Source organism: Schistocerca americana, chromosome 11 (assembly GCF_021461395.2).
Source record: "Schistocerca americana isolate TAMUIC-IGC-003095 chromosome 11, iqSchAmer2.1, whole genome shotgun sequence".
NCBI classification, from domain to species: Eukaryota; Metazoa; Arthropoda; class Insecta; order Orthoptera; family Acrididae; genus Schistocerca; species Schistocerca americana.
Genome location: NC_060129.1, coordinates 126,970,836 through 127,115,014, shown reverse-complemented (window position 1 = coordinate 127,115,014; position 144,179 = coordinate 126,970,836). Strand labels below are relative to the sequence as shown.

The following is a 144,179-nucleotide window of genomic DNA, read 5'->3' as shown; positions in this document are numbered from 1 at the left end:
TCGTAAAGGTTCGCAACAGTACAGTGCCTAACTGTTATTCACATAACTTCGCACTTTTCTTTATTCAGGATCAATTGCCGCGTTTCGCACCATACAGATATCTTACGTAAATCATTTGCAAGTCGTTCTGATCATCTGATTTCTTTACAAGGCGGTAAATGGCAGTATCATCTGCAAAGAATCTAAGACAGATACTCAGATTGTCTCCTATGTCGTTAATATACACTCCTGGAAATGGAAAAAAGAACACATTGACACCGGTGTGTCAGACCCACCATACTTGCTCCGGACACTGCGAGAGGGCTGTACAAGCAATGATCACACGCACGGCACAGCGGACACACCAGGAACCACGGTGTTGGCCGTCGAATGGCGCTAGCTGCGCAGCATTTGTGCACCGCCGCCGTCAGTGTCAGCCAGTTTGCCGTGGCATACGGAGCTCCATAGCAGTCTTTAACACTGGTAGCATGCCGCGACAGCGTGGACGTGAACCGTATGTGCAGTTGACGGACTTTGAGCGAGGGCGTATAGTGGGCATGCGGGAGGCCGGGTGGACGTACCGCCGAATTGCTCAACACGTGGGGCGTGAGGTCTCCACAGTACATCGATGTTGTCGCCAGTGGTCGGCGGAAGGTGCACGTGCCCGTCGACCTGGGACCGGACCGCAGCGACGCACGGATGCACGCCAAGACCGTAGGATCCTACGCAGTGCCGTAGGGGACCGCACCGCCACTTCCCAGCAAATTAGGGACACTGTTGCTCCTGGGGTATCGGCGAGGACCATTCGCAACCGTCTCCATGAAGCTGGGCTACGGTCCCGCACACCGTTAGGCCGTCTTCCGCTCACGCCCCAACATCGTGCAGCCCGCCTCCAGTGGTGTCGCGACAGGCGTGAATGGAGGGACGAATGGAGACGTGTCGTCTTCAGCGATGAGAGTCGCTTCTGCCTTGGTGCCAATGATGGTCGTATGCGTGTTTGGCGCCGTGCAGGTGAGCGCCACAATCAGGACTGCATACGACCGAGGCACAGAGGGCCAACACCCGGCATCATGGTGTGGGGAGCGATCTCCTACACAGGCCGTACACCACTGGTGATCGTCGAGGGGACACTGAATAGTGCACGGTACATCCAAACCGTCATCGAACCCATCGTTCTACCATTCCTAGACCGGCAAGGGAACTTGCTGTTCCAACAGGACAATGCACGTCCGCATGTATCCCGTGCCACCCAACGTGCTCTAGAAGGTGTAAGTCAACTACCCTGGCCAGCAAGATCTCCGGATCTGTCCCCCATTGAGCATGTTTGGGACTGGATGAAGCGTCGTCTCACGCGGTCTGCACGTCCAGCACGAACGCTGGTCCAACTGAGGCGCCAGGTGGAAATGGCATGGCAAGCCGTTCCACAGGACTACATCCAGTATCTCTACGATCGTCTCCATGGGAGAATAGCAGCCTGCATTGCTGCGAAAGGTGGATATACAGTGTACTAGTGCCGACATTGTGCATGCTCTGTTGCCTGTGTCTATGTGCCTGTGGTTCTGTCAGTGTGATCATGTGATGTATCTGACCCCAGGAATGTGTCAATAAAGTTTCCTCTTCCTGGGACAATGAATTCACGGTGTTCTTATTTCAATTTCCAGGAGTGTAGATCAGGAACAATACAGGGCGTATAATACTTCCTTGGGGAACGCGGGATATTATTTCCATTTTACTCGACGACTTTCCGTCTACTACTACGAACTGTCATCTTTTTGACATGAAGTCACGAATTTATTTTTAACTCTTGGTCTGTTTGCGAGTGGAACAGGAAAGGAAATGACTAGTATTGGTACAGGGTACCCTCCGCCACGCACCGCACGGTGGCTTGCGGAGTAGCTATGTAGATGTAGATGATGGACAACCATGCGAAATAATCTTGAGCGGTATTCATATTTCCAATACGGAATTGCTAACGTTTAATTTCTACCCTAAAAAGGGGTATCGTAAAAAAACGCGTCGTAGTGAGAAAACTGTACTGTCCGAACCTAGACCATAAAAAGTGAAAGATAGCGCGGTGAAGACATAAACATAGAAAATCCACTACTAAAAACCCATACAAAGACTGTCTGACGTGAGTACATGTCGTCGTGAAAATGCAGTCTGTCCCACAAGATCGGATGAGTACGACACTTATTACATCGAAAAATGCTGTCATACATGTACTGAACTGGCAATGTACTCATTTCAGATGGTCTTATATTCAGACAGAATGTAACTTTTGCAGTGTTACTTGAAAATGGCCCTAAGGCAGAAATTGCAATAGTAATAATAAGTATTTTATGCAGTCAACGGCGGCTATGATGCTTTTTTAAGAAATATTATATGAATGTGAATCCCAACCATGAGAAGTTATGCAAAAACGTTTATATGTCAATGTTTATAAATATGTAATTAATTCACAACGACGGTTATGCACTTCTCAAAACACCGGGTGATCAAAAAGTCAGTATAAATTTGAAAACTTAATAAACCACGGAAAAATGTCGATAGAGAGGTAAAAATTGACACACATGCTTGGAATGACATAGGGTTTTATTAGAACCACCCCATATTGCTACACGCGTGAAAGATCTCTTGCGCGCGTCGTTTGGTGATGATCGCGTGCTCAGCCGCCACTTTCGCCATGCTTGGCCTCCCAGACCCCCAGACCTCAGTCCGTGCGATTATTGGCTTTGGGGTTACCTACAGTCGCAAGTGTATCGTGATCGACCGACATCTCTAGGGATGCTGAAACACACTATCCGACGCCAATGCCTCACCATAACTCTGGACATGCTTTACAGGGCTGTTCACAACATTATTCCTCGACTACAGCTATTGTTGAGGAATGATGGTGGACATATTGAGCATTTCCTGTAAAGAACATCATTTTTGCTTTGTCTTACTTTGTTATGCTAATTATTGCTATTCTGATCAGATGAAGCGCCATCTGTCGGACATTTTTTGAACTTTTGTGTTTTTTGGTTCTAATAAACCCCATGTCATTCCAAGTATGTGTGTCAATTTGTACCTCTCTATCTACATTATTCCGTGATTTATTCAGTTTTCAAATTTATACTGACTTTTTGATCACCCGGTAGATAGACAAGTAATTGTTATTTATGAAATGTATTTCCCAAAGATTATTTTGCATAAAGAGATCGATAAATGATAGTAATTGCTTTGCTACAAGTTGCTAGAAGAAAATATTGTTCTTTAGAGTAGTTGGTTGATCGAGTCTGAAGTACGGTGATGGAAAACGAGCTATGATTCTTTTATTGACTTGTTTTATGAAGTGAAATGACTCAAAATGTATGTGTAATTCTGCAGAAGATCCACCATATTTCACATTGTTATTTAAGTAGTGACCCAATCATGCTCTAGACAATTATACAGTAGAAAGATGAACCACAGAAGAGAACAACGAGCCCCCAACAGACAATAAAGAAGAACAACAAAAATGATGAATATTTTTATTATTAACAGAACTGATTGTTAAAGTTCGACTGTCCCTGTCACTCGGTGCAGCGTGTCACTATCTCAGTGTGGCAAGTGCTGTGAAAATGTGAGCACCTGCCGAAATTACTAACTTGCTCAAAACATCACCAAGTTCAACATTGGGCAACAAGAGGGTGGGGACAGTGAGAGTATGCGGTTACAGGGCTACTGACGGACTATTGAATCTCGGGTACCCCTTCCACCCTTCACTCTAAAAAACATTGGCAAAAGCATGTTTGTTTTTATTATTAATATTATTTATTGTATGGCCTTCACTGGACCACTCTAGTCAAAAATACGAAGTTGTAAACAAGTTGTTACACAGTGATACAATTTGGCTCAACAATAACTTAATATGATATTTAAGTAATATAATTATTAGAGTCTGTTCTTATATGAAAGGTGTTTTGCTCTTCTGTCTGCCCAATATTTCTTCATATTTTCAGACATTTTCTTTCTTTCTTCATCTGAGACCACTCTTCCTGTACCCCTTTTATTGATTTTCATTTGTAGTCTGGTTTGCGGGTCTTGCAGTATTCTGGTTTTCTCTGTCTTGTTTTTTTGGACATCTACTGTAATTTGGAGTTCTTTTATATCTTCCTTAAGTTCTGTGATCCATTTAATGTCGCTCTTGCTATTCCACAATTTTTCTATTATTTTTTTACTAATTCTGTTTTCTGGAGTTCTCATCAGATGTCCAAAGAATGAGATGCGTTTCTTCCTGGTAGTTCTCATGACTGGTTCTATTTCCTTATATACTGTTTCATTTGATGCTATTATCCAATGTCCATTTATTTTATACTGTTTATTTATGTTGTTGTTGTTGTTGTGGTCTTCAGTCCTGAGACTGGTTTGATGCAGCTCTCCATGCTACTCTATCCTGCGCAAGCTTCTTCATCTCCCAGTACTTACTGCAACCTACGTCCTTCTGAATCTGCTTAGTGTATTCATCTCTTGGTCTCCCTCTATGATTTTTACCCTCCACACTGCCCACCAATGCTAAATTGGTGATCCCTTGATGCCTCAGAACATGTCCTACCAACCCGTCCCTTCTTCTTGTCAAGTTGTGCCACAAACTCCTCTTCTCCCCAATTCTATTCAATACCTCCTCATTAGTTATGTGATCTACCCATCTAATGGTTCAAATGGCTCTGAGCACTATGGGACTCAACTGCTGTGGTCATAAGTCCCCTAGAACTTAGAACTACTGAAACCTAACTAACCTAAGGACAGCACACAACACCCAGCCATCACGAGGCAGAGAAAATCCCTGACCCCGCCGGGAATCGAACCCGGGAACCCGGGCGTGGGAAGCGAGAACGCTACCGCACGACCACGAGATGCGGGCTACCCATCTAATCTTCAGCATTCTTCTGTAGCACCACATTTCGAAAGCTTCCATTCTCTTTTTGTCCAAACTATTTATCGTCCAGATATCACTTCCATACTTGGCTACACTCCATAGAAATACTTTCAGAAACGACTTCCTGACACTTAAATCTATACTCGATGTTAACAAATTTCTCTTCTTCAGAAATGCTTTTCTTGCCATTGCCAGTCTACATTTTATATCCTCTCTACTTCGAGCATCATCAGTTATTTTGCTCCCCAAATAGCAAAACTCCTTTACTACTTTAAGTGTCTCATTTCCTAATCTAATTCCCTCAGCATCACCCGACTTAATTCGACTACATTCCATTATCCTCGTTTTGCTTTTGTTGATGTTCATCTTATATCCTCCTTTCAAGACACTGTCCATTCCGTTCAACTGCTCTTCCAAGTCCTTTGCTGTCTCTGACAGAATTACAATGTCATCAGCGAACCTCAAAGTTTTTATATCTTCTCAATGGATTTTAATACCTACTCCGAATTTTTCTTTTGTTTCCTTTACTGCTTGCTCAATATACAGATTGAATAACATCGGGGAGAGGCTACAACCCTGTCTCACTCCCTTCCCAACCGCTGCTTCCCTTTCATGTCCCTCGACTCTTATAACTGCCATCTGGTTTCTGTACAAATTGTAAATAGCCTTTCGCTCCCTGTATTTTACCCCTGCCACCTTTAGAATTTGAAAGAGAGTATTCCAGTCAACATTGTCAAAAGCTTTGTCTAAGTCTACAAATGCTAGAAACGTAGGTTTGCCTTTCCTTAACCTTTCTTCTAAGATAACTCGTAAGGTCAGTATTGCCTCACGTGTTCCAATACTTCTACGAAATCCAAACTGATCTTCCCCGAGGTCCGCTTCTACTAGTTTTTCCATTCGTCTGTAAAGAATTCGCGTTAGTATTTTGCAGCTGTGGCGTATTAAACTGATTGTTCGGTAATTTTCACATTTGTCAACACCTGCTTTCTTTGGGATTGGAATTATTGCATTCTTCTTGAAGTCTGAGGGTATTTCGCCTGTCTCATACATCTTGCTCACCAGATGGTAGAGTTTTGTCAGGACTGGCTCTCCCAAGGCTGTCAGTAGTTCTAATGGAATGTTGTCTACTCCCGGGGCCTTGTTTGTTTATTTATACATGTCCTAATTATTCTTCTTTCTATTTTTAGTATTCTGTCAATTTCTGCTGTATTAGTTGTTTTGAAGATAGTTTCAGCGGCATACGTTATTTCTGGTTGTGCAACTGTTTTATAGTGTTTTAATTTTGCATCTATAGATAGGCTTTCTTTGTTGTATGTAGTGTTGGTAATGTAACTTGCGTAGTTCAGTTTTTTTATGCTATTCTGCCATGATGGCTTCTCATTTAGATTGTATGTTATTATTTCGCCTGAATATTTAAATTTATGAACAATTTTGATTTCCTGTTCTCCTATTGAAATTTTGTATGCAAGTGGTGGATCAGTTAGCATAATCTCCGTTTTTTCAAATAATATTCTAAGGCCTACTTTCTCTGCTATTTCTTGTAGTGATTTCACTTGTTGCCTGGCTTCTTGAACGGTGTTGGCTAGGAGAGCAAGATCATCAGCGAATCCCAAGCAGTTTAAGGTAATATCATCTTTTGCAGTTGTTTATTAAGATAGAACTTTGCAAGTTCCTTAGCTAAATTTGAGGGAATAAACTACAACGAAAAATTGGAGTCTCGAAAATGGCAGTAGTTTGTAGAAAGTACAAGAAACGGCTGACATGGGAAGCTTTCCAGTGTTTGTCGCTCACGTGAGCGGGCCTGTGGTTTGACCGGCTGCAGAGCGCAGTCCAGCCACATAGAGACGCCCGTGTTCCGCCCCCCCCCCCCCCCCCCCCCCCTTCCTGACGACTACAAACCAAGCACGGTTTCTGAGCCCACAGGTAAAGCCGGCATACCACAGAGGGTTGAGCAACGCGAGGCACACGGGGAAAGACCCATCACAAAGAAAAAAACATGAAAACAAAACAGAAAGACTGACATCGCGACTGTGGACGGAAGCGCCTCCAAGAAAGAGCACATTCCTCCATTTCGACGTTCCCATGGCCATAGTCTGCAGACCTGTGTTGCTGAGTGAGACACTGGCAATGGTAGGCGTACACTACAATTTCATATCGTGCAAAATAATACTTTCTTTACGCAATTTTACTTATAATCCATCTTGATTGCGAAAATGTTTATTCACATACGCGCCGTTTCATTAACAATATTAAAATTTACACCGTCTGCTTCTTCAGATGTCTCTCAATTCTGTTTTCAATCTCTCCGAATACGTGTGTGTCGTGGAGATAAAATGTTACCTAGAATCAAATGAAAATTAGAAGCTTCTCTTTTTAACTTATCTTTCGTTTTATATGCTGCTTGAATTTGAGTTTTAACCGATAATACTTCACTTTTACATTTCACTATTTGTGCTACGTTTGACATTTTCCTGATTTTTTACTTTCACGTAAATAGGGGTAACCCCTGCATCTAAGCATATTTTCCTAAATTTTATTTTCAAGTTTTCTTTCATTATCTTTGCCCTAATACGTAAGAGACAAATAGTAAAACGTAAAAGTGAAGTATTATGGGTTAAAACCCAAATTCGAGAAGCATATAAAACGAAAAATCTTCATTTCTTTCTAGTGACATTTTATCTCCACTACAGTTCACACACGTATTTGGAGAGAATGAAAACAGAATTGACAGGGAACGAGAACTAACTCTAAACCGACATCAGAAGTGGTATTTTAACCTAGGTGTAAATTTTGTAAATTTCAATATTGACAATGAAACGGTGCGTATGTGAATAAACATTTTTGCAATCAAGACAGATTATAAGTAACATTGTATAACAAATGATTGCGGTATCTCATCAGACATTATCTCTGTTTTTGGAAAACATTATTTAGATTTAGCGACTTTGTTCCGACTATGATTTTAAAACCTGTTTCATGACACATGTAGTTCTCAAAATTTCGGGCGAATGCTTGTCAAATGCTGCGTTTTACTGAATCGCAGTTTTTTGGGTGTTAACGCTAAAGCGATCTACTAAGCGCAGATATAACGAACTATTACTGTCCCTATATTAACATATTTTTTGTACGCTCTAAGTAAAAATAAAAGATGCAGCACAAAGCAGTTATCCGAATAGTACGGAAATCGGTAGATGAGGGTACATGTGTAGACGAACAAATGATTACAGTTTCAGAGAAACTGGATGATTTATTGAAGAGAAAGAGCTTCACAAATTGAGCAAAATAACACGTTGCTCCACCTCTGGCGCTTGTGGAAGCATTTATTCAGCTTGCCACTGACTGATAGAGTTGTTGTGTGTCCTGATGGATATTGTGCCCAGTTTTGTTGAACTGGCGCGTTGGATCACCAAAATCCTGAGCTGTTTGGAGGGCCCATGCCCACAATGTTCCAAGCATTCTCAACTGGGGGCAGATCCGGCGACCTTGCTGGCCAGGGCGGGGTTCGCCAAGCACGAAGACAGGCAGAAGAATCTCTCGCTGTGTGTGAATGAGCTATACTTGTTGTTGTTGTGGTGGTCTTCAATCAAAAAAAAAAAAAAAATGGTTCAAATGGCTCTGACCACTATGGGACTCAACTGCTGAGGTCATAAGTCCCCTAGAACTTAGAACTACTTAAACCTAACTAACCTAAGGACAACACACACATCCATGCCCGAGGCAGGATTCGAACCTGCGACCGTAGCGGTCGAGCGGTTCCAGACTGTAGCGCCAGAACCGCTCGGCCACCAGCGGCCGGCGGTCTTCAGTCCTGAGACTGGTTTGATGCAGCTCTCCATGCTACTCTATCCTGTGCAAGCTTCATCATCTCCCAGTACCTACCGCAGCCTACATCCTTCTGAATCTGCTTAGTGTATTCATCTCTTGGTCTCCCTCTACGATTTTTACCCCCCACGCTGCCCTCCAATACTAAATTTGTGATCCCTCGATGTCTCAGAACATGTCCTACCAACCGATGCCTTCTTCTAGTGAAGTTGTGCCACAAACTCCTCTTGTCCCCAATTGTGTTCAATACTTCCTCATTAGTTATGTGATCTACCCACCTAATCTTCAGCATTCTTCTCTAGCACCACATTTCAAAAGCTTCTATTCTCTGTCTACACTGTTTATCGTCCACGTTTCACTTCCACATATGCCTACACTCCATACAAATACTTTCAGAAACGACTTACTGACATTTAAATCTGTATTCGAAGTTAACAACTTTCTCTTCTTCGGAAACGCTTTCCTTGCCATTGCCAGTCTACAGTATCTTACTGAAATGTAGGCCCAGGATGGCTTGCCACAGGCAGCACAAAACGGCGCGTACAACATCGTCTACGTACCGCTGTGCTGTAAGGCTGCCTGAGATGACAGCCAAAGGGGTCCTGCTGGGAAGTGAAATGGCACCCCAGACCATCACTCCAGGTTGTCGGACCTTATGTAAAGCGACTCTCAAGCTGGTATCCTACCGTTGTCCAGGGCGTCTCCAGACATGTCTTCATCGGGAATCTCATTGACTGGTGCAGGATTGTCTTCAGTGATGAGTTCCGCTTTGGACTCAATTCCAATGAACAGCGAAGACACGTCTGGAGACACCTCGGGGAGTGGTAGGATACCAACCTGACGGCCCGACAACCATTGGAAGGTGGCTATAATTTCGCACCTTACATGCACCCATCCACATACTTTGCATGACCTACAAACACAATTAGGTGTCAGGTTGTACATCGTATATATGAATATATAAAGGAAACTGAAATTGTCATGAAAGGTGATGGAGTGTCTTTATTATAAAAATGGCGTAATGAATGATTGCCTATAATAGTAGAGGTTGGAACGCCAATGGAAATGAAATGGCAGACGGAACTCAAGCCCTGGGCGGAAGGCCCACACAGGTGTGTTGGTCCTGCTTAAAACAGGAAATACCAAGACGGACGTCGTAGCACGTAACTTCTGGAGCACAATAGAGTCGCCACCGGCCGGTTTGTAGCCGAGCCGGAAGGATTATACTTCGGAAACTACGAAAATCTTGGATGCAGGTGAGAGGAACGAAGTGGCACCTCGCAAACCACGGAGGCTGCGTTATTTCCAAGGATTTTTACTCAGAAGCGTACCATTGTATGAGTTTAGTTTTTTGCTCGCATGCTTTGCGCGTTGGACGACAAAAGACTAAAATATGGTTGTCAATGTTCAGAAGAATCTGTAGAGAGGGAGAATATTCCGTGGTTTTGGAAATATGATTCGTTTTCGCAATTACGATGGTGGCGAGCTGAGCCTTGGTGGGAAGCCAGCTGTGGAGAGACGGGGTCTTCTGCTGTGAGCGCCCGTGTGTGACGGTCGCTCGATGTCAGCTTTGTTGGTACAGATGGATTTGCTGTCTTTGTTCTCCGGAGAGTTAATAGTTAGAACAGTTAGGCACTGTACTGTTGCGAACCTTTACGATTCTGGACTTCACCTCCGGTTTGGAAGTCGTCGTTGAGTACGCACCATTCAGTAATTGAGAGCACTTCCTCTCCCTATACTTACGTTGAGACGTTATCCGAACTCAGTCCTTGTGGCTGGGAACTTGCGATTCTCGTCTGTAGAACGCAGAGAGGAGAAGACAGTATTAGAGTACATTAGTCAGAGGACCACCTTCTGCCTTCCTAGTGTTTGAAAGAGTTTATTTGTGGCTGGGGTTCATACATTGTCGCAGGCCATCACTTCGATGGTGATATCGCAAATTGCGTCGGCTTATTAGGGCTATAAAAACTAAATAGCTGGGATCACGTTAGTTTATTTCCAATGAGGTTCCACACCACCATAGATCACCTTTGAAAGCAGTGTCTTCTAGTGTTTGGTACGTAGATGATGTCAATCATTTCGCGTTACTGATATTAGACCATGCAGTCATAACAAGGGGCAGGGTTGGGCAGTTGATTAGCAATTTTACTTAGGAAATGTAAATTTTGTAATATAAAGGTTTTTTGTTTAATCTACAATAGATACACTCCTGGAAATGGAAAAAAGAACACATTGACACCGGATTGTCAGACCCACCATACTTGCTCCGGACACTGCGAGAGGGCTGTACACGCAATGATCACACGCACGGCACAGCGGACACACCAGGAACCGCGGTGTTGGCCGTCGAATGGCGCTAGCTGCGCAGCATTTGTGCACCGCCGCCGTCAGTGTCAGCCAGTTTGCCGTGGCATACGGAGCTCCATCGCAGTCTTTAACACTGGTAGCATGCCGCGACAGCGTGGACGTGAACCGTACGTGCAGTTGACGGACTTTGAGCGAGGGCGTATAGTGGGCATGCGGGAGGCCGGGTGGACGTACCGCCGAATTGCTCAACACGTGGGGCGTGAGGTCTCCACAGTACATCGATGTTGTCGCCAGTGGTCGGCGGAAGGTGCACGTGCCCGTCGACCTGGGACCGGACCGCAGCGACGCACGGATGCACGCCAAGACCGTAGGATCCTACGCAGTGCCGTAGGGGACCGCACCGCCACTTCCCAGCAAATTAGGGAAACTGTTGCTCCTGGGGTATCGGCGAGGACCATTCGCAACCGTCTCCATGAAGCTGGGCTACGGTCCCGCACACCGTTAGGCCGTCTTCCGCTCACGCCCCAACATCGTGCAGCCCGCCTCCAGTGCTGTCGCGACAGGCGTGAATGGAGGGACGAATGGAGACGTGTCGTCTTCAGCGATGAGAGTCGCTTCTGCCTTGGTGCCAATGATGGTCGTATGCGTGTTTGGCGCCGTGCAGGTGAGCGCCACAATCAGGACTGCATACGACCGAGGCACACAGGGCCAACACCCGGCATCATGGTGTGGGGAGCGATCTCCTACACAGGCCGTACACCACTGGTGATCGTCGAGGGGTCACTGAATTGTGCACGGTACATCCAAACCGTCATCGAACCCATCGTTCTACCATTCCTAGACCGGGAAGGGAACTTGCTGTTCCAACAGGACAATGCACGTCCGCATGTATCCCGTGCCACCCAACGTGCTCTAGAAGGTGTAAGTCAACTACCCTGGCCAGCAAGATCTCCGGATCTGTCCCCCATTGAGCATGTTTGGGACTGGATGAAGCGTCGTCTCACGCGGTCTGCACGTCCAGCACGAACGCTGGTCCAACTGAGGCGCCAGGTGAAAATGGCATGGCAAGCCGTTCCACAGGACTACATCCAGCATCTCTACAATCGTCTCCATGGGAGAATAGCAGCCTGCATTCCTGCGAAAGGTGGATATACACTGTACTAGTGCCGACATTGTGCATGCTCTGTTGCCTGTGTCTATGTGCCTGTGGTTCTGTCAGTGTGATCATGTGATGTATCTGACCCCAGGAATGTGTCAATAAAGTTTCCCCTTCCTGGGACAATGAATTCACGGTGTTCTTATTTCAATTTCCAGGAGTGTATATAAGCAGAAACAACGTTTATCATTTAGTAGTATTAGTTGCCTTCATCATTCATTTATGTTTCGGCTGTAATTTATATGTAAAAAAGAGCATTAAGAGACCCTAAGATCTGCTTCAGGGGGGAGTCAGACAGGGCCAAATCACCATTTTCATTATTTTCCATTGCGCACATTCATTTTTCACCCGCCTGGAGTACCATCTTTGACCATGAGTGATAATCTACGGTACCAGTTTATTTTGCTCGTCTTCCTGCTTGACAAATAATACATGGGCCAACAAGATCGCCACATCTGTCCCCAGATGAGAACGTTTGAGGACTATGGGCAGGACCGTTCAAACATCTCAGGATTTTGACGATCTAAACTACAAATTGGACGTAACTTGTCACGGTTTCCCGCACGAGGATACCCGAGAACTCCATCAGTCAATGTTAAGCCGAATAACTGCTTGCTTAAGGGCCAAGGGTCGATCAATACGTTATGGACTTGCTCAATTTCTGAAGATGCTCTCTCGAATAAATGTCTGTCCCCGGTAGCAGAGTGGTCAGCGCGACAGAATGTCAATCCTCCAGGCCCGGGTTCGATTCCCGGCTGTGTCGGTGATTTTCTTCACTCAGGGACTGGGTGTTGTGTTGTCTTAATCATCATCATTTCATCCCTATAGACGCGCAAGTCGCCGAAGGGGCATCAAATCGAAATACTTGCACACGGCGAATGGTCTACCCGACGGGAGGCCGTAGTCACTCGACCTTTTTTTTCTTGAATAAATCACCAAATTATTATTAAATTGCTGTCGTATGTTTGTGTATACATGTACATCACATCTTCCGAATTCTGTCCCATTCGCATAATTCCTTCTAGGTGCATCATATTTTGTATTAGTGAGCGTACCTGGTGATGCCCTTGCCTTCTTCCCAATCTTCTCCATGGCCGATTGATTAAAAAATTGAGCCCACATATACAAAACATCTTATTACGTTGCAAATGAGTTACTCTGTTAAATATTTCACGTTAAGCACGTAAAACCCGTATGTTGAAGACAATAAAGCCTAGTTGTTTATTTTATTTTATTTTTTATTTTCGGTCCATTTAAAGAAAGCTAGTTTTCCCCACACATCTCAGTGTTTATGATGTAATACAGCCTGAGCTATCTGCCATACACATATGTTATGGAGACATACTCAGGAGCGTATGCAGATGCTGTGTACATAATTTGTTGCGAATACAATTAGTACTACAGAAGTAATAAATTAAAGCGTCTTGCTTGACACTGAAGTTTCCGTGCATCAACCGCGAAAATATAGTCTGTGGTGTCACCGCCAGACACCACACTTGCTAGGTGGTAGCCTTTTAAATCGGCCGCGGTCCGCTAGTATACGACGGACCCGCGTGTCGCCACCGTCAGTAATTGCAGACCGAGCGCCGCCACACGGCAGGTCTAGAGAGACGTACTAGCACTCGCCCCAGTTGTACAGCCGACGTTGCTAGGAAAGGTTCACTGAGAATTACGCTCTCAATTGCCGAGAAGATAGTTAGCATAGCCTTCAGCTAAGTCAATTGCTACGACCTAGCAAGGCGCCATTTATCCTTTGCTATGTATCTAATGAAGCATGTACAGAAACAAGACCAATGTTCACCAATTGTGGATTAAAGTTAAGTATTCCAGCAGCTACGTACTTTTCTTTATAGCATTCATTACGTATCCTGTTTCAGACCTCACGCCAGCCTGCGTGAGTTTAAACGCGTGCCTTTCGGTTACCCGTCACTGTGGATTGGCTGTCTTGCCAGTCCACAACATAGTCAGTGATAAACTTTTTAGCCTTTCATCAATTTGTGGAGTGTGCATGCGAAAAACAAAAACTCGTAAAAATTCGAAAGTATCCGTAGAGTTCCTTGAAAGTCGCTATGCGTTCTCAGTATGAAACACAAGACAAACACAGTATCGGTAATTTGCGCTGTTTTTCAAGCAAAACCCAATTTTCACGCATCTCAGTGATTATCATGTCATATCTAGCATTTGTAGACTTAGAGAAAGCTTTTGACAATGTTGACTGGACGACTCTCTTTCAAATTCTGAAGGTGGCAGGCGTAAAATACAGGGAGCGAAAAGCTATTTACAATTTGTACAGAAACCAGATGGCACTTATAAGAGTCGAGGGACATGAAAGGGAAGCAGTGGTTGGGAAGGGAGTGAGACAGTGTTGTAGCCTCTCCCCGATGTTATTCAATCTGTATATTGAGCAAGCAACAAAGGAAACAAAAGAAAAATTCGGGATAGGTATTAAAATCCAAAGAGAAGAAATAAAAACTTTGAGGTTCGCCGATGACATTGCAATTCTGTCAGAAACAGCAAAGGACTTGGGTGACCAGTTGAACCGTATGGACATTGTCTTGAAAGGAGGATATAAGATGAACATCAACAAAATAAAAACGAGGATAATGGAATGTAGTCGAGATAAATCGGGTGATGCTGACGGAATTAGATTAGGGAATGAGACACTTAAAGTAGTAAAGGAGTTTTGCTATTTGGGGAGCAAAATAACTGATGACAGTCGAAGTAGAGAGGATATAAAATGTAGACTGGCAATGGCAAGGAAAGCGTTTCTGAAGAAGAGAAATTTGTTAACATCCAGTATTGATTTAAGTGTCAGGAAGTCATTTCTGAAAGTATTTGTATGGAAGTGAAACGTAGATGATAAATATTTTAGACAAGAAGAGAATAGAAGCTTTCGAAATGTGGTGCTACAGAAGAATGCTGAAGATTAGATGGGTAGATCACATAACTAATGAGGAGGTATTGAACAGAACTGGGGAGAAGAGGAGTTTGTGGCACAACTTGACAAGAAGAAGGGACCGGTTGGTAGGACATATTGTGACTCATCAAGGGATCACCAATTTAGTATTGGAGGGTAGCGTGGAGGGTAAAAATCGTAGAGGGAGACCAAGAGATGAATACACTAAGCAGATTCAGAAGGTTGTAAGTTGCAGTAGGTACTGGGAGGTGAAGAAGCTAGCACAGGATAGAGTAGCATGGAGAGCTGCATCAAACCAGTCTCTCGACTGAAGACCACAACAACAATAACATCTCTTGAAGTAAGCGTCGTGCAGTTAGGGTCGCTCGAAGAATATGTTTCCGCACAAGCGGCATATCATTTGGCGCTTCCCACCACTTCCTCCCTCAGTCACACATCTGTTGCTGTTCCTTGGTAAGATATTTAGAAATATATATCAGTCTAGGGAGCGTGGAAGTACGTTTGGTTTCGCTACTAGTTGTGATACATCCTGTGTACAAATTTTGCGCTTAGGTATCTCTGGCAGACCTCTCAACTTGGCGGCCCCAAGCGCCCGTTTCTGTCACTTGCACCTTGAAGCAGCTATGCGCACAATATTACGAGGTCTGTTCAAAAAATTCCAGACCATTCGTATTTCCGCACCAAATGTTGGAGCGAAATGTGGTTGGCATTCGTGCAGAAGCCTGTATTTAATGTGTGACTGCCAGAAGTTTCATTATCGTATATCTGTCAGTTATTGGCTTTGGCTCTGAGCACTATGGGACTCAACTGCTGAGGTTATTAGTCCCCTAGAACTTAGAACTAGTTAAATCTAACTAACCTAAGGACATCACAAACATCCATGCCCGAGGCAGGATTCGAACCTGCGACCGTAGCGGTCTTGCGGTTCCAGACTGCAGCGCCTTTAACCGCACGGCCACTTCGGCCGGCTCTGTCAGTTATTGATCAGCGTTGTATTGAGTAGAACGTTTGCGAATTTCGAGGTGGCAGAGTTACTGGAGCAGCGGGTATGCATTAAAATTTGCGTGAAACTGAAGAAAACGTTTAGAGAGACACACTCAAATGATTCAGGAATGCCGGCCGCTGTGGCCGAGCGGTTCTGGGCGCTTCAGTCCGGAACCGCGCTGCTGCTACGGTAGCAGATTCGAATCCTGCCTCGGGCATGGATGCATGTGATGTCTGTAGGTTAGTCAGGTATACGTAGTTCCAAGTCTAGGGGACTGATCACCTCAGATATTAAGTCTCATAGTGCTTAGAGCCGTATGAACCATTTTTGATGCAGGAATGCTACGGTGAAGTGTGCGTAGGCCGTACTCGGTGTTACAAATGGTTGACACGGTTTAAAAACACCCGGACGGCAGTCAACGATGACCCTCGTACAGGACTCCCGTCGACGTCTACCGACGATGCTCATGTCAGGAACGTCAATGAAATTGTGCATGCCAGTAGAAGATTGACTGTCCGAGAGACTGCAGAAAAGTGTAACATTTCAGCTGGATCATCTCATGTAATTTTGAACACAGTATCTTGGAATGCACCGTGTTGCCACCAAGATGGTCCCACGGCTCAAGAGTCAAGACCAGAAAGACCTTCGCCTCGCAATCTGTGAAGAGCTTTTGGATCGCGCAAATGGGAACGAGATGTTCCTTACGAGAATCGTAACTGGTGATGAGATGTGGGTCTACGGTTGTGATGTTGAGACGCCGAAAGGACGAAAAGTTCCAAGGATAGAGGAGATAAAGGAGAATTCGCAGAAGGCGATTTGAGCGATCCAGCAAGAGGCGTACCGAGACAGCTTCCGGTAGTGGAAACGGCGTTGGGAGCGGTGTATCAATTGTGGAGGAGAGTATTTCGAAGGAGACCATGCACAGTAAGTTAAAGGTAAGTGTAGTAAAGTTTTGTGGGCAATGTTCCGAAAATTTTAAACAGACCTCGTAAGTTTCTCTTTCTGTCTCTATGTGTCCCTGTCTAAAACACAGACACTCACTCACACACACACACACACACACACACACACACACACACACACAAGAACCAAACACCCCGAACCGTCAAAAACACTTCAAATCCGTGCGCCACATCCCAAACGAACATGCCACGAAACGAATGAACACTACACAGCCACAGCAACATGTAATGCCTGCGAAAACTCGTAGAAAATACGCGTGTAACGACAAAAGTGGAAGAAATAAGCTTGCCGTGCGGTTAAAGGCGCTGCAGTCTGGAACCGCAAGACCGCTATGGTCGCAGGTTCGAATCCTGCCTCGGGCATGGATGTTTGTGATGTCCTTAGGTTAGTTAGGTTTAACTAGTTCTAAGTTCTAGGGGACTAATGACCTCAGCAGTTGAGTCCCATAGTGCTCAGAGCCATTTGAACCATTTGAAATAAGCTTGTTACCTCAACACAAACAAAATAAGAACACCATAACATAAAAAACTGCAAGTAATAAGCTAATAACGTTATACAAATAACCTTTTGCTGTTTGCAGATAACAAGCTATGGATTGCGTAGTAGATCTAAAATTACCAGCATACAAGGTGCGTTCCATAAGCAATGCGACAGAATTCGTAAAAAAACTATTTATTTAATATATTCGTACATATAATCAAAAATTTTCAAAATAGCACCCTCTTGCGTCGATACACTTCTGGAGGCGGTGTTTCTGTGCCTGGAAGGCATCCTGGAATGCCTTTTCCGGAATGTCTTTTAGAGCTGATGTAACATGCTCCTGGATGCTTTCAGTCGTGTCCCAATGTCTTCCTTTCATGACTCCTTTTAACCGAGGAAACAAAAGAGTCAGCAGGAGCCAGGTCAGGGCTGTAGGGGGGCTGGGGAAGTCATCGACAACGAAGGCGTTATGACTCGGCGCGTTGTCGTGCTGAACTTTCCACGTGTCCTTGATGTCGCTTTGGCAGCGCGAGACCCTCCTTTTCAGTCTTTTGAGTACTTCCAAGTAGAAAGCTGAGTTCACTGTAGTCCCGGTACGTACGAATTCGTGGTGGACAATGCCTCTGACGTCGAAGAAGACAGTGAGCACGGTTTTGATCCTGGACTTGCTCGTGCGTGCCTTCTTGAGACGGGGCGACGGTGGGGTGTGCCACTCTGAAGTCTGCCTTTTTGTCACAGGGTCGTACTCAAAAATCCACGACTCATCACCAGTGATAACTGAGTTTAAAAAATGACGATCATTTTCACACATTTCTAACATTTCTCGACTCCGACGCACTCGCGTGTGCTTGGCTTGTGATCGTCGGTCAACACTTTTGGGACGAGTTTGGCACACACCTTTCTCGTGTTCAAATCTTCGGACACAAAGTGGAAAACGGTTGTTTTCGACATGTTTAGAGTTTGTGCTATCAATTGAAGGCTCAGCTGTCTGTCAGAGTTCAAACAGTTGCGCACACGCGTCACATTTTCGTCGACTCGTGCGTTCGATGGTCGTCCACTGCGAGGTTCGTCGGTGATGTCCTCTCGCCCCTCCACGAACGACTTGTGCCATCGGAAAACTTGTGATTTGGACGAGCAATCAGTCCCAAAGGCATGCTGAAGTAATGGAAACGTTTCGGTGGCGGACAAGTTTAACGTAAAATCTTATAGTTTACCATTGCTCTACAGAATGATCCATTGAGCCGTGTTACACAAACTCAAAACGGGATTGACGGAAACGCACGTCCTGACTCTCCGGCAGCTCGCAGCCGAATGAGACAAAGAGCATTTAGAAGCTGACACCCCCCTCCACTCAGCCCAACCGGTTACAACACGCTGTGGTGTACTGTTGCGTCAGAAAAAAAAAATTGGTCGCATTACTTATGGAATGCATCCAGTAGTTTCATTTGTGGTATGTAAACAAATGCGTACGTCCCTTTATTTCCAAATGAACTACGAAACTAAAACTTTTAGGCATATCATAAATAAAGTAGAATGACAGTGATACATATTTCAGCTCTGTGCTGTGTGCAAACCGCTGTAAAATATTTCACAATAGACGCTCATTTTACGAATGTAAATATTTTGTACCAAAAGTTTTTTAAAGGTTCACATGTAACAACAATTTTGGAAAGGAAGATAAACAAATGAACCCATGAAGATAGCACAAAAAGGGCTGAAACATGTCTGGGTGAAAATAAAACAACAAACATGTTTTGCATAGGGCCGATTTCTTCTCCAGTTTTCTTAGCAAGCACCAAAATAAGAAGAACTGCAACATTCACAAGATTATTATAAAATTATTCTTCTTAATAAGCAGATTGTGAAACGTCCTGGCAGATTAAAACTGTGTGCCGGACTGAGACTCGAACTCGAGACCTTTGCCTTTCGCGGGCAAGTGCTCTACCAACTGAGCTACCAAAGCAAGACTCACGCCCCGTTCTCACAGCTTTACTTCTGCCAGTACCTCGTCTCCTACCTTCCAAACTTTACAGAAGCTCTCCCACGAACCTTGCAGAACTAGCACTCCTGGAATAAAGGATATTGCGGAGACATGGCTTAGCCACAGCCTGGGGGATGTTTCCAGAGTGAGATTTTCACTCTGCAGCGGAGTGTGCGCTGATATGAAACTTCCTGGCACATTAAAACTGTGTGCCGGACCGAGACTCGAACTGGCAGAAGTTAAGCTGGCAGAAGTTAAGCTGTGAGGACGCGGCGTGAGTCGTGCTTGGGTAGCTCAGATGGTAGAGCGGCTGCCTGCGAAAGGCAAAGGTCCCGAGTTCGAGTTTCGATCTGGCAAACAGTTTTAATCTGCCAGCAAGTTTCATATCAGCACATACTCCACTGCAGAGTGAAAATCTCATTCTGGAAACAGATTGTGATTGACATGGTCAGAGACCGTGGCTGTTATTAGAAGACAAATGTTCATGTTGTTGAGACAGCCTATCTGTAGATCAAGTAGCAAATTTATATGTTACTACAATTCTCATTATGCTAAATGCAAATAAATAATGTACTGCCTTACCTTAAAGTACTAAAAGAAATGGAACAACTTTATAATTAACGTTACAGCATTCGCTCAAAAACTCACAAAATCAATATCTCTCTGTACTAGTGTAAATGACATTTCGGTGGCATAAGTGAATATATGATCTTTTTCCAAACATGGGACATCCTTATAATATTACGATATATCATAGCATCTTTGACACTCATATATTTGTAAGCACTTTGTATGTATCAAAACATGTGGTGCGTGTTAGAAATCTGTTCTGTGGCAAATCTGAAGTGTTCATTGAGAAAAATTTACGTATGCAACGATAAGAATGTAGTGGGAATGTATTCACATCTCTTGGACCATGAAAACAAGCACTACAAACCGACATTTCACGTAAGTCACATCCAGTGCAAATCTGTAACGCAACAATGTGTGTGGCGTGCTTATAATTATGTATTGTTCTTTTATTTTAGGACAATTAATCTGCAAAAAAACGCACCACATGTAATGAAAGCATGAAAACCGTCTGAAGATGAATCGTAATGATTAGAAACCGGTAACGGTACCTTCTGAATAAAGGAACTGAAAATAAAATTATGGCTGGTTGCTCTCTCAACACCATCAAGATTGTGATAGCATTTCAAATACTTACATTTGATCAATAATCAATACCGAAAATCAAATTTTGTTGCCTCCGGAAGACGTTACCCAGGCAACCTGCAACTGGAATTGCGGTTACCGTAGCCGTTTAGTAATGTAGATTGCACTTTGTTTGTTGTTGTTATTATTATTATTGTTACTATAGTTACTGTTGTTAAAATTCTTCTCTATCTTTGGCAGGTTAAAATCGGCTATAACGGCGACGTATAATTCACGGGAAGAGGGAGGGGGAAAGTGATAATGAGTGCACCGGCACACCACGCCCCCTTTCCCCCCTCCCCCTCTCAGTCAGCCTTGGGCCGGCCACTATGGCCGAGCGGTTCTAGGCGCTTCAGTCTGGAACCGCGCGACTGCACCGTCGCAGGTTCGAATCCTGCCTTGGCCATGGGTGTGCGTGATGTCCGTAGGTTAGTTAGGTTTAAGTAGTTCTAACAAGGGAACCTCCCCATCGCACCCCCCTCAGATTTAATTACAAGTTGGCACAGTGGATAGGCCTTGAAAAACTGAACACAGATCAGTCGAGAAAACAGGAAGAAGTTGTGTGGAACTACGAGAAAAAAAAGCAAAATATACAAACTGAGTAGTCCATGCGGAAGATAGGCAACATCAAGGACAGTGTGAGCTCAGGAGCGCCGTCGTCCCGTGGTTAGCGTGAGCAGCTGTGGAACGAGACGTCCTTGGTTAAAGTCTTCTCTTGAGTGAAAAGTTTACCTCCTTTATTTTCAGAGAATTATTATCTGTCCGTCATCGTGTGTCAATTATCAAAGTTCAGGCACTCACACATAATCAACTTCGCTCTCCAAAATTCCAGGACATGTTCAGATTTGCTTAGAAATATGCAGGATTTGACGGTCTGCACACGGAAAAATTTGGAAACGTTAAAAACATATGTTCTGACAGAGCACAGGGAAAGCTGTGTGACTGTGAAACTGTTGCATTCATTTGTTGCAGTTTAGGTGACAAACTGTTATGTTTTCATAACTTTTTTGGGAGTGATTATCACATCCACAAGAAAATCTAAATCGGGCAAGGCAGAAGAATCTTTTTACCCATTCGCCAATTGTACAAGTTAGGTGGGTCGACAACATATTCCTGTCATGTGACGCACATGCCTTCACCAGTGTCGTATAGAATATATCAGACGTGTTTTCCTGTGGAGAAATCGGTTGACCTATGACCTTGCGATCAAATGTTTTCGGTTCCCATTGGAGAGGCACTTCCTTTCGTCTACTAATTGCACGGTTTTGTGGTGCGGTCGCAAAACACAGACGCTAAACTAGAGACGTCAATGAACGAACGGACAGATCATAACTTTGCGAAAATAAAAAAATTAAACTTTTCAGTCGAGGGTAGACTTAAACCAAGGACCTCTAATTCCGCAGCTGCTCACGCTAACCACGGGACCACGGCGCTCCTGAGCTCAAACTACCCTTCATGTTGCCTATCTTCAACATGGACTACTCAGTTTGTATAATTTACTCATTTTTTTCATAGTTCCACACAACTTCTTCCTGTTTTCTCGATTGATCTGTGTTCAGTTTTTCAAGGCCTATCCACTGTGCCAACTTATAACTAAATCTGAGGGGGGTGCGATGGGGAGGTTCCCTTGTAAGTCTAGTGAAGGATGACCTCAGATGTTAAGTCACATAGTGCTGAGAACCATTTGAACCGAGTCTTGGATAACTAAACAGTAATATTGCACTTTCGGGCTATACTTCATTCACCATACGAATGGACATGACGTAAACAAATACAAACGCGATGATTGGTTAGCAGTCGTAGCACACGTAGACTAATGGTGTTACGCTCTTGGAAGTAGAGCCTACTAATGTATCACATACCTTTAGTTTGTTACTGCAAGTTAAAATTTAAGATATTCTAATGGATTAAGAGTCAGCAACGTTTTTCTTAATCATACTTTAGATGTGTAGTTTTCATTTCAAAAATCGTGTGAGCCGCAATCTCTGTAAACGTTGGTAGTGAAGTGATTGTCGCGCTGTCAGTATGTACTGTGAAAATGGCTTCTTCCTCACCCCATGAACCATGGACCTTCCCGTTGGTGGGGAGGCTTGCTTGCCTCAACGATACAGATAGCCGTACCGTAGGTGCAACCACAACGGAGGGGTATCTGTTGAGAGGCCAGACAAACGTGCGGTTCCTGAAGAGGGGCAGCAGCCTTTTCAGTAGTTGCAGGGCAAATGAATAGGTTTAAGTTAGATATATTGGGAATTAGTTAAGTTCGGTGGCAGGAGGAACAAGACTTCTGGTCAGGTTAATACAGGGTTATAAATACAAAATCAAATAGGGGTAATGCAGAAGTAGGTTTAATAATGAATAAAAAAATAGGAGGGCGGGTAAGCTACTACAAACAGCATAGTGAACGCACTATTGTGGCCAAGATAGACACGAAGCCCACGCCTACTACAGTAGTACAAGTTTATGTGCCAACTAGCTCTGCAGATGATGAAGAAATTGATGAAATGTATGTCGAGATAAAATAAATTATTCAGGTAGTGAAGGGAGATGAAAATTTAATAGTCATGGGTGACTGGAATTCGACAGTAAGAAAAGGAAGACAAGGAAACGTAGTAGGTGAATATGGACTGGGGGGAAGAAATGAAAAAGGAAGCCGCCTGGTAGAATTTTGCACAGAGCATAACTTAATCATAGCTAACACTTGGTTCAAGAATCATGAAATATGGTTGTATACATGTAAGAACCCTGGAGATACTAAAAGGTATCAGATAGATTATATAATGGTAAGACAGAGATTTAGGAACCAGGTTTTAAATTGTAAGACATTTCCAGGGCCAGATGTGGACTCTGACCACAAGCTATTGGTTATGAACTGTAGATTAAAACTGAAGAAACTGCAAAAAGGTGGGAATTTAAGGAGATGGGACCTGGATAAACTGAAAGAACCAGATGTCGTACAGAGTTTCAGGGAGAGCATAAGGCAACAATTGACAGGAATGGGGGAAAGAAAAACAGTAGAAGAAGAATGGGTAGCTTTGAGGAATGAAATAGTGAAGGCAGCAGAGGATCAAGTAGGTAAAAAGACGAGGGCTAGTAGAAATCCTTGGGTAACAGAAGAGATACTGAATTTAATTGATGAAAGGAGAAAATATAAAAATGCAGTAAATGAAGCAGGCAAAATGGAATACAAACGTCTCAAAAATGAGATCGACAAGAAGTGCGGACAGCAGGGATGGCTACAGGACAAATGTAAGGATGTAGAGGCTTGTCTCACTAGGGGTAAGATAGATACTGCCTACAGGAAAATTAAAGAGACCTTTGGAGAAAAGAGGACCACTTGCATGAATATCAAGAGCTCAGATGGAAACCCAGTTCTAAGCAAAGAAGGGAAAGCAGAAAGGTGGAAGGAGTATATAGAGGGTCTATACAAAGGCGATGTGCTTGAGGACAATATTATGGAAATGGAAGAGGATGTAGATGATGATGAAATGGGAGACATGATACTGCGTGAAGAGTTTGAGAGAGCACTGAAAGACCTACGTCGAAACAAGGCCCCGGGAGTAGACAACACTCCATTAGAACTACTGACAGCCTTGGGAGAGCCAGGCCTAACAGAACTCTACCATCTGGTGAACAAGATGTATGAGACAGGCGAAATACCCTCAGACTTCAAGAAGAATATAATAATTCCAATCCCAAAGAAAGCAGGTGTTGACAGATGTGAAAATTACCGAACTATCAGTTTAATAAGTCACCGCTGCAAAACACTAGCGCGAATTCTTTATAGACGAATGGAAAAACTGGTAGAAGCCGACCTCAGGGAATCTCAGTTTGTATTCCGTAGAAATGTTGGAACACGTGAGGCAATACTGACCCTACGACTTATCTTAGAAGAAAGATTAAGGAAAGGCAAACCTACATTTCTAGCATTTGTAGACTTAGAGAAAGCTTTTGAAAATGTTGAGTGGAACAGTCTCTTTCAAACTCTAAAGGTGGCAGGGGTAAAATACAGGCAGCGAAAGGCTATTTTCAATTTGTACAGAAAGCAGATGGCAGTTATAAGAGTCGAGGAGCACGAAAGGGGAAGCAGTGGTTAGGAAGGGAGTGAGACAGGGTTGTAGGCTCTCCCCGATGTTATTCAATCTGTATATTGAGCAAGCAGTGAAGGAAACAAAAGAATAGTTCGCAGTAGATATTAAAACCCATGGAGGAGAAATAAAAACTTTGAGGTTCGCCGGTGACATTGTAATTCCGTCAGAGACAGCAAAGGACGTGGAAGAGCAGTTGAACGGAATGGACAGTGTGTTGAAAGGAGGATATAAGATGAATATCAACAAAAGCAAAACGAGGATAATGGAATGTAGTCGAATTAAGTCGGGTGATGCTGATGGAATTCGATTAGGAAATGAGACACTTAAAGTAGTAAAGGAGTTTTGTTATTTGGGGAGCAGAATAACTGATGGTGGTCGAAGTAGAGAGGATATAAAATGTAGACTGGCAATGGCAAGGAAAGCGTTTCTGAAGAAGCGAAATTTGTTAACATCGAGTATTGATTTAAGTGTCAGGAAGTCATTTCTGAAAGTTTTTGTATGGAGTGTAGCCATATATGGAAGTGAAACATGGACGATAAATAGTTTAGACAAGAAGAGAATAGAAGCTTTCGAAATGTGGTGCTACAGAAGAATGATGAAGATTAGATGGGTAGATCACGTAACTAATGAGGAGGTATTGAATAGGATTGGGGAGAAGAGGAGTTTGTGGCACAACTTGACTAGAAGAAGGGATCGGTTGGTAGGACATTATCTGAGGCATCAAGGGATCACCAATTTAGTACTGGAGGACAGCGTGGAGGGTAAAAATCGTAGAGGGAGACCAAGAGATGAATACACTAAGCAGATTCAGAAGGATGTAGGCTGCAGTAAGTACTGGGAGCCCGCATCTCGTGGTCGTGCGGTAGCGTTCTCGCTTCACACGCCCGGGTTCCCGGGTTCGATTCCCGGCGGGGTCAGGGATTTTCTCTGGCTCGTGATGGCTGGGTGTTGTGTGCTGTCCATAGGTTAGTTAGGTTTAAGTAGTTCTAAGTTCTAGGGGACTGATGACCATAGATGTTAAGTCCCATAGTGCTCAGTGCCATTTGAACCATTTTGAAGTACTGGGAGATGAAGAAGCTTGCACAGGATAGAGTAGCATGGAGAGCTGCATCAAACCAGTCTCTGGACTGAAGACCACAACAACAACAACTGCTGTATAGTGAAACACGCCCGTGGAACACAGTTAAAATAGAGCGAGAAACGGGATGTTCTTAATGTTTTTCACAAGTTTGCAGAGAAAATGGGATTTGAAATTGTCCGATGATGTTTAGTACATGAAGTTAAGGCAACTTTTGTAATCGAGATGCCTAGCTTAATTGGTAGCGTTCGTGAATGGTGACTGATTAGTTTGCTCATCATTCGTTCGAACCTCAATGTGGTCTTTTATTTTATTCGATTTTTCTCTTCTTTTCGAAAACGTACATAGTTTAAATATAAATTCATGAAATATATGCTAACTAAGACAAATGTAATCATTATCTTTTTATGACGGTTCTAAGCACTTCAGTCCGGATCCGCCCTGGTGCTGCGGTCGCAGGTTCGAATCCTGCCTCGGGCATGGATGTGTGTAATGTCCTTAGATTACTTAGGTTTAAGTAGTTCTAAGTCTAGGGGACTGATGACCTTACATGTTAAGTCCCATAGTGCTTAGAGCCATTTGAACCATCTTTTTATGAACAATTCACGTCTTCTTGTTTCTAATTATATATCACATGCGAAATTCCAGATCTCATTGCAAATATAAACGATGTGGCCTTTTCTACACCATATTTTAAATCTATGTGACGATGCTATGCTGATTGTATTTATATGTTTTGACGATGCCATTATGGCCGTATCACTGTAGGACATGCTGTAAAAAAGATCTGAAGATGGTCATTACAGACTGAAACCGGTCATCGTCTAAAGAATTCATTTGTGTGATCAGAGACTGGAATAAAAAAGCATTATAAAAGACGGTTGATGAAAGACAGTTTAAAGTAAGAAAACATTACAAATTAAATTTTTGGAATAAGAATGAAAAATCAAGTATTCTTTATTTGGACTATATCCATTGTCTTACACTGCAGATCTGGTCTCAAACGATCCGGACTTGAAATTTCACGTCAGCAAACACACCGTAAAGTGCTGCATTTGTACAGTAGCTACCGTACGACTGTAATCTGAACCCAATAGATATGATCTGGACCCAAGTTAAGGGATTTATCGTGAGAAATAGCAAAGACATTAAAGCTGGGACTAATGCACGAAGTTTTACAGTTATTAGTCCTGAACGCTGGCGGGATAAGGTACAGCACGCCATAAAAGAAGAAGAAATAAAATGTAGCGTTCGTGTGGTTTCGTGGATTCTGTTGTTGGTTGCCTCGCTATCAACGCAGTAGCTGACAATTCCAGTACTGAAATTGATTCCTCGGAATCGGAAAGGAAGAACTTCAGAGATTGCCAGATGACTGACCGTCCTCTAAGCGGGGAATTACCGGAGTCCTGCCGTATATTTTTTTCATTCTGTTTGCGAATTAAATGGCATTCGAAGTTACATTGTTTCTCTGGTCGTCTCTGTTTAAGTCTTAGCTGCAATTGCTTACATCACTGTGTAGGTTAATTGGAACAGCTGGTTGGCCAGCGCTGTCCGAGTTAAATGCGCCGGTAAAACAGTTGTCTCGTGTTATCGCTAAGTCGACGTGCGCGTAACGCACAGCGTAAAAATAAGGTGACCATCCCGAATTCTGTGTTTGTCCCGAATTTTTTCAGAGGTAATTCGGGACACCTGTTTGTCCCGAAATTAACAATCATGACCCAATTTGTCCCGAATTAGACATTCATTTCACCTGCATCGGTATATTTTATTATTAGTTTTAGTTATGGTGGCAAATTGTTTGACAAGAGGGTACGACAAATTGTCTAAACCGTTGTTATCAAACTATTTCTACTGTGCAAACACGTGTTGGCCGCTGCTCGAACAGCTAATGGGCAGTCACAGACCACGGCAATTGGGAAAAAGTCGCACTCGAACGCATTCGCGCGGTCGAAACGTTTCTAACCGTAACTCGAACAGAAGAAGGAAGAAATCTGCATATTTTCTGATAACCATGGAAGAGGCAGAGGAGTTTTTATGGCAAACATGCAGACGAAATACAAAGTAACTCGAACAGACGAACAGTAATATACGCTCTCGTTGACTTTGGCGTCGCCGACGCAGTGTATGCCGGTCTCTAGAATACTACCATTCGTCATCTGTGTGCGCCATATTATATCAGATCGAATTTTGTGTTACGTCGTGTTATGGTGTATTACGTTTGATAAGTTTAGTTGTTTTTCCTCGTCAATAACAATAACAATACTTCTTCGCAAGAATGAGTTCAAAGAAGCGCAAGTGCTCCTTCAATTAAACAACTGTAGAAAGAATTTCCATTCATCAGTGACATTAGTTCTTCGGACTCAAAAGGAAAAGTGAGGTGCAACACATGTGCTTCTAGTTTCTCACTAAGTCACAGTGGACGTGGTGATATACAACTACATTTAAAAAAGTGACAAACATAAGAGAGCAGCAGCGTCTAGTGTAACATTAAAGTCATTTTTTTATATCAGAGAAACTTTGTGGTCGGGAGGAGAGGTTAGTTGCAACTGAGGGCGTTTTTGCGTAGCATACAATTCAGCACAATCATAGTTCCAGTCCAAAATTGAAGACCAGTTCCTTCCCTCGAGAGTTAAAACAATTCTTGAAATTCTTGAAACAGAGGTAGGTCTGCTTTCAGCAGAGGTAAAGAGTTTTCATGGTGCTGTATTATTTTTCTATGAAACTGCTCTATCCTACTTAAAAAAAGTGGACTGAAAAAAGTTTCCAGAACTTGGACTGCTACAATTGGGTTATCTTGAATCAAATACCTGTATGGGATAACATTGAAAGAACTTCTTCTTGTTAGCGAAACTGTGCCATACGTTCAGTTTGCAGAAAATGTAATGTATGATGAGTATGTCAGTGTCAAACAGTTTGTAGCCACTGAGAAAATCATTGAATGGACTGCTGACAACGGTGTTCCAGGTCAAAGATGGGTTGAGATGATTTTGTCATTTCAGCCAGAATCATGTCCCATTGTCAAATGTACTCAAACTAGTGGAGTTTCTTTTCTGCCTTCCTGGCACAAATGCTGCTACTGAAAGGGTATTTACCCACATGAACAATGTATGGACAAGTGACAAAACACAGTTGGCTGTAGAAACCATGAAAGGAACGTTAGTAAGTAGAATAAATTATGATGAAATTTGTGTCGAGTTTTTTCATATGTTGTTGAAAAATACAGGCTTGATAAAGTAAATTCACAGCACTGATAAATACAGTTGCCCCGATCACACTCATTCATCTTAGAAGGTATTAATAAAATGTAAATGTGCTTTTCTTTGTAACAAATTTAATTGATATTTTGTATTTATTACATTTAATTGAAAACTTCTTCTCATATAATAAATAAATATAGCCTATTTTGCAAAATTTTTAATGTGTCCCGGATTTGGGCCTAGGAAATATGTTAATGTTCCGAATTTGAGTCTAGGAAATATGGTCACCTTACGTAAAAAGCACTCTTATTACCGCACTTGTGACAGCTTGGCTTCCTCTCCAAGTGAAAGGAAATCCAGCTAGTTTCCAGCAAACGCGGAAGATTACATGGTGTAATGTTTATATCAGGTTTACTCTAATGGTGAACGCAGTACAGGAGGACAGTCCGCGACAGCTGCGATGGCCACTGTGACGTCACGCCCCGCGGAATACTCTCCCCTGTTCAGTATCGAGCTGTGCGGTGAGATGTCGCACCTCCCAGCGGCTGACGGCAGCACTATTGTTATCTGATGGCGCGGTCGATATGTCACGAGTCGACGCGCCGCCGCAATCGATATACATCGTGCCTCGTAGCGTCCTGGTCAGCGGAAGGCATACGCCAGTTCCTGCCATGCACGCAACTCCATACCAGGGCTGCCTTTCTGCGTCTAGCAGTAATTGTAGTATTCATTATTTATAAGAGAATACTGCAGTAGTTTTATCACTTATACGAATATGCTGCACGTGTCGTGATGTTTCAATTTAAGAACAACAAAAATAGTGTAGTTCATTTGTACAGGCAAATGCATAGTAACATGTCTGGTTTGACAAGGATAAGACAGGTAGTCGGCGGTGGCCTTACAGCAGAAATTACCCCAACCAGCATTTCCCTCATATAATTTAAAGAAACCACGGAAATCCTAAATCAGAAGGTGCCTTCACTCTTCCTGACTACCAGGGCAGTCCGAAAAAATGGGACAGTGCTACCTCATTCCGTTCAACCGTAGCGTACAGAGAAAGTTGTGTCATTACGTAAAAGGCTAGTGCTACACGGTCCATTCATATCTCACTCCCAGTCAGTTCACGCATTACATCACAATACTGCACAATCAGGATGGAGTTTGGTTTCCATGTTGTGCACCGCAGCTTCCCATTTGCTAGCCTGAAAAACTGAGTCAGTATCCCTCCGTAACGGATGAGATATCGAGTTCAGAAGAGGACATGATATTTGTATTATACGTTGTATGGCTTTGGGAGTAAGGTCTTACAGAAAAGAAGGAAAGAGAAATGAAAAGAACATACTTTCAATGTGTTATGTAAATTCGTAGATCTTTTATTATCGTCATTATTATTTACTTGCGTTACAGTTTTTTGCAAAATTCTAGCTGTTTTATCTAACGGATTCTTCGCCGTGTACAATGCATTGCTTAACAGGTGCCTTTTAACTGCCATGTTGAATAAAAGAGTTTTAGTAATCCTTTTAATATCGTTGGGAACTGTATCCTAGAGTTTTATTCCTTGCCATAAAATGCTATTTTGAGTCATGTTTATTCTTTCTTGTTGAATCCAACTTTAGAGTGCGTAGATATTGTTCTGTGAGCCTGGAGAATAATTATTAATGTTATTTTTGATGTGATGTGCACCAACAGCGGTGAGAAAGTATTCGTACACCAATGCGTATTAATAGTCAGCTCAGACTTTTGGCAGATCATGAAGTTATCTACAATGAAGTATTTTCAGAAAAAAGCTGCGCAAATATCCAGTCATATCTTGAAATGAATTGAAAGTAGTGCAAATAGTTGCAAATTCCTTCAAAAACTGAGAAATCTAGAATTGTGCACTCCAGAAAACTAAAAGGCCTAGTATCCTATGGCTACAGTAGCAACAAGCCACAAATGGAATCGGTCGATTTTTGGTGTTAAGTTCCTGTCGGACCAAACTGCTGAGGTCATCGGTCCCTAGGCTTAACACTACTTAAACTAACTTACGCTAAGGACAACACGCACACCCATGCCTGAGCGAGGACTCGAACCTCCGACGGGGGGAGCCGCGCGAACCGTGGTAAGGCGCCCGAGACCACGCGGCTACGATGTGCGGCGAATCGGTCAATGCCTACAGTTACCTGGGTGTGACAATTTGTGGCGACATAAAATGGAACGATCACCTACGTTTAGTCGTAAGTAAAACAGGTGGCAGACTCGGCTCATTGGTAAAATATAGGGAAATACGATCAGTTTACAAAAGATACGACGGGCTTTTGAAAAGTCTGTGCAATAATAAAAACTACTTACGTGTTTGGGATAGACCTTTTTTATTTTTCGACATAGTGTCCTTTTAAACTTGTACACTTCGTCCAACGCTCTTCTAGTTTGTTGATCCCTTCGGAATAATAGGAATTTTCCAAGTCTGCAAAATAGCTGTTAGTGGCTGCAATCACCTCCTTGTTTGAATAGTCTTTGTCCCAGCATCCATTTCTTCACAATGGGGAACAAGTAGTAGTCCAAGGGAGTCACGTCTGGAGAATAGGGGGGATGTGAAACGAGTTGGAATCATATTTCCATTAATTTTGCGACAACAACTGCTGAGGTTTGTGCTGGTGCATTGTCGTGATGGAAAAGGACTTTCCTGCGGTCCAATCGCCGGCGTTTTTCTTGCAGCTCAGTTTTCAAACGGTCCGATAACGATGAATAATATGCATCTGTAATAGTTTTACCCTTTTCCATATAGTCGTTGAGGATTATCCCTTGCAAATCCCAAAAGACAGTCGCCATAACCTTTCCGGCCGAAGGACTGGTCTCCGCCTTTTTTGGTGCAGATTCTCCCTTGGTAACCCATTGTTTAGACGACGCTTAAAGTCCTGCTGATTCTTCCTGAACAGCTGCAAACCATCGTTGCAACACTTCACACGATTCCGTTTTTGCTAAAGCGTGAGCAATGGCGGAACCCATCTTGCAGACAGCTTTCTCATGTCCAAATGTTTATGCAAAATATTGTGTACCCGTTCAATCTCACGCACCTTAACTCTTCTGTCATCCATCACCATATCATGGATTTTATCAATGATTTCTGGATTCGTAACCTCCGCAGGGCGTCCAGCACGTTCAGCGTCACTTGTGCCCATATAGCCTCTCCGAAAATTTTGAAATCACTTCAAAATTTTGAAATCACTTATAAACTGTTCTAATCGTAGGTGCAGAGTCACCGTAATGTTTATCAAGCTTCTCTTCAGTCTCCTGAGGCGTTTTGCCTTTGATAAAGTAATTTTTAATCACCACACGAAATTCTTCTTCGTCATTTTTTGACAATCACTCGACTTCCTTGATTCACACGAATGCCAAAGAAGTAGACCAATATGGCTGAATCTTGGTGTGCGTTCTTTCCAAAGGTGAAACCAACTAAACATGACCTCGGTACGCGCCGGTGGTGCCATCTCTCGGACTTTGCACGGACTTTTCAAACTCGCCTGCAGCACCTCTTCTGGGCTCGTCACCGTGTAAGTTGGACCCTAGACGACTGGAAAACCGTGGCCTGGTCAGATGAGCTCCAATTCAGTTGGTAACAGGGGTAGTATGTGGCGCAGACCCCCCCGAAGCCATGGACTCAGGTTGTCAACAAGGCCCTGTGCAAGCTGGTTATGTCGCCACAGTGGTGTTGGGTGTGTTTACATGGAATGGAGTGATAACTGTCTGGAAATCTGGAAATGCTTATGGTCAGGTACGTGGAGGCCTTCTGCACCTGTTCATGGACTTAATATTCCCAACCAAGGATGGAATTTTTGTGGATGACACTGTCCTATATCAGAACTATCTGGACAATTCGAGATAATTATTTAGCCACCCACATCGTTCGAGATGAAACCTGTGTAACATTTAAGGGGAGGTTTACTACCTTTGGTTCAAAAAATCGATTTTTTTTTAAATTGCATTTTTGGATCCATAAAAGTGTTTAGACTCCACGCCTGAAACTGTTTTTCCGAATACGGAACGGAAATTTTTGTTATTCACGGTTGAACAAGAAAATGCTCCTGCCTGAAATCGGCCTTTTTCACGTACCAGTTTTTTTCTCCTTGGAGGACGAATTATTACACCGGTGCTCGGGAGGAAACACAAAGAATTCATATGAAAGTTTGAACGCGTGCGTTTGGAAGTTAGCTCCCAAGCATTTGGATTCTGGTGTGAAGACTGCGGAGATTGCGAGTTTCCTGGCAGTGAGCAGCTTCAACGAAGGGTATTCAGCAATTCTGAAGACCGTGACAACGATGGACGTCACCCTGGGACTCTATTCGACGCAGTTCGCCAAGCATTCGGACGACCACCGGATTCGAGCGGCCGAGAACCGCTTGTCACCGGCCGTACGAGCGGCTCTGGAGCAGCGCAGGATGGCCCAGGTCGAGCAGAACGCCCTCTGCGAGGAAGAGGAAGGACTAATTTACGGACCCGGAGTAGCAGACTGAACGTAAGTTGCACAATATTGCATTTATATGCAGTCAAAACTTCAAACGCGTTTTCCTCGAAATGACGTTTTTTTTTTTTGCGCGGTATGGTAACTTGAAATGTACTGAACCGATTGGCATGATTCTTTGTTTCCGACGAAGCTAACCAAATTGTCTAGGAGTTGTACCACTTTTATTCCGGTCCATCAACTATAAATATTTTTACTTGGCCGACGAAGTCCAAAAATCGATGAAAAAAACCCTATTTTTCTTCAAATGGCCGCCATTTCGTTTCCTATGGCCCCATAGATCACATAACTAATGAGGAAGTATTGAATAGGATTGGGGAGAAGAGAAGTTTGTGGCACAACTTGACCAGAAGAAGGGATCGGTTGGTAGGACATGTTCTGAGGCATCAAGGGATCACCAATTTAGTATTGGAGGGCAGCGTGGAGGGTAAAAATCGTAGGGGGAGACCAAGAGATGAATACACTAAGCAGATTCAGAAGGATGTAGGTTGCAGTAGGTACTGGGAGATGAAAAAGCTTGCACAGGATAGAGTAGCATGGAGAGCTGCATCAAACCAGTCTCAGGACTGAAGACCACAACAACAACAACAACATGGCCCAAATAACTTAAGCGAGGTACAACTCCTAAAGAATGTCATATACTTCGCTAACGTCGACTCAATTTTGATTTCAGACGAGCCGGCTGACCTGTGACATACCGCGCACGGAGGTCTACATCGAAATTTTGTTTCGTTCCGACGGCAAAAAATTCCGGTTTGTAGAGGAAATATCAATGAACATTTTGACCACATTGATATCTATAACACATCCCGAGAAAAAAAAAAATTCTCAAAGAACATGGTTTTTTTCGGGCCAAAGATAGTTCAAAAATGGTTCAAATGGCTCTAAGCGCTAGGTGAGTTAACATCTGAGGTCATCAGTCCCCTAGAACTTAGAACTACTTAAACCTAACTAACCTAAGGACATCACACACATCCATGCCCGAGGCAGGATTCGAACCTGCGACTGTAGCGGTCACGCGGTTCCGGACTGAAGCATCTAGAAGCGCACGGCCACCGCGGCCGGCCCAAAGATAGTAAACCTCCCCTTGTTGTTGTTGTTGTGGTCTTCAGTCCTGAGACTGGTTTGATGCAGCTCTCCATGCTACTCTATCCTGCGCAAGCCTCTTCATCTCCCAGTACCGACTGCAACCTACATCCTTCTGAATCTGCTTAGTGTATTCATCTCTTGGTCTCCCTCTACGATTTTTACTCTCCACGCTGCCCTCCAATACTAAATTGGTGATCCCTTGATGCCTCAGAACATGTCCTACCAACCGATCCCTTCTTCTTGTCAAGTTGTGCCACAAACTTCTCTTCTCCCCAATCCTATTCAATACTTCCTCATTAGTTATGTGATCTACCCATCTAATCTTCAGCATTCTTCTGTAGCACCACATTTCGAAAGCTTCTATTCTCTTCTTGTCCAAACTATTTATCGTCCATGTTTCACTTCCATACATGGCTACACTCCATACGAATACTTTCAGAAACGACTTCCTGACACTTAAATCTATACTCGATGTTAACAAATTTCTCTTGTTCAGAAACGCTTTCCTTGCCATTGCCAGCCTACATTTTATATCCTCTCTACTTCGACCGTCATCAGTTATTTTGCTCCCCAAATAGCAAAACTCCTTTACTACTTTAAGTGCCTCATTTCCTAATCTAATTCCCTCAGCATCACCCGACTTAATTAGACTACATTCCATTATCCTCGTTTTGCTTTTGTTGATGTTCATCTTATATCCTCCTTTCAAGACACTATCCATTCCATTCAACTGCTCTTGCAAGTCCTCTGCTGTCTCTGACAGAATTACAATGTCATCGGCGAACCTCAAAGTTTTTATTTCTTCTCCATGAATTTTAATACCTACTCCGAATTTTTCTTTTGTTTCCTTTACTGCTTGCTCAATATACAGATTGAACAACATCGGGGAGAGTCTACAACCCTGTCTTACTCCCTTCCCAACCACTGCTTCCCTTTCATGTCCCTCGACTCTTATAAGTGCCATCTGGTTTCTGTACAAGTTGTAAATAGCTTTTCGCTTCCTGTATTTTACCCCTGCCACCTTCAGAATTTGAAAGAGAGTATTCCAGTCAACATTGTCAAAAGCTTTCTCTAAGTCTACAAATGCTAGAAACGTAGGTCTGCCTTTCCTTAATCTTTCTTCTAAGATACGTCGTAAGGTCAGTATTGCCTCACGTGTTCCAGTGTTTCTACGGAATCCAAACTGGTCTTCCCCGAGGTTGGCTTCCGCCAGTTTTTCCATTCGTCTGTAAACCTCCCCTTAAGGGACATAAACTATAGGTCATTTCATACACAAAATCCTGCACTGGGAACACTTTCGCAGTTATGGACGGCCCTATAGGAAGCATGGTTCGATATTTCTGCAGGGGACTTACAACGATTTGTGGATTTCAAGCCACGTCGGGTTGCTACACAACGCTGATCAGAAAGACGCCTCTAACGGTACTAGGAGGTCTCCCATGACTTTTGTCACCTAAGTGTGTCACAGTGCAGTAAACCTTGTATCGATTAACGTTATAAAGTGAACTAATATTTCATGAGCTACAGTTCCTATGTGCCACGTCACTGAGCAATCAACGACGCCACAGCTATGGCCGGACCAAAGTACACTCCTGGAAATGGAAAAAAGAGCACATTGACACCGGTGTGTCAGACCCACCATACTTGCTCCGGACACTGCGAGAGGGCTGTACAAGCAATGATCACACGCACGGCACAGCGGACACACCAGGAACCGCGGTGTTGGCCGTCGAATGGCGCTAGCTGCGCAGCATTTGTGCACCGCCGCCGTCAGTGTCAACCAGTTTGCCGTGGCATACGGAGCTCCATCGCAGTCTTTAACACTGGTAGCATGCCGCGACAGCGTGGACGTGAACCGTATGTGCAGTTGACGCACTTTGAGAGAGGGCGTATAGTGGGCATGCGGGAGGCCGGGTGGACGTACCGCCGAATTGCTCAACACGTGGGGAGTGAGGTCTCCACAGTACATCGATGTTGTCGCCAGTGGTCGGCGGAAGGTGCACGTGCCCGTCGACCTGGGACCGGACCGCAGCGACGCACGGATGCACGCCAAGACCGTAGGATCCTACTCAGTGCCGTAGGGGACCGCACCGCCACTTCCCAGCAAATTAGGGACACTGTTGCTCATGGGGTATCGGCGAGGACCATTCGCAACCGTCTCCATGAAGCTGGGCTACGGTCCCGCACACCGTTAGGCCGTCTTCCGCTCACTCCCCAACATCGTGCAGCCCGCCTCCAGTGGTGTCGTGACAGGCGTGAATGGAGGGACGAATGGAGACGTGTCGTCTTCAGCGATGAGAGTCGCTTCTGCCTTGGTGCCAATGATGGTCGTATGCGTGTTTGGCGCCGTGCAGGTGAGCGCCACGATCAGGACTGCATACGACCGAGGCACACAGGGCCAACACCCGGCATCATGGTGTGGGGAGCGATCTCCTACACTGGCCGTACACCACTGGTGATCGTCGAGGGGACACTGAATAGTGCACGGTACATCCAAACCGTCATCGAACCCGTCGTTCTACCATTCCTAGACCGGCAAGGGAACTTGCTGTTCCGACAGGACAATGCACGTCCGCATGTATCCCGTGCCACCCAACGTGCTCTAGAAGGTGTAAGTCAACTACCCTGGCCAGCAAGATCTCCGGATCTGTCCCCCATTGAGCATGTTTGGGACTGGATGAAGCGTCGTCTCACGCGGTCTGCACGTCCAGCACGAACGCTGGTCCAACTGAGACGCCAGGTGGAAATGGCATGGCAAGCCGTTCCACAGGACTATATCCAGCATCTCTACGATCGTCTCCATGGGAGAATAGCAGCCTGCATTGCTGCGAAAGGTGGATATACACTGTACTAGTGCCGACATTGTGCATGCTCTGTTGCCTGTGTCTATGTGCCTGCGGTTCTGTCAGTGTGATCATGTGATGTATCTGACCCCAGGAATGTGTCAATAAAGTTTCCCCTTCCTGGGACAATGAATTCACGGTGTTCTTATTTCAATTTCCAGGAGTGAAGTTTCATCTCGTTGCAAGAAGCTTAATGCAATAACTGGAGCCGCTGGAGACTTTGGGTTCCTGGTACGATATCCCTGAAAGTTTGTCCATGGAGTTCTGGTTCACCTCGTATGAGAGAGTCGTGCAGTGTTGGCCGGCACATTGTACCGGCTACCACTGCGATCTGCCTTTCCGCCTCCAAATGGCAGCTGCTTACAGTAAGCAGAACCAAGCTTGTGTATCCAAGTGTACCGGAGTTGTATAACTTCTTACTGTCATCAGTCCTTTGCCCGTTCTGATTGGCTGAAGGTGTTGCTGTAGCTCTTACGTCACGAAAGATATCTTGAGGCTCGAGGTACTCGCTTTTAAGTTAAGTGATAATACACTGCTGGCCATTAAAATCGATACACCACGAAGATGACGTGCTACAGACGCGAAATTTAACCGACATGAAGTAGATGCTGTGATATGCAAATGATTAGCTTTTCAGAGCATTCACACAAGGTTGGCGCCGGTGGCGACACCTACAACGTGCTGACATGAGGAAAGTTTCCAACAGATTTCTCATACACAAACAGCAGTTGACCGGCTGTGTGTGTTGAAACGTTGTTGTGATGCCTCGTGTAAGGAGGAGAAATGCGTACCATCACTTTTCCGACTTTGATGAAGGTCGAATTGTAGCCTATCGCGATTGGGGTTTATCGTATCGCGACATTGCTGCTCGCGTTGGTCGAGATCCAATGACTGTTAGCAGAATACGGAATCGGTGGGTTCAGGAGGATAATACGGAACGCCGTGCTGGATCCCCACGGCCTCGTATCACTAGCAGTCGAGATGACAGGCATCTTATCCGCATAGCTGTAACGGATCGTGCAGCCACGTCTCGATGCCTGAGTCAACAGATGGGGACGTTTGCAAGACAACAACCATCTGCACGAACAGTTCGACGACGTTTGCAGCAGCACGGACTATCAGCTCGGAGACCGTGGCTGCGGTTACCCTTGACGCTGTATCACAGACAGGAGCGCCTGCGATGGTGTGCTCAACGACGAACCTGGGAAAACGTCATTTTTTCGGATGAACCCAGGTTCTGTTTACAGCGTCATGATGGTCGCATTCGTGTTTGGCGACATCGCGGCGAACGCACTTTGGAAGCGTGTATTCGGCATCGTCATACTGGCGTATCACCCAGCGTGATGGTATGGGGTGCCATTGGTTACACGTCTGTCACCTATTGGTCGCACTGACGGCACTTTGAACAGTGGACGTTACATTTCAAATGTGTTACGACCCGTGGCTCTACCTTTCATTCGATCCCTGCGAAACCCTACATTTCAGCAGGATAATGCACGACCGCATGTTGTAGGTCCTGTACGGGCCTTTCTGGATACAGAAAATGTTCGACTGCTGCCCTGGCCAGCATATTCTCCGGATCTCTCACCAACTGAAAACGTCTGGTCAATGGTGCCCGAGCAACTGGTTCGTCACCATACGCCAGTCACTACTCTTGATGAACTGTGGTGTCGTGTTGAAGCTGCACGGGCAGCTGTACCTGTACACGCCATGCGAGCTCTGTTTGAGTCAATGCCCAGGCGTATGAAGGCCGTTATTACGGCCAGAGGTGGTTGTTCTGGGAACTGATTTCTCAGGATCTATGCACCCAAATTCCATGAAAATGTAATCACATGTCAGTTCTAGTATAATATATTTGTCCAATGAATACCCGTTTATCATCTACATTTCTTCTTGGTGTAGCAATTTTAATGGCCAGCAGTGTATATGTAAGGAATTACACGTAACAAGCGTTTTATGATTATTTATATAAGAGAACACACAACATGACTAGTTCCTTCTTCGTGTTTGCCGCGGAGTACCGACCACTCTATTGTCTTCCAGTATCCGCCTGACGTAATTTCAATTTTTAAATTATGTTTTATTCTTCTTACTTCTTTTCAGATCGAAATGGCAGAAAATGAGAAACAAATTAAGAGGAAAATGGAATGAAGAGAGCATGAAAATGGCTGTGAGCAAGGCTACATCTAACAAAATGACCGCGTGGGAAACAGCTGAAGCGTTTTCAACAATTAGAAAAGAAAAAGATCTGCACGATGGACAAGAAATTAAATGCAGAAAAAATAAAGTCGTAAACAGAGAGAAAGAAAGCTGAACATAAACCGGGTGTTCCAAAGTAAAATAAGCACGCAAGGGGGGCCGGTGGAAGTTGATTTAAAAAGCGGCGAAGGAAACTGAAATTTTCTGGAAATAAGGAGCCCACGGAAGAGACTGAAAAGGCATTATGTGTCAGGATTCATTTGAAGAAGACTGGGTGCTGCGTACTACCAAGTGTGCAGGCTGTGCGTATCTTGCATGTGTGTATCAGGAGAATATTTGGTATTTTATCTGCGATATGTGTAAAACAGTCAGCTAAACACTGGTGAGCTGTGCTGAAATAGTAACAATAATTTCCCATCGCTATGTGTTCTGTTACGATTCAATAAGTATCAGCCTAGTGTATCATTACCAACAGGTATTATCGCAGAGAAGACAGTGGCCGATACTCCAAGACACTTTCTACACGCCTTGTAATTCTAGTTCTGCTTTCGATGTAATCAAGTACTATTAAATAAAAATAAAAATCATTGCACCGTGCTATTCATTGAGCATATCTTGAGGTAAGAGAACAGTACATACATGTATGAGCCAAAGAATTATGATCACTCGTTTAATGGCTTGTTGGTCCACTTCTCCTTGGCATGGATTCTATAAGTCCCTGATATTGTTTCCAGAAGTATGACACACCGGATGTCTACTCACAGGTAACTAAATTCTTGCAAATTACGGGACGGTGGTTTGTGGGCACGCAGCTGGCGCCCGATATACACTATGTGATCAAAAGTATCCGGACACCTAGCTGAAAATGACTTACAAGTTCGTGATATAGTCCATCAGTAATGCTGGAATTCCGTATGGTGTTGGCCCACCCTCAGCCTTGATGACAGCTTCCACTCTCGCAGGCACACGTTCAATCAGGTGCTGGAAGGTTTCTTGGGGAATGTCAGCCCATTCTTCACTGCACTGAGGAGAGGTAGCGATGTCGGTCGGTGAGGCCTGGCACGAATTCGGCGTCCCAAAACATCCCAAAGGTGTTCTACAGGATTCAGGTCAAGATTCTGTGCAGGTCAGTCCATTACACGGATGTTATTGGCGTGTAACCACGCCGCCACAGGCCGTACATTATGAACAGGTGCTCGATCCTGTTGAAAGATGCAATCGCCATCCCTGAATTGCTCTTCAACAGTAGGAAGCGGGAAGGTGCTTAAAATATGAATGTAGGCCTGTGCTGTGATAGTCCCACGCAAAACAACAAGGGGTGCAAGCCCCCTCCATGAAAAACACGACCACACCATAACACCACCGCCTCCGAATTTTACTGTCGGCACTGCACACGCTGGCAGATGACGTTCACCGAGCATTCGCCATACCCACACCCTGCCACTGGATCGCCACATCGTGTACCGCGATTCGTCACTCCACGCAACGTTTTTACACTGTTCAATCGTCCAATTTTTACGCTCCTTACACCAAGTGAGGTGCCGTTTGGCATTTACCGGCGTGATGTGTGGCTTTTGAGCAGTCGCTCGACCATGAAATTCAAGTTTTTTCACCTCCCGCCTAATTTTTATGGTACTTGCAGTGGATCCTGATGCAGCTTGGAATTCCTGTCTGATGGTTTGAATGGATGGTCTGCCTATTACACATTACGACCCTCTTCAACTGTCGGCGGTCTCTGTCAGTCGACAGACGAGGTCGGCCTGTACATTTTTGTGCTGTACGTGTCCTTTCATGATTCCACTTCACTATGACATCAGAAACAGTGGACATAGGGATGTTTAGGAGTGTGGAAATCTCGCGTACAGACGTATGACACAAGTGACACGCAATCACCTGACCACATTCGAAGTCCGTGAGCCCGCATCTCGTGGTCGTGCAGTAGCGTTCTCGCTTCCCACGCCCGGGTTCCCGGGTTCGATTCCCGGCGGGGTCAGGGATTTTCTCTGCCTCGTGATGGCTGGGTGTTGTGTGCTGTCCTTAGGTTAGTTAGGTTTAAGTAGTTCTAAGTTCTAGGGGACTGATGACCATAGATGTTAAGTCCCATAGTGCTCAGACCCATTTGAACCATTTGAAGTCCGTGAGCTCCGCGGAGCGCCCCATTCTGCTCTCTCACGATGTCTGATGACTACTGAGGTCGCTGATATGGAGTACCTGGCAGTAGGTGGCAGCACAATGCATCTAATATGGAAAAAAAGTATATTTTTGGCGGTGTCCGGATACTTTTGATCACATAGTGTATCTTGCAGTAGGTACGTTTGATGGCTAAGATATCAAATGGCTCTGAGCACTATGCGACCTAACTTCAGAGGTCATCAGTCGCGTAGAACTTAGAACTAATTAAACCTAACTAACGTAAGGACATCACACACATCCATGCCCGAGGCAGGATTCGAATCTGCGACCGTAGCGGCTGCTCGGTTCCAGAGTGTAGCGCGTAGAACCGCACGGCCACTCCGGCCGGCGTTAAGATATCAATGCGAGTTCATTATCATGGTTTTGAAACCACTGCAGCACGATTCTGACCTTGTGTTGCTGAGAGTTTTCTTGCTGGAAGCTGTTATCGCCATCAGAGAGGACTTCAACCATGAGCAGATACAGGTGGTCCTCAGTAATGCTCACCTAGTTCACTGCTGTCATCGAGTACTACCACAGGCACCATAGACTCAGTGTACCCCGCTCCCCTCACTCTCCTTCATCTGTGGCACGGAGCACATTTCAAGCAGCGATACGCCTGGTTGATGGCGTGGAATGACACAACCATTGACCTGGTGCAACAAGAAATGTGATTCATTCGACAGGTTTCACTTTTGTAGCGATCCATGGTGAGAACGCAGTGATTCAGTGCCCACTGTAATCGGAACTGACGATGTGTGTGGTTTAACGCGGTAATGGGAGTCGTGTGATGTGGAGCTCCATGTTCAGTAATTCGCTTTGAACGGTGTGCTCTGAAATACACTACTGGCTATTAAAATTGCTGCACCACGTAGATGACGTGCTACAGACGCGAAATTTAACCGACAGGAAGAAGATGCTGTGATATGCAAATGATTAGCTTTTCAGAGCATTCACTCAAGGTTGGCGCCGGTGGCGACACCTACAACGTGCTGACACGAGGAAAGTTTCCAACCGATTTCTCATACACAAACAGCAGTTGACCGGCGTTGCCTGGTGAAACGTTGTTGTGATGCCTCGTGTAAGGAGGAGAAATGCGTAGCATCACGTTTCCGACTTTGATAAAGGTCGGTTTGTAGCCTATCGCGATTGCGGTTTATCGTATCGCGACATTGCTGCTCGCGTTGGTAGAGATCCAATAACTGTTAGTAGAATAAGGATTCGGTGGGTTCAGGAGGGTAATACGTCTCGATCCCTGAGCTTACTCTATCCTTGATGTTGCCTATCTTGCGTATGGACTACACACAAGGGAACCTCCCCATCGCACCCCCCTCAGATTTAGTTATAAGTTGCCACAGTGGATAGACCCTGAAAAACTGAACACAGATCAATCGAGAAAACAGGAAGAAGTTGTATGGAACTATGAAAAAAATTAGCAAAATATACACTGATTAGTCCATGTGCAAGATATGCTCCATCAAGGAGAGACAAAATGTATGGAGCGCCGTCGTTCCGTGGTTAGCGTGAGCAGCTATGGAACGAGAGGTCCTTGGTTCAAGTCTTCCTTCGAGCGAAAATTTTAATTTTTTATTTTCAGACAATTATCAAAGTTCAGGCACTCACACATAAATCAACTTCGCTCTCCAAAATTCCAGGACATGTTCACATTTGCTTGGACATATGCAGGATTTGACGGTCTACACACGGAAAAATTTGAAAAAGTTAAAAACATATGTTTTGACAGAGCACAGGGAAAAGTGTGCGACTGTGAGACTTTTGGATTCATTTGTTGCAGTTTATGTGACAAACTCTAATGTTTTCATCACTTTTTTGGGAGTAATTATCACATCCACAAGAGAACCTAAATCGGGCAACGTAGATGAATCTTTTTACCCATTCGCCAAGTGTACAAGTTAGGTGGGTCGACAACATATTCCTGTCATGTGACGCACATGCCGTCACCAGTGTCGTATAGAATATATCAGACGTGTTTTCCTGTGGAGGAATAGGTTGATCTATGACCTTGCGATCATTGGAGAGGCACGTCCTTTCGTCTACTAATCGCACGGTTTTGCGGTGCGGTCGCAAAACACATACACTAAACTTATTACAGTGAACAGAGACGTCAATGAACCAACGGACAGATCATAACTTTGCGAATATAAAGAAAAGTTTTTCGCTCGAGAGGAGACTTGAACCAAGGACCTCTCGCTACGCAGCTGCTCACGCTAACCACGGGACCACGGTGGTCCTAAATTGTGTCCCTCCTTGATGGAGCATATGTTGCCCATGGACTAATCAGTTTGTATATTTTGCTTATTTTTTTATTGTTCCACACAACTTCTTCCTGTTTTCTCGATTGATCTGTGTTCAGTTTATCAAGGCCTATCCACTGTGCCAACTTATAACTAAATCTGAGGGGGGGGGGGGTGCGATGGGGAGGTTCCTTTGTGAGATTTACCCAGAATATGTTGACTTTCCATTTCGTTGAGTGTAATGGGATAGGGCGGTCCGTGCAACCGGAGACTACACGACACGAGAAAGGCGAGAGTGTGGCGAGGAACAGGGTGTTGCGCAGCTCGCGACGTACCACGGCGGGCGCTATGAAGACGGGGGCGGGCGCGCCATTGTGGTGGCCGGTTCCGGCCGGCGGGCGGCGGTCTCTGGTTTCCCGCGCAGGCAGCGAGGCGTGCCGGGCGCCACCCGGCGCCGCTCTTCGCAGGCCCCGGCTTCGCGTGCACTCCACTCCGCACCAGACGTGACGGCGACCGCACCGCACCAGAGACGCACACGTCGACGTCGACATGCTGGCCTGCTCGCGTTCGCTGCGCCGGAGGCAGAGGTACGACCCAACGCGCGCGCCCAGCGCCGGCTAGCGGCGCGTCGTAGACAGCGGCCCACACTGCCAGCCCGTCAAATGGGGCCGCCGGCCGCCGCTCGCACCTGCGGTGCGGTGCGCCAACAGGGCCAGTCTAAAGGGCCCCCGTAAACGACCAGACGTGTCTGACAGATCGCTCTTAGGCCGGTATTACACTATCAAATTTCTTTCTCAAAGATTTGATCAAAGATGTGAACAAATATTCCGTCAATTATATTTGACAAACATCTTGGACGTACCGCTAGCAGGGGTATTACACTGTCATCATATTTTTCGTCAAAGTTCAAGCTAGCTGAGGACAACAGCTTATTAACCGCAGCAGTTGTACGTACCACAATTGCACTGTGTGCACATGCGGAAGAGAAGCGGGCGAAAAAAAAGGAAACATACCTGCATGAAGCCGTGGGTTTTACGACGACACGATAAAAGCATTCAACAAAACTTGTCACGTGAGCTTGTAGTGGAGGGCGTCAAGTCGCACATCAGTTACTTAAGAATGGACGAGCATACATTTCTGTGTGTGCTCAATGAAGTGTATCCTCATATCACAAAGCACAATATTCACTTAAGAACTGCTACATCTTCAGAAGACAGGCTCACTGTAACACTCCCGATTCCTTGCTACAGGAGACGATTGAGTTAGGTTAGGTCAGGTTAGGACAGGTCAGGTCTCCAATCTTCGTAATCTGTTTTTGTGTTCAGCGTGCCTCACGTTGTAAAGCGCCTCATCAGCTTCAGACATCTCTATTAATTTTGTAGTTGTCGGCACACACCAATTGTATTTACCGGCAATGGTTATAAAAACACTACAGACGACAGAACGCTGCAGCGATACTACCGCTCCATGTGGTAACATGTCACATTGCAGTGAACAGAAGACAAGTGACTTCTCTGATCAAATCTACAGCGAGGCCCTAGATTTGATCAAATATTTGATGACATTTGACAAAGTTACCTATTACACCATCAAATTACTTTGACAAAGATATTGGACAAAGAAATTTGACAAAGAAATTTGATAGTGTAATACCGGCCTAGCTAGTCACAGATTTGCCAAACAAGCCCGTACACGTTCAAACAGTGTTTGTCAGTTTAACCTCACTTTGAAGCAGACGCTGTTCGTGTTCGTGTGTATTTTGAGAGAAGTGAGAACGGCCATAAATGCATACAAAGCAACACTGCCATCGACTTTGGCACAGTATGTAAGGAAAAAGAAAGAAACAAGACTCAGCACCAGGGAATGGCTTAAAATGAGAAATCTAGCCATGGAAATATGCTGAAAGAAATATTACTCTCAGAACCCTATGATTTCGTTAACTTTCTTCGAGTTGACGATCAAAGTTTTTAAAACTTAAAAAGTCCCTCCTAAAAGACCAAACTCACCTTTCGAGTTCGCTCTTATTTAGCCACGTATGTGTCAAACAAGCACATGCACGTAACGACAAACCTTGTTAATCTAACCTTTACTTGTGCAGCAGACAATTTTCGTATATGCCGTATTTTGGCTACAAATGCAGATAAGGCATTTGCACCATTGCCTCTCGCATTGTGTTTACAGAAGAATAAAACAAGACAGCCGGCCAGTGTGGCCCAGCGGTTCTAGGCGCTTCAGTCTGGAACCGTGCGACCGCTACAGTCGCAGGTTCGAATCCTCCCCGGGCATGGATGTGTGTGATGTCCTTAGGTTAGTTAGGTTTAAGTAGTTCTAAGTCTAGGGGACTGATGACCTCAGATGTTGAGTCCCATAGTGCTCAGAGCCTTTTCAACCGTTTGTACACCAGAGGTCGACCTCCCATAGAGAGCCTGTGTAGGGAGAGAGTGGCCAACCGGACGATACGGCGGTCGTTTGTCTGCCATATATATATATATATATATATATATATATATATATATATATATATATATATATATAAGAAAGTCGTAAGCAGTTGTTTACTTGTGACAGGCAAAAAGTTTGAAGACGTGACAAGAAGTACTTCTCAGACTTTTTGCATGTCACAAGTAAACAACTGCTTACGACTTTCATTCATCTGACGTAATACAGGTACGTTAAATCTTTAGTGTTATGCACTTGCAAAAATCAGGTAATGTTAAATGTAGGCTACTGTAATAACGACCAAATATAACAACGAATCTACTGTAGCCCTTCTACCCCACAGTAAGTAGGCCTATTAAAAACTGTCTTCAGGAGTACCTACAATTATTTAATACGAACAATGTTTCAGCAACCACGACAACTGCGGAAAACGTGCCTACAACTTGCCTGCGTCAACAGTCAGGCAATAATACTGAAACCAAAATAATGCCTAGTGTTCTGATTCGGAACGAAATAAAGTTTGACGCTATAAAGTCGAATGAGCGTGGCACAACAATTAGAGGAACTTTGCGTTTCCAGCACGCACTGTCAGATATTGGCCTCAGAAAAGCTTGTGATGCTACCAGTATGCACGAACTGTTAAAGAAATAAGAGCTTAAAAATGCAGTATATTGTAATAGGCCTACCTGTTTTGCGTGACTACTTCAGATCGCAAACGCTAATTACGTACTAAAAACGATATACAACTAAATCGAAGATGCATGCACAACGCATAACAAGTCTCTCAATAATTCAAATACCTTTTAATCGTTTCCAAAAGTTCTCTGAACTTCAACTCAAAAGCACGGCCAACATAGGAAGCGTGAGAGACGTTTGGCAGAAAAATTGCGCCCAAGCTAATCAAGCAATGACGGGCAACTTCACCTATGGACACTCCCTACCTATACAGGCTCTCTAGCGCCGGCTAGCGGCGCGTCGTAGACAGCGGCCCACACAGCCAGCCCGTCAAATGGGACCGCCGGCCGCCGCTCGCACCTGCGATGTGATGCGCCAACAGGGCCAGTCTAAAGGGCCCCCATAAACGACCAGGCGTGTTTGACAGATCGCTCTTAGCTAGTCACATATTTGCCAAACAAACTCGTACACATTCAAACAGTGTTTGTCAGTTTAACCTCACTTTGAAGCAGACGCTGTTCGTGTTCGTGTGTATTTTGAGAGAAGTGAGAACGGCCATAAATGAATACAAAGCAACACTGCCATTGACTTTGGCACTGTCTTTAACTAAGAAGAAGTAGAAAACAAGCCTCTGAACCAGGGAATGGCTTAAAATGGGAGATTTGACCATGGAAATATGCTGAAAGAAATATTACTCTTAGAACTCTATCATTTCGTCAACTTTCTTCGAGTTGACAATCAAAGTGCCCCAAGGAAGTGTGGTGGGTCCGCTGTTGTTTTCTATCTACATAAATGATCTTTTGGATAGGGTGGATAACAATGTGTATCTGTTTGCTGATCTGATGATGCTGTGGTGTACGGGAAGGTGCAGTCATTGAGTGACTGTAGGAGTATACAAGATGACTTGGACAGGATTTGTGATTGGTGTAAAGAATGGCAGCTAACTCTAAATATAGACAAATGAAAATTAATGCAGATGAATAGGAAAAAGAATCCCGTAATGTTTGAATACTCCATTAGTAGTGTAGCTATTGACACAGTCACGTCGATTAAATATTTGGGCGTAACATTGCAGAGCGATATGAAGTGGGACAAGCATGTAATGGCAGTTGTGGGGAAGGCGGATAGTCGTCTTCGGTTCATTGGTAGAAATTTGGGAACATGTGGTTCATCTGTAAAGGAGACCGCTTATAAATCACTAATACGACCTATTCTTGAGTACTGCTCGAGCGTTTGGGATCCCTATCAGGTCGGATTTAGGGAGGACATAGAAGCAATTCAGAGGCGGGCTGCTAGATTTCTTACTGGCTCTGAGCACTATGGGACTTAACTTCTGAGGTCACCAGTCCCCTAGAACTTAGAACTACTTAAACCTAACTAACCTAAGGACATAACACACATCCATGCCCGAGGCAGGATTCGAACCTGCGACCGTAGCGGTCTCACGGTTCCGGATTGTAGCGCCTAGAACCGCTTGCCCATTCCGGCTGGCAGATTTGTTACTGTTAGGTTTGATCATCACGCGGGTGTTACGGAAATGCTTCAGGAACTCGGGTGGGAGTCTCTAGAGGAAAGGAGGCGTTATTTTCGTGAATCGCTACTGAGGAAATTTAGAGAATCAGCATTTCATGCTGAGTGCAGTACAATTTTACTGCCGGGGAGATTAGGGCTCGTGCAGAGGCATATAGGCAGTCGCTTTTCCCTCGTTCTGTTTGGGAGTGGAACAGGGAGAGAATATGCTAGTTGTGGTACGAGGTACCCTCCGCCACGCACAGTATGGTAGATTGCGGAGTATATATGTAGATGTAGATGTAGAAAGTTTTTCAAACTTATGAAGTCCCTCATAAAATACATAGAATTGACGGAGTACATCGAAAAAGTTCAAACAAAGGCAGCACGTTTTGTATTATCGCGAAATTTGGGAGAGAGTGTCACAGAAATGATACAAGATTTGGGCTGGACATCATGAAAAGAAAGGCGTTTTTCGTTGTGACGGAATCTTCTCACGAAATTCCAGTGACCAACTTTGTCCTCTGAATGCGAAAATATTTTGTTGACTCCGACATACATAGGCAGGAACGATCACCATGATAAAATATGGGAAATCAGAGCTCGTACGGAAAGATACAGGTGTTCACTCTTTCCGCGCGCTATACGAGATTGGAATAATAGAGAATTGTGAAGGTGGTTCGATGAACCCTCTGCCAGGCACTTAAATGTGATTTGCAGAGTATTCATGTAGATATAGATGTAGATGAAAAGACCAAACTTGCTTGTCAAGTTCGCTCTCATCGAGCCACGTATGTGTCAAACAAGCACATGTACGTACTGACAAATTTTGTCAATCTAACCTTTACTTCTGCGGCAGACAATTTTCGTGTATGCTGTACTTTGGCTACAGACGCAGATAAGGCATTTCCAACTTTGCCTCTGGCATTGTGTTTACAGAAGAACAAAACAAGACCCTCGTCCAGGGAATGCTTTAAAATGAGAAATATGCAACTGACAGCCTCTTAATGGAGATGTTTCACTCAGAACCTGGTGATTACATCAACTTTCTGCGGATGGACAGTGAAACGTTTAATAACTTGTGTAGCATTGACAAAGAAGACACAAGTACGTGAAAATCTATTGTCTCCATTTGGTTCTCTAATGATAGTTCATTAAAATACCACAACATGGGAACTTATAGCCCACGATGTATATATATATATATATATATATATATATATATATATATATATATATATATATATATATGCGGCGAAACGTCGACACAAACAACGTCCGCCATCTTGTCAAACTTTCTGTCAACCAAAAGTTCTCGCAAATACGTCAAACACGACCTGTTCTTGACAAACACGTCAAACTGCACCGTACACGGTCAAATGTTTGCCAGCAATAGTTAAGTTTGACAAAATGTTTGAACGTTTACGGAGATAATTGCGTATGCGTGGTTATGAGCCGCAACATACTTCGATTTCTTTTATTTCATTCCACTCCGCTTGTATGTTACTGTATGCTTAAAGTATTGGTTTAGTTTGTAACCTCCTCCTGCGATATTTATGGCTGCAAAAGATGTGGTTCCTCTACCATTTTGGTAATTATCTGTGGTTTTTTGTCTTTATGCTTCATCGTAGTTTTCATAGCAGTCGGAACTCACGGTACAGTGAGACAACTCGTAAAAAACCAACTTGTCAGTAAACATATGCAGCGACACGTCGACACAAACAACGTCCGCCATCTTGTCAAACTTACTGGCAACCAAAATTTCTCGCAAACACGACCTGTGCTTGACAAACACGTCAACGTGCACAGTACATGGTCAAACATTTGGCAACCATAGTTAAGTTTGATAATGTTTGAACGTTTACGGGGGCCTTAATGCCCAACTGACACAACCGGATGCTTGGTGGGCCAAGCTCAGATGATCGCCACATGTGTCCAAGAGCAACAGTTTTAGGTACGGTGTATCAAAATTTGTAGCTGTATCTGACGTGCATGAAACTGTGCTGGCAACAGAAGTAGAAACGCCGCCATAAACATGGGTCCGAAAACGAGCCGCTAATGAGTTAATTGCGCATGCGAGGTTATGAGCCGCAACTTCAATACCAGGCAGTTGTCCTACCTATACTTCGTTCATCATAAGAATAAATCTGATGTACACATACACGAATGCGATGATTGGTCAGAAGCCGTAATACACGTACACTGGTGTTGTTACGCTCTTGGAAGTAGGTCCTACTTATGTATTAGATACCTTATTACACTACTATGTTTTGGTAAATGAAACTTTAAGATATTCAAATGTACGACAGCCATCAACGTTTTTCTTAATCACGCTTTAGCTGTGTAGTTTATATTTCAGAAATCGAATACAGGGTTATTACAAATGATTGAAGCGATTTCGCAGCTCTACAATAACTTTATTATTTGAGATATTTTCACAATGCTTTGCACACACATACAAAAACTCAAAAAGTTTTTTTAGGTATTCACAAATGTTCGATATGTGGCCCTTTAGTGATTCGGCAGACATCAAGCCGATAATCAAGTTGCTCCCACACTCGGCGTAGCATGTCCCCATCATTGAGTTCGAAACGGTAAGGCTTCTGCTTTAGCCTTTTCCGTAAGGTTTTCCAAACCGTCGGCTGTCGTACGTTTAGCTCCCTGCTTGCTTTATTCGTCGACTTCCGCGGGCTATGTGTGAAACTTGCCCGCACGCGTTCAACCGTTTCTTCGCTGACTGCAGGCCGACCCGTTGATTTCCCCTTACAGAGGCATCCAGAAGCTTTAAACTGCGCATACCATCGCCGAATGGAGTTAGCAGTTGGTGGATCTTTGTCGAACTTCGTCCTGAAGTGTCGTTGCACTGCTATGACTGACTGATGTGAGTTCATTTCAAGCACGACATACGCTTTCTCGGCTCCTGTCGCCATTTTGTCTCACTGCGCTCTCGAGCGCTCTGGCGGCAGAAACCTGAAGTGCGGCTTCAGCCAAACAAAACTTTGTGAGTTTTTCTACGTATCTGTAGTGTGTCGTGACCATATGTCAATGCATGGAGCTACAGTGAATTTATGAAATCACTTCAATCATTTGTAATAGCCCTGTACTGTAACACTCTCTGTACTCTTGTGCTCTGATGTTATACTGTTAATATGTACTGTGCAAATCACTTGACACTGCTTCTTGCTCGTTTGTGCAACACACATGTGGATCACACCGAAAAAGTGTCGAGAAACAGGTCATTCTTATTGTTTTTCACAAGTTTTGAGAGAATATCACCTTTGAATTTTTCTGACGGATTGTATTTACGAAAGTTGTTGTGTGGATAGTTTCGCGTAGTTAGCGCGTACACAACTTTCCCACTAGAGCTCGCCCCGCTAAGCACAACAGCGCAGGCACGTCCGTCCCCGCACTACGAGATGGCGCTGTCATAGAGACGGACCACATTCTGCTTCTGACGATTCGAGTATTAATATGTAACGCAGCCAGTAAGATTGCTGCTAACGTAGAACCTTTTCTCCTCGCGGATCACACTTGCGCAGTGATACATGAACGCGCGAGGTATTATAACGAGTGTACAGACCTCCGATTAGTCAGTCTGCATCAGTCTGTAGTCAAGTTTCAGTCTGCGTCTAATAAGATTACCATATTCCTGTACATAGCCATGAAGAGAAATGTATAGACACTTTGTCAATTATCAGAGATATGTGAGAATAAGATTAACGTATCAAGACCAAAGGAACTTCAGATTGCCAATTGTAAATAGCATTCAGAACCAAGTTAAGTTATTTTTATGCTTGTTATTATTTTAATAAATGTGTGTGGCAGTTATAAGAGTCGAGGGACATGAAAGGGAAGAGGTGGTTGGGAAGGGAGTGAGACAGGGTTGTAGTCTCTCCCCGATGTTATTCAATCTGTATATTGAGCAAGCAGTGAAGGAAACAAAAGAAAAATTCGGAGCAGGTATTAAAATCCATGGAGAAGAAATAAAAACTTTGAGGTTCGCCGATGACATTGTAATTCTGTCAGAGACAGCAAAGGACTTGGAAGAGCAGTTGAACGGAATGGATAGTGTCTTGAAAAGAGGGTATAAGATGAACATCAAGAAAAGCAAAACGAGGATAATGGAATGTAGTCGAATTAAGTCGGGTGACGCTGAGGGAATTAGATTAGGAAATGAGACACTTAAAGTAGTAAAGGAATTTTGCTATTTGGAGAGCAAAATAACTGATGATGGTTGAAGTAGAGAGAATGTAAAATGTAGACTGGCAATGGGAGGGAAAGCGTTTCTGAAGAAGAGAAATTTGATAACATCGAGTATAGATTTGTCAGGAAGTCGTTTCTGAAAGTATTTGTATGGAGTGTAGCCATGTATGGAAGGGAAACATGGACGATAAATAGTTTAGACAAGAAGGGAATAGAAGCTTTCGAAATGTGGTGCTACAGAAGAATGCTGAAGATTAGATGTGTAGATCACATAACTAATGAGGAGGTATTGAATAGAATTGGGGAGAAGAGGAGTTTATGGCACAACTTGACCAGAAGAAGGGATCGGTTGGTAGGACATGTTATGAGGCATCAAGGAATCACCAATTTAGTATTGGAGGGCAGTGTGGAGCGTAAAAATCTTAGAGGGAGACCAAGAGATGAAAACACTAAGCAAATTCAGAAGGATGTAGGTTGCAGTAAGTACTGGGAGATGAAGAAACTTGCACAGGATAGAGTAGCATGGAGAGCTGCATCAAACCAGTCTCAGGACTGAAGACCACAACATCAACAACAACAAATGTGTGTGAAAATTAATCAAGTTTTGTTTAAAGTTGGTTACCATCAATCTGCTGCTGTAAGCGTGCAAGTGGCATTTCTATCGTCCGAGCTAACGGCAGAAGATAAACACGCCACGATAAGACCACGAGACATATTGCTGACACTCGCCTACTTCGTTAGAGCGACAAGTCAAATAATCTGATGGTGTGTGTACCGAAGGTCTTACAGTACGCACACCACAAAAGTTAAGAAATTTTTGAAAACGGGATGCAGAGCTGAATGGGTAGCGTAATAGAATGGTAATCCAGAATTAATCTCTTTATCGAGGGTTCCAATATCGATTTTGGTGGTTCTCTTTACCGTAAAATTAGGAATACCTACATCTATCAAATGTGAAATTCATGAAATATATGCTAAATAAGACATATCTAACCGTTATTTTAATTGTACATGCATGTCTTCTTGTTTCTAATTACATACTGCACGCAAAATTCCAGCCTTCGTTGCCAATATAAGTTCTCAGCTATCGATATTTGTAAAACACTGCTAATAAAGGTTGTCTAAATTAAAATTTTAGGACAAAAATGAAAATTAAATACTCTTTATTTGGACTACGTGCAGCATTTTGTAACACATATGTCGTCTCACAGGATCCAGACTGATAATCGTGGTAGCAACATGGAGAACAATCATTTCGACAGCATTGAGCATACCATTCAAGTGCACCATTTTTACGGTTGCCACCGTACCACAGCAACGTGAACCCAGCGCAGCTGATCTGGAACCAAGTTAAGGGATCTGTCGCGAGAAATAAGATGGGATTAAATCTGCCAGCCGTACTGGGACTAATCCATAAAGCTTCTGTTGTTGATCGACTCGTCATCAGTGTAGCAGATGACAGTTCCAGAACTGAAATGTGTCTCTCGGACTCGGATATGGAAGGAATTGAGATGTTCCCAGACGACTGACTAAGTTGGTACCTTCAGTTGCTTCAGTATTTACGTGCGTGGTGAAATCCCTGAGGTAAGCTTTTGTCTCACACATAGCTCACTCAGAATAGTTACACTGGGTGGAAGTTGGGAATTTTCATCACCGTTGCTTTTAATTATAATACTACGCTTACACATGATATGCTTTCCGTCATGTCCTCTGAGAAGCGTGCGGTAGTACTGGAGATTTGCCGAATATTATTTCATACTTTTCAAAAATGAAGCGGCATTCGAAGCTACATTGTATCTTTGCGCGTCTCTTTTTTACGTCGTAATTCCAACTGCTAACTTCACTTCAGCTTAGATGGCCAATACTGTTCAAGTTAAATACACTATGTGATCAAAAGTGTCCGGACACGCCGAAAAATATACTTTTTTCGTATTAGGTGCATTGTGCTGCCACCTACTGCCAGGTACTCCATATCAGCGACCTCAGTAGTCACTAGACATCGTGAGAGAGCAGAATGGGGCGCTCCGCCGAACACAACGACATCAAATGTGGTCAGGTGATTGAGTGTCACTTGTGTCATAAGTCTGTACTCGAGATTTCCACACTCCTGAACATCCTAGGTCCACTGTTTCCTATGTGATGGTGTAGTGGAAACGTGAAGGAACACCTACAGCACAAAAGCGTACAGACCGACCTCGTCTGTTGACTGACAGGAACTGCCGACAGTTGAAGAGGGTCGTAATGTGTAATAGGCAGACATCTATCCAGACCATCACACAGGAATTCCAAACTGCATCAGGATCCACTGCAAGTACTGTGACGGTTAGGCGTGAGGTGAGAAAACTTGGATTTCATGGCCGAGCGGCTGCTCAAAAGCCACACATCACGCCGGTAAATGCCCAACGACGCGTCGCTTGCTGTAAGGAGCGTAAACATTGGACGACTGAACAGTGGAATAACGTTGTGTGGAGTGACGAATCACGGTACACAATGTGGCGATCCGATGGCAGGGTGTGGGTATGGCGAATGCCCGGTGAACGTTATCTGCCAGCGTGTGTAGTGCCAACATTAAAATTCGGAGGCGGTGGTGTTATGGTGTGGTCGTGTTTTTCACAGAGAGGACTTGCACCCCTTATTGTTTTTCGTCGCACTACCACAGCACAGGCCTACATTAACGTTTTAAGCACCTTGTTGCTTCCCACTGTTGAGGAACAATCCGGGGATGGTGATTGCATCTTTCAACACGATCGAGCACCTGTGCATAATGCAGAGTGGTTACACGACAATAACATCCGTGTAATGGACTGACCTGCACAGATTCTTGACCTGAATCCAATAGAACACCTTTTGGATGTTTTGCAACGCCGACTTCGTGCCAGGCCTCACCGACCGACATCGATACCTCTCCTCAGTGCAGCACTCCGTCAAGAATGGGCTGCCATTCCCCAAGAAACCTTCCAGCACCTGATGGACCGTATGCCTGCGAGAGTGGAAGCTGTCATCAAGGCTAAGGGTGGGCCAACACCGTATTGAATTCCAGCATTACCGATGGAGGGCGCCACGAACTTGTAAGTCATTTTCAGCTAGGTGTCCGGATACTTTTGATCACATAGTGTAGTTCGGTAAAGCTATTGCTCCGTGTTATCGCTCAGCATAAAACGGTCCTTATGATCGTACTTGGTTCTACTGGCCACAGCTTGGCTTTCACTCCACGTGAAACGAAATCGAATGAGATTCCAGCAAACATGGAAGATTACGTGGTGTAACGTTTGCATCTGACTTATTCTTATGATGAACACAGTATAGTACAAATGTATCTGAAACGTGAACTTTTCTATCAGATTTGCCTCAGATTTTACCCATGACCAGTTTTAGAAAGAAATAGGATCCGTTGTACTTCTTGAAGATTGTATCAATGCTACAATTGTTGCTGAAAAAATACTTGGAAGATATAGGTTTTGTGGTAACTACTACTTTCTTTCATGTCGCGTTTCCATTTATACATCATCCGATTAACATTAAAACTCCCGTAAAGAGCAACAATAATACATAGTGCATCATAGTAGCTAACTGATCGTAAGGCCGAACAGGAAATAAATCAAAGTGCAATGTGACTATACAGCAAGGCTAAGACGAATACGTCATAGGCAGGTATGAAATCATCTATCTTATGCATAAGACAATGCAAAACTGAATCGTTACGGCGATTGTCGCCATTCAGGAAGACAACTAGGCCGCCACGTGTCAGTACTGCTGAGCATTAATGGTTCAAATGGCTATGGGACTTAACTTCTGAGGTCATCAGTCCCCTAGAACTGTAAGATGGCAAGAACTATGCCCCTTACATGAAGTCATTAAGGATCACCTAACTCACGTTGAGCGAACTGTAGGGCTGAACAAAAATGACTGGCAAGGCACAATGCATCTTGTAGAAGGTATAGTATGGACATATTGGAATAATTAATGTCGGGTGATGGTTTTAAATTAATTCACACGACATGAAAACTTTGTGGAAAGCTACGGTGAAGCGGTCAACAGAGGCCAAAGTATGTGTGTTCGTGACTACAGCAACTTCACGCTGAATTCACAGTCTGCAGAGTCTGCAGTAAATCAGGTGAAGAGGGACAGAATGAATTACGCCAGCCTCCGATGGGAACATAGGACCGAGGAATTTGAAGTACTCTCCTGGGAGTCAGAATTCCGGAAAAATTGGTGTTTTGTGCAGACGCTAAACTTGATGTGTGGCCTGGGAGGAGCTAAATAGCAGAAGTTGAGAGGAAGGGAAATTTCGTGGGAATTTGTTCACTTCCCAGAGCAGGCATTGGTCGGTGCTGGGAAGCGACGCATAATTAACGCGACTTGTGCTGCAATTGGCGTAAGTGATTTTGCTGGAGGGGAAACAGAGGCGAAGAGCGGACTGGCTGAAGTCTCCACAGAGGTCTTCCGTTCCCAGCTTGCCTAGAGTGCGGACGTGGCGTTCTTCACTCAGCTTGCCTGAGAAAGAGTGAGCATCTCGGCAGTTTAGGACCTAGCAAATGGAACGATTGAGCTTGGAGATAGAAAGTTTTGGTTCAGCTATGTAGTGAGCAAGGTAGCTACGACTGAATTGACGAGCGCAGCCTTGCACCACCACGAGGTCGGCCGACGTCGACACAACAACGCCGCTCCGCCACGCTGAATTCGGTGATATTGCACCCGCTCCGGCTTTAATTAGGCCACATTAATTTGTTGGATCACGTCGGCAAAGTTTCCAAGTTTCCACGAGGATTTCATGGGCCGTGTATTGGGGAATTCTTCTCGCACTTCGCATTACGCCTGGGTCAGTCGATAGGAAATACTTTTGATTTATTGTGCTTTACTCCATGTAAACGCAATTTATTACCACTGCCTGATAGGAGAGTCATGTAATGTGATGATGGAAGGTCGGGAGTTAAAATAAATTTGTGCTAATCGACTGCATCTGTTTTCAATCAAGCAGTTGAAATCCCAAGTCATTTTCTTAATTAATTTTATGTTCAACACTTGCATCTGGTGTTCAATAGCTGAATATAACATCAATGTGCACCCCTTTTTAATGAAAAGTGATCAATTCTGAATCAATTAATGTCAACACTGCCACCGCAGTTCAATCAGGAGTCAGAGGGCCTTATTACTTTTTTTGCGTTATCCGATATTGTGGCAGTTTTGCACTCTGTTGATCTGTTAGTCAATTAGCTGGGGTGAACACACGCCAAAACCAGATAAGTGACGGGTGGGGTGTTACAGAACTTAGAACTACTTAAACCTAACTAACCTAAGGACATCACACACATCCATGCCCGAGGCAGGATTCGAACCTGCGACCGTCGCAGCAGCACACTTTCGGACTGAAGCGCCTACAACCGCTCGGCCACAGAGGCCGGCGCTGAGTGTTAATGTTTAAGACTTAAAGACAGTTGTTGTAATGACATGAAGAAATCTAAGAAACCATCTGGAGGTCGTGCATGATTCCAAAAAAAGGTAAATCAAAAACCATAAAACAACGACTGTATTTATTGAAAGTGAGATCTCATGTTGCCGTGGAATGGAACCAACAGGGGATCGCGAGGTAAAAGTGTGGGGGGGGGGGGGGAGGGGGCAGTCCATGGGTCGCCACAATGAATAAGCTTTCTACTACAAAACAGTTAAAATTAAAATTGCGTACATTGACCGCCTGTACATAACATCAGGCACAGGAAATACTTGCACAGATAATACGGGCCGACCGACGGCTCCGTCCCTCCCGCCTTTACCTGGCGATCCCCTGTTGGCATCTCTCCCCTACAACATGAGATTCGCTTTTGAGTCTTATACGGTCGTTATTTTATGGCGTTTGATATGATGCATATTTGTTTTGTAATCATACACGACCTCTCGATCGTTGCTTCGTCGTTTTCATGGCATTGTAATATTATATTTACGAGGCGCGTTTGAAAAGTCCGTGCGAAGTCCGATAGATGGCACCACTGGCGCGTATCGAGGTCATGTTTAGTTAGTAGCATCTTTGGAAAGAACGCACACCAAGTTTCAGACATATTGGTTTATTGCTTTGTGTTTGGCATTCGTGTGAATCAAGGAAGTCGAGTGATTGTCAAAAAATGGACGAAAAAGAATTTGGTGTGATGATTAAACATTACTTTATGAAAAGCAGAACACCTCAGGAGACTAAAGAGAACTTTGATAAACATTACGGTGACTGCACCTTCGATTAGAAAAGTTTATAAGTGGTTTCAAAATTTGCGGATTGGCCATATGGCCACAAGTGATGCTGAACGTTCTCGACGCCCTGTGGAGGTTATGACTCCAGAAATGATTGATAAAATCCTTGATATGGTGATGGATGACAGGATAGTTAATGTGTGTGAGATTGTTAGTGCTGTGCATCTCGAATGAACGGGTACATACTGTTTTGCGTAAACATTCAGACATGAGAAAGCTATCCTCAAGATCGGTTCCGCGATTGCTCAAGTTTGACCAATAACGGAATCGTGTGAAGTGTTGTAAGGATGGTTGGCAGCTGTTCAGGAAGAATCCACACTGTGGATGAAACATGGATGCATTACTATACTCCTGAGACCAAACAACAGTCTAAACAATGGGTTACCAATTGAGAATCTGCACCAAAAAAGGGAAAGACCAGTCCTTCAGCTGGAAAGGTTATGGCAACTGTCTTTTGTGATTCGCAAGGGATAATCCTCATCGACTATCAGGGAAAGGGTAAAACTATTACAGGTGCATATTATTCATCGTTATTGGACCGTTTGAAAACCGAGCTGCATGAAAAACGCCGGCGATTGGACCGCAAAAAAGTCCTTTTCCATCACGACAATACACCAACACACACCTTAGCAGTTGTGGTCTCAAATGAATGGAAATAGGATTCCAACTCGTTTCACATCCTCACTCTTCTCCAGACTTGGCTCCCTCGGACTACTATTTTTACCCAATTTGAACAAATGGCTGGCGGGACAAAGATTTTATTCAAACGAGGAGGTGATTATAGCAACTAATAGTTATTTTGCAGACTTGGACAATTCCTATTATTCGGAAGGGATCCCCAAATTAGAACAGCGTTGGACGAAGTGTATAAGTCTAAAAGGAGACTATGTCGAAAAATAAAAAAGGTTTAGCCCAAACACGTACTTTTCAAACGCCCCTTGTAAGTCTTAAAATATTACTGCTTACTGGTACTGCCACCTGGTGGCCTAGTTGTCTTCCTGAACTGCGGCAACTGTCTCACTGATTCAGTTTCGCATTGTCTTACGGATAAGGTATATGAATCCATACCTGCGTATGACATATTCACCGTAATCGTGGTACATTTTGACATTCTCCTTTGGCATATTTCGTACTTGTTCTTACACCCAAACCTCTAGATGTCAAGACTCAAATCGGTACCAAACGTTGTATGCCGATACAGTATCAATCAAAACACGGATTTAGTTCGTCCTGTGTGCTGTCATCCAGTAGAACACGCGTACAGGGTGATTAAAAGTAACTCCAGACCTACGGAGTATAGAAGAAGCATTTCTGTAACAGATAGTTTATTAGATCTCGCGCGGGTGAGTTAGTAGAGTGTGAGGTCGTCGTACCTAAGCTATCGCGTTCAAATCCGAGTGTTGTTTTAACTGTTTAAGCGTGAAACTGTTATCTGGGAGAACATTTTTCTGATTTTCGGAGTTGGTAGCTATGTTCTTTTGGCAATCTGCTTTCGTTTCGTTAGTTGAAGTACGAAGGTGAGTCAAATGAAAACCTTAAATATTTTTTTAAATATTATTTATTGCGCAGCAGTGGTACAAAGCTGTATAACTATTCAACATAATCTCCCTCACGCTCAAAGCAACCACTCGTGCACCGTGTGGCGTACCTCTTCATCAGAACTGAACTTCTTTCCTCCCATTGGGTCTTTGAGTGGTCCAGACATACGGAAATCGCTTGGGGCAAGGTCTGGTGAGTGTGGTGGATGAGGAAGACACTCAAAATGCAGGTCTCTGATTTTTGCAACTGCTGTACGGGCGTGTGGGGCTTTGCATTGTCATGTTGCAAAAGGACACCTGCTGACAGCAATCCACGTTGCTTTGATTTGATTGCAGGCCGCAGATGATTTTGTAGGGGTTCTGTGTATGATGCACAGGTGACAGTGGTCACTGTAGGCATGTAATGCTCCTAAATGACGCCTTTTTCGTCCCAAAAGAGAGTCAGCATAACCTTCCCTGCTGATGGTTCTGTTCCAAACTTCTTTGGTTGTGATGATGAGGAATGGCGCCATTCCTTGCTCGCTCTCTTCGTTTCCGGTTGGTGGAACTGAACCCAGGTTTCGTCCCCAGTAACGATTCTTGCAAGGAAGCCATCAGTTTCTCATTCAAAGCGCCGAAGAAGTTCTTCACAAGCATCAACACGCCCTTCTCTCATTTCAAGAGTCAGCTGCCGTGGCACCCAACTTGCAGACACTTTGTGAAACTGGAGCACATCATGCACAGTGTTGTGTGCTTCACTATGGCTTCAACTTCTGCAATGTTCTGTGGAGTCACAACTCGTTGTACCTGACCTGGACGAGGAGCATCTTCCACTGAAGTCACACCATTTGCGAACTTCCTACTCCATTCGTAGACTTGCTGTTGTGACAAATATGCACCACCGTACTGAACCTTCATTCGTCGATGAATTTCAATAGGTTTCACACCTTTACTACGCGAAAACCGAACAACAGAACGCTGTTCTTCCCTGGTGAAAGTCGCAAGTGGGGCGGCCATCTTTATACTGATACTGCGACGGTATGTGTGCATCTGCACTATGCTGCCACCTACAGGCCATTCTGCATGCTGTCTGCAGCACGCTTCCCAACTTTCAGGATAAAGGCGCGAAATGTCGATTTGTTATTACAAATTTAAGGTTTTCATTTGACTCACCCTCGTAGCAAACTCATAGAGCACATTTGTTCTGCCAGACAGCCACTTGTGCAGAAGCAGCTAGTGAATTTGTACTTTCACAAAATAAACATAAACAATGGGAACAACAACTCCATCACTTTGTGGCTGCTTGAAAGCACAAGAACGTTAAGGGGCGTTGGAAAACGGTTTTGGTACGGTTAGTTATAATAAAAGCACAGGGTATGACATACAGCTGTTTAAAAGCTTTTCATGTTTGGAGCTTTTGTGAAAGGTGTCCCACAAAGAAAACAACTTTTGAAATGCCCAACACCTCTGGTAAGTTGGCAGCACTGAATGTTGCAAGATTTTCATCTGTTTCTTCTGTGGTTCGTAATGGAGCGCTTCACGACGAAACAGTGTATTGTCATAGTGAAAGCAAATGTGGTGAATGTCGCGCAATGACTCTCTGCAAACCCTGTGGAGTGCCTGATCAACGTAGTGAATCGAATAAGTCGACCGTGGTGCGACTGATTGCGAAATTCGAGAAAATCGGTTCCCATGTGGACATTAAACCCTCGGGGTTTCATCGTGTTGGTTGTTCTGTGGAAAACATCAACAAGAAGAGTGATAAGGTAGGTGTGAGTCAGGTGAAACCTACTCGCTGACGTTCACAACAATTAGATATTCCCAGAACCACATTGCAACAAATTCTGAAAGAAGAATGATCCCTGGCTGGGTGATTTCGCAGAGGCTGAAGTGAATTGGCAACCCAGATCTTTTGATCTCATACCATGTAATTTCCTTCTATGCGGGACGTGGGGAAGGGTTTGAAATATTGTGTCTGTGCACGCCAACAAGCCACAAACACTTGCAGAACTCAAGCTGAGATTCAGTGTGTAATTTCGGAACCGTAGGTACAACTATGTCGAAAAGCTATGGAAAATTTCATCGGATGAAGCAGACTGTCTGCAGTGTTGTGGAGGCGTTCCCCAAGGTAGTGTTACAGGCTTTATGCTGTTCCTTATCTACGAGGGCCGTTCAGAAAGTAACGTCCGGTTGATTTAAAAAAATACACCAAGTTAAATAAAAATATTTTAATATATACATCTTACAACTACATCTTCGCACTATTTTTCTACATAGTCTCCATAGCGATTGAGGCACTTATCGTATCTCTTCACAAGCTTTGAAATTCCTTCTGCATAAAAATCACCCGCTTGTGCCTGGAGACAGCCTGTGACCGCATCTTTGAGCTCTTCGTCGTCATCAAACCGCTGTGACCCGAGCCATTTCTTCAAATGCATGAAGAGGTGATAACCACTTGACGCCAGGTCTGGGCTGTAAGGTGGATGGTTGATAATGTCCCACTTGATGGACTCAAGAAGGGCCGTTGTTCTGCGAGCAGAGTGAGGACGGGCGTTATCGTGCAAAAAAACGATACCGGAAGTCAGCATACCACGGCGTTTGTTCTGTATAGCCCGTCGTAACTTTTTTATTGTTTCACAGTACACGTCTTGATTAATGGTTGTACCGCGTTCCATGAATTCAACCAACAACACCCCTTTGGCATCCCAAAACACCGTTGCCATCAGTTTTCTGGCAGAAAAATCTTGCGAGGCTTTTCTTGGTTTGGTAGGCGAATTTGAATGTGCCCACATCTTTGATTGTTCTTTTGTCTCAGGGTTCACGTACTTAATCCAGGTTTCGTCACTGGTCACGATTCTGTTTAACAATGGTTCTCCTTCGTCCTCCTAACGTGACAGAAAGTCTAATGCAGAGGCCATTCTTTGAGTTTTGTGGTGGTCGGTAAGAATTTTGGGCACCCATCGTGCACAGAACTTACGGTAACCCAATCTTGCTGTCACTATCTCGTACAAGAGAGTGTTAGAAATCTGTGGAAAACCAGTAGACAACTCCGACATTGAGAAACGTCGATTTTCACGAACTTTTGCATCAACTGTCTGAAGGAGTTCGTCAGTCACCAATGATGGTCTACCACTCCTCTCTTCATCATGAACGTTTTCTCGTCCACTTTTAAATAAACGTACCCATTCATGGACAACTCCTTCACTCATAACTCTTGGTCCGTACACAGCACAAAGCTCACGATGAATAGCTGCTGCAGAATATCCTTTGGCTGTAAAAAACCTTATGACAGCACGCACTTCACATTTGGCGGGGTTTTCTATTGCAGCACACATTTCAAACTGCCACAAAAACTAAACTAGCGCAGGTACGACGTTCACTCGACCACGGCTTGATGCCGACTGACCTGTTGAGTGCGTGAACGCACAGATGGCGTCGCTACTCCCCGCACAACCTGCACTGTGACCAATCGGAGGTTACTTTCTGAACCGCCCTCGTATATGAACGATTTGGGAGACAATCTGAGCAGCCATCATAGGTTTGCAGATGACGCTGTCGTTTTATACTAATAAAGTCATCAGAAGATCAAAACAAACTGAAAAACGCTTTAGAAAAGATATCTGAATGGTGCAAAAACTGACAGTTGACACTAAATAACGAGAAGTGTGAGGTCATCCACATGAGCGCTAAAAGGAATTCGTTAAACTGCGGTTACACTGTAAAGCAGTCTAATCTAAGAGCCGTAAATTCAACCGAATACCTAGGAATTACAATTACGAACAACTTAAATTGGAAAGAACGCACAGAATACGTTGTGGGGAAGGCTGACCAAAGACTGCGTTTTATTGGCGGGACACTCAGAAAATGTAACAAATCTACCGAGGAGACAGCCTACAATACGCTTGTCCATCTTCTTTTAGAATACTGCTGTGCCGTGTGGGACCCTAACAGATAGGACTGATGGAGTACATCGAAAAAGTTCAAACAAAGGCAGCAAGTTTTGTATTGTCGCGAAATATGGGAGAGAGTGTCACAGAAATGATACAGGATTTGGGCTGGGCATCATTAGAAGGAAGGCGTTTTTCGTTGCGACGGAATTCCAATCACCAACTTTCTCCTCCGAATGCGAAAATATTTTGTTGACACCGAACTACATAGGGAGAAACGATCACCACGATAAAATAAGGGAAATCAGAGCTCGTGCGGAAAGATATGGGTGATATAGGTGTTCGTTCTTTCGCGCGCTGTACGAGGTTGGAATAATAGAGAATTGTGAAGGTGGTTCGATTAACTCTCTGACTGGCACTAAAATGTGAAATTACAAGCTGCTTACAGGCGTTGACATACGTCAACGGGGACAGATGAAAATGTGTGTCCCGACCGGGTCTCGAACCCGGGATCTCCTGATTACATAGCAGACGCTCTATCCATCTGAGCCACGGAGGGCACAGAGGATAGCGCGACTGCGGGGATTTATTTCTCACACGCCTCCAGCGAAACTCACATTCTCAACGTATTGTCCCGCACTACATTCGTAGTGCCCCTGCCCGTTATACTCATTACTCGCGGCGCGTTGCCGATTCCCGTAAGAGTTCGGGCACTGTTTGTGCATTCGCACAGAAGAAGAAGATGGTCAAGTGGCCGGTGAGCCTTAACTATATACAGGGTGTTTCAAAAATGACCGGTATATTTGAAACGACAATAAAAACTGAACGAGCAGCGATAGAAATACACCGTTTGTTGCAATATGCTTGGGACAACAGTACATTTTCAGGCGGACAAACTTTCGAAATTACAGTAGTTACAATTGTCAACAACAGATGGCGCTGCAAGTGATGTGAAAGATATAGAAGACAACGCAGTCTGTGGGTGCGCCATTCTGTACGTCGTCTTTCTGCTGTAAGCGTGTGCTGTTCACAACGTGCAAGTGTGCTGTGGACAACATGGTTTATTCCTTAGAACAGAGGATTTTTCTGGTGTTGGAATTCCACCGCCTAGAACACAGTGTTGTTGCAACAAGACGAAGTTTTCAACGGAGGTTTAATGTAACCAAAGGACCGAAAAGCGATACAATAAAGGATCTGTTTGAAAAATTTCAACGGACTGGGAACGTGACGGATGAACGTGCTGGAAAGGTAGGGCGACCGCGTACGGCAACCACAGAGGGCAACGCGCAGCTAGTGCAGCAGGTGATCCGACAGCGGCCTCGGGTTTCCGTTCGCCGTGTTGCAGCTGCGGTCCAAATGACGCCAACGTCCACGTATCGTCTCATGCGCCAGAGTTTACACCTCTATCCGTACAAAATTCAAACGCGGCAACCCCTCAGCGCCGCTACCATTGCTGCACGAGAGACATTCGCTAACAATATAGTGCACAGGATTGATGACGGCGATATGCATGTGGGCAGCATTTGGTTTACTGACGAAGCTTATTTTTACCTGTACGGCTTCGTCAATAAACAGAACTGGCGCATATGGGGAACCTAAAAGCCCCATGTTGCAGTCCCATCGTCCCTGCATCCTCAAAAAGTACTGGTCTGGGCCGCCATTTCTTCCAAAGGAATCATTGGCCCATTTTTCAGATCCGAAACGATTACTGCATCACGCTATCTGGACATTCTTCGTGAATTTGTGGCGGTACAAACCGCCTTAGACGACACTGCGAACACCTCGTGGTTTATGCAAGATGGTGCCCGGCCACATCGCACGGCCGACGTCTTTAATTTCCTGAATGAATATTTCGATGATCGTGTGATTGCTTTGGGCTATCCGAAACATACAGGAGGCGGCGTGGATTGGCCTCCCTATTCGCCAGACATGAACCCCTGTGACTTCTTTCTGTGGGGACACTTGAAAGACCAGGTGTACCGCCAGAATCCAGAAACAATTGAACAGCTGAAGCAGTACATCTCATCTGCATGTGAAGCCATTCCGCCAGACACGTTGTCAAAGGTTTCGGGTAATTTCATTCAGAGACTACGCCATATTATTGCTACGCATGGTGGATATGTGGAAAATATCGTACTATAGAGTTTCCCAGACCGCAGCACCATCTGTTGTTGAAAATTGTAACTACTGTAATTTCGAAAGTTTGTCTGCCTGAAAATGTACTGTTGTCCCAAGCATATTGCAACAAACAGTGTATTTCTATCGCTGCTCGTTTAGTTTTTATTGCCGTTTCAAATATACCGGTCATTTTTGAAACACCCTGTATATACCATCGGTGGCCATGCAGCTCGTTAGAATGAAATTACAATGAAATGAACACCCTTAGCTGTGGGACAATCTGTTGGGAATGTGGGTTTCGCGGGAGGTGTGCCAGTGGTAAGTCCCTGCAGTCGCGCTATCCTCTGTGTCCTCGGTGGCTCAGTTGAATCGCCGGCGCGGTAGCTCCGCGTGTTTGGTCAGAGGGTTTAGCTACCCTCTGTATTAAAAAAAACTGAGTAAACGGTTCAACGAACAACCTGAACGGGTGTCATGAGACGTCCGCCTCGATCATATACAACGAACAAAATGAGATTAAAAAAAAAAATGGATAGAGCGTCTGCCATGTAAGCAGGAGATCCCGGGTTCGAGTCCCGGTCGGGGCACACATTTTCATCTGTCCCCGTTGACGTATGTCAACGCCTGTAAGCAGCTAAGGGTGTTCATTTCATTGCAATTTCATTCTACCGAGCTGCATGGTGTCATATTTACCCATTGAGGTACCATAACACTATGTTTAAAGCTGCATGGTGATTTGCAGAGTATCGATGTAGATGTAGATCGCCATCCAGACTCTTTTTTGGCTAATATCATATACGAGGGCAGTTCAATAAGTAATGCAACACATTTTTTTTCTCGGCCAATTTTGGTTGAAAAAACCGGAAATTTCTTGTGGAATATTTTCAAACATTCCCGCTTCGTCTCGTATAGTTTCATTGACTTCCGACAGGTGGCAGCGCTGTACGGAGCTGTTAAAATGGCGTCTGTAACGGATGTGCGTTGCAAACAACGGGCAGTGATCGAGTTTCTTTTGGCGGAAAACCAGGGCCTCTCAGATATTCATAGGCGCTTGCAGAATGTCTACAGTGATCTGGCAGTGGACAAAAGCACGGTGAGTCGTTGGGCAAAGCGTGTGTCATCATCGCCGCAAGGTCAAGCAAGACTGTCTGATCTCCCGCGTGCGGGCCGGCCGTGCACAGCTGTGACTCCTGCAATGGCGGAGCGTGCGAACACACTCGTTCGAGATGATCGACGGATCACCATCAAACAACTCAGTGCTCAACTTGACATCTCTGTTGGTAGTGCTGTCACAATTGTTCACCAGTTGGGATATTCAAAGGTTTGTTCCCGCTGGGTCCCTCGTTGTCTAACCGAACACCATAAAGAGCAAAGGAGAACCATCTGTGCGGAATTGCTTGCTCGTCATGTGGCTGAGGGTGACAATTTCTTGTCAAAGATTGTTACAGGCGATGACACATGGGTTCATCACTTCGAACCTGAAACAAAACGGCAATCAATGGAGTGGCGCCACACCCACTCCCCTACCAAGAAAAAGTTTAAAGCCATACCCTCAGCCGGTAAAGTCATGGTTACAGTCTTCTGGGACGCTGAAGGGGTTATTCTGTTCGATGTCCTTCCCCATGGTCAAACGATCAACTCTGAAGTGTATTGTGCTACTCTTCAGAAATGGAAGAAACGATTTCATCGTGTTCGTAGGCACAAAAATCTGAACGAACTTCTCCTCCTTCATGACAACGCAAGACCTCACACAAGTCTTCGCACCTGAGAGCAGCTCACAAAACTTCAGTGGACTGTTCTTCCCCATGCACCCTACAGCCCCGATCTCGCACCGTCGGATTTCCATATGTTTGGCCCAATGAAGGACGCAATCCGTGGGAGGCACTACGCGGATGATGAAGAAGTTATTGATGCAGTACGACGTTGGCTCCGACATCGACCAGTGGAATGGTACCGTGCAGGCATACAGGCCCTCATTTCAAGGTGGCGTAAGGCCGTAGCATTGAATGGAGATTACGTTGAAAAATAGTGTTGTGTAGCTAAAAGATTGGGGAATAACCTGGTGTATTTCAATGCTGAATAAAACAACCCCTGTTTCAGAAAAAAAAGTGTTGCATTACTTATTGAACTGCCCTCGTAGCTTACAAGGTCGCCAAAAGTGTTACCAAAACTTTCAGACACCAAACGCACACTGTACGTTTGTCCTCGAACTCCCTAGTCTGCCTGAAGACAGACTGCCAGAGAAGGCGACTACTCCGCTGACTCACCAAGCCGATCCCGACAGCTACTGAGAAATGTCAACCAGAATTTCGCAGGCCGCTGTGATGTGGAAGTCTCCGACAGGAAAGAACCGTCATGTTTAGTTGCAGGGGCAGATGGTCTGCGAATGTCGACTAATACTCTTCAAAGAAAAGACATGTGGAGTTTGTCAGACTTGTTTTGGAACGCTGTACTCGGTAAATGCAGACTGTCCACTACATTTACATCCAAACTCCGCAAATTACTGTGAAGGGGATCTCAGAGGGTACTTACCATGGAGCACATGTTAGGGCTGCTTCCCACTGGTTGAAGTACGTATGTAGTCTGGGATAAATGACAAACGCCTCTGTGTGCTGTGTAATCAGTCTGGCCTTGTCTTAACGGTCCGTGCAGGTGTGGCACCAGCTGAGTTATCCAGCAGCCCCGTGAAGGTGCCTTATAATTTAAACAAATCTTTGCACATTCGTGCTGCTCTTCTCTGTACACGTTCTGTGTCCCATGTTAGCCCTACACCAATGAACCATCGAGTCTTTAAAGAATCGACCTCACATGTATCAAACAGCTTCAGACTTCTGGTTACTTTACAAGCGAGTTAATACGTTACACATTTGACTTTAAGCGTGGAAGGAAAAAAAAATTACAAAAGATTTGAAATTATGTTCAAATTTTATTGGAAGCTGGTAACTGCTCTCGTTATGAAACACTGGATGAATAAGTCTAGGTTATTTGCTCTCCCTTTTCAACAAAAGCTAGTTTTGATATATCTCAATGTTTATTAAGTCATATCTTGTACACCAAGGTCCACTAGAAAGACAGGCCGTGGCGTGTACAAACGGTTAAAATGGCTCTGAGCACTACAGGACTTAACATCTGAGGTCATCAGTCCCCTAAGAACTACTTAAACCTAACAAACCTAAGAACATCACACATATCCATGCCTGAGGCAGGATTCGAACCTGCACGGTTCCAGACTTAAGCGCCTAGAACCGCTGGGCCACAGCGGCCGGCCGTGGCGTGTACATCGGAGCACATCACACTACAAGTCTTATGAGCACCAGCAGCCATCTCTGGCTGGGAGTGAGTTACTGTTACTGCCAAGTGTTACATTCTGAACTGGTCGTCTAAACGCATGCAAACTACGGAAAGCACACAACAAAGCTAAGACTTTTTATTGACATATTGATTTCCCATGGACCCTGCACGGAGCTGAGAATTCGCGAAGTGTGGTGGACAAGGCGACTAGTAAGATGTCACGAGTTCGTAGTAGGGGTCCGTATTTCTCGTGTGCCCTGTCCTTTCGGTCGTGATGAACCTAGGGTCTTCCACTGCAACGACTGCACTTTGGTTTGAGGATCATATCCATATACCCACGATTCGTCACCTATAATTACCATATTGAACAAATCTGGGTCATTTTTAGTCCAATTAATCAGTTCTTGGCGCACTTCAAGTCGGTATTATCTCTGGTCAGTTGACAACGCTTTTGGAATGTATTTTGCAGACACTCGACGCATGTTCAGATCTTCAGTTAAAATTGACTGAACTGCATAGAAACTTATTAAGTTCATCAGCCATCTCCCTAATTGTAAGTCTACGATAAGAGTGCACTAAGTTGCGAAGTTTCACAACGTTTTCATTCGTTTTTCAGGTGGAGGACGCCATTTTTAAATCTATTGAACCAGACAAAAGCATTTGATTAGCGCAACAGTTATCTCCAAAAGTTGTTTTTAATAGTTGGTAAGTCACAGAAGCTGATTTCCCGGTTTTAAAACAACTTTTCACACAGACAGAATCCAGCAACAAGTCCTAACAGACCTGCTCAGAACCAACTTCTACAACGAACTGAATAAAGGAAACGCACTTTTCCTGGCAGATGGCGTTCAAGGACAAGGCAATGACTCAGTCCCCACCCTCCGTGTACCTGCCCGCCAAACCAGTAAGCAGTACCAGATGCATTCTTAAAACTTTCCAATCACACCTCTTACATATAATGATGGAGTTTCGCAGATACATTTAGTGGTGTATGTGGAGACTGTCTGAAAAACTTGTTGCAAATGTAGTAAGTAGTAAAAAAGTAATAAATTAAAACACCATGACTGATACTGAAGTGTAGGGCTATTACAAATGATTGAAGCGATTTCATAAATTCACTGCAGTTCCATTCATTCACATATGGTCACGACACACTACAGATACGTAGAAAAACTCATAAAGTTTTGTTCGGCTGAAGCCGTACTTCAGGTTTCTGCCACCAGAGCGCTCGAGAGCGCAGTGAGACAAAATGGCGACAGGAGCCGAGAAAGCGTATGTCGTGCTTGAAATGCACTCACATCAGTCAGTCATAACAGTGCAACGACACTTCAGGACGAAGTTCAACAAAGATCCACCAACTGCTAACTCCATTCGGCGATGCTATGCGCAGTTTAAAGCTTCTGGATGCCTCTGTAAGGGGAAATCAACAGATCGGCCTGCAGTGAGCGAAGAAACGGTTGAACGCGTGCGGGCAAGTTTCACGCGTAGCCCGCGGAAGTCGACTAATAAAGCAAGGAGGGAGCTAAACGTACCACAGCCGACGGTTTGGAAAATCTTACGGAAAAGGCTAAAGCAGAAGCCTTACCGTTTACAATTGCTACAAGCCCTGACACCCGATGACAAAGTCAAACGCTTTGAATTTTCGGCGCGGTTGCAACAGCTCATGGAAGAGGATGCGTTCGGTGCGAAACTTGTTTTCAGTGTTGAAGCAACATTTTTTCTTAATGGTGAAGTGAACAGACACAATGTGCGAATCTGGGCGGTAGAGAATCCTCACGCATTCGTGCAGCAAATTCGCAATTCACCAAAAGTTAACGTGTTTTGTGCAATCTCATGGTATAACGTTTACGGCCACTTTTTCTTCTGCAAAAAAAACGTTACAGGACATGTGTATCTGGACATGCTGGAAAATTAGCTCGTGCCACAACTGGAGACCGACAGTGCCGACTTCATCTTTCAACAGGATGGTGCTCCACCGCACTTCCATCACGATGTTCGGCATTTCTTAAACAGGAGATTGGAAAACCGATGGATCGGTCGTGGTGGAGATCATGATCAGCAATTCATGTCATGGCCTCCACGCTCTCCCGACTTAACCCCATGCGATTTCTTTCTGCAGGGTTATGTGAAAGATTCAGTTTTTAAACCTCCTCTACCAAGAAACGTGCCAGAACTGCGAGCTCGCATCAACGATGCTTTCGAACTAATTGATGGGGACATGCTGTGCCGAGTGTGGGAGGAACTTGATTATCGGCTTGATGTCTGCCGAATCACTAAAGGGGCACATATCGAACATTTGTGAATGCCTAAAAAAACTTTTTGAGTTTTTGTATGTGTGTGCAAAGCATTGTGAAAATATCTCAAATAATAAAATTATTGCAGAGCTGTGAAATCGCTTCAATCATTTGTAATAACCCTGTATTACTGCATGAACAACAAAAAATGTAGTAAGCGATACATGTTTTCCCTTTAATCATTTTAGGTGGAGGTGGGGGGGGGAGGGGTCACCATCGACAGTAAGTTTTGTAAAAGTTTGAAATTATGTGCAAAGTTTGTTGAAACTCCCTATGCGCTCTCATTCTCATATACTGGCTGACTACAGTCTGACTATCCGTGCACTGTGGGTTACACCAACTCAAGACGAGTACACTGTTTATAACTGTAATATTTGTGTTATTGGGTTAAACTTTAAACATAATATTATGGTAACTCTTAATGAGTAAATATGACAGCATTTTAAATTTGGTCATTATTTATTTGAAGTATTAAAAACGACATTTTTGTTTTCCCTGGAAGCCATTAGATACTCAACCTGCAAACGAGACTGGTTGCTTGCACGCTAGGTTAGCCGTTTGGTACAAACACACACGTCAAAAAATGTTTTGCGTCATCCTGGTTCCCAGAACTCCTGAAGATAGACATTGATTGGTTCAAATGGCTCTGAGCACTATGGGACTTAACATCTGAGGTCATCAGTCCCCTAGAGCTTAGAACTACTTAAACCTAACTAACCTAAAGACATCACAAACATCCATGCCCTAGGCAGGATTCGAACCTGTGATCGTAGCGGTCGCAAGGCTCCAGACTAAAGCGCCTAGAACTGCTCGGCCACACCGGCCGGCGAAATTGATCGTGGATATTGTATGCAGACACAGTCCCTTTGACTGTTCAGGGATGTTACTAAACCCACCCAAAGATGTAAACAACCATGCACGAGCAGCGCCTATTAGACGGAAGGGGGTCCGACAGCCGATCAGTTCCAGTCATTCCAACAGGAAGGAGGTACACAGCTTGTGTTGTCTATAGTTCAACCGTGCCTAGACGGTCAATACCGCGGTTCGAACGTGCCCACATTGTTACTTTGTGCCAGGAAGGGCTCTCAACAACGGAAATGTCGAGGCGTCTCAGAGTGAACCAAAGCGATGTTGTTCAGACACGGATGAGATACAGAGAGACAGGAACTGTCGATGACATGCCTCGCTCAGGCCACCCATGAGCTACTACTGCAGTGGGTGACCGCTACATACGGATTATAGCTCGGATGATTTCTGAAAGCAACGCCACCCTGTTGAGTGATGCTTTTCGTGTAGCCACAGGACGTCGTGTTACAACACAAACTGTGCGCAATAGGCTGCAGGATGCGCAACTTCACTCCCGACGTCCATGGAGAGGTCCTTCTTCGCAACCATACCATGCAGCGCGGTACAGATGGGCCCAACAACATGTCGAATGGACAGCTCAGGATTGCCATCACGTTCTCTTCACGGATGTGTGTCGCATGTGCCTTCAACCAGACAATTGTTTGGAGGCAACCCAGTGAGGCTGAAGGCCTTAGACACACTGTCCAGCGAGTGCAGCAAGGTGGAGGTTCCCTGCTGTTTTGGGGTGGCATTATGTGGGGTCGACGTACGCAGTTGGAGTGAGGCTGACGTTCTGACTCATGCCAAATGTGTACCATTGGGTTCAGGTCAATTTCAGCAGTCTCATTGCCCACAAACCATTACCTCACAGATGAAAATTGAAATTTAATGTGGCTAGTGCCTCTTGTTGGGCAGACCCGTCGCCAGGTACAAGTCTTTTTAGTTGACGCCACTTCGGCGACTTCCATGTTGAGGGTGAGGAAATGATGATGAAGACAACACCCTGTCCCCGAGTGGAGAAAAATCTCCGATCCAGCCAAGAATCAAACCTGGGCTTTTTCCATGGGATTCTGTGTCGCTGTGGCATTATTATGGTATACTTTTTCCAAGATTGCTCCTCAACTTTAATATCAAACCATTATTGAAAGCAGGATTCATTCATTCAAATTTTTAACACTGTGTGAATGTATGCATGCGATTAAATCTATTATCAGTGATTGCATCTATAAGTACCTAACTTTCCGCTAGATCTGAATGGTGATGGGTCCTTCCAGTGTTTTTCTGTAAACTCCGGACAGACAACTGGCTATGAGAACAAAAAAGAGCAGTGAAGGGGAGCATGGTGTGCAGACAGTAAAAATGTTTCTGCTGAAAGCCATGAGTCAGGCAAGTAAGGGCCAGGTACAGAGCACTGGTTTTTTGACAGATGTGAAAACACCAGGCAGTCACCGAGGGGGCGGCAGACCAAGAGAGATTATACAGCATGCTGTAAAATTTCAGAAAGCGGGGACCTTAAAGAATGCCTTTTAGAAAAGATAAGATCTCTGACAGCTGGAAAAAAAACATGATGGGCTCAGCATGGGAGATGGCTGTTGCATAGCTAACAATTGTCATTACGATCTGTTATTGAAATTACTGTATATCAAGCCTGTCCAATATGCAAAGAACTGTACTTTTTAATTTTTTTGTGATAGTGTTTCCTCTTTATGTATGACATATTTATTTATATGTAACAAATAGGTACATAAAAACACATGCATATTTGGATGCAACATTTGTGTCAAAATTTTGAAGCAATTTCAGAACAACATATGGAGGTTTAAGAGTTTGAACAAATGAACACTTACATTTCTGTATAGATTTCCCCTATAATTGTTATTTGTCTATTTATATAATACCACTCCAATAGGTGTATAAAAACCAGCTTTTATTCAAATACAACGTAGTGTCCAACTTTTGAAGCAATCGGTGAATAGCTTTCAAAGATATAAGAGTTTGAACAAACAAACATTAACATTTTTATTTAAACAGATTGTCATTACGTTAAAATATGTTCACATATTACTGAGCACAAAGATACTGAAACATGTCTGGTCTTATATAAAATATGGAATAGATATCCAATAATTGTATCCATAAAGGCAGCTGCTGCAAGAACCGCAAAAACAAAAGGTGAATATCACTGAAATATTCACAAAATTAGACTTATAATTGCAGATTGGAAGATTTATAAAACTTTGAGTAGAATAGAATGTTTTTACAAATACAGGAGGAATCACACTGGAATTTTGAGCTCAGTTCCCATGTTTACAAAAATAGTGATGAATTGAGGTTGGGTCTGTCTTTTCATAAAGAAACTGTTGTTTTGCTTTAATATGCAAACATGTTTCACCACAGTTGTGGCATCCTCAGTATATTTTTTGTTTCATTTTTTGAAATACATATATACAAATTATGTTCTTGTTGAAAAATATCTTACGTCGGATTTTTGTAGTTATTTACATAACATATGTACTTTACCCTTTGTTTTACATTGTGTCTGTCCAATGGCTGCCAACTGAAATGAGCTACAGGTCTAAATCAGTACACAGTGTGATGTGAAAACATAAGGGATGTAAAGATATCTCTGACTGAATTCTTGTTTATAGCCGAACCTACAAAATACACTCCTGGAAATGGAAAAAAGAACACATTGACACCGGTGTGTCAGACCCACCATACTTGCTCCGGACACTGCGAGAGGGCTGTACAAGCAATGATCACAAGCACGGCACAGCGGACACACCAGGAACCGCGGTGTTGGCCGTCGAATGGCGCTAGCTGCGCAGCATTTGTGCACCGCCGCCGTCAGTGTCAGCCAGTTTGCCGTGGCATACGGAGCTCCATCGCAGTCTTTAACACTGGTAGCATGCCGCGACAGCGTGGACGTGACCCGTATGTGCAGTTGACGGACTTTGAGCGAGGGCGTATAGTGGGCATGCGGGTGGCCGGGTGGACGTACCGCCGAATTGCTCAACACGTGGGGCGTGAGGTCTCCACAGTACATCGATGTTGTCGCCAGTGGTCGGCGGAAGGTGCACGTGCCCGTCGACCTGGGACCGGACCGCAGCGACGCACGGATGCACGCCAAGACCGTAGGATCCTACGCAGTGCCGTAGGGGACCGCACCGCCACTTCCCAGCAAATTAGGGACACTGTTGCTCCTGGGGTATCGGCGAGGACCATTCGCAACCGTCTCCATGAAGCTGGGCTACGGTCCCACACACCGTTAGGCCGTCTTCCGCTCACGCCCCAACATCGTGCAGACCGCCTCCAGTGGTGTCGCGACAGGCGTGAATGGAGGGACGAATGGAGACGTGTCGTCTTCAGCGAAGAGAGTCGCTTCTGCCTTGGTGCCAATGATGGTCGTATGCGTGTTTGGCGCCGTGCAGGTGAGCGCCACAATCAGGACTGCATACGACCGAGGCACACAGGGCCAACACCCGGCATCATGGTGTGGGGAGCGATCTCCTACACTGGCCGTACATCACTGGTGATCGTCGAGGAGACACTGAATAGTGCACGGTACATCCAAACCGTCATCGAACCCATCGTTCTACCATTCCTAGACCGGCAAGGGAACTTGCTGTTCCAACAGGACAATGCACGTCCGCATGTATCCCGTGCCACCCAACGTGCTCTAGAAGGTGTAAGTCAACTACCATGGCCAGCAAGATCTCTGGATCTGTCCCCCATTGAGCATGTTTGGGACTGGATGAAGCGTCGTCTCACGCGGTCTGCACGTACAGCACGAACGCTGGTCCAACTGAGGCGCCAGGTGGAAATGGCATGGCAAGCCGTTCCACAGGACTACATCCAGCATCTCTACGATCGTCTCCATGGGAGAATAGCAGCCTGCATTGCTGCGAAAGGTGGATATACACTGTACTAGTGCCGACATTGTGCATGCTCTGTTGCCTGTGTCTATGTGCCTGTGGGTCTGTCAGTGTGATCATGTGATGTATCTGACCCCAGGAATGTGTCAATAAAGTTTCCCCTTCCTGGTACAATGAATTCACGGTGTTCTTATTTCAATTTCCAGGAGTGTATATCAATATGCCCATTTTTGGCCTTACCACTGCTGTATTTGGTTTGTCCTGAGTTGTCCCTTTTTTTTGTATTTGTGTGACACACGTGTTTTTGTTGTTTTTATCGGTAAAAAATGTTGTTAAGCTTTGATATGGAGAACTATTAAATAACATCCGATGTAACATGTTTCCTAACCTAAACACAATCCTTAAGAATGTATTTCAGAAAAATAAAAGAAAAATCCCATTGAGGATGACACAACAGTGGTGAAACATGTTTGGATATTGCAGAAAAACAATAATTGTGTATTGAAGTACAGTTTCTGAGACACTATATTGACGACGAACAACTGTACAATTACGAATGAACTGCTAAACAGCTATTCTGTTTCTGCATCAGATTTATTATTTTTCAGATCAAATGAAAAGTTGTTCCAGATCAAGATTCGAGTCTGGATTTCCCACGTGTCGCAGGCAGTAACCGTAGCCACTTCCGCTAAGACACCAGGGCAGATAGAGATTTGGGCCGCTCCTCGAAGCATCCTCGGATAGCCTAAGTGGTGAACTTGACCGCCCACAACAAGTTCGAAATCTGAGTTCGATACCTGGTCAGGCACAAATTTTCATTTGAGCTCATGCAGAAACATAAACGCAATTTGCGAGTTCATTCTTAATAACGGTATAGTGCCAAAAGGTGGACCAAACGTCAACTCATTATTACAGAAAAAATTTCGACACAACCAAAAGTTTGGAAAATTTGGCTTTTTATAAAATTTTGAGAAATATGTTTTTTAAAGTATTACTTCCATCAAAATTAAATTTCGTACTAATTGCAAATACCTTGAACGCTATTTTACATTTAATTTGTTTGCTTTTTTATTACATTATGAAATATGCCATAAAACAGCATCAGTATTGTGTACTTTTTAAAACAATTTCAAATGACATCAGTTCTACATCTACATCTACATTTATACTTCGCAAGCCTCCGAACGGTGTGTGGCGGAGGGCACTTTACGTGCCACTGTCATTACCTCCCTTTCCTGTCCCAGTCGCGTATGGTTCACGGGAAGAACGACTGCCGGAAAGCCTCCATGCGCTCTCGAATCTCTAATTTTACATTCGTGATCTCCTCGGGAGGTATAAGTAGGGGGAAGCAATATATTCGATACCTCATCCAGAAACGCACCCTCCGAAACCTGGGCAGCAAGCTACACCGCGATGCAGAGCGCCTCTCTTGCAGAGTCTGCCACTTGAGTTTGCTAAACATCTCTGTAACGCTATCACGGTTACCAAATAACCCTGTGACGAAACGGGCCGCTCTTCTTTGGATCTTCTCTATCTCCTCCGTCAACCCGACCTGGCATGGATCCCACACTGATGAGCAATACTCAAGTATAGGTCGAACGAGTGTTTTGTAAGCCACCTCCTTTGTTGACGGACTACATTTCCTAAGGACTCTCCCAATGAATCTCAACCTGGCACCCGCCTTACCAACAATTAATTTTATATGATCATTCCACTTCAAATCGTTCCGTACGCATACTCCCAGATATTTTACAGAAGTAACTGCTACCAGTGTTTGTTCCGCTATCATATAATCGTACAATAAAGGATTCTTCTTTGTATGTATTTGCAATACATTACATTTGTCTATGTTAAGGGTGAGTTGCCACTCCCTGCACCAGGTGCCTATCCGCTGCAGATCTTCCTGCATTTCGCTGCAATTTTCTAATGCTGCAACTTCTCTGTATACTACAGCATCATCCGCGAAAAGCCACATGGAAGTTAGCTTTGCGCTGCGGCATTTTTCGGTGGACACGACATTTTTCAGTTCAGCGGTATCGTGTGTCAGCGCTGCTTACTCTTCGGTGTTTGTTCATGGTATAAAAGAAGTTCACAGACAGGTCAAGCGGCTGTTTGTGCAAAGGTGACAGTCTAGCAATCGATAATGACAAGCGTTTGAAACTGAATGGTAATGACAGAAGAGAAGGATAAGAATTCTCGGTATCTAATATGTGATATACAGTCATATAATCGACTGGTACCACATATTTACTGCAGAACAACATTACAACATCGTTGACGATGAATGAGTTGTGCTATAATATCAAAATAACGATGCTTATACATGAAATGGCGTTTTTCATTAGCATACAATATCAAATGACAAAACGTACATGTGGTCTGGTATCGATTATTGAAGACTATACTGAATGGTAAACTAAGGGAGTGTGGGTGTGGCACATTACACTGTGTGGCACTACACGGCGCTCTCCTTGCTCTGTTCACAGGTCGTGCGCCTTGAGGAATGTGAACGTCACTGTGGTCGCCCGCCGCCCCCACAGCACTGCTAGGACGCTGCCTGTCCTCAAAGTGAGTACACTACGTCTCCATCTCCATCTCCATCTACATCTACATCTATACTCAGTAAGCTACCTTGCTCTTCTGAACCACTGCCACCCCCCCCCCTTTTTACTGTTCTAGTCATAAACAGTTTGCTGGAAGACCAATTACTGGTAACCATCAGTGCAGACTCGAAACTCTCTATGGTCTTTTCGCGGGGTATATTTGATTTGATTTGTTTATGTTAAGCCCAATTGGCACTCCCTGCACCAAGTATGGATCCTCTGCAGTTTTTCCTGCATTTCTCTACAGTTCGCATCTTCTCTGTATACAGCTGCACCATCCACGAAAAACTTCATGGAACTTGCGATGTTTTCTACTATGCCATTTATACAGGGTGGTCCATTGATCGAGACCGGTCCAAATATCTCACGAAATAAGCGTTAAACCAAAAAAACTACAAAGAACGAAACTCGTCATGCTTGAAGGGGGAAACCAGATGGCGCTAAGGCTGGCCCGCTAGATGGCGCTGCCACAGGTCAAACGGATATCAACTGCGTTTTTTAAATAGGAACCCCCATTTTTTATTACATATTCGTGTAGTTGGACCACTTTTTTCGCTTTGTGATTGATGGCGCTGTAATAATCACAAACATATGGCTCACAATTTTAGACGAACAGTTGCTAACAGGTATGTTTTTTAAATTAAAATACAGAACGTAGGTACGTCTGAACATTTTATTTCGGTTGTTCCAATGTGATACATTATGCCAGTTTACGTTACCGCCGTTGGTGAATGACGCATCGTCGCTAAATAGAACACGTGCAAAAAATTTGTCATCGTCCCGTAATTTCTCTTGTGCCCAGTGCCAGAACTGTACACGACGTTCAAAGACATCGCTATGCAATTCCTGGTGCATAGAAATATGGTACGGGTGCAATCGATGTTCATGTAGCACTCTCAGCAACGACGTTTTTGAGATTCCCGATTCTCGCGCAATTTGTCTGCTACTGATGTGCGGATTAGCCGCGACAGCAGCTAAAACACCTACTTGGGCATCACCATTTATTGCAGGTCGTGGTTGACGTTTCACATGTGGCTGAACACTTCCTGTTTCCTTAAATAACGTACCTATCCGGCGAACGGTCCGGACACTTAGCTAATGTCGTTCAGGATACCTAGCAGCATACATAGCACACGCCCGTTGGGCATTTTGATCACAATAGCCATACATCGACCTTTTCCGCAATTTGTAAACGGTCCATTTTAACACGGGTAATGTATCACGAAGCAAATACCGTTCGCACCGGCGGAATGTTACGTGATACCACGTACTTATACGTTTGTAACTATTGCAGCGCTATGTATCACAAAGCGAAAAAAGTGGTCCAACTAAAACATTCATATTTCTTTACGCACTACGCGAATATGTAATAAAAATGGGGTTCCTATTTAAAAAAAACGCAGTTGATATCCGTTTGACCTATGGCAGCGCCATCTAGCGGGCCAACCATAGCGCCATCTGGTTTTCCCTTTGAAGCTAGACGAGTTTCGTTCTTTGTAGATTTTTCGTTTGATGCTTATTTCGTGAGATATTACGCCCGGTCATTATCAATGGACCACCCTGTATACAGGCTGTTACAAACAGGTACGGCCAAACTTTCAGGAAACATTCCTCACACACAAATAAAGAAAAGATGTTATGTGGACATGTGTCCGGAAACGCTTAATTTCGATGTTAGAGCTCATTTTAGTTTCATCAGTATGTACTGTACTTCCTCGATTCACCGCCAGTTGGCCCAATTGAAGGAAGGTAATGTTGACTTCGGTGCTTGTGTTGACATGCGACTCATTGCTCTACAGTACTAGCATCGAGCACATCAGTACGTAGCATCAACAGGTTAGTGTTCATCACGAACGTGGTTTTGCAGTCAGTGCAATGTTTACAAATGCGGAGTTGGCAGATGCCCATTTGATGCATGGATTAGGACGGGGCAATAGCCGTGGCGCGGCACGTTTGTATTCAGACAGATTTCCAGAACGAAGGTGTCTCGACAGGAAGACGTTCGAAGCAATTGATCGGCGTCTTAGGGAGCACGGAACATTCCAGCCTATGACTCGCGACAGGGGAAGACCTAGAACGACGAGGACACCTGCAATGGACGAGGCAATTCTTCGTGCAGTTGACGATAACCCTAATGTCAGCGTCAGAGAAGTTGCTGCTGTACAAGGTAACGTTGACCACGTCACTGTATGGAGAGTGTTACGGGAGAACCAGTTGTTTCCGTACCGTGTACAGCGTGTGCAGGCACTATCAGCAGCTGATTGGCCTCCACGGGTACACTTCTGCGAATGGTTCATCCGACAATGTGTCAATCCTCATTTCAGTGCAAATGTTCTCTTTACGGATGAGGCATCATTCCAACGTGATCAAATTATAAATTTTCACAATCAACATGTGTGGGCTGAGGAGAATCCACACGCAATTGTGCAATCACGTCATCAACACAGATTGTCTGTGAACGTTTGGGCAGGCATTGTTGGTGATGTCTCGACTGGGCCCTACGTTCTTCCACCTACGCTCAATGGAGCACGTTATCATGATTTCATACGGGATACTCTACCTGTGCTGCTAGAACATGTGCCTTTACAAGTACGACACAACATGTGGTTCGTGCACGATGGAGCTCCTGCACATTTCAGTCGAAGTGTTCGTAAGCTTCTCAACAACAGATTCGGTGACCGATGGATTGGTAGAGGCGGACCAATTCCATGGCCTCCACGCTCTCCTGACCTCAACCCTCTTGACTTTCATTTATGGGGGCATTTGAAAGCTCTTGTCTACGCAACCCCGGTACCAAATGTAGAGACTCTTCGTGCTCGTATTGTGGACGGCTGTGATACAATACGCCATTCTCCAGGGCTGCATCAGCGCATCAGGGATTCCATGCGACGGAGGGTGGATGCACGTATCCTCGCTAACGGAGGACATTTTGAACATTTCCTGTAACAAAGTGCTTGAAGTCACGCTGGTAAGTTCTGTTGCTGTGTGTTTCCATTCCATGATTAATGTGATTTGAAGAGAAGTAATAAAATGAGCTCTAACATGGAAAGTAAGCGTTTCCGGACACATGTCCACATAACATATTTTCTTTCTTTGTGTGTGAGGAATGTTTCCTGAAAGTTTGGCCGTACCTTTTTGTAACACCCTGTATGTTGTGGAAAGTAATGGACCTATAACATTCCGCAGGGATACGCCAGAAGCTACTTTCACATCTCAGGACTTCTCTTCATTGAGAATAACAGGCTGTGTTGTGTTTGCTAGAAACACTTCCATCCAGTCACACAGATGGTCTGATATTACTTACGCTCGCATTTCTTCATTATGCGGCTGTGGGCAACTGTATGGAATGCCTTTCAGAAGTCAAGCAACACGCCATCCATCTCGTCGCTAGTATCTACTGCTCTCGAAGTCCGTCCCAGTAGGTGTGTGGTCAGCATGACGGATTGCCATCCTACGAGTCCCGGTTCGATTCCCGGCTGGGTCGGAGATTTTCTCCGCTCAGGGACTGGGTGTTGTGTTATCTTCATCATCAATTCATCCCCATCCGGCGCGCAGGTCGCCGATGTGGCGTCGAATGTAATAAGACCTGCACCATGGCGGCCGGACCTGCCCTGCACGGGGCCTCCTGGCGAATGACGCCAAATGCTCATTTTCATTACCGCTCTGGATCTCACGCATCAGAGCATTACTCCTGGTTATCGGGCCGTATGACAGGCAACAGTCAGGTTGGTGTCCCACGGCTGTCCACGACATCTCCGCACACATCTTCGCTGGTCCTTGGGGTTCAGTTTGAGGCGGGACTCATCACTGAAGACAATTCTACCCCAGTCGATGAGATTCCACGTGGAAGACGTGTCCGGAGACGACCCCGACACCCGTGGGGTACCATCGTGACTGTCGCGCGCCATATGGCACAACAACCAAGAGTGATAGTATCGGGTACCATTCCGTTCCACAGTGGGACACCTTTGGTTGTCATCTGCAGCAGCCTTACAACACAACGGTACGTCTACGATATTCACGCCCCGTTTTGTTGCCCTTCATGGTAAGCCGTCCTGGGCTTATATGTCAACAAGATAATGCCCACCAGCACATGGCGAGGGTTTCTACTGCATGTCTTCATGAATGCCAAAACCTGCTTTGACCAAACGGTCAGTGGATTGTTGTGTTGGCGGAAGAGCCAACACCGTGTTACTAGAGGAGGCCGAAATGCACGCGTTTTAGCTCACGCAGGCTGGCGTGAGGAGGGAAGGACTATACTGACATGAGGTCTGGAACATGACAAGGAATGACAATTCAGAAAGCGGACGTAATTAGTTTGATAATTATAATCCATTAATGATGAGCGTCGCTCTCGACGGTACATGATTTACAGTATTATCTGTTCAGAAGACATATAGTAACTGAATACGGCGCCTTGCTAGGTCGTAGCAAAGGACGTAGCTGAAGGCTATGCTAAACTCTCGTCTCTGCAAATGAGAACGTATGTAGGCAGTGAACCACCGCTTGCAAAGTCGGCTGTACAACTGGGGCGAGTGCTAGGGAGTCTCTCTAGACCTGCCGTGTGGCGGCGCTCGGTCTGCAATCACTGATAGTGGCGACACGCGGGTCCGACGTATACTAACGGACCGCGGCCGATTTAAAGGCTACCACCTAGCAAGTGTGGTGTCTGACGGTGACACCACGTGGATCCCTTCCCAACTCAAAACCTTTAGAGTATTATGTGCAGGGCCCTCAAACCAGCTCAAAATTTTGACGATCTAACGCCTCAGTCGGACCAAATTTGGCACGACATCCCTCAGGAAGACATCCAACAACTCTGTCAATCAAAGCCAAGCCGAATATCTGCTTGCGTAAGGGCCAGAGGTGGACCAACAGATTATTAACTTGCTCAATGCATGATATTGTTTCTCTTGAATAACTCATCCATTATTTTCTGAACGTGTGATCATTTGTTTGTCTGCACACATACATCACATCTTCCAATTTCCCTTCCATTTAGATGATCGTTCAAATGGCTCTGAGCACTATGGAACTTAACAGATGAGGTCATCAGTCCCCTAGAACTTAGAACTACTTAAACCTAACTAACTTATGGATATAACACACATCCATGCCTGGGGCAGGATTCGAACCTGCGACCGTAGCGGTCGCGCGGTTCCAGACTGTAGCACCTAGAACCGCTCGGCCACCCCAGCCGGCCATTTACATAATACCTTTGTGTTGCATCGTTTTCACTTGTCTTATGGTGCATATGCAACATCGTCTTTCAGGTAGAGGAAATTAGTTGTATCAAGGTATTTTGAGTTTTTACATTCACTGTGATACTTCAATTGTTTCTGAATGCTTTTGAGAGATAGTGCTGGAAAAGAAGTTCAGCAATACTGCCATACCAGTCTTCGCTCATTTACTTCATGGAAGCTGACCCACCACAAGACCTTTTACGTAGCTGCAGATAGGACGGTTTGCATATATTTTCTGAAAGAGAACCCATATAGGGACTCTGACCTACATGAAGAAATCCACCGGAGTAAACAGAAGTAAAAAGACAAATACGGACCGAGACGGTGTAAGGCGCTGCAGTCATGGACTGTGCGGCTGATTCCGGCGGAGGTTCGAGTCCTTCCTCGGGCATGAGTGTGTGTGTTTGTCCTCAGGATAATTTAGGTTAAGTAGTGTGTAAGCTTAGGGACTGATGACCTTAGCAGTTAAACCCAATAAGATTTCACACACATTTAAACATTTTTTCAAAGGAACAAGACGAATTATATCAAGCAATTTCATCTTGTAGTCAAAAGGCTGTGTTAGGTCTCATCATAATCAGCTTTTATTACGACAAAATATAGGCTCTGATGAACTAAGATTGGTTAATTAGTTGCATGTTCCATAGAACACTTGAACGATTCTTTTATCGAATTTATGTTGAACAATCAGTTTACACGAAATCTGTACAATGTTAGTGTTAACATTAATTAATACATTCTAGTCCCACTCATGCAACTACACACGAAAACAATGTTTCTTTCTGGCTACCAGTTTTTAAATCGAAATTCGTCAATGAAATTGAAAGAGTTTTCGAAAAGAAATTATTTTAAGCTAGAGTTAATAGTTGCTTTGCTACCTGTGAGACATTTTATGTTATTGGGAAAATGATAAAAGAATGTTATTGCTGCATATTGAACTCCTTTTGAGCCACTGGCAGCTTTAATAAAGAGTAATAAATGTATTCCCTCTAGTGTTGTAGGCATGGACATTATTGTTCTTCTCAAATTGTGATGCATTATTTATGATAAATTTCATTAATGAATATATGTATTGTGCCAATGCAGTTAAAATGCGTAGCTCCTTGAAGAGACACCTACATGATATCTGTTGTGAACAAGACATTTTATTTTTAGTGCTCGCTTTTGTGCAATCAATACATTCTTTCTAAGTGATGAGTTACCCCAGAAAATTATTCCATAAGACATTATTGAGTGGAAATATGCGACATATGTCAGAAGTTGATTCCTTTGTTTCCAAAATTAGCAATTATAGGAAGGTCCAGTTCAAGTATCCTTCGATATGTACACTGAGAAATTCTGAGCATTCTGCCCTCTATACTGACTCTTGCTCATACGCTACATCAGCTGTTGGTATGACTCTCTTTATTGTACAGAACTGAATACAGTGGTTTTTTTTCAAAATTTATGGAGACTCAATTTGCTAAGAACCACTTCATAATTGTCTGGAAAATGTTATTTACCTTTTTTCTGCTGCTTTCTCTCTGTTGTAATTTATTATAACACAAGTGTCTAGTGCCATGTGCAAAAAGTAGCAATTCTGCTTTTTCAGTATTAGTGCAAGGTCATTCATATCTGTAAGGAGTAGGAGTGGGCCCAAAATTGAAAATGTGGGACTCTCTTTGTGACTTCTGCCCAGTCACTAAAATTATCTGCCCTTCTGACACTGTTTGAATCATTCAGCATTGTGTTTGTTAAGTGTGCATGAAAGCAGATGTTCCATAAAACGTGACTTTTCCTAAGAAATTAACAAGATCTGCGCAGTCAAACACCTTGGAAAGATCGCAGAAAGTACCGACTGACGATACATATTATTATTATTTAAGGTTTGTACTATTTCATTACTGAATGTATAAATAGCATCCTTACTTGAGCATACCTTGTGGGATCCAACTGTGATGTGCTAAGTAAATTATTTCCATTTACGTGTGTGACTACTCATGAGTACATAATTTTTTGGAATATTCTGGAAACAAGATGCCAGTAAGGAAACTGGACGATAATTGGTTAAGTCTGTCTTGTCGCCTTTCTCATGACGCAGTTTAAGTTAGCTATTTTAACCTGTCTGGAGAAATTCCCTGTGCTAGCAATGGATTGCATATATGTCTAAGGACATTACTTGTTAAGCTTGGACAAGTTTCCAGAATTCTGTTTGAAATTCCATCGACCCCACACGACCTTTTGTTGTTTAGAATTTTTGTACTAATTGTATTAATTTCATTGAAGGATACTGATGCTGCTTCTAGTTGCTCAAAATTTTGGGGAAATACATTTTTAATATATTCCCTGGTGCTTCAACTGAAGCAATTAATCCTACATTTGCTGCTACTTTTAGGAACTGATTGTTAATTTGTAACTTGTGAATTATCGGTCACAACATTGTCATTTAGTTTACTTGTTATGGTATCTTGTACAATTACCTGCTGTCCTGTCTCCTGTGTGACAGTATACCATACAGTTTTAATCTGTCCGCCTGCTTCGCTGAGTGGTAATGTGCTTGCCTCCCACGCACTGGGCCCAGATTCGATTCCTGGCCAGGTTGGAGATTTTTCTCCACTTGTGGACTGGGCATTGTGTTATCCTCATCATCATTTCATTCTCATCATCGGCCGCGAGTCGCCTAATGTGGCGCCAAAGGAAATAAGACTTGCACTTGGCGGCCAAACCCGAATGGGACATCCCAGCCAACAATGCCATATGATCATTTGCATTTTTTCACAGTTTTAATCTAATTCATCTTCTTCTTGTGCTACTGCCTTTGTCCCACATTGTGCACAGGGTTGGCAGAGTAAAGTACGGATGGGGCACGGTTCATTTTAAGGGATGGCCGGATGCCCTTCCTGCCTCCACCTCATGCTCCCAGGGACGGAATTAGTGTACCCCAGTTGTCAGCGTCTAGCGTAAGTCATCAAGAGTACAAATGAGTTTCAAATGTCTGCGAGTTGTGTAACTGAGGCGGGATGTGGGGACCAGCCCAGTATTCACCTGGTGGGATTTGGAAAACCGCCTAAAAACCACGTCCAGGCTGGCCCGCACGCCGGCCCTTGTCGTTAATCCGCCATACGTATACTTCCGTATACGTTAACACTAAAGGATTTTTAAAAACTCCAAAACTTTTTTTACATTGCCATACTGTGCCTGCAGCCAGTAGTGGCACTAAGCACAACTCAAACCATATGTCAATATAAAATAAATAATAGGGCGGGGGGAGTTCCTTCATGAATAAACCTTCCAACCTCTCAAATCTCTAAATTTTTTAAAAAAATCCTTTAGTGTTATACGGAAGTAGTATTTCGATTGGTAGTCGTAATTACACCCTGTTAGATGTTACATGCTGAGTATATTATTATTATATTACATGTGAACACATGGAGCACATGGCCATGCAGCGCCCCCTACCAAGGGCGCTTCACTGCTAGTTGACTTGTTTAGCTTCAGTATATGCTCTGCTTCAAGACTGCTTGTTTCGCAGTTATATGTTATTGGATACTTTCTTCGACTTGTATAGGCTGTTCGACTGGTTGGCTAGAAAGCAGTTGAAGTTTGTGGGTTGTAACTCATATGACCCGATCTCATTTTCTGTAACGTTGAGACGTGTTGAGTGTGCTGTTCACTTATGTTTTGCACTTTTTTTTGTAACAGATGTGTGAAGATGGGTGTAATCCCGAAACGCGTAACATGTTCTGATAAAAGAGACAATTGAACATCTCATGACTTTATTGCGATTGTACGCCATTGGTTGCCAATTATTACCATAAAAATGATGGCAGGTCTCAGACGAGATTTTATGTCCCGTATCTCATTCCCACTTGAGCCCCCGAAGCATATCGGTAGCACTTGTGTGCTGGTCGAAGCTAGCTGTAACAAATCTAGGAGCTAGGAGTTCGCCTCTGAATTGCTCCGCTGTCTTCTTTCAATCCGACCTGGTGTGGATCCCAAACACTCAAGCAGTACTCAAGAAAAGGTGGCACCAGCGTTCTATATGTGGTCTCCTTTACAGGTGAACCACTCTTTCGTAAAAATTCTCCCAGTACATCGAAGTCGACGATTCGTCTTCCCTACCATGATCCTCACATGTTGGTTCTATTTCATATTACTTTGCAACGCTACGCCCAGATATTTAAATGACGTGACTGTGTCAAGCAGGACACCAGTAATGCTGTATCAGAACATAATGAGTTTCCAACTGAGATTTTGTCAAAGTCGTCTTGTATCTTCCTACATTCACTCAACTTCAACACCCTATCGTACACTTTTTTTTTCTTCACTAGCTGCTTATATTTTATGACCCACCGTCTAATTTCTTATGGTGGGTCGTATATTGCCACTTGGCCGCTGTGACTGGGTCCGGGGTCCGCAGTGACTGAAAGTAACACCACACCGGCTCCCGTCCCCACTCACACCGTTGCCTGTGTCCCGCCACGTGGAGGCAGGCTCTATTTGTTTAGATCCATTTGATATCTTTTTTTTTTGTGCAGCATTAGAAAAACTTATAACTAATACAAAATCAAGTAAGATATTAATAAACAAAACGAAATTAAATATTTAGAAAGAAGGAAGGAAGAGAACTGAATAGGGAAGGGATAGGTATAATGTTGCCCGTCACCTAGTTGTGGGCGGCGGCCCGGGTCTTGGAATGACCCTCAAGACGCTGGCCGTTGCTCACCATGCCTTTAACATCTACCATCCTAAAAACTACCTTAACTAGAAGAGATTAGGGTACGTTAAAGCTACAAACTAAGACTAAGACCTCCATGTCCAGCCTGCTAAACTATTTACGATGTACAATAGGGAGGTAACTGATTTTGTGCTTGGCTCAAAGTTGCTAATGAAAGGGTACTCGTGGTAAAAGTAATAAGGTAATGACGCTAACGGTTTGTGTTGAGCCTGCAAGGCTCCTAGTAGAGTACATCAGGCGCAAGCACCTCCCGGCCCCGCCGACAACACGACCTGAACGGTGGTTTTCCCCGATCTACCATAGGTATCCGTCGGGTTGGGCTCAAAAGAGAGGAACCACAATTAAGATCCTTCCATCCAGGACGTGCGCCGCCTCTTACCAGGGGGGCGTAGGTCCCTTGAAGAGGTGCCCAACTTTAAGCTTCAGATGAGAAGTTCTTAGTATAGTGGAGGTTGAGGTATAGGCTGTGTAGGTTGGTTGTACAAACAGTTCACACTGAGCCAATGAGACTTACAATGATACGTGGTGTGGCAGTTAACACCTTCCGGCCCCGCCAGCAACACAGCCTGAGCGGTGGTTTTCCCCGATCTACCATAGGTATCCGTCGGGTTGGGCTCAAAATTGAGGGACCACAATTAAGATCCTTCCATACAGACTGTGCGCTGCCTCTTAACGGAAGGTGTAGGTCCCTTGAAGAGGTACCTAGCTTTAAGCTCTTATTGGACATGGAGATGCTGTTAACTATTTATATATATGGTGCAATCTGTTTTTAGGATTGTGTGTGACTTGTGCACCTCTTGTCGGTTGTTCCACTCTGTTCTTTGAATTTGACTTGGTTGACACTATGGATCATCCGCGCTGGACGCTTCAATATCTACACTCCTGGAAATTGAAATAAGAACACCGTGAATTCATTGTCCCAGGAAGGGGAAACTTTATTGACACATTCCTGGGGTCAGATACATCACATGATCACACTGACAGAACTACAGTCACATAGACACAGGCAACAGAGCATGCACAATGTCGGCACTAGTACAGTGTATATCCACCTTTCGCAGCAATGCAGGCTGCTATTCTCCCATGGAGACGATCGTAGAGATGCTGGATGTAGTCCTGTGGAACGGCTTGCCATGCCATTTCCACCTGGCGCCTCAGTTGGACCAGCGTTCGTGCTGGACGTGCAGACCGCGTGAGACGACGCTTCATCCAGTCCCAAACATGCTCAATGGGGGACAGATCCGGAGATCTTGCTGGCCAGGGTAGTTGACTTACACCTTCTAGAGCACGTTGGGTGGCACGGGATACATGCGGACGTGCATTGTCCTGTTGGAACAGCAAGTTACCTTGCCGGTCTAGGAATGGTAGAACGATGGGTTCGATGACGGTTTGGATGTACCGTGCACTATTCAGTGTCCCCTCGACGATCACCAGTGGTGTACGGCCAGTGTAGGAGATCGCTCCCCACACCATGATGCCGGGTGTTGGCCCTGTGTGCCTCGGTCGTATGCAGTCCTGATTGTGGCGCTCACCTGCACGGCGCCAAACACGCATACGACCATCATTGGCACCAAGGCAGAAGCGACTCTCATCGCTGAAGACGACACGTCTCCATTCGTCCCTCCATTCACGCCTGTCGCGACACCACTGGAGGCGGGCTGCACGATGTTGGGGCGTGAGCGGAAGACGGCCTAACGGTGTGCGGGACCGTAGCCCAGCTTCATGGAGACGGTTGCGAATGGTCCTCGCCGATACCCCAGGAGCAACAGTGTCCCTAATTTGCTGGGAAGTGGCGGTGCGGTCCCCTACGGCACTGCGTAGGATCCTACGGTCTTGGCGTGCATCCGTGCGTCGCTGCGGTCCGGTCCCAGGTCGACGGGCACGTGCACCTTCCGCCGACCACTGGCGACAACATCGATGTACTGTGGAGACCTCACGCCCCACGTGTTGAGCAATTCGGCGGTACGTCCACCCGGCCTCCCGCATGCCCACTGTACGCCCTCGCTCAAAGTCCGTCAACTGCACATACGGTTCACGTCCACGCTGTCGCGGCATGCTACCAGTGTTAAAGACTGCGATGGAGCTCCGTATGCCACGGCAAACTGGCTGACACTGACGGCGGCGGCGCACAAATGCTGCGCAGCTAGCGCCATTCGACGGCCAACACCGCGGTTCCTGGTGTGTCCGCTGTGCCGTGCGTGTGATCATTGCTTGTACAGCCCTCTCGCAGTGTCCGGAGCAAGTATGGTGGGTCTGACACACCGGTGTCAATGCGTTCTTTTTTCCATTTCCAGGAGTGTATGTTGGTGCCCTGGTCTGTATCTGTTTCTTCTTCATCACTCGTTGTGCTAATCATATCTGTATCCCCCTATCGTACACCAGCAAACAACCGCAGATTGCTGCCCACTCTGTCCGCCAAATCATTTCTGTATACAGAGAACAACAACGGTCCTGTTACGCTTCGCTGTTGCACTCCTGATGTTATCCCTGTCTCCGATGAACACTCGCCTTCGAGGACAACATAATGGGTTCTATCACTTAAGACGTCTTCGAGCCAGTCACACATCTGGAAGCCTATTCCGTACGCACGTACCTTTGTTACCAGTCTGCGGTGCGGTACCATGTCGAATGCCTTTGCGTTTACAGTATTCCGCCCTTTTTTTTGTACGCAGGGCGGCGCCTCATAACCCCACTTTCACAGCAGACAGCTCTCACAACACTCAAAGTTCCGGCGCCGACTTCAAAACAAAAACGACCATTAGTGACTTGTCGGACTCAGTGCGTAACTCCCCAGGGGCGCCACAACAGACCGGCTTGCCACGAGAGCTCGGTTGAGATGACATAGTCGCTCGTGCCTGTGACGAAAATCATATTGTTCGCACTGCATGATCGCCGCAAGTCTGCCGACTCGATAGGTGAGCAACACTACTGGCGATTAAAATTGCTACACCACGAAGATGACGTGCTACAGGCGCGAAATTTAACCGACAGGAAGAAGATGCTGTGATATGCAAATCATTAGCTTTTCAGAGCATTCACACAAGGTTGGCGCCGGTGGCGACACCTCCAGCGTGCTGACATGAGGAAAGTTTCCAACCGATTTCTCATACACAAACAGCAGTTGACCGGCGTTGCCTGGTGAAACGTTGCTGTGATGCCTCGTGTAGGGAGGGGAAATACGTACCATCACGTTCCCGACTTTGATAACGGTCGGATTGTAGCCTATCGCGATTGCGGTTTATCGTATCGCGACATTGATACTCGCGTTGGTCGAGATCCAATGACTGCTAGCAGAATATGGGATCGGTGGGTTCAGGAGGGTAATACGGAACGCCGTGCTGGATCCCAACGGCCTCGTATCACTAGCAGTCGAGATGACAGGCATCTTATCCCCATGGCTGTAACGGATCGTGCAGCCACGTCTCGATCCCTGAGTCAACAGATGGGGACATTTGAAAGACAATAATCATCTGGACGAACAGTTCGACGACATTTGCATCAGCACGGACTATCAGCTCGGAGACCGCGGCTGCGGTTACCCTTGACGCTGCATAACAGATAGGAGCGCCTGCGATGGTGTACTCGACGACGAACCTGGGTGCACGAATGGCAAAGCGTCGTTTTTTCGGATGAATCCAAGTTCTGTTTACAGCACAATGAAGGTCACATGCGTGTTTGGCGACACCCCGATGAACGCACATTGGAAGCGTGTATTCGTCATCGCCATACGGGTTTATCACCCGGCGTGATGGTATGGGGTGCCATCGGCTACACGTCTCGGTCACCTCTTGTTCGCATTGACGGCACTTCGAACGGTGGACGTTACATCGCAGATGTGTTACGACCCGGGACTCTACCCTTCATTCGATCCCTGCGAAACCCTACATTTCAGCAGGATAATGCACGACCGCATATTGGAGGACCTGTACGGGCCTTTCTGGATACAGAAAATGTTCGACTACTGCCCTGGCCAGCACATTCTCCAGATGTCTCACCATTTGAAAACGTCTGGTCAATGGTGGCCGAGCAACTGGCTCGTCACAATACGCCAGTCACTACTCTTGAAGAACTGTGGTATCATGTTGAAGCTGCATGGGCCGCTGTACCTGTACACTCCATCCAAGTTCTGTTTGACTCAATGACCGAGCGAGGTGGCGCAGTGGTTAGCACACTGGACTCGCATTCGGGAGGACGACGGTTCAATCCCGTCTCCAGCCATCATGATTTAGGTTTTCCGTGATTTCCCTAAATCGTTTCAGGGAAATGCCGGGATGGTTCCTTTGAAAGGGCACGGCCGATTTCCTTCCCCATCCTTCCCCAACCCGAGCTTGCGCTCCGTCTCTAATGACCTCGTTGTCGACGGGACGTTAAACACCACTAACCTAACCCTAACCTAACCTTGACTCAATGCCCAGGCGTATCAAGGCCGTTATTACGGCCAGAGGTGGTTGTTCTGGTTACTGATTTCTCAGGATATATGCACCCAAATTGCGTGAAAATGCAATCACATGTCAGTTCTAGTATAATACAGGGTGACTCAAAAAGAATACCACAACTTTAGAAATTTAAAACTCTGCAACGACAAAAGGCAGAGCTAAGCACTATCTGTCGGCGAATTAAGGGAGCTATAAAGTTTCATTTAGTTGTACATTTGTTCGCTTGAGGCGCTGTTGACTAGGCGTCAGCGTCAGTTGATGCTAAGATGGCGACCGCTCAACAGAAAGCTTTTTGTGTTATTGAGTACGGCAGAAGTGAATCGACGACAGTTGTTCAGCGTGCATTTCGAACGAAGTATGGTGTTAAACCTCCTGATAGGTGGTGTATTAAACGTTGGTATAAACAGTTTACAGAGAATGGGTGTTTGTGCAAAGGGAAAATTTCTGGACGGCCGAGAACGAGTGAAAAAAATGTAGCACGCATCCAGCAAGAATTTGTTCGCAGCCCAGGAAAATCGACTCGCAGAGCTATCAGAGAACTGCAAATTCCACAATGTATGGAGAGTCCTACGAAAAAGGTTAGTTATGAAACCTTATCGTCTGAAATTGGTTCAAGCACTGTCTGCAGCTGATAAGATTAAAAGAATCGATTTCTGTGATTTTATCCTTGCTCAAATGGAAACAGATGAATCTTTCGTTTCAAAGATTGTGTTTAGTGATGAAGCAACTTTCCACACTAACGGGAAAGTCAACCGTCACAATGTCTGTATATGGGGCACTGAGAATCCGCGGGAAACAACTCAGTATGAATGTGACTCGCCTAAGGTGAACGTTTTCTGTGCCATTTCAGCCAATAAAGTTTTTGGTCCCCATTTTCTTCGAAGGTGCTACTGTAACTGGACTACAGTATCTGGAGATGTTAGAGAATTGGCTGTTCCCTCAGCTCGAACAAGAAGCACAACAATTCACATTTCAGCAGGATGGAGCGCCACCACATTGGCACTTATCTGTCCGTAACTACCTGAACGTCAACTACCCGAGGCGATGGATCGGCCGCCAGGCAGCCCGTGACAGAGCACTTCATCACTGGCCTCCAAGAAGCCCTGATCTTACCACCTGCGATTTTTTCTTATGGGGGTATGTTAAGGATATGGTGTTTCGGCCACCTCTCCCAGCCACCATTGATGATTTGAAACGAGAAATAACAGCAGCTATCCAAACTGTTACGCCTGATATGCTACAGAGAGTGTGGAACGAGTTGGAGTATCGGGTTGATATTGCTCGAGTGTCTGGAGGGGGCCATATTGAACATCTCTGAACTTGTTTTTGAGTAAAAAAAAACCTTTTTAAATACTCTTTGTAATGATGTATAACAGAAGGTTATATTATGTTTCTTTCATTAAATACACATTTTTAAAGTTGTGGTATTCTTTTTGAATCACCCTGTATATTTGTCCAATGAATACCCGTTTATCATCTGCATTTCTCCTTGGTGTAGCAATTTTAATGGCCAATAGTGCATCAAATATTGACAATTTTTTTCTGTCTGTTTGCAGGAGTTACGCATCCGCCTGCCAGTGCTGAAAGTAAAGTGCCAGAAGGTGAGTAGCCCAGCGTCTCTGCACTACATCTACGTCTGCTTCACACTGTGTAGGGATACAGACTTCCACTCGCTGTACAATATTACGGAATATATTCATGTAGGTGCTCTGCATTTCCTTATAAAACGACTCGAAATATACGAGTGGAGTTATCAAAAACAGGTGTCGCAACACCATTTACTATCCGCTAAACATTGGCAGTGTACAGAGTGAGTCACGAGGTTTTCCCCCGGTTTCTGGAGGGTATTCCTGTGGTTATTTTGAACAAAAAACGTAAATAAAGTAATGGCATCAGATCCATAATTAAGGGGCGACAGTAATTGAAAAACTCAAGAAAATGGCAGATAAAAACTTTTATTGTAGGATTTCACTATCAAAAATGGGTGTAATTATTACTTTAAACGATTTTCTAGCAGTATATTGCATTCAGAGTGGATTTAAAGCAAGTGTTCAAAATTTCCTCCCTGAATTTGAAGCCAGAGATTCGCACGGGAGTGAACCGCGCAACTAGCATTTTGTAATTTCACACGCTCGTTCCTTATTGACGTTGCGGCATCGAAAATGCGTTGTATCAAGTCTTCTCGCGTTTCCGCCTTAGTTTCGTACAGGATGTCTTTCATCCACCCCCAGATGCAGTACTCTAGGGGTCTTAAATCTGGGAATGGTTCAAATGGCTCTGAGCACTATGGGACAACTTCAGAGGTCATCAGTCCCCTAGAACTTAGATCTACTTAAACCTAACTAACCTAGGGACATCACACGCATCCATGCCCGAGGCAGGATTCGAAGCTGCGACCGTAGCGGTCGCGCGGTTCCAGATGTAGCGCCTAGAACCGCTCGGCCAACCCGGCCGGCATATCTTGGAATCTGGCAGGCCAGTTGATAGGGCCTCCGCGACCTATCCATCGATGTGACAATTGCTGATTAAGATAAGCTGTTACCACACGGTGGAAATGTTAGACGTACATGTGGCGTCTGGTTTCCAGAGGAACATCTTCAAGAAGCTGCGGTAAGTCTTCTCGTAAACAGTTAACGTACATCTTACCATTTAAATTTTCCCGGGAGAACAAACGGCCCCAGTAACTGGCCATACCCAATACCACATCAGACACTGACACTGAATCTACGTTCAAACTGACATACCACCGTGGCATGGGGATTTTCGTCTGCCCAGACATGCATGTTGTTGATGCCGTCTCTTGTAAAAGTTGCCTCATCAGTGAACATTATGATAGAGCTGCCGATTTCCATCTAACCTGTTACAAAAGTGCAAACAGTTGGCATAATCATGTGCCTCTGAATGGTGAACTTTCTGCAAATGAAAAGAATACAGTCCATTCTTATGAAGAATCCTACACACCTTAGATTGTGAAACGTTCAGTCGGGTAGCTAGGCGTCTTATACTTGACCGAGGACTGCGTTCTACTGGATTAAGAACGTTTTCCTCTTCTTGAACTGCGCAATGTCTTTTGGAGTGAATAGAAATACTGGGATGAGTACCAGTTTGTAGCAATGTTCGATATGTTCCACTAAATGTTTTGGCACTCGGTATCTTACGATTACGATACCGACAGTGATAATCGGAAATGGCAGCTTTCGCATTACCGTCACAGAAGCCCAAAATTTACACCATCTCTCTATACTCTTGCGATGAAAACTTGTGTGGTATCGCAAAGTGTAGTGCACACAACAGACAATAACAGTAAACAGTGACTGCAGTATCAACAACGTGGTTGTTGTGCAAATGTACCACTCGCTGCACTTGTCGACCTAAGACTGATCGTGTGGCCTGTGAACACAAGTATAGCTCCTTAATTATGGATCTTATCACATTATTGTAATTACATTTTTTGTACCAAATAACCTAAAGAGGCCTGCCGCACTGCGTCCATGGAGACGAGGAGCTCGCCGGAGCTTGAGTCTTGGTGGTGACTTAGTACCTATAGGGTGTTTCAAAAATGACCGGTATATTTGAAACGGCAATAAAAACTAAACGAGCAGCGATAGAAATACACCGTTTGTTGCAATATGCTTGGGACAACAGTACATTTTCAGGCAGACAAACTTTCGAAATTACAGTCGTTTCAATTTTCAACAACAGATGGCGCTGCGGTCTGGGAAACTCTGTAGTACGATATTTTCCACATATCCACCATGCGTAGCAATAATATGGCGTAGTCTCTGAATGAAATTACCCGAAACCTTTGACAACGTGTCTGGCGGAATGGCTTCACATGCAGATGAGATGTACTGCTACAGCTGTTCAATTGTTTCTGGATTCTGGCGGTACACCTGGTCTTTCAAGTGTCCCCACAGAAAGAAGTCACAGGGGTTCATGTCTGGCGAATAGGGAGGCCAATCCACGCCGCCTCCTGTATGTTTCGGATAGCCCAAAGCAATCACACGATCATCGAAATATTCATTCAGGAAATTAAAGACGTCGGCCGTGCGATGTGGCCGGGCACCATCTTGCATAAACCACGAAGTGTTCGCAGTGTCGTCTAAGGCAGTTTGTACCGCCACAAATTCACGAAGAATGTCCAGATAGCGTGATGCAGTAATCGTTTTGGATCTGAAAAATGGGCCAATGATTCCTTTGGAAGAAATGGCGGCCCAGACCAGTACTTTTTGAGGATGCAGGGATGATGGGACTGCAACATGGGGCTTTTCGGTTCCCCATATGCGCCAGTTCTGTTTATTGACGAAGCCGTCCAGGTAAAAATAAGCTTCGTCAGTAAACCAAATGCTGCCCACATGCATATCGCCGTCATCAATCCTGTGCACTATATCGTTAGCGAATGTCTCTCGTGCAGCAATGGTAGTGGCGCTGAGGGGTTGCTGCGTTTGAATTTTGTATGGATAGAGGTCTAAACTCTGGCACATGAGATGATACGTGGACGTTGGCGTCATTTGGACCGCAGCTGCAACATGGCGAACGGAAACCCGAGGCCGCTGTTGGATCACCTGCTGCACTAGCTGCGCGTTGCCCTCTGTGGTTGCCGTACGCGGTCGCCCTACCTTTCCAGCACGTTCATCCGTCACGTTCCCAGTCCGTTGAAATTTTTCAAACAGATCCTTTATTGTATCGCTTTTCGGTCCTTTGGTTACATTAAACCTCCGTTGAAAACTTCGTCTTGTTGCAACAACACTGTGTTCTAGGTGGTGGAATTCCAACACCAGAAAAATCTTCTGTTCTAAGGAATAAACCATGTTGTCTACAGCACACTTGTACGTTGTGAACAGCACACGCTTACAGCAGAAAGACGACGTACAGAATGGCGCACCCACAGACTGCATTGTCTTCTATATCTTTCACATCACTTGCAGCGCCATCTGTTGTTGAAAATTGTAACTACTGTAATTTCGAAAGTTTGTCCGTCTGAAAATGTACTGTTGTCTCAAGTATATTGCAACAAACAGTGTATTTCTATCGCTGCTCGTTTAGTTTTTATTGGCGTTTCAAATATACCGGTCATTTTTTAAACACCCTGTATGTACCGCATTTTTAAAATGTGAGTACGCCTATTAAGGCTGCTTCAGTTTTATTTCTAGATCATGCCCTCGCAGACATATCAAAGAATCAGGTTTATCTTCTGAAGAAGGCTCAATTACTTGGGCTGAAACCTAGGTAAAGGTTGTTTTCATTACCGCAATCCAGGCTGATACTTTCTTATATATTAGATTATCACGATTGCTGGCTGCATTGTTGAAAGTACTAAAATGATCGAAGGCCACTGTGAGTGCAGTAATTATTATAATCTTGTCCTCACGATCGCTGTGTGAGTGACACATAGGCGCCGGCCTGAGTGGCCGAGCGGTTCTAGGCGCTTCCGTCTGGAACCGCGTGACCGCTACGGTCGCAGGTTCGAATCCTGCCTCGGGCATGGATGTGTGTGCTGTCCTTAGGTTAGTTAGGTTTAAGTAGTTCTAAGTTCTAGGGGACTGATGACCTCTGATGTTAAGTCCCATAGTGCTCAGAGCCATTTGCACCATTTTGACACACAGGCGGTTGTAGTATATCCTTAATCATTTCAGTCCAGTTCTTGAAACTTTGTTAACTGACATTCTCAGGATAGTGTGTGTCTGTCTTCAAGAACCTGCCAGTTCACTTTCTTCAGTATCTCTGCTACACTCTCCCACAGCTCAAAAAAACCTGTGACTATTCGTGCTGGCCTTCTCTGTGTACGTTCAGTGCCCACTCCCCTCTGTTAGTCCTATCCGACACGGGTCCCACACAGTGCAGCAATATTCTACGATGGGTCGCACGAGTGAATTGTGAGAAATCTCCTTTGTAGACTGACTGCACTTCCACAGTAGTCTACCAATATACCGAAGTTTACCACCCGCCTTATCCACGATTGAACCAGTGTGATCATTCCGTTTCATACCCCTACAAAGTGTTACACCCATGATGTATTTGTACGAGTTGGCCGATTCCAGCAGTGATTATAGTCATAGGATACTACGTTTTTTCGTTTTGTGAAGTGCCCGATTTTTCATTTCTAAACATTTAGAGCAAGTTCCGGTCTCTGCGCCATGTTGAAGTCTTATCGAGATATGACTGAATATTTATACAGCTTCTCTCAGATAGTGCTTCATTATAAATAACTGCATCATCTGCAAAAAGCGTGATTTTACTATTGACTGTAAGGTCATTAATATGCGAAATGAACAGCAAGGGTCCCAAAACACTTCCCAGGGACACAGGTGAAGTTACTTGTACATCTGCCGATTACTCTCCATCCACGAAAACATGATGTGGCCACCGTACCAAAAAAGTCGTCAATCCAGTCACAAATTTCTTCACTTGGTATTCCATATGATCGTACTTCTGACAATAAGCTGGATGCGGTACTGAGTTACATGCTTTTCGGAAATCAAAAAACACTGCATCTACCTGATTGTCTTTCAGTATGTTATGTCAGAAAAGTGCAATTTGGGTTTCAAATGATCGATGTTTTCGAAATCCATGCTGGTTGGCATTGACGAGGTCATTCTGTTCAGGATACCACACTATGTACATGCATACATACATTAATCCTGTTCCATAGACCATGAATACGACATTTCGTAATGATGTGGAACGTCTCAGTTTAACATAAGTTTTCTTTACACAAAATAATTAATTAATATTTTCTTACAGTTACTACTTCATATCTAAGAATTCATCTACTGAGTAGAAGAAGTTATCTTTCAGAAATTCTTTTAATTAGCTTTTAAATGTTGGTTGGTTATCTGCCAGATTTTAATACTACAGGGTGATTCAAAAAGAATACCACAACTTTAAGAATTTAAAACTCTGCAACGACAAAAGGCAGAGCTAAGCACTATCTGTCGGCGAATTAAGGGAGCTATAAAGTTTCATTTAGTTGTACATTTGTTCGCCATTTCAGCCAATAAAGTTTTTGGTCCCTTTTTCTTCGAAGGTGCTACTGTAACTGGACTACAGTATCTGGAGATGTTAGAGAATTGGCTGTTGCCTCAGCTCGAACAAGAAGCACAACAATTCATATTTCAGCAGGATGGAGCGCCACCACATTGGCACTTATCTGTCCGTAACTACCTGAACGTCAACTACCCGAGGCGATGGATCGGCCGCCAGGCAGCCCGTGACAGAGCACTTCATCACTGGCCTCCAAGAAGCCCTGATCTTACCCCCTGCGATTTTTTCTTATGGGGGTATGTTAAGGATATGGTGTTTCGGCCACCTCTCCCAGCCACCATTGATGATTTGAAACGAGAAATAACAGCAGCTATCCAAACTGTTACGCCTGATATGCTACAGAGAGTGTGGAACGAGTTGGAGTATCGGGTTGATATTGCTCGAGTGTCTGGAGGGGGCCATATTGAACATCTCTGAACTTGTTTTTGAGTGAAAAAAAACCTTTTTAAATAGTCTTTGTAATGATGTATAACAGAAGGTTATATTATGTTTCTTTCATTAAATACACATTTTTAAAGTTGTGGTATTCTTTTTGAATCACGCTGTATTTCGCAAAGATTTTTGTGGCAGCATAATTCACCCCTTTCTGTACCAAAGTGAGATTTAATCCAGAATAGTGTTGTTCCTATGCACTTCGCTGTTATTTTTGAATTGGGATGGATTATTAATTAAAAATTTCAGAAGAGAATATATGTATTGCGAAGGTACTGTGAATATCCCGAGTTCCCTAAATAAATGTCTGCAAAGTGATCTTGGGTGCGATCCAACCATTATTCTGATTACACGCTTTTGTGCAACGAAAGCAGCGGATGAAAATAGGCATAGTAGGCTAATTTACCGATAGGTTGGTCAGTAAATTAGCCTACTATGTTTGAGCTCGGAATAGGTTTAAGATTGTACGGCAGATCTAGGGCAGTACAATCAGTCTACTGAGGAGATTGCTTACAAAACACTCGTGCGGTGCATTCTAGAATTTTGCTCAAGTACATGCAGTAAGACTAAAAGATACAGAACGTATGTGAAGAAGGCAGCACAAATGGTCACATGTTTGACTGACCCATGCGTGTATATCACAGAAATGTTGATAAAAACGAACTGCTCGCGAGGAAGGCTGCTAACAGAATTTCAGGAACCAGTATTAAGTGAGGAATACAGAAATGTGTTAGAATGTTGTACCTATCACTCCCACAGGGATCGCGAAGGCAAGACTCGACTGGTTAAAGTGCGCAAGCACACACAGAGGCGTTTAAGCAGTAATTCTTCACGTGCTTCATATTTAAATGGAACGGGAAGAATCCCCAATAACGCTACAATCACAAGTAACCTCTACCACGCACTTTGTTACGATCCCCAAGATGTAGCTCTAAATGTGGATGCACATTTATACTCATGCCCAAATGTAGATTCCAATTTATTCCTCAACTACGCTCCACTTCGTAATAGCTTTACATTTTCACTTATGAATGAAAAGCACAATACTGTGTATAGTCTAGAGAATTAATCTTAAAAAAAGTAATTCTGTACAACATACAAACTATTGTGTTTTCATTTATATTTTGTGTTGTTCCACAAAGAAGTGACGGAAGAATCTGTTAACATTTTCGTAAAGATGCCAACTGTAAATTAAACTAAATGGAGATAACGATATCTTCGTTTAATCACGAGCTATACATCGATGTCTGAAGCGGCTTTTACTTGTAACTTTAATGTTATAGAGGATTTCGTGAAATTATACGTTTCAATGATTGCTCATTCCGTCGGTTCTTGGTAGAATATTTTATACATTATCAATTAAAAATATACTACTATATTTATTATTTTATTGTTAACAATGTCTGTGGTGGTAGATTTTCTATAAATCTTGAAAGTATGAATATGATCACTAATATCTTTAGTTGGAACTAAATAATTTATGGGGATACTTCCAAACTCTGTTGTCAATTTTATACTGTCGTTCTTAGAATTTAGCTGCTTGAGGTATGTTTGAAGTTGTCTAACAGTTGTAATACTTGCCAATTCTTAATTCCCAATAGGCCGTAATCATCGCAATCATAGAGCATTTCATTCAGTGATACATCGCCTAATACACATCCACCTCAAGACCTCAATAAATGGATCACGATCCCATATTTGGGAAAGGTCTCCTTTAATGTGACCAGGAAGTTTAAATCCAGGATTTATGAAACATCATTTTATGTGCAGAGCACTATTGGGCACTTTTTGCCGAATGGTAAAGACAGAACTTCAGCTTGGGAAAAGAGTGAAATATACAAAATCACTTGTAATTGTGGCAAATTGTATATATGTCAATCTCGCAGAGCAATCTGCACCCTGGTGAAGGAAGGCCATAGAAAGCTGTTAGAAAAGAAGACTACTTTTGCAGATCATCTGTTTAAGAAAGGCCATAGTTATATAGTGCAACATGAAGTCTTATATCACGTCCGTAAAGGAAGGAAGATGAACTATTTCGAAATAATGGAAATTAGTAAGCATATGTCCATTTGCCGAAGTTTAGTACTGACAAAGTTACCTAACTTCTAACTGCAGGTGCCACTCGTAATTCAATCCGGAGTGTGTTGTAAATTGTCACTCCTACACATATGCCCCGTCTTTTCTTATATTTCAGTTACTAAATTTCAGCTGTCCTGTTAAAAAATTTACTTTTTGTACTTACAGCTGGTTCACTTACCTGATTAATCTCACTTGTGTGTCTTATCCGTTCGTGATACTGAATCTGTTCAAGACAAGACTATTTTGTTCAGCCACTCACTTGGAACATGTTCAATTTGTGTTCCTCTCAGAGCACTTCATGTAATTTATTGTATAGTTCATTAGCTAATGTGTCATATATTTTTTTTAAGTTCAGCACCTTTACCCGCATTTTCACTAAATAACTGAGAATCTCTGTAGATACACTACTTTAAAATATCTAATCCTACAAAAGTTTCATAATCACATATATTTATAACAAGTTTGTTTGTGTGGCCATCCTCCGCAGCAAGCATACATACATTTTGTAAATAAAATGGTAGTGCGACTTCCAGACCAGATGTGAGGAAACGCAGTTCAGCAAATAGTAAGTAATTACTTTTTTACATAAAAAACCGCAACGTGAACAGTTTAATAATGTAAAACTAACAAAACTGTATAGTTATAGATCCCATTGATGATGCCTTAGAACAAGAAAAAGGCGAAACGCGTCTGGTATAAATAAATTGTCAGCAGGAAAAGGCAACTTTATTTACAAAACAAGTATATATACTGGCGCAATTAAAGCTGTGAGGACGGGGCGTGAGGCGAAAGGCAAAGGTCCCGAGTTCGAGTCTCGGTCCGGCACACAGTTTTAATCTGCCAGGAAGTTTCAAATATATATATATATATATATATATATATATATATATATATATATATATATATATATATATGTATCTTTGTATCTTGTGATGGCGGAACAACCAAAAACCGGTTTGTTAGATAAAATAATAAATATTGTACAATATTTCACTAGTGTCGTGTGTGCTTTTATTCATATCAGTTAGTTAGAGAAAGCAAGTGCCCATATGTCTTTCCGTTAAGATTCCCTAGCAATATTTCTCGAGATTTAGCTATAGTCTGAGAAAAGTATGTGCATATTCGTATTTCTTTCCTCCCAACACCTTAAAATACTGATATTGCCAACGTTTAGGGGATGTTGAACAGTGTTGTGCCTCCTGTTTCTGATGTGTCGTACAGGTATGTGTTAAGTCGTGAGGGCCGGTCTCGGTGGCCGAGCGGTTCTAGGCGCTTCAGTCCGGAACCGCGCGACTGCTACGGTCGCAGGTTCGAATCCTGAGTCGGGCATGGATGTGTGTGATGTCCTTAGGTCTAAGTAGTTCTAAGTTCTAGGGGACTGATGACCTCAGATGTTAAGTCCCATAGTGCTCAGAGCCATTTGAACCATTTTTAAGTCGTGTGGCACCGAATTGTAGAGGAGGCACGCCAGTATATATATTCCCTTGCATTGTACGACAGCTGAAGCTTGTTCCCTTATATATGCAATGAAAATAATTTATAACTTTAACATAGTGTTTGGTATTTCAAATGAATTCTTATTATTTTTTTCATTACTGGTTGTTAACTTCTAAAAATTAGTTTCCTTCTGTTTCTTTCAGGATGCTCAAAAGCCCACACGGCAAGCAGCGAAAAAGGTATGTACCTTTTTGCATCTTTTGTGAGCATACTTTCGCACGGTAAGCTTATTCCTACTCCAGCAGATAAAACTCATCACGTCGGTCTTAACAAAAAATAAATAAATTAGGAGGTTATTTCTCGAATATCACAAGAAATTGTGATGGATTTGTTAATGCTTACTTTATATACAAATGATGTAGTAGATAAAGTTGGAGGCTCCTTTAGATTGTTCACAGACACAGCTGTTGTCTTTAGGGAGGTTCATTCCGTGTACTCAGATGGACAGGCGCGTGAACAATATACGCAAATGCTGAAGTATCTGTTTCAAACCGGTAAACATGCCAGTTTTGTGCCTGCGAACTACGATTTGCGGACAGCATTGGTTTTCTGTTATCATTTGAAGAATCGCATCGAATGCTCGTCGAAGCTTTCGGCGAACATGCTCTTGTTTCGTGTGGATCAAAAAATTCAAAAGTGGTGATTTTGACGTGACAAACGACGAGTGCGGGCAATCGCCGAAAAAGTTCCCAAGACAACGAATTGCAGGCATTATTGGATGAAGATGATAAACAACAGGAACTCGCGGAACAATTCAATGCGACGCAGAAAGCCGTTTCTCTTCGGTTGAAAGCTATGGGAAAGGTGCAGAAAGTGGTAAAATGGGTTCTACATGAACTGAATGAAAGACAGCAAGCAATTCGAAAGACCATTTATGAGATGCTGCTCGCCAGATACAAAAGAAAGTCGTTTCTCCATAGAATAGTGACAGATGATGAAAAAGGATATACACTCCTGGAAATTGAAATAAGAACACCGTGAATTCATTGTCCCAGGAAGGGGAAACTTTATTGACACATTCCTGGGGTCAGATACATCACATGATCACACTGACAGAACCACAGGCACATAGACACAGGCAACAGAGCATGCACAATGTCGGCACTAGTACAGTGTATATCCACCTTTCGCAGCACTGCAGGCTGCTATTCTCCCATGGAGACGATCGTAGAGATGCTGGATGTAGTCCTGTGGAACGGCTTGCCATGCCATTTCCACCTGGCGCCTCAGTTGGACCAGCGTTCGTGCTGGACGTGCAGACCGCGTGAGACGACGCTTCATCCACTCCCAAACATGCTCAATGGGGGACAGATCCGGAGATCTTGCTGGCCAGGGTAGTTGACTTACACCTTCTAGAGCACGTTGGGTGGCACGGGATACATGCGGACGTGCATTGTCGTGTTGGAACAGCAAGTTCCCTTGCCGGTCTAGGAATGGTAGAACGATGGGTTCGATGACGGTTTGGATGTACCGTGCACTATTCAGTGTCCCCTCGACGATCACCAGTGGTGTACGGCCAGTATAGGAGATCGCTCCCCACACCATAATGCCGGGTGTTGGCCCTGTGTGCCTCGGTCGTATGCAGTCCTGATTGTGGCGCTCACCTGCACGGCGCCAAACACGCATACGACCATCATTGGCACCAAGGCAGAAGCGACTCTCATCGCTGAAGACGACACGTCTCCATTCGTCCCTCCATTCACGCCTGTCGCGACACCACTGGAGGCGGGCTGCACGATGTTGGGGCGTGAGCGGAAGACGGCCTAACGGTGTGCGGGACCGTAGCCCAGCTTCATGGAGACGGTTGCGAATGGTCCTCGCCGATACCCCAGGAGCAACAGTGTCCCTAATTTGCTGGGAAGTGGCGGTGCGGTCCCCTACGGCACTGCGTAGGATGCTACGGTCTTGGCGTGCATCCGTGCGTCGCTGCGGTCCGGTCACAGGTCGACGGGCACGTGCACCTTCCGCCGACCACTGGCGACAACATCGATGTACTGTGGAGACCTCACGCCCCACGTGTTGAGCAATTCGGCGGTACGTCCACCCGGCCTCCCGCATGCTCACTCTACGCCCTCGCTCAAAGTCCGTCAACTGCACATACGGTTCACTTCCACGCGGTCGCGGCATGCTACCAGTGTTAAAGACTGCGATGGAGCTCCGTATGCCACGGCAAACTGGCTGACACTGACGGCGGCGGTGCACAAATGCTGCGCAGCTAGCGCCATTCGACGGCCAACACCGCGGTTCCTGGTGTGTCCGCTGTGCCGTGCGTGTGATCATTGCTTGTACAGCCCTCTCGCAGTGTCCGGAGCAAGTATGGTGGGTCTGACACACCGGTGTCAATGTGTTCTTTTTTCCATTTCCAGGAGTGTATTTTGAGAATCATAAACGTCGTAAATCATGGATTAATCCAGGCAAACCATCGACATCCAAGACCAAATCGCTTTGGAAAGAAGACAATGCTCTGTGTTTGGTGGGGTCAAAACGGTATCATCTATTATGAGCTGCTAAAACCAGGTGAAACCGTTAACACTGATCGCTACCAGCAACAAATGATCAGTTTAAATCGAGCATTACGTGAAAAACGACCGAAATATGGAAAAAGGCAACACAAAGTCATATTACTCCATGACAACGCCCCACCACACACAGCAAAACGGGCCAGGGAAACGATCGAAACGTTCATTTGGGAAATACTAGGGCATGCGGTTTATTCTCTAGACTTCGCTCCGTCCGATTATCGTCTATTTGCACCACTGGGACACGCTCTCGCTGAACAACGCTTCAATTCGTATTAAAATGTACGAAAATGGCTCGCTGACTGGTTCGCTTCAGAAGAAGATTTTTTTTTTTTTTCTGCGTGGCATTCATAGCCTGCCGGAGAGGCGGGACAAACGTATAAACAGCAATGCAGATTATTTTGAATAAAATACTGTTTACCAGTTTCAAACAACAGACATGTAATTATTGCAACGAAATTCCGCTTTCATACTTCTACATGTGGTAGTTCACATCCGTCTATTTGTTGTTTCCGCTTCTGTGAGATGTCTATGTGGTGTTCTGCCTGCTCTCACTATTCAGCACATTTACTTGCGACGGTAACGTATTCCTACCGCATGACTCATATTCTATAATCAATGTATAGTATGACAAGACTACAGAAAGAGAACACGCATTTCAATCAATGAACGGACACTTCATAAAGTTGTGAAAAACGAATAAATGGCATTAGGAGGGTTTGGAGCCCGGCTGGGCCGCTTCGTAGTCGGACAGGGTGCACAATTAACCTCCACATCCTATCTGCATCCGTGCTGCACAGCAATCTCTCTGATCTTGCTATAGCTTTCCACTGCAAACTTTCCTTTCTACGAAAGAATGTATTACTTCATCAAAGTTCGTCAAACTTTTGCTATATAGAAAATCATATGTCGTCGTCTCATACTCAAACAGCTGTTAATACAAATAGCACCCAAGACTGGTGTGGTTTCTCGAACTGATTACGTTTACTTTGTCACTGTCTGTTAGATAAAACGAAATAGGCCTTTCTAATACTGCAGCGATTGTAACACACGCCAAACAAGCGAGAATGTTTTGGCACAAAAAGTCATTTTTATCTACCTGATTTACGTAAATAACATGACAGAATATAATTCACGAAGTATCAATATCAGATCTCTAGTAGATCTACTACTTGTACGCCAGGAAATAATTTCACATTTCACTCATATGCTCCAGTTTCCCAAGCTTGAGATCGAAAAGTAGTGTTAATACGAAACTGTTATATAAATTTGGCATTGTCATACTCTTCCATATAATTTGTGTCATGTCCCCGTTTCTTCTCTTTCCTTGTTATACCAAACAATCTTATCACCACTAGTTTTGTAAATATTCCTGCCATTGTCAAAACTTATTCCCCGGTTAACTTCACTAACCGGTTCAATTATCCCGCGCTTATTCTCCCGTTAGGCGTTATTATGTACTCGTACAACGTGTTTTCCGCGCTATTCCGAGAATAAAAGTTAAGTAGCTGCTAACCGGGAACTGCACAACCGGTCCTTAAGCCGTCGGCACACGGACCGTGCATCCGAACGTTGAGCGTTGAGCGTGCCGAGTTTCTGACGTCATAGCGTGGAATAGCACGTTCGGGAGTCTTTCCTAACGTGCAGAGCAATATCTGGCATGTCAGATATTATGAGCGTGCGTCTGAGCGTTGACCAATCAGATGGCACAACGCCACCTACGTCACACGCACGCCGTCTCCCTTCAGTACAGAGTTGTGAGGCGCCATATTGGCATTCGTTTCAAGCCTATATGTATATATGCCGTTTCTGAGCACCAGCAAATTGAGAATCACTGAAAAACCCGTTGATAACTGTGTGATTCGTTTCAATAAAATAATGAGAAACATTATATTCGTGGCAAAATAATTATTGTAACTTGGCTATTATGAGAGTAGGCTATTTGAAGGCAGCGACACACTGATTATCCACCCGAAACGTATTGTTCTTGGTACAATTTGTTATAATTAAATTTCAGTTAGTAACATATTTACGATTAAGGTTTTCGGCACGTTGTAACATAATATGATAGATTTACGTGTGTGAAGTTCGTATAGCGTAATGAGTAGCGTCCCTGTCATCTGTTGAGATGTTGGTTGGGGTGGTGGTTCGCATCTTGACACTGTCATATTTTTTTTCCTAACATTCGCGTTTTTATTAGGTTCTGATACTTTATTATCAGTCTCATATAAATATATAATATAATATTTGATGTTATGTAAATATAAGTTAACATTTTTTTGAGGGGTGACTTTGTTCGATTGGCTTAATCAACAGGACAGCTTGCTCTACTTGTATAAAGATATTTTGCTCCTTTTTATTTTACGCTTCGTAATTCACATGTTGCAAAGATTCTGCTACTGGGTGGAAACAGTGATCAAGTAAGACTGACCTTGGGGTTTTACTAAAATGTGGGAATTATGAAATAATGTTTATCTTATGCGGAGAAGTATTCCAAATTTGTATCGCACTGTTTGTAATAGAACCTTTATAAGCCTGTCTCCTTATTGATTGGACATGGTACCTTCCTTTTCATGAACGATGGAGGAAATGTGGGTTTTAATAGAGTAAACAGTGTGATTTACGAACTAGAAACATCCCTCAAATGCCGCTGGAGTGCGCTGAGATCGCGTATACCACGTTGGAGCCCACGTACCGTATGCACGAGTCGTATCGTTCCTGAGCGTTCAGCAGCACGTTGAACTTGACACGCTCAACGTTAACGTTCGACAGCACGGTCCGTGTGCCGACGGCTATAGTAGTATGGCGAACTGGCGAGAATTTTCCGTCAAAACTTTATTTTGTTGGATACAGCGAGAAGCTAATACTAGGTTCACGCCAAAAGAAATGCACACTATTTTTGTAAAATACAGTTTTCATTCTACATGTGTGAAAATTTTACAGTGTGTAGGTACATCCTTCCCGCTTGTTTACAAACTTAGTTCGACCTGTTCCCGTGAGTGACGCCGTCACAGCATGCCTTCGAGACGGCTGCTACACTTGACGTTCGTCAGAAGCAACGTGCTGTCATAGAATTCCTGTGCTGTGAAAACGAGACAGTGGGAAAGATCCACAAGAGGTTGAAAAAGGTGTACGGAGATGCTGCTGTCGATCGCAGTACAGTTAGTCGGTGGGCGAGCAGGTTAAGTGACGAAAGCGGGCACGGCAATATTGAGGATTGTCCTCGCAGCGGCAGGCCTCGTACTGCACACACTCCAGACAATGTGCAGAGAGTTAACAGATTGGTGACTGCTGACAGACGCATCACAGTGAACGAATTGTCACGCTACGTTGGGATAGGGGAAGGAAGTGTTTGCAGAATACTGAAAGTGTAGGCGTTAAAAAAGGTTTGTGTCAGGTGGGTTCCCAGAATGTTTACAGTGGCTCACAAAGAAACAAGAAAAACGGTATGCAGCGAACTTTTGGAACAGTACGAGAATGGTGGAGATGAATTTCTTGGGAGAACTGTGACAGGTGATGAAACGTGGCTCCATCATTTTTCACCAGAAACGAAGAGGCAATCAATGGAGTGGCATCATGCAGATACACCCAAGAGAAAAAAATTCAAAAACACGCCTTCTGCTGGAAAAGTTACGGCTACTGTGTTTTTCGATTCCGAAGGACTCTTGCTTGTGGACATTGTGCCAAGTGGAACCACCATAAATTCTGATGCATATGTGACGACACTGGAGAAACTTCGAGCTCGACTGAGTCGTGTTCGACCACATCGGCAAAAGCAGGATGTTTTGCTGTTGCACGACAATGCACGGCCACATGTGAGTGAAAAAACCATGGAAGCGATCATAAAACTCAGATGGACAACACTGAAACACCCGCCTTACAGTCCTGACCTGGCTCCCTGTAACTATCATCTCTTCGGGAAACTGAAAGACTCTCTTCGTGGAACAAGGATTGAAGATGATGACTCCCTTGTGCACGCTGCCAAACAGTGGCTCCAGCAGGTTGGTCCAGAATTTTACCGTGCGGGTATACGGGCGCTGCTTCCAAAATGGCGTAAGGCAGTTGAGAGGTATGGAAATTATGTGGAGAAATGAAAATGTTGTTCCAAAAGGATATATCTACACATTGTAAAACTATGAAACATGTAGAATAAAAGATGGATTTAAAAAAATAGTGTGCATTTCTTTTGGAGTGCCCATTGTATGTAATCTTTCTTAGCTGTTATTCCTGTTAGTTGTTTGTTTCCGCTCTGGTAGTCTCAATGGTTGGATTTCGCTAATAATTATGACAACGCTTGTCATTCGCACACCCAGTCAAACATCCTGCTTTTGCCGATGTGGTCGAACACGATTCAGTCGAGCTCGAAGTTTCTTCAGTGTCGTCACATATGCATCAGTGATTGGCATTCATCCGATCGCGTTTGGTTGGATCAGCCCCGTCCTATTTTGGTTGCGGGAAACTATTTTTTTTAATAAAAAAATTTCTTGATGCGACGGGGATTCCCCTGGCAGAGACACCATGCACACTACGCACGCATCCAAAAATGAACTTATGACTCTTTCAGATATTAACTTAGAATGTGTTCAAGATGGTTCAAATGTCTCTGAGCACTATGGGACTTAACTTCTGAGGTCATCAGTCCCCCAGAACTTAAAACTACCTAAACCTAACTAACCTAAGGACATCACACACATCCATGCCCGAGGCAGAATTCGAACCTGCGACCGTAGCGGTCGCGCGGTTCCAGACTGTAGCGCCTAGAACCGCTCGGTCACCTCGGCCGGCTAGAATGTGTTCAAAAATGTTCAAAATCTAACAGGGATACGTTTGAAAATCATTTGAATAATCGATAGACCAACGTGCGCTGGACGCTAGGCGCTTTGTGAAGCAAAGTTTTTTTTTTTCTTCCAGACTATGAACTTGGCGCTGCCTGAAATTACCCCGGTTGGCTGCCCCCCGTCCCCCTAGATCAGTCCCCTGCTTGATGTCCTTTTATCCAATGTGAGACGACGTCAGTGCCCAATGTCTGCGCATCTATTATGGCCTCCAAGACATCCCAGACGTATCTGTCCCTCTGTTTATCAGTCGGAAGGCCTTATCTGCTTGCTGCATTTAGCAGCGGCGCTGACATGAGAACTACACTCCTGGAAATGGAAAAAAGAACACATTGACACCGGTGTGTCAGACCCACCATACTTGCTCCGGACACTGCGAGAGGGCTGTACAAGCAATGATCACACGCACGGCACAGCGGACACACCAGGAACCGCGGTGTTGGCCGTCGAATGGCGCTAGCTGCGCAGCTTTAGTGCACCGCCGCCGTCAGTGTCAGCCAGTTTGCCGTGGCATACGGAGCTCCATCGCAGTCTTTAACACTGGTAGCATGCCGCGACAGCGTGGACGTGAACCGTATGTGCAGTTGACGGACTTTGAGCGAGGGCGTATAGTGGGCATGCGGGAGGCCGGGTGGACGTACCGCCGAATTGCTCAACACGTGGGGCGTGAGGTCTCCACAGTACATCGATGTTGTCGCCAGTGGTCGGCGGAAGGTGCACGTGCCCGTCGACCTGGGACCGGACCGCAGCGACGCACGGATGCACGCCAAGACCGTAGGATCCTACGCAGTGCCGTAGGGGACCGCACCGCCACTTCCCAGCAAATTAGGGACACTGTTGCTCCTGGGGTATCGGCGAGGACCATTCGCAACCGTCTCCATGAAGCTGGGCTACGGTCCCGCACACCGTTGGCCGTCTTCCGCTCACGCCCCAACATCGTGCAGCCCGCCTCCAGTGGTGTCGCGACAGGCGTGAATGGAGGGATGAATGGAGACGTGTCGTCTTCAGCGAAGAGAGTCGCTTCTGCCTTGGTGCCAATGATGGTCGTATGCGTGTTTGGCGCCGTGCAGGTGAGCGCCACAATCAGGACTGCATACGACCGAGGCACACAGGGCCAACACCCGGCATCATGGTGTGAGGAGCGATCTCCTACACTGGCCGTACACCACTGGTGATCGTCGAGGGGACACTGAATAGTGACGGTACATCCAAACCGTCATCGAACCCATCGTTCTACCATTCCTAGACCGGCAAGGGAACTTGCTGTTCCAACAGGACAATGCACGTCCGCATGTATCCCGTGCCACCCAACGTGCTCTAGAAGGTGTAAGTCAACTACCCTGGCCAGCAAGATCTCCGGATCTGTCCCCCATTGAGCATGTTTGGGACTGGATGAAGCGTCGTCTCACGCGGTCTGCACGTCCAGCACGAACGCTGGTCCAACTGAGGCGCCAGGTGGAAATGGCATGGCAGGCCGTTCCACAGGACTACATCCAGCATCTCTACGATCGTCTCCATGGGAGAATAGCAGCCTGCATTGCTGCGAAAGGTGGATATACACTGTACTAGTGCCGACATTGTGCATGCTCTGTTGCCTGTGTCTATGTGCCTGTGGTTCTGTCAGTGTGATCATGTGATGTATCTGACCCCAGGAATGTGTCAATAAAGTTTCCCCTTCCTGGGACAATGAATTCACGGTGTTCTTATTTCAATTTCCAGGAGTGTATGTCTACAAATGAATACCCTGACCTGGGCGCCATGCCTTTCAATTTTCGAGCATTTATCGGATACTTGTGCGAAACATTTCGGAGTCAACATTAACGAGCTTGTAAGAGGTCCATGACTAAGGAATTTATTGCTAGCGCACTCGAGCAGATGTAATTTCGATGCATTGCTCACGCGCTGCCTGCGATATGTAAGCTATAAGAGAATCTCAGACCAGAGAGCAGTGTTTTATGCAGTAGGAACTGTGTAGCAGTAGCGAGCAGTCTGGTGTATGGAGTTGGCTGGGCCGGTCGTGAGGGAGCGATGGCGGTGCCTGAGCGATGTAGTATAAGGTAAAAGCAGCCTCGCGCATATGTAGTATTGTTATATCAAGTCCCATGTAAATGTTTTTCAAAAAAATCTCTTAATAATAATCTTTCTTATAAAAAATTATTATTTATGTATGTATAACATTCACATTTAGCGTAACCTCCCCACAGTTTATTATTCCGTAACCTCACAATAATAACGTCTCTGTATAATAATCTCCCAATAAAATTGTGGCTCACTTATATAACCTTTCAATAATTAACTGGCTGTGAATCTAAACTGGTAAATTTGGACGTCAGCAGTGCTGCGTCATGCCTCTGAAAGAGTAAACTGAATAAATTGAAAATTCTTACCTCAATAAGGTCGCCGGATAATGCATATATATCTGCTCCCATAAGAAATTTTTCTGGCACAGCCCAGTGCAATGCTGGCCGATAGATTTGTCATGTATAAACAGAAACAACTGATTTTTCTTTACAATAATCGGGATGACCATGCATTGGAGAAATTAGCAAATTCTTTAAATTGAGATGAATGATTGTCAAAAGTTAATTTTTTATAAGAAAGATTATTATTAAGAGATTTTTTTGAAAAACATTTACATGGGACTTGATATAACAATAGTACATATGCGCGAGGCTGCTTTTACCTTATACTACATCGCTCAGGCACCGCCATTGCTCCCTCACGACCGGCCCAGCCAACTCCATACACCAGACTGCTCGCTACTACTACTACCACTAACACACAGGTCAGTCAAGACTGCTCTCTGGTCTGAGATTCTCTTATAGCTTACACATCGCAGGCAGCGCGTGAGCAATCCATCGAAATTACATCTGCTAGAGAGCGCTAGCAATAAATTCCTTAGTCATGGACCTCTTACAAGCTTTATAAGACGGTGATCGGGTTTAGAGGATTCCATACGTGCTCCAACACCTAAGATGTACCATTGCTAACAATATTAAACATGCAACAAAATTACGTGCCCTTTTGCCTATTATCAGTTGTCGGAAACCTAGCCGGCCTTGTGGCCGAGCGGTACTAGGCGCTTCAGTTCGGAACCGCGCTGCTGTTACGGTCGCAGGTTCGAATCCTGCCTCCGGCATGGATGTGTGTGATGTCCTTAGGTTAGTTTGGTTTAAGTAGTTCTAAGTTCTAGGGGACCGATGAACTCATATGTTAAATCCCGTAGTGCTCAGAGCCATTTGAACCATTTGAATAGGAAACCTTGATCTCTTGGAACTGGTCATGAAATACTAAATCTTACAAATCTCTTCTACTGCAAGCTCTTTGATTTCCATATTTTGGGAGCAGCAGCTTGGACTAAACAAGAAAAAACTGCCTAGTAAAGATGGGCTCTGAAATACGTAGCTTAAGGCCTATGAAGCAAATGTTGACAGATGTGAAAATTACCGAACTATCAGTTTAATAAGTCACGACTACAAAATACTAACGCGAATTCTTTACAGACGAATGGACAAGCTGGTAGAAGCCGACCTCGGGGAAGATCAGTTTGGTTTCCGTGGAAATATTAGAACAAGTGAGATGGATTAAGAAAAGGCAAACCTACATTTCTTGCATTTGTATACTTAGAGAAATCTTTCGACAATGTTGACTAGAATACTCTCTTTCAAATTCTGAAGGTGGCAGGGGTAAAATACATGGAGCGAAAGGCTATTTACAATTAGTACAGAAACCAGATGGCAGTTATAGGAGTCGAGGGACATGAAAGGGAAGCAGAAGTTGGGAAGGGAGTGAGACAGGGTTGTAGCCTCTCCCCTATGTTATTCAATCTGTATATTGAGCAAGCAGTAAAGCAAACAAAAGAATAATTCGGAGTAGGTATTAAAATCCATGGAGAAGAAATAAACACTTTGAGGTTCGCCGATGACATTGTAATTCTGTCAGAGACAGCAAAGGACTTGGAAGAGCAGTTGAACGGAATGGACAGTGTCTTGAAAGGAGTATATAAAATGAACATCGACAAAAGCAAAACGAGGATAATGGAATGCAGTCGAATTAAATCGGGTGATGTTGAGGGTATTAGATTAGGAAATGAGACGGTTAAAATAGTAAAGGAGTTTTGCTATTTGGGGAGCAAAATTACTGATGATGGTCGAAGTAGAGAGGATATAAAATGTAGACCGGCAATGGCAAGGAAAGCGTTTCTGTAGAAGAGAAATTTGTTAACATCGAGTATAGATTTTTAAGTGTCAGGAAGTCGTTTCTGAAAGTATTTGTATGGAGTGTGGCCATGTATGGAAGTGAAACATGGACGATAAATAGTTTGGACCAGAAGAGAATAGAAGCTTTCGAAATGTGGTGCTACAGAAGAATGCTGATGATTAGATGGGTAGATCACGTAACTAATGAGGAGATATTGAATAGAATTGGGGAGAAGAGAAGTTTGTGGCACAACTTGACTAGAAGAAGGGATCGGTTGGTAGGACATGTTCTGAGGTATCAAGGGATCGCCAATTTAGTACTGGAGGGCAGCGTGGAGGGTAAAAATCGTAGGGGGAGACCTAGAGATGAATACACTAAGCAGATTCAGAAGGATGTAGGTTGCAGTAAGTACTGGGAGATGAAGAAGCTTGCACAGGATAGAGTAGCATGGAGAGCTGCATCAAACCAGTCTCAGGACTGAAGACCACAACAACAGCAACAAGAGCTATGAGCACTTGTTCAGTAGAGAAAGACGAAACAGATATGCACGTAACTCTAAAGATATGCACTTTATAGCCTATGGTATGTTTACGAGGCAAATTTTTCTTATTTGGTCCATGCTAGCCGGTCCCAAAATTTGGAAATCAAAGATCTTGCAGTAAAAGAGATTTGTTTTACATTGCCGACCTCTGTGGCCGAGCGGTTCTAGGCGCTCAGTCCGGAACCGCGCGACTGCTACGGTCGCAGGTTCGAATCCTGCCTCGGGCATGGATGTGTGTGATGTCCTTAGGTTGGTTAGTTTCAAGTAGTTCTAAGTTCTAGGGGACTGATGACCTCAGATGTTAAGTCCCATAGTGCTCAGAGCCATTTGAACCATTTGTTTTACACTATCGAAGACGAAGTAGTACACATACTTCTTAAGGTATGCATTTTAGTGCCCATGTTTACTGCATTCTTTTGCTTCGGATGTTCGCTCCTGTCATGTCCCTATATATTGGCCGTTCCCTCGGGGACACCTGGTATTTAGGGAGAGTCAAAATTCGGACGCCACAACAGTACTCCTCGCATATTAAGAGAACAAAAATTTCTCTGCGAAAATTTCGTCCCGTGCACGTTTTCGGTAGTAAAAGAAGGTCAAGGAAGGCAACTATACGACAGGTGTCTCCATTTAATACTGTGTAGCTGTTCTGACCAGTTGATGAAGCCGGTATGTTTTCACGTTAGAATACTCAGGTTCGATTCCGTACCTAGATTTCTTTTTTACTTTCCAATTTTGTTCTCCTTAATAACGCTGAGGCATACATAATCCTACAACTACAGTTTGCTTAACAATCAGCATAACAACTATTGGTCAGATGTCAGATATACAGGGTGGTCCATTGATCGTGACCGGGCCAAATATCTCACGAAATAAGCGTCAAACAAAAAAACTACAAAGAACGAAAATCGTCTAGCTTGAAGAGGGAAACCAGGTGGCGCTATGGTTGGCCTGCTAGATGGCGCTGCCATAGGTCTAACGGATATCAACTGCGTTTTTTTTTTTAAATCTGAACCCCAATTTTTTTATTACATATTCGTGTAGTACGTAAAGAAATATGAATGTTTTAGTTGGACCACTTTTTTGGCTTTGTGATAGATGGTGCTGTAATAGTCACAAACGTATAAGTACGTGGTATCACGTAACATTCCGCGATACGATAAACCGCAGTCGCGATAGGCTACAATCCGAACTTTATCGAAGTCGGAAACGTGATGGTACGCATTTCTCCTCCTTACACGAGGCATCACAACAACGTTTCACCAGACAACGCCAGTCAATTGTTGTTTGTGTGTGAGAAATCGGTTGGAAACTTTCCTCGTGTCAGCACGTTGTAGGTGTCGCCACCGGCGCCAGCCTTGTGTGAATGCTCCGAAAAGCTAATCATTTGCATACCACAGCATCTTCTTCCTGTCGGTGAAATTTCGCGTCTGTAGCACGTCATCCTCGTGGTGTAGCAATTTTAATGGCCAGTAGTGTATGTATATTTACGATGTCTTATGCAACAAAACAATTCTCTTTCGGTAGCCTATATAAATTTATTTGAATTTGATGAGGTATCCAGATGACGCGACCTAGCGATTACTGTCGCCTCTCCTTATCGCTGCACTTCCTCGCTTCCTGAGACGCTAATGAGTTGCGACCTCGGTGACAATTAGACTTCTGTGGTTGCGTCTCAAAGGCACCGTACCACTTCTACCGAACTCGTCAATGTGCAGGAGTTAGCTCAAAGTCGTTTCGGTTCCACGAGTCTATGTTTAGTACGCGTGTGCAGCGTTTAAACTTGTGTACTCCTTCGGACTCGCTCCTCCATAGAGTATACATCAAGAAGTCTCCTTCCAGCACTAGTTACTAGTATCTCTGACGCATTTGTCCGTTAGCCGCATAACAATCGTCAGGGAAGAACGAATATTCGTGATCTGCAACGTTCGGTCGTGTAGGCGCGTCATAAAATTTGAGCGTGGGGAGTAAATCGGCGCGTAGTAAGACCATGCCGAAAAGGAAGCAGCCGGCGGGAAAAAGGAGCAGCGGTTCTAAGACGAGCTCGAACAGGAGTTCTGCGGCGAGTTCGCCCACTACGTGCGGTTCGTCCAGACGCCCTGCGACGCGTTCGTCTTCGGTAAGTTATGCTTCTTTTACAAGTAAACTTAAAGCGTATAAATTCACCGAAGGGCAGCGTCTTGTCTCGATGTGTCGATGTCCAGCCGCATATCTACAAATCGTTGTGGCACGATATACATGGGTATGGCTAAGGTAATTTGCATGTACAAAGAAAGGAGTTTTTTAAAATATGCACCGCAAGCACGGTGCATACGTGGTAGAGGTAACTAATTATTATTTCCCCATTCTACTGTTATAGATCTAACTGTACAAACGATAATGTAGCAACAGTGTGGGCAGTACTCGCAAAATGCTGGTGACACATGTGTGGTGGAAATAATACGTGTTGCATAACTGTGTGGAGGTTCAGGAAAGGGACAATATTTATGCTGTGTAGCGAATGTTAGACAATCTTAAATATGGATAAGTGGATGGTAATGCCACGGAGCAGATGAATGAAAATAAACCGTATGGTCAAGAGAAATTTGAATAGCATACGTCGGCTTTGACCATTGACGTAATGGCAGTTTCTGCTGTGACAATGTGTCAAGCGCACATTCCGATTTCACCCGTCCACTTTGACCCATGACCTTGTATGACATCATGACTTTACGATGCGAATGATGTAAGCGGCTTGTTATTACATTTTATCCGTGGCTGTTTTAGCTACTCGTGTATATTATGATGTCTGTAAGCTGCGCTGTTTATTTTCGTATTTGACACGATTAAACAGGAACTTATGAGCACAAATTAAATTGTTCCGAGTGCAACGATTAGTGGTTATAATTATATTTTTGTTTCTAACAAGTATTTGGCTGTTTTCGTTATGTGACACGTTTGTCGAGGTTAGACAGAGAGTATGTGTGTAACTACATGGTTGCGAATGAAACGAGTAGTGATCTTATTTACAATTTTGATTGTTACAAATATCTGGCTCCTTTTTTTCGAATGTGACACTGTGGAGGCGCTTCGTATTTGAAATGGATTGATTTTATAGGTGTTGTTGTTGTTGTTGTTGTTGAGTGTGTGTGTGTGTGTGTGTGTGTGTGTGTGTGTGTGTGTGTGTGTGTGTGTGTGTAGTATGTTTTGAGGCCAGCCTTGTTTAATTTGGAATTGTCGATGGTTCATAAGTTTATTTTCATAAGCTTTTTCATTCATTGTGAGGCTGTTTCTTTGTGCTTTTTGAAATGAGGGTTTTCGAATTTGTGTTTGTTTACTTTCATTTGTAGGGGTGGAATTATGGTTGTGTGTGGAAGGTTTTTTTGGTATCGGTGTCTTCGTTTGAGCTATATAGGCCAAGCAAATTATCCGACTCTAATTGTGTATTTTTTGACTTTTTTCGTTTCGTTTCTTCTAGCTGAGTTTGCGTGTCTAGCTTTCGATTCTTTGTTGCTGTGCACTGATATTAGCGTCAGTTTTTTTAATGAGTTTGTTCCAACCCATAACCCCCTCATTCCGGCGGTTGTCCCGTTGTCATTTTATTTCCATATTGAAATAAGCCTATTTCGTGAGATTTTTACGTCTGAGTTTGAGATTAATGTCTATCCTCCGGGTCACCATCTTGTTGAGTGCAATGGCCTGGTATTAAATGATATCTTTTGGTGGTCTTAGTAATTAAATTAAGCGATCGTCTTTACTCGAAATACGACGTCATCGGTCAAAGAACTCGCCTGGATTCGGACCCTATTCTATTCCCCGCGTCTTGAACTGCATTTCTTTTGAAGCGCTTTTTGATGTCATATTTTCTTCGGTTCCGAGGGAAGTTCTGTTTTTAATCGGATAAATTCTAGTGCCCGATTCCACGCGTAGGCTTTTGGCGATGACGTCATACGGGAGGCAACATGGGAGGCAAGGACGCTACGTAGAGATAATCTTTGAAAGCAGCGAATGACATTCGTAAACAAAACAATGTAGCAAACGATAAAATTATAGTGACAATTCAAGCGATTATTTACTTAGCCACGAACTGTATCGAAATGAATTCAAGATAATGGAAATATATAAGAACAAAACAAAGGATAAATATGCTTGAAATAAGTTACTGTCGTAATTTATGCGAGTTAAGAAAAGCAAAGAGAACCTTTAAATTCCATTACAATGTGGTATAGCGCTTCATGAAGTCGTAACATTATGAGATAGCGTTAATGTATTATAATAATTGTTGACTCTAAACGGACTACCGCGGGGTACTTTTGTGATTTGGACGGCGAAAAACTAAAATGTAACGTAACAGGAAAATTAAATAAATAATAGCGTGTGTGAAAGAATAAGTGTGAAATGTGGAAAAACCGACACGGATATCCTAATAAAAACCAGTATACAAGTTATGAAAATTCGCAAAAAGTAACAAATATTGGAATCGATAACTAGAACTTGCGTTAATTCTAGTTACCGATTCCGGCATCAGTTACTTTTCCGCAGCAGTTCAGAAATGTAGAAACCCTATTACATTTCAGTGCACACACTTACTGCAAAAACGATCTAAACAATGAACAACGCAATGGTTGAAATAGGTAAGTGGAATTGACCTCCTATATAACTTACTTAATTCTTGATACCGATTCCAATGTTTGCTATTTTTTCGCGGTAGTTTAGAGAGCAACTACAAAAGTAGAAATCCTATCACATTTCGTTGCACACACCTGCGGGAAAAACAATCTGAGCAATGAACCATGGAATAGTGGGACTGGGTAACTAGAATTGACCTTCTTTTTATTTATTTATTTATTTATTGTTCCGTGGGACCAAATTAAGGAGAAGTCTCCATGGTCATGGAACGAGTCAGTACATGAAATTATAAGACGATAGTAGAAACAGGCGACAATTCGTAAGTTTAAATAAAGAAAATCAACAATATAACACTGGAATTAGCTTAATTTTTCAGCTCCTCCAGGAGCTCCTCGACAGAATAGAAGGAGTGAGCCATGAGGAAACCCTTCAGTTTAGACTTAAAAGCGTTTGGGCTACTGCTAAGATTTTTGAGTTCTTGTGGTAGCTTATTGAAAATGGATGCAGCAGAATACTGCACTCCTTTCTGCACAAGAGTCAAGGAAGTGCATTCCACATGCAGATTTGATTTCTGCCTAGTATTAACGGAGTGAAAGCTGCTAACTCTTGGGAATAGGCTAATATTGCTAACAACAAACGACATTAAAGAAAATTTATACTGTGAGGGCAATGTCTATATAGGAGGTTGATTTTAAATACATATTCCAACAATACGATGATTTATAATTTTGGACGTGTGTGCAGTAAGTGCGCGGACTGGGTTTTTTGTAGGATTTGAAAAGTTTTAATTAATCTACGAACTACTGCAAGAAAGTAACATATTGTACAGTGGATAGGTGAAATAATGTGAACAGTGGTAGTAATGGGATGGTTGTGTTTGACGGTCAACAATGCAGGTACGGCTCGTGTCGCGCTGGACTGTGCGTGTTCAGTACGGACTAGCCATCAGCGCGGGTTGTTTACGAGTAGTGCACAATCCGTATTTGCATTCAGAAGCCGCTCAATAGCCATCTTCGAGGCCCCGTATCTATCGACACTGTCCGCCGACAACTCAAAGAAATGTTCAAATATGTGTGAAATCTTATGGGACTTAACTGCTAAGGTCATCAGTCCCTAAGCTTACACGCTACTTAAACTAAATTATCCTAAGGACAAACACACACACCTATGCCCGAGGGAGGACTCGAACCTCCGCCGGGGCCAGCCGCACAGTCCATGACTGCAGCGCCGAGAACTCCATAAAGCGAATATTCATGGACGATCTGCTATGACGAGACCATTAGTGACGACAACCAACGCAAAGAAGCGTAAAACATGGTGTCAGGAGCATAAATCCTAGACGGCTGATCAGTGCAAACACAACAACATAGGGCCGGGTTTACGTGTGGAGAACGCCAAAAGAAGCCTACAATCCTGATTGCTTAATTCCAGCGGTTAAGCATCGAGGTGGAAGTGTGATGTCATGTCAAGATATTCTGCTGGTCCCATTGTTGTTTGTTGTTGTGGTCTTCAGTCCTGAGACTGGTTTGATGCCGCTCTCCATGCTACTCTATCCTGTGCAAGCTTTTTCATCTCCCAGTACCTACTGCAACCTACATCCTTCTGAATCTGCTTAGTGTATTCATCTCTTGGTCTCCCTCTACGATTTTTACCCTCCACGCTGCCCTCCAATACTAAACTGGTGATCCCTTGATGCCTCACAACATGTCCTACCAACCGATCCCTTCTTCTGGTCAAGTTGTGCCACAAACTTCTCTTCTCCCCAATCCTATTCAATACTTCCTCATTAGTTATGTGATCTACCCATCTAATCTTCAGCATTCTTCTGTAGCACCACATTTCGAAAGCTTGTATTCTCTTCTTGTCCAAACTATTTATCGTCCATGTTTCACTTCCATACATGGCTACACTCCATACAAATACTTTCAGAAACGACTTCCTGACACTTAAATCTATACTCGATGTTAACAAATTTCTCTTCTTCAGAAACGCTTTCCTTGGCATTGCCAGCCTACATTTTATATCCTCTCCACTTCGACCATCATCAGTTATTTTGCTCCCCAAATAGCAAAACTCCTTTACTACTTGAAGTGCCTCATTTCCTAATCTAATTCCCTCAGCATCACCCGACTTAATTAGACTACATTCCATTATCCTTGTTTTGCTTTTGTTGATGTTCATCTTATATCCTCCTTTCAAGACACTGTCCATTCCATTCAACTGCTCTTCCAAGTCCTTTGCTGTCTCTGACAGAATTACAATGTCATCGGCGAACCTCAAAGTTTTTATTTCTTCTCCATCCATTTTAATACCTACTCCGAATTTTTCTTTTGTTTCCTTTACTGCTTGCTCAATATACAGATTGAACAACATCGGGGAGAGGCTACAACCCTGTCTTACTCCCTTCCCAACCACTGCTTCCCTTTCATGTCCCTCGACTCTTATAACTGCCATCTGGTTTCTGTACAAATTGTAAATAGCCTTTCGCTCCCTGTATTTTACCCCTGCCACCTTTAGAATTTGAAAGAGAGTATTCCAGTCAACATTGTCAAAAGCTTTCTCTAAGTCTACAAATGCTAGAAACGTAGGTTTGCCTTTCCTTAATCTTTCTTCTAAGATAAGTCGTAAGGTCAGTATTGCCTCACGTTTTCCAGTGTTTCTACGGAATCCAAACTGATCTTCCCCGAGGTTGGCTTCTACTAGTTTTTCCATTCGTCTGTAAAGAATTCGTGTTAGTATTTTGCAGCTGTGACTTATTAAGCTGATAGTTCGGTAATTTTCACATCTGTCAACACCTGCTTTCTTTGGGATTGGAATTCTTTCTTTGGGATTTGGAATGTGTGTCCCATTATTACTCTCAAAGGACGTGTTACAGCCGACGATTATGTGAACTTAAGGTTATCAGGTGCATCCCGTGATTCAAATGTTATTTCCCAACAATGATGCCATAGTTCAGGATGACAATGCACCCATTCAGACAGCGAGGGCAGTACAATCGCGGTATAACACCATCGAACCCTTGTGGGCGGTATTGGAACGTAGACTCCGGAGCAGCTTTCCGCCTCTCTCGTCACTACAGAGGTTCAGATCGAAGAGTGGCTGAACATTCCACTGGAGACTATACAATCATTATACGCCAGTATTCCAAGAAGAATCGCAGCTGTATTACGGAAAATGGGAGTCCAACCCCTTATTAATAAACCATTCCCAAGTAAGTACAGGTGTTCACATTATTTTTAAATTTTTTTGAGTTATTATTTTTTTAATTATTATTTTTAAATTTAGCATTTGAGAAATCTTTCACGCAGGAGGATCGTACAAACATACTGCCGTTTGAGTCTCGTACAGATTCCCGTATGGAGGACATAGTGATAGACGTCCCTGGGGTTGTGAAGCAGCTGAATGGGTTGAAAATAAATAAATCGCCAGGTCCTGATGGGATTCCAATTCGGTTCTACAGAGAGTACTCTACTGTATTGGCTCCTTACGTAGCTTGCATTTATCAGGAGTCTCCTGCCCAACGTAAAGTCCCGAGAGACTGGAAAAAAGCGCAGGTGACCCCTGTATATAAGAAGGGTAGAAGGACGGATCCTCAAAATTACAGACCAATAATCTTAACATCGGTTTGTTGCAGGATTCTCGAACATATTCTCAGTTCGAATATAATGAATTTCCTTGAGACAGAGAAGTTGCTCTCCATGCATCAGCACGGCTTTAGAAAGCATCGCTCCTGCGAAACGCAACTCGCCCTTTTTTCACATTATATCTTGCGAACCGTGGATGAAGGGTATCAGACGGATGCCATATTCTTGACTTCTGGAAAGCGTTTGACTCGGTGCCCCACTGCAGACTCCTAACTAAGGTACGAGCATATGGGATTGGTTCCCAAGTATGTGAGTGGCTCGAAGACTTCTTATGTAATTGAACCTAGTACGTTGTCCTCGATGGTGAGTGTTCATCGGAGGTGAGGGTATCATCTGGAGTGCCCCAGGGAAGTGTGGTAGGTCCGCTGTTGTTTTCTATCTACATAAATGATCTTTTGTATAGGGTGGATAGCAATGTGCGGCTGTTTGCTGATGATGCTGTGGTGTACGGGAAGTCGTCGTTGAGTGACTGTAGGAGCATACAAGATGACTTGGAGAGAATTTGTGATTGGTGTAAAGAATGGCAGCTAACTCTAAATATAGATAAACGTAGATTAATGCAGATGAATAGGAAAAACAATCCTGTAATGTTTGCATACGCCGTTAGCAGTGTAGCGCTTGACACAGTCACGTCGATTAAATATTTGGGCGTAACATTGCAGAGCGATATGAAGTGGGACAAGCATGTAATGGCAGTTGTGGGGAAGGCGGATAGTCGTCTTCGGTTCATTGGTAGAATTTTGGGAAGATGTGGTTCATCTGTAAAGGAGACCGCTTATAAAACACTAATACGACCTGTTCTTGAGTACAGCTCTAGCGTTTGGGATCCCTATGAGGTCAAATTGAGGGAGGACATAGAAGCAATTCAGAGGAGGGCTGCTAGATTTGTTACTGGTAGGTTTGATCATCACGCGAGTGTTACGGAAATGCTTCAGGAACTCGGGTGGGAGTCTCTAGAGGAAAGGAGACGTTCTTTTCGTGAATCGCTACTGAGGAAATTTAGAGAACCAGGATTTGAGGGAGCTGCAGTACAATTTTATTGCCGCCAACTTACATTTCGCGGGAAGACCACAAAGATAAGAGAGATTAGGGCTCGTACAGAGGCATATAGGCAGTCTTTTTCCCTCGTTCTGTTTGGGAGTGGGAGAGAAGATGCTAGTTGAGGTACGAGGTACTCTCCGCCACGCACCGTATGGTGGATTGCGGAGTCTGTATGAAGATTTAGATATTTTGCCTATCCCCTGTAGGTACCCATTCCGAGGTCTTTTATTGCTCATAATAGTGAAGAGACTAACACCAAATGTAGAAATCGTATAACACTGTAGTGCACATACTTGTTGCAAAAACGCCCTAAATAACGAGCCGTGGAATTGGTAGAATCCACGATTAGAATTAATTTATATAGGTCAGTTCAAGTTGCCGTTTCCAGTATCTGTTGCTTCCTCGGAGTAGTTCAGAGAGCAGTTACAAATGTACGTTTCCGTGCATACATCTGCAGGAAAAACGATCTAAAAAATGAGCCATGCAATGGTGGAAATCATTAACTATATAGAACTGACCTATATGCTTTGATTCTAGTTACCGGTTCAAATATTTGTTACTTTTTGTGAATTTTAGTTACTTTTGTACTGGCTTTTCTTGCAGAATTTTTCCACATTTCGCGTTACTGTTCTTTTCATGTTTCACATATGTTTTTATTCATTTCATTTACCAGTTGTGTTACATTTTAATTCTCCTAGCTCAAAACTCCATTTTTCCCACGGTAGTCCCGTTAGATTCAATAATTACTATTTTGCTGTTTCACAATATTACGGCTTCAACATACGCTGTACTGCAGTGGAATTAAAGGTTCTCTATGCTTTCTCACTCGTATGAATTACGATGATAATTTATTTCAGACAAGTGCGGTATATATCTCTTTTTGTCCTTTTTTTGGGAACCTTCAATTCTTTTGGATATAATGCGTGGCTAAGTAATTGAACCATGCTTGTAATTTTACCGTATGCTACATTCGTTTGTTCACGAACATGACCAGATGCTTTCAAAGATTGCCTCTATGCAGTGTTTCTGCCTTGGGTATACCGTCTTTGCTCAAAGCTGACGTATGTATTAGGACATTAGAGTTAACCCTTTTAATCTGTGCTGTGAATGAAAGGCAAAATACTATCTTTTCTGTTCCAGATGATATTACAATATTTAGTGGATTAACGACTATTGCCTTGACGAACAATATATTCTTTTTAAATTGCTACTGTCTATCGTGGTCCCCGCTGTAACTTTAGTGCTGTTTCTACGTTCTTCGTATTTTTCTTCCCCATGAATAGTTGTCATTTTTGCAATAGCCCTTTTCGTTTGCTCGTGTTATCCTACATGCATATACAGGGTGTGAGTAAAGTTCGGGAACACTTTCAATTATTTCTTGCACAAGAACTAAACATTGTACAGATGTCGTACATATTGCATTTTGAAAAGAAACTCTGGAAGGTTTTTTTTTTTCCGAAGTCTTGCCATACCCGTCCGAGCATGGCATCGTCGACTGTAGCATTCCCGTATTCTCTCCCAGATCTCTGCTACATCGCGTGGTGGAGGCGGTACATACACCAGATCTTTAATGTGTCCCCACAGAAAAGTCACACGGAGTGAGATATGGTGATGGGGGAAGCCAACACACAGAAAAGCTCGCTCTGCACCTGAACTCGTCGTGTTTGCGACTAGCAGTGAGTATCGGCAAATTAACAAAATACGCTGTGGCGGTATACATAAAAGAAAAACTTTCAGGGTTTCTCTTCAAAATCACATATGTATGATATCTGTACAGTGTTTGGTTCTCGTGCAATAAATTATTGAAAGTGTTTCTGGACTTAATGTACACCCTGTATAAGTAACTATGTATCGCTCGCTACATTTGAGAGCTAAATTTCGAATAAATAGTTATGGTTCTTGTGTGATAACCGTTTCGATTTAGGTCTACCACTTATACAAATATTATATTCATAACTGCGTATCGCTGTCTCCGTATGAACTATACAGCTAATGTGTATTTTGCGATAAGATCTGCGATTTATTTACGATAGATAATTTTTGATTAGTACTAGATGTCGTGATATCCAGTAATGCTGCAGAGCTTCTTATGGTGTTTCTTTACGAGGCATGAAATTTCTGTGCAAGAAATTTATATTTATGTGATTAACCGTAATAGTTGTAATAATTCCAACAATTTTTTTTCCCGCTGTAGTAAATTTTCGTAATCAAAATATCGCCAATGTCATGACTTTGTAGTCGCCATGTTATTTGCGTGGATTGTCGCATTCTCTGCGTCACTGGCCTAAGTCGATAGCTAGGACCGCAATATTTTCCTTGTCCAGTTGAAGTATGGAAATTCAGAACAATGTAGACTAGTTTTACATCTACATCCATACTCCGGAAGCCATCTGATGGTGTGTGGCGGATGGTACTTAGAGTACTGCTATCGGTTCTCCCTTCCATTCCAGTCTCGTATTGTTCGTGGAAAGAAGGATTGTCGGTATGCCTCTGTGTGGGCTCTAATCTCTCTGATTTTATCCTCACGGTCTCTTCGCGAGATGTACGTAGGAGGGAGCAACATACTGCTTGACTGCTCGGTGAAGGTGCGTTCCCGAAACTTCAACAAAAGCCCGTACCGAGCTACTGAGCATCTCTCTTGCAGAGTCTTCCATTGGAGTTTATCATCTCCGTAACGCTTTCGCGATTACTAAATGATCCTGTAACGAAGCGCGCTGCTCTCCGTTGGATCTTCTCTATCTCTTCTATCAACCCTGTCTGGTACGGATCCCACACCGGTGAGCAGAATTCGAGCAGTGGGCGAACAAGCGTACTGTAACCTACTTCGTTTGTTTTCGGATTGCATTTCCTTAGGATTCTTCCAATAAGTCTCAGTCTGGCAACTGCTTTACCGACGATCAACTTTATATGATCATTTCATTTTAAATCACCCCTAATGCCTACTCCCAGATAATTTATGGAATTAACTGCTTCCAGTTGCTGAACTGCTGTATTGTAGCTAAATGATAAAGGATCTTTCTTTCTATGTATTCGCAGCACATTACACTTGTCTACATTGAGATTCAAGTGCCATTCCCTGCACCATGCGTCAATTCGTTGCAGATCCTCCTGCATTTTAGTACAATTTTCCATTGTTACAGCCTCTCGATATACACAGCATCATCCGCAAAAAACCTCAGTGAACTTCCGATGCTATCCACAAGGTCATTTATATATGTTGTGAATAGCAACGGTCCTACGACACTCCCCTGCGGTACACCTGAAATCACTTTTACTTCGGAAGACTTCTCTCCATTGAGAATGACGTGCTGCGTTCTGTTATCTAATTGGTTGGTTGGTTTATTAGAGGGACGAAATAGCCAGGTCGTCAGTCCCATAGGATTGGGGAAGGACGGGGAAGTAATTCGGCCGTGCCCTCTCCAAGGAATCATCCTGGCATTTGCCTGAAGCGATTTAGGGAGACCACGGAAAACCTAAATCAGAATGGGCGGACGTGGGTTTGAACTGTCGACCTCCCGAATGCGAGATGTAGACAAAATATAGATATTGTATAATGAATGACAGGTTGCCTTAAGTAAGGTTATAATACCAGCGCGTTGAAGAATAAAAATAGACCTACAGTATCCGCGATATACCACTAGAGCCTGTCGTGTATCGATTGAGTACCAGAGCTTATGCAAAACAATATGACGGACGAAGAATATCTTAAATTAAATGCCTATTCTTTAGCACTATTCCGAACGGAAGGGAGGCTGACAACGATAAAAAAAAAGGCTATTGTAGCGCTTCTTACGGATAATGTACGAGCTACTTTCGAACAGTAACAGATGTTGCATCTCTTGCGGAAATTGTGTGAATTATTGGAGTATAATTTTGTGAAAAAGTCCAATAGCCTTAACTTGCAGTGAAACATTATCAAGAGCTGTAAACATATGATTTTATTCGGAATCGATTTCCTATGTGTTGGTCACGTCAGGACGTAATACCATAGCAACTACTGCCACTGAAGCAGACAACAATGATACAATCATGATTGTAGAATACTTTTGTCGGCATTTCCCAAATGCGTCATTCGGCTTTTTCGCAATACTTCACGCTTTCTAGGATAGTGGTTAGACTGGTATCTAAGAAACCAGTTTGAATGGTACTTACAATAATAACTGTCACACATTTGACGGCTCTTTCGGAAAACGTCGCACTATCCGAGGCGGAGGTGAATTTGAGATCTGATAACATAGCTAAAATCTTGCTGCATATTTCGCTCTACGTGATGATAAACTACACAACTGTATTTCACCCTTCAGCTGCGTAGCTTCGTATACGTGAGGTCATCATGACGTTTTCCTGAGCGAAATTCTCTCGTTGTTAGTGCCATCTAACGGAATACATCAGCAATAACAGCTGCCAGCCGGTATCTCCTATGTGGCATATATTTCTTTAAAAAATCATTTTTTTTGCGAAGGATATGTCAAGTTATATGATTTCAAATATTGGGTATACTTCGTGTCTTCAGACCTGAGTTTCTCCTGGCGTATACAACTTTCAAATAACTTCCGGGAATTCAGCCAGGTAACACTTTCAGCGACCGCCGATATTTCGGCGGGAGAACACCCCGCCAGTTTGCCTTGAAAATGGCGGGGTGTTCTCCCGCCGAAATATCGGCGGTCGCTGAAAGTGTTACCTGGCTGAATTCCCGGAAGTTATTTGGAAATTCGTGTCTTCAGTTTAACGTATTGTATATATATTTCATACATACTCATGTCTCATAGTTAATTTCGGACTTCTGCTTAAGTCGGAATAAAGTCTCGCTAATAAACGGCATTATTTTGGAAACGTGCAGTGGAAATGCAATAGGAAACGCATTCAAACAGAGCTAAGGGCTATTTTGCAACACATGCATCGAATCCTTTGCAGTACGTATATTCCGAAGCTGATGTTCAACATATAAGCAAATCGTGGAATACAATGAAAGCTTTCTTTAAAAAGATAAAATGGTTGCATTTATACCGGAGGCAGCTTGTTGTTGCTGAATATATTCGCATATGGCCAGCATTGCTAAGAAATACCGTTAAGTGTGAAGCCTGATATTGTCAATAAAGGAGACAGCGGTCTTGACATAATTTATTAAAATTAAAAAAAAAAAGTTATACCCAAAAGTTCTACTGTCTAAACCGCAGTTTATAACAGGCAATTAAAACATGATGACTAGTTTTGCTTGTGTATTACAACCATCTTCTGATCAGTCACGGTCCGTGCGGTGCCCCCGTCGGAGGTTGGAGCCCTCCCTCGGGCATGGGTGTGTGTGTTGTCCATAGCGTCAGTTAGTTTAAGTAGTGTGTAGCCTTAGGGACCGATGACCTAAGCAGTTTGGTCCCATAACACCTTACCACAAATTTCCAGATCTGTAAATAACCAGGAAAAGGAAATGTCTCGGAAATATTCTTTACACAGTAACATACAGTTTTAAAATGTTAAGGTCGACAAAACATATATAAGGAGAGCGTACTTCATTAGTAAAATGAGCATGTTACAATTGACTTTACAGCGTTGTATGGCTAATAATTTACTGCTTTCAAAGTAGCCTGCCGTTCAAATCGTAAATGTAGGTGAATATGCATGGAACAGTATCAATAATGAACATCATGCAAAAACATGCATTCAAAATAACCAGACTAGGACAATACTGATGTTCAAAGCATCGAGGGAGGGCGAACTACGTCGTAATCCTGCAGAAAAAAAGATGTACATGAACCGAAACTTTAAAATAACGGGAGACGCAGTTTCAAGACTGGGAATCTATCCTATGTGGTAAAACAGTGGTTCCCAACCGGGGGTAATAAAATGAAATTATCTAAACGATTCGATTCTGTTTGTCATGAAACTAAATTACTTTCAAAATATCATTACTATTGTCACAATTTTGTAAGATTCTACAACTGATTGTGTAAGTTATCAATAATTACTTCTTCTGAATTACCAGTATTAATGCAGTCGAGGTTAAAGGTACTGTTGTAGTCCACCCACAAGATGCATATGCTGTGCTTTGTCACTTACATTGTTATTGTTGTTGTGGTCTTCAGTCCTGAGACTGGTTTGATGCAGCTCTCCATGCTACTCTATCCTGTGCAAACTTCTTCATCTCCCAGTACTTACTACAACCTACATTCTTCTCAATCTGCTTAGTCTATTCTTCTCTTGGTCTCCCTCTACGATTTTTACCCTCCCCGCTGCCCTCCAATACTAAATTGATGATCCCTTGATGCCTCAGAACATGCTCTACCAACCGGTCCCTTCTTCTAGTCAAGTTGTGCCACAAACTCCTCTTCTCCCCTATTCTATTCAATACCTCCTCATTAGTTATGTGATCTACACATCTAATCTTCAGCATTCTTCTGTAGCACCACATTTCCAAAGCTTCTATTCTCTTCTTGTCCAAACTATTTATTGTCCATGTTTAACTTCCATACATGGCTACACTCCATACAAATACTTTCAGAAACGACTCCCTGACACTTAAATCTATACTCGATGTTAAATAATTCCCCTTCTTCAGAAATGCTTTCCTTGCCATTGCCAGTCTACATTTTATATCCTCTCTACTTCGACCACCATCAGTTATTTTCCTCCCCAAATAGCAAAACTCACTTTACTGCTTTAAGTGTCTCATTTCCTAATCTAATTCCCTCAGCATCACCCGACTTAATTCGACTACATTCCATGATCCTCGTTTTGCTTTTGTTGATGTTCATCTTATATCCTCCTTTCAAGACACTGTCCATTCCGTTCAACTGTTCTTCCAAGTCCTTTGCTGTCTCTGACAGAATTACGATGTCATCGGCGAACTTCAAAGTTTTTATTTCTTCTCCATGGATTTTAATATCTACTCCGAATTTTTCTTTTGTTTCCTTTACTGCTTGCTGAATATACAGATTGAATAACATCGGGGAGAGGCTACAACCCTGTCTCACTCCCTTCCCAGCCACTGTTTCCCTTTCATGCCCCTCGACTCTTGTAACTGCCATCTGGTTTCTGTACAAATTGTAAATAGGCTTTCGCTCCCTGTATTTTACCCCTGCCACCTTCAGAGTTTGAAAGAGAGTATTCCAGTCAAGATTGTCAAAAGCTTTGCTGATGATAAAAGTGAGACATGTAACAAATGCTAAATCTCTCGAGAAAATATCTTCTCCAAGTTGCAGATGGTAATTGCAGTAATCCAGAACTGGCTTCATTACTCGCTTCGAAACAGATAAATGAATTAATTGACAGCACGACACAGCAGTCATTACATAAGGGCTACTATAGTGCTGTACACAGTATTATTACTATTATCATTATTATTAGTGGCTGTGGTCAGACACAAAGCAGTAACAGCCGTTGCCGCTAATTCAGAAGTAAGGAGCGCAGCAATGAGGTGATTACGAACAGTAAGTAGAGGGCACACATTTTAATTTGATTGATATTAAATGGGGTTGCAGAGTGCAGGTGAAGCAAGTGCCGCAACGGAGCGGAGTAACACAGGCGAAGTATGATGTGTAACAAGTGTGTGCCCTCACTGAGCTTCCTTATCTGAGAAGGAGTCGTGGGCAGCACTTCTGAGGCACCACGAATTCCTTCGTCATTCATTCTAACACACACACACACACACACTAACTAAATATCGTTGATCTTTCAACATTTTAAATACAGAAGTGTCCGAAGAAAAGTCTTTCATTTTACAGTTTAGCCAGACGCTAAATTCGTGATAATGTGAGGGATGGGTGAGAGAGGGGTGGGGGGGGGGGGAGGCAAGGGCGCTAGCTAATGTCTTCAGTGCACTCAGGGGTAAAGCTCTAAGAAAAGTTGGGAACCACTGTGGTAAATCGATAACATGGCACGTAAAAAGAGAAATTTTAAGTAACTTTCAAATGATATGGCCACGTTAAAATTCCAATATAACACCAAAAATATAAACACGTGTCATAATCTTGCGAGACGCATGTAAAAAGGGGGGGGGGGGTCAGTTCCATAAGCAAAACTGCATCAAATATAGGCATTTGTAAAACAAGCAAAACAGTGAAAAAGTTTTATGCAACAGCAACAAGAATTAAAAACTGTTCCTTACCTGTAATAATGGTCCAACCAATACTTGATAATATTAAGATATGAACCTATGTCAACGATTTCTTGAGTAGATGTTATTCCCGTAATGGGAACGTCCTACCAGTCTGGTTGGGCTGGTTTCATTTTATTTCTGTCACATTGGATAACCGAGTAACGTAATGCAACGATAGTTGAAATAAGAACGTAGGTTTCCGCAGCGGTGTCATAGTGGTTAAAATTCTTCTGGGTATTATGCCGCGTCATTGCTAAGAACTAACAACAATAATAAACTAAAACCGTTGCAATTCAGCCGAAACGTCGGTTTAACTTTATTATTGTTGTTAGTTTTTTAGCAATGACGCGGCATAATACCCAGAAGAATTTAAATCACTGCAAAGATAGTTGTTTTATATATTATGATGGATTAATCTTTTGTCAATTAGGCTATGGTTTTCTCCTTATTTTTATGACTGTTTTGAACTTAGGTTCGACTCTTAATATTACTATGAACTGTTTGGACCTTTTTGCGGGTGTGGAACACTTTTTTATTCTTGTTGTCATTGCATAAAGCTTTCTCACTGTATCATCTCTTTTATAAATGCATCCAGTGTGTTGCATACAGGGTGTTCGGAAATTTCCATTCCAAAGTTCTAGGAGTACATAATATTTTGAATAGGAATCCATGTTCGGAAATGTACCATTTCCATTCTACGACAGTTGAAATTCTAATGTTTAATTATTCTTGAACAATCAAATCAACCAAGATCGCTAGCAATTATTTTTATTACTATGACCGGTTTCGACAGATCCGCGCTGTCATCATCGGATCATGTAACATTATTAGTTGTACATGCTTGTTATGTTACTGAAAGTCACATAAAGATGCTCTCGTGATTATACCACACACCCTCACTGAAAATTTGTACGCCCATCTCGTGATACGACCTGTTATTCTGCCATTCATGAACAGCATTCCAAGAGGTGTTTTCCAACAGGATAACGCTCGGCCACATACTGCTGTTGTAGCCCAACATGCCCACAGAGTATCGACATACTGCTTTGGCCGCCACGATCACCAGATCTGTCCCCAATGAAGCACATATGGGACATCATCGAACGGCAATCTAGCGTCATTGGAAATGGAAATGTCGTGTGGCTAGGGCCTCCCGTTGGGTAGACCGTTCGCCTGGTGCAGGTCTTTCGATTTGACGCCACTTCGGCGACCTGCGCGTCGATGGGGATGAAATGATGATGATTAGGACAACACAACACCCAGTCCCTGAGCGGAGAAAATTTCCGACCCAGCCGGGAATCGAACCCGGGCCCTTAGGATTGACAGTCTGTCACGCTGACCACTCAGCTACCGGGGCGGACAGCGTCATTCAAATACAGGATTAACCGCCCGTATATTGACGGGCCAAGTGCAGCAGGCTTGGAGCTCCATCCCACAAACTGACATCTGACAGCTGTACGAGGTGCATTCAAGTTCTAAGGCCTCCGATTTTTCTTTCTAATTAACTACTCACCCGAAATCGATGAAACTGGCCTTACTTCTCGACGTAATCGCCCTGAAGACGTACACATTTTTCACAACGCTGACCCCATGATTCCATGGCAGCGGCGAAGGCTTCTTTAGGAGTCTGTTTTGACCACTGGAAAATCGCTGAGGCAATAGCACCACGGCTGGTGAATGTGCGGCCACGGAGAGTGTCTTTCATTGTTGTAAAAAGCCAAGTCACTAGGAGCCAGGTCAGGTGAGTAGGAAGCATGAGGAATCACTTCAAAGTTGTTATCACTAAGAAACTGTTGCGTAACGTTAGTTCGATGTGCGGGTGCGTTGTCTCGGTGAAACAGCACACACGCAGTCCTTCCCGGACGTTTTTGTTGCAGTGCAGGAAGGAATTTGTTCTTCAAAACATTTTCGTAGGATGCACCTGTTACCGTAGTGTCCTTTGGAACGCAATGGGTAAGGATTACGCCCTCGCTGTCCCAGAACATGGACACTGTGGTGTCATCGCCAGACACCACACTTGCTAGGTGGTAGCTTTAAATCGGCCGCGGTCCATTAGCACATGTCGAACCCGCGTGTCGCCACTTTCAGTGATAGCAGACCGAGCGCCACCACACGGAAGGTCTAGAGAGACGTACTAGCACTCGCCCCAGTTGTACGGACGACGTAGCTAGCGATGCACACTGACGAAGCCTCGCTCATTTGCAGAGCAGATAGTTAGGATAGCCTTCAGCTAAGTCAATGGCTACGACCTAGCAAGGCGCCATTAGCAGTATATTGTCTGAAACTACAGAGTCTCACTTGTATCATCAAGAACGCTGTATACAACGAAGGATTAAAGTTAAGTATTCCAGGAGCTACGTACTTTTCTTTATAGCATTCATTATGTATCCTGTTGCAGACCTATCTCTATTCTGCGTGAGCTTAGCGCGTGCCTTTCGGCTACTTCCGTGGCGTGGCTGTCTTGCTACGCCACAACAGACACCATCAATTTTTTCAGCACTGGCGGTTACCCAAAATTTTTTTGGTGGCGGTGAATCTGTGTGCTTCCATTGAGCTGACTGGCGCTTTGTTTCTGGATTGAAAAATGGCATCCACGTCTCATCCATTGTCACAACTGACGAAAAGAAAGTCCCATTCGTGCTGTCGTTGTGCGTCAACATTGCTCGGCAACATGCCACACGAGCAGCCGTGTGGTCGTCCGTCAGCATTCGTGGCACCCACCTGGATGACACTTTTCGCATTTTCAGGTCGTCATGCAGGATTGTGTGCACAGAACCCACAGAAATGCCAACTCTGGAGGCGATCTGTTCGACAGTCATTCGGGGATCCCCCAAAACAGTTCTCTCCACTTTCTCGATCATGTCGTCAGACCGGATTGTGCGAGCCCGAGGTTGTTTCGGTTTGTTGTCACACGATGTTCTGCCTTCATTAAACTGTCACACCCACGAATGCAGTTTCGACACATCCTTAACTCCGTCACCACATGTCTCCTTCAAATGTTGATGAATTTCAATTGGTTTCACACCATGCAAATACAGAAAATGAATGGTTGCACGCTGTTCAAGTAACGAAAACGTCGCCATTTTAAGTATTTAAAACAGTTCTCATACTCGCCGCTGGCGGTAAAATTCCATCTGCCGTACGGTGCTGCCATCTCTGGGGCATATTGACAATGAACGCGGCCTCATTCTAAAACAATGCGCATGTTTCTATCTCTTTCCAGTCTGGAGAAAAAAAATCGGAGGCCTTAGAACTTGAATGCACCTCGTACAACACAATGCATGTACGTTTGTGTGATTTCATTCAACGTTCTGGCGGTTACACCGATTACTAATGTGTCAGAATTTCATGTTTACATGACTTTTCTGGTGCTTACCTTCACCTGTTATCTTGCAATGTTAATCACTTAAACATGTTACATAGACACATGTATTCCCGAAATTTCGTTACTCAACATTAATTATATTAAAGCATAGCGACTTTTTTTAGCGTCCTTGTATATTATGTTGCCCTTCTTGTTGTAGTTGTGGTCTTCAGTCCAGAGACTGGTTTGATGCAGCTCTCCATGCTACCTATTCTGTGCAAGCTTCTTCATCTCCGAGTAACTACTGCAACCTACATCCTTCTGAATCTGCTTAGTGTATTCATTTCTTGTTCACGCTTTTTACCGTCCACACTTCACTCCAATACTAAATTGGTGATCCCTTGATGCCTCAGAACATGTCCTACCACCTGTTCCCTTCTTCTACTCAAGTTCTGACACAAATTTCTCTTCTCCCCAATTGTATTCAGCACCTCCTCCTTAGTTACGTGATCCACCCATCTAATCTTCAGCATTCTTCTGTAGCACCATATTTCGAAAGCTTCTATTCTCTTCTTGTCTAAACTAGTTATCGTCCATGTTTCACTTCCATACGTGGCTACATTCCATACAAATACTTTCAGAGAATAGCAAAACTGATTTACTACTTTAAGTGTATCATCACCCAATTCAACTCGACTACACTCCATTATCCTCGTTTTGCTTTTGTTGATGTTCGTCTTATATCCTCCTTTCAAGAGACTGACCATTCCGCACAGCAGCTCTTCCAGCTCCTTTGCTGTCTCTGAGAGAATAACAATGTCATCGGCGAACCTCAAAGTTTTTATTTCTTTTCCGTGGATTTTAATACCTACTCCGAATTTTTCGTTTGTGTCCTTTACTGCTTGCTCGATATACGGGTTGAATAACGTCGGGGGATAGGCTACAACCCTGCCCCACTCCCTTCCCAATCACTGCTTCCCTTTCGTGCCCCTCGACACTTATAATTGCCATCTGGTTTCCGTACAAATTGTAAATAGCATTCCGCTCCCTATATTTTACCCCTGCCACCTTCAGAATTTGAAGGAGAGTATTCCAGTCAACACTGTCAAAAGCTTTCTCTTTGTCTACAAATGCTAGAAACGTAGCCTTTCCTTAATCTATCTTCTAATATAAGCCGTAGGATCAGTATTGCCTCACGTGTTCCAACATTTCTACGAAATCCAAACTGATCTTCCCCAAGGTCGGCTTCTACCAGTTTTTCCATTCGTCTGTAAGGAATTCGCGTTAATATTTTGCAGCCGTGACTTATTAAACTGATAGTTCGGTAATTTTCACATCTTTGGGGTTGGAATTATTATATTCTTCTTGAAGTCTGAAGGTATTTCGCCTGTCTGATACATCTTGCTCACCAGATGGTAGAGTTTTGTCAGGACTGGCTCTCCCAAGGCTAGCAGTAGTTCTAATGGAATGTTGTCTACTCCCGGGGCCTTGTTTCGGCTCAGGTCTTTCAGTGCTCTGTCAAACTCTTCACGCAGTATCGTACCTCCCATTTCATCTTCATCTAAATCCTCTTCCATTTACATAATATTGTCCTCAAGAACATCGCCCTTGTATAGACCCTCTATGTACTCCTTCCAGATTTTTGTCATATAGTTCAATAATTGTCATACTCTGTCTGCAGTGAATTACGGATTCTGTCAAACACCGTCCTTATCGTTATTATTATTATAAGTTTAGATCGCAAAGTTAGTCGTTTCTGCCATCTAGCCGCAGACTGATTAGACCAAAACTGAGCTGTCGTTTGGTGTCGTACGATGTTATCGAAGATGCTGGACAAACAACGTGCTTAAATCATCCCAAAGAAATAGATACAAGTTCGAAGCGTGCTGGCTTTTACGTAATAGCCACTCGAAAGCCTCTGGTATCGTGTTCGATATGACTTCGTATCTCCGATTATTCAAAAACACGTGTGATTGTAATGTCTTGTGTAACAGGTGAGAGGATTCACGATAATGTGTCGTTGCGCAATGTTTGATCACTTTCTTTTATTGATAGTGGTTATTTTTGGGGCCATTCACTTGGGTAGCTGCCTTGATTCCAACAGCAAGAACTTTAAAGGTCTACAACAGCACACTGATGCCGTTACATCTGCTAAGCACACGTATCAGAACAGACACATACTAAACAACACGTACTATTGCCAACCATCCCGCCGTATAATAGGGCATTTCCCGTGTTTGATGGTTAAAAAAATTATGGCCTCTGCACCTTGTACGAAGATGATAAAATATATTTCTGCCGCTTTATCTTGTTATCTTTATCTTTTCGAAATTACATCACTCTTAGGCCTGTATGTCGCTGATCAGTATACTTATAACACGTTTGTCAGAATCACGGCACGGTACTATACTTGGTTATTATTAAACAATGCATGTCAGTTCGCATTTACCGTACTTAAACCGTAGCCCCAGTTAGTTGTAAAAGAATTTTAGATAATATACAGTGGTGGAAATATTTATTGCATCACCTCTTACAATTAATAATTTTTGTTACGTTGTTGTTGTTGTGGTCTTCAGTCCTGAGACTGGTTTGATGCAGCTCTCCATGCTACTCTATCCTGTGCAAGCTTCTTCATCTCCCAGTACCTACTGCAACCTACATCCTTCTGAATCTGCTTAGTGTATTCATCTCTTGGTCTCCCTCTACGATTTTTACCCTCCACGCTGACCTCCAATACTTGGTGATCCCTTGATGCCTCAGAACATGTCCTACCAACCGATCCCTTCTTCTGGTCAAGTTGTGCCACAAACTTCTCTTCTCCCCAATCCTATTCAATACTTCCGCATTAGTTATGTGATCTACCCATCTAATCTTCAGCACTCTTCTGTAGCACCACATTTCGAAAGCTTCTATTCTCTTCTTGTCAAAACTATCTATCGTCCATGTTTCACTTCCATACATGGCTACACTCCATACGAATACTTTCAGAAATGACTTCCTGACACTTAAATCAATACTGGATGTTAACAAATTTCTCTTCTTCAGAAACGCTTTCCTTGCCATTGCCAGCCTACATTTTATATCCTCTCTACTTCGACCATCATCAGTTATTTTGCTCCCCAAATAGCAAAACTCCTTTACTACTTTAAGTGCCTCATTTCCTAATCTAATTCCCTCAGCATCACCCGACTTAATTAGACTACATTCCATTATCCTTGTTTTGCTTTTGTTGATGTTCATCTTATATCCTCCTTTCAAGACACTGTCCATTCCATTCAACTGCTCTTCCAAGTCCTTTGCTGTCTGACAGAATTACAATGTTACAATCATTGAATAACTGAGCTAAATTTGCCTGTTTCTCTTGATTTCTATCAGAAATGAGTATACACAATAATTTTTGTCAATTTGTTTTTATTCTTAATTTTTGTTTCTATAAAAATGTTTTTTTTTTTATAATTTAACACTTTCTTGAAAAATGAGTGTAAATGGATATGTCAGCTGTTCTGTTTGCTATTATGAAATACGAATACTAATGTTGAAAGAAACACTGCATGTTAATGTTGTAACATAACACTGATGGATTTTAGTGTTTCTATTGCCGCATATGAACACACTGTTGCATTTAATACTTTGTTGCTCCACCAAGCGCCTTAATCACCGCTTCGCATCGTGAAGGCATTGAAAGAATTAACTTTTTAATGTACTCCTCACTCAGTTCATGAAACCACACACACACAAGGGTCTCCAACAGCTCCCATTTATTCTGTAGCTTCTTTTTGGTGATAACATTTCCCATGACCTTCCAACAGTTCTCAATAGGATTGAGATCAAGGCTGTTTCCAGGCCACTCTAATACCCGAAACCCATTTTGTCGAAGGAAAGATTTTACCTTAAATGTAGAAGTACGTGATAATAACCAAGGAAGTAATCTGCTCCTTGTTTGGTACAAATATTAGTCATAGGACTCACCTTCAAAGCTCTATGGCAAGGAGCGTCCTGAAAAATGCAATTGGAAAAACTGATTATTCAAACTGGTCTCTAATGGTTGGCATAAGCTTCCTTTCAAAGATGCTTATGTAGGCATCTGCGTTGACAGTGCCATTGATGAAGTCCAGACGACCTGCTCCATGACTGGAAATGCACTTCCAGACCATTTGTCCTTGTGGATGTTTGAATGTGTTATGCATGATGGCAAAAACTCTTCACCTTTTCTTCGACGCACGAACACTTTTCCAACTGAGCCATGCAGATTAAATTTGGGCTCGTCTGAAAAGATTACTTTGTTCCACATGTCTGGTGTCCATGTCGCATGTGCCTTTGCCCATTGTAGTCGCTGTTGTCGCATCATCTTGGTCAATAAAGACTTCCTTGTAGGAAGACGGGCTGAGAGTCCAGCCTCCAGTAGCCTGTTTCTTACAGTTCTACTGGTTACTGAGATGTCGCTCATTTCTTCCCAGTCTCGCTTTAGTTCAGTTGATGACAGGCACCATCGTTGAGGGAAAGCCTTTTCAATACTCTGTCCTGTTTGGCAGTAGACGAGCTTTTCCGAACTCTTCCTTTCTCACGATCAACATTTCCTTTTTCCCTGTATTTTTTCAGTGACCTTGAAATCGTAGACTGATGTCTTAGAGGCTATCTCTCTGGTGCTGAGACCAACAGACGAATAAGCAAGGCCGGCCGGGGTGGCCGAGTGGTTCTAGGCGCTTCAGTTTGGAACCGCGCGACCGCTACGGTCGCAGGTTCGAATCCTGCCTCGGGCATGGACGTGCGTGATGTCCTTAGGTTAGTTAGGTTTAAGTAGTTCTAAGTTCTAGGGGACTGATGACCTCAGATGTTAAGTCCCATAGTGCTCAGAGCCATTTTTGAATCAGCTTTTTTTCTGGCGTTAATTCAACTGACCTCGGCTCAAAATGGCAGTATAAGCACTGGTTTCATTGCAAAACCAAACAAAAACAACAAAGAGTTGTGTAGTATTGGAAAACATGCGTGAAAAAGTCAGCTTATTAAGGCAAGAATAAGTCAACAAAGTTTAGCAACAATGGGACTGGTATAACCTGAAGCAAACTGCCGCAAAAGACAAAAACACGAAATAATTCATGTTGATGCAATAAATATTTCCACCGCTGTAGATTATTCGAGAAGTTGCGACAGCAATTGACGCTACTTTATTTAAACAAGCCAATACTAGGTGCAACTCCAAACCGACGGCAATTGCGCGTACACAATAGACACCTATCGTCAACGGTCGACAATCGAGATTTGTTGTTTGTTGGCTAGTACGATTATCATCCTCGGCGAGTTGAGCGGCTATGTAGTTATCTAGATTCTACTGTAGAGTTGGGCAACTCGATTCTTTTTCCCGATTCGATTCCTACGATTCAATCTCACATTGCGAATCGATTCCTACGATTCGTTCACGATTCACATTCTAGTCTGCGATGGCACGATTCTTACGGAATGCAAAAAGTTCTACATCTTACTCACAGATGGCAGGACATGTCTGAAATTGTCAATGGGGTTAGGATCGAACTGTGTCATGATATGCCAGAAATAGTTTTACGAGATGGCGTTACAAAAAGTGTGGAATAGCGTTTTCATAATATAAAATTGCGTTTTTACGAATGGAACTCATATATATTGTAAAACTGACTTTTTACGACAGAATGGAACTATGTAGGTGAACTCAAAAAGCAAAAACCAGTGTAAATACAAAATTTCAACCAAATCGTTGGGGCCGTTTTCGAGATACGCTAAATATAATACATAATTCAAGTGCTATTGCTCGTGTGTAAAGAAGGTGTGTATGTGTTTTGCACTGCATCTGCAACAAATAAGAGGTACGTATTTATTCATCATACTTGGATTTCTTGATTTTAATCGTGTGTATTGGGAGCTGTGTACTCGCTGTATATCGTTTCTGTCTCCACTAGTTCGTGTATTACTCGCGCAAACTAAGCTGACGTCGGCGCGGTGGCTGATGGTAGCGACAGTGAATGGGAGACGTCTTTACGCCCGTTCCCGTCAGCAACCGCCGAGTGTCAGCTTGGTTTTCACGTCGAGTAATATTACGGCCCACGAACTTCGTTTGTTCGTTCCGAGCTTCCGTTGTTCACATAAATCCTCCACTTGACTGCCATCTGGCGGTCGTAATCATTCGGTATGATTCGAAAGTTGCCTTCGAGTTCGAAGCATAGCGTACAAAGAATCGATGAATCGTTGGAACTTGGAATCGTCACGACTGGAAAACACGCATTCGTTCTTACGATTCTTTTGAACGACGATTCGTCCGTATCACGATTCGATTCTTACGATTCTTTATTCAGAGTCGTTCAAATGAACGACTCATTCACGAA

General features: G+C 43.8%; 1 long non-coding RNA gene across 1 annotated transcript; it reads left to right on the top strand.

Moving 5' to 3' along the window:
* Nucleotides 1-44,601: 44,601 nt before the first annotated feature.
* On the top strand, nucleotides 44,602-105,225 carry LOC124554134. The gene is made up of 4 exons (XR_006968256.1): nucleotides 44,602-44,693; nucleotides 79,481-79,562; nucleotides 95,550-95,594; nucleotides 105,189-105,225. It is a non-coding gene; the product is annotated as an uncharacterized LOC124554134 (long non-coding RNA).
* The last annotated feature ends 38,954 nt before the right edge of the window (nucleotides 105,226-144,179 follow it).